The following is a 141819-nucleotide window of genomic DNA, read 5'->3' as shown; positions in this document are numbered from 1 at the left end:
CTGCCATATTGCTACTGTTTATTAGTAAACACTGATGGAAGAGTGCCCGCTTCAACAGTTGTTGATTTTGTCTATCCGTATGGAGTATCAGCTGGGAATCACAGCTACCGTGCCAGAATGTTGTCTGCTGTTCAGTCTCCCGTCACTAAAAAGATTGCTTTATTGTTTTATGTGCATAGTGAATAGGATGTCAGTAGATGGCATAATATAATACATTAACCGTAAAGCATTAAACAAATCTGAAAGCTGAGAACAGTCCTTCTTCTGGTATTTCTACTTCACTAGATTGTTCTACTGATGTATTATAAAATTATACCTTGTAAAAGCAAGGTAGAATTAAAATGTGCATTGTATTTCGGCACGAATTAGTGTGTGCATCAGCCGCTGAGCCATAAGGACACTCCAAAGATGACCTTAGGTTTAAGATACTTTTGGGAAGCCCTGTCCAAGATCGATTTGCCTCCATCTCTGTCTCAGTAACCCTTCTATCGATCCTTATCAAATATGTATCACATCCTCAAGCCTTCACCGCAGCTAAGATGGAGACTTCAAACAGCAACAGCTCAAACAGAAAGTCAAAAAGAGCTTAGTTTCTTTCTCTCCAAATGGCAAATCTCAAAGCAGAGGGAAGATGTGAAACCAAAATAATAATGTAATACTAAAAATGAGACCCAAAACAAAAGCTTTAAAACAAAAATGTAATCTCGGAAGCTATAACATTAAAGCTTTCAAAATAACAATGAATAAATGCTATCCTAAAGCGAGCCTTACAAAAGACTGTAGGTCAAAATGCACCAGAGAGACACACTGTGCACACAATACATGAAGAAAACACCCCCCCAACTATCTCTGCTCTAACCTCACTTCTTACTAAAAGGGTCTTGTCTCGTCCTTTTCCAATTCCCCAAACTCCCCTTCACACAGCACTCATATGTTGCAAATGCACAAAATGCATCCTTCAGCTCATGTTCCCATAATTCTCTGTGGCAGCAGCGTGATTAATGCACACAAATATTGATTTTTTTTCTTTGCTCTTTTTTTTTATTTCTTTCAGGAGAGTGCCCCCCGTCCCACCCCACCCCCAAACACTTCCTACTTGACAGAATCAGACTTTGCACTCCGTCTCTCACATGTATAGACAATGAATATTACAGCACCTTTAAACGCACCAAGACACACACACACACACACACACACACTGTACAAACAATAAGCACTCCCATCTCCCTTAGTTTTCAGGCAGCTGTGTGTGAGTGGACTGGGAAAAGGGGTGCAGCGAAAGACAAGGGTCAGCATTTCACTAACTGCTGATCTGTGTAGGAGGAGGGGGGGAGCAAAATGATAGGCTGTGTTGTTTTCATAGGGTTTCACTGCAGGATGGGTGGAGTAGTTTGCAAAAAAAACACATCATGCAACCACAAACTCAGACACATGTATATTTGCAGGCGTGATCTGGCACCAGTACATATTAATACCTAGATATTGCTGTGAATCGCTGTGGTTACATGCAGGGATCACCCATTTTCTAGCCCCTGAAAAACAAGATCAACAAACCATGTTTGTGCAAGGAGAGACAGAACTCTGGAGAGAGATGAAGAATGAGAGGCAGAGACAGAGCGAAGGAAAAGTGAGTGAGGTAGGAAAGTGGGAAGGGGAAGAAGGCAGAGGGAAAAGATCATGTGGCTAATGTGACGCAGTCCCTTGTTTACCAAAGAAAAAACCTCGCCCACTCTCCTCCTCTCTTGCTTTCAAATCTTCTCCTTCTCAGTCTCTTGTTTTCCCAACTCTCTTCTCACTTCCTCTCCTCTAATCTGCCCTCTCCTCCTCTAACATTTCCTTGCATCTTATTTCCTCCCAAGCTCAATTCTATCACTGTGCCCTCCTTTCAAGGTTGGCCTGACTTTGGGCATGTTGAATTTACAGCCCTGTCTCCGCCTGCCTCTCAGTGCCCTCACTGTCAATCTCAGTGAAAAATGGAGGCGGTGGCACATCACTGGCATGATAAATTCCTGCTGAGCAGTGATCTTGTAAACCAAACACCTACAGTAGCCCCTTAGAAGACATCCTAACATTCCAGCGACTGGGCTGGTGGCTGGTTAAGACTGTGATTCTATTAGCAAGCAAAATGTTTAATTAGCCTCTATAAGCACTCAATAAGAACCCATGAGAGAGGAATGAGCAGATACGAGGGTGCAGAGGCACTTTCATCGCTTAAATGCTAAACACACAGTTGGGAATCCGCTGACATGAATGTGACTGAAAAATGGAACTGGAGATTTTTTTTACTGATGTTGTGAGTATTGGAGTGACTTATTTGCATAAAGCAAATAAAAAAACAGCATTTTCCACGCAGGAGGAAATTGACTGGGGCGCTGTGCCAAGCAGGTTATGCAATGAGATGAGAAGAGAGGAGAGAAGGCCGATAGTCAAGGCCAGCGGAGGAGGATGGAAAGGAATGGAGGACTGAAGGAAGAGAAGAGTAAATAAAAAGAAACAAAAGAAGAACACAAAGCAAGAAAGGAGAGAAGAAAAATGGAAGAGAGAAGTTACTTACTTACTCACTGATCTCTCTGTATTGTTTTCAATGTAAATGCAACATATACAATGTCAGCATCTGACATATATTATAAAACAGATATCCTATGTACAGTATACACAAAAATATAAACCTCTCTACATTTAGTGTGAGTTAAGTCCAACTAGGGGCGGCCAATATCACTTTACATTGGTATGTTTTATATATTATATTTTTATAATTATATATTTTTACCATAGCATCAATATATATCATGATATAATACATTCTCTCTAAAAACAATGGAGAAATTGATCATAAATAAAATACACAGACATGATATTGTCGGTTTTAAGCAGAACAAATACATTTTAATACCAGACAAATCAAAGTATGGATGCAAAAATGTTCATATAAAATCACAAATTACAATAAAGCTGTCGACGATTAACGATTGTATATTGCCTAACAGCATATACAGTGGGGAGAGTATTTGATACACTGCCGATTTTGCAGGTTTTCCTACTTACAAAGCATGTAGAAGTCTGTAATTTTTATCATAGGTACTCTTCAACTGTGAGTGACGGAATCTAAAACAAAAATCCAGAAAATTACATTGTATGATTTTTAAGTAATTAATTTACATTTTATTGCATGACATAAGTATTTGATACATCAGAAAAGCAGAACTTAATATTTGGTACAAAAACCTTTGTTTGCAATTACAGAGATCATACGTACACACTGCAGCAGGGATTTTGGCCCACTCCTCCATACAGACCTTCTCCAGATCCTTCAGGTTTCGGTGCTGTCGCTGGGCAATACGGACTTTCAGCTCCCTCCAAAGATTTTCTATTTGGTTCAGGTCTGGAGACTGGCTAGGCCACTCCAGGACCTTGAGATGCTTCTTACGGAGCCACTCCTTAGTTGCCCTGGCTGTGTGTTTCGGGTCATTGTCATGCTGGAAGACCCAGCCACGACCCATCTTCAATGCTCTTACTAAGGGAAGGAGGTTGTTGGCCAAGATCTCGCGATACATGGCCCCATCCATCCTCCCCTCAATACGGTGCAGTCGTCCTGTCCCCTTTGCAGAAAAGCATCCCCAAAGAATGATGTTTCCACCTCCATGCTTCACGGGTTGGGATGGTGTTCTTGGGGTTGTACTCATCCTTCGTCTTCCTCCAAACACGACAAGTGGAGTTTAGACCAAAAAGCTCTATTTTTGTCTCATCAGACCACATGACCTTCTCCCATTCCTCCTCTGGATCATCCAGATGGTCATTGGCAAACTTCAGACGGGCCTGGACATGCGCTGGCTTGAGCAGGGGGACCTTGCGTGTGCTGCAGGATTTTAATCCATGACGGCGAAGTGTGTTACTAATGGTTTTCTTTGAGACTGTGGTCCCAGGTCTCTTCAGGTCATTGACCAGGTCCTACCGTGTAGTTCTGGGCTGATCCCTCACTTTCCTCATGATCATTGATGCCCCACGAGGTGAGATCTTGCATGGAGCCCCAGACCGAGGGAGATTGACCGTCATCTTGAACTTCTTCCATTTTCTAATAATTGCGACAACAGTTGTTGCCTTCTCACCAAGCTGCTTGCCTATTGTCCTGTAGCCCATCCCAGCCTTGTGCAGGTCTACAATTTTATCCCTGATGTCCTTACACAGCTCTCTGGTCTTGGCCATTGTGGAGAGGTTGGAGTCGGTTTGATTGAGTGTGTGGACAGGTGTCTTTTATACAGGTAACAAGTTCAAACAGGTGCAGTTAATACAGGTAATGAGTGGAGAACAGGAGGGCTTCTTAAAGAAAAACTAACAGGTCTGTCAGAGCCGGAATTCTTACTGGTTGGTAGGTGGTCAAATACTTATGTCATGCAATAAAATGCAAATTAATTATTTAAAAATCATACAATGTGATTTTCTGGATTTTTGTTTTAGATTCCGTCTAAAAAATTACAGACCTCTACATGCTTTGTAAGTAGGAAAACCTGTAAAATCGGCAGTGTATCAAATACTTGTTCTCCCCACTGTATCATAATATTGCCCACTGTTTAGTTAAACATAAGGGGAAAAAAGTGATAAATAGTCGCATACAATTAAGAGGATGGAATAGCAAGATGGAAGCACATCCAGGAAGTAGGAATGGCTAATTGAGTCTTAGGTCTCCATCAGATATAAAGGCTGTATCTAAAGCTGTGTCAGGCATCCCACTGGATGAACGACTGAATGAAGGTGGTAGAGTTAACATTTGGCACACTTAGCAAGAGATGAGCCGGAGATGAGTTTTGTTTTTAAAATGTTATGAAATGAACACAATGAATCAAATAGGTGCTCTCTGCATGAAGAGTGTATGGTTGCAGTTCCCAGAGCCCCGTCTTAAAAACGTCTTGTTTTGTCTGATCAACTGTCCAACAACACCTCACCTTAATTACCTAGGCTAAACCAAAGTGTGTTTAATAAATTATTCCTCACTAACATTACATTTGTTGTATGGGTCAAGATGATGAACATAATAACATCCAGCTTTCACTATACTGTGGTATTGTCCCATAATTAATTTCAATTGGATTTAAACTGGTCTCCAAATTTGCAAGATGCCTACACTTACAGAACAAGATTTGAATGGATGCAAATGTTGACACATACATAAAAAGCTTTCTAAGCACAGCGGTATTGTGTGTATCATTTGTTACAGAGATTATGTTGCTAATGTTGCTTCTATATCCGTAGAAGGTAAGAAAAGTCAATAAGAACTCACTGTATGGGTGATGTACACCCAATTGTACATGCTTGGTAGAGAAGAAAAATCATCTGCAGCAGCTCTGAGCTCATATATTACAACAAATACTGCACATCAGGAGGACTCAAAACAGCCAAAATGTTACTGTAAGAAGACAAAGAATCTATGCGCAAATTGCACAACATACAACTGTAGAGAGAGTGCAATGTCTCAGGGACCGCATGTTCTTTACCGATCATTCCATATCTAAGCACTTTTTTTGGTTTTGTTGAAGCTCTTCTCTGCAACCAAGGCCGCCCGCCTCATTACGCTGCCTCATATCATGAATGATGAGAGACAAAAGGTAGGTAGATGGAAAAACACAAAAACACACACCATCCCAGCCCCATCCCTTTTCAAAAGCATGGTAACTTGAAACAGCATGTAAAAAAAAAAGCCACAACTACACAGACATAAGCATGTGCACACTGCTACACAAAGGTGCATGTGACAACAGACACATGCATTAAAATAAAGGTCCGCCATATAAAGTCCTGGAAGCAACACAATAGGACACAGCTCGACTCCTCCCCTCCCTACTTACTTTCTTTGTTTTTTTTGCCTCTTTCATCTCTCTATTAGCTCTGTCAATTGTTAATCAAAAGCAGCAAAGGAGGCGATCGGAGCCGGACATTTGAAAGCTCATGCTGCGAGATCCATTTTAAAATTCATGACGGGTTAATGGTATGTTATTGGCAACATTAGGACCCAGTGAACTTGCGTCGTGCTCATTCACATTGAAAACAGGCGGCTTCAAATGACTACTAAGCAGTCCTCATTCTGAGAGGTAATTCATATTGTAATTAACTTTACAATCACAGCTGATTAATTAAGACAGGCCCTAGTCTGTAATTATGCATCTATTTTTGACCCTAATGTGAAGCACTGGATATTCAAAGATTTCAGCGGCAATGATTTAAGCCAGTTTCCTCTCCACGGGCAAGTTACTGATCTCAAAAAGCACATTTACACCTGGCATTATTAAACAAGCAGACAAATAATCAGTAGTGACCAAAGATTTGGATGTTTCAGGATATGTACACTGTTGATGTTCATCATTTGCTTAATAATTATGTGACATCATCCACCTAAATTGTTCAAAAACACCATCCTGGAGTCGAGAAATATCTGGAGCCTTGACTGATCTTTCTCGCATTCTGATGCACAATGCAAGGGTAGGAAAGTGCGCTTGATCTTACCGTTCCCAACAAAAAACCTAAGATTAATAATTCAGTGTGGCTGTTGAATAGCTTTATTTTGTGTCCACTGAGACCAAATCTTCTTTCATGAAAAATTGAAAAAAAAAAAGAGAAGAAAAGGGGGGCAGAGAAGCAGAACTGCACCCAGTTGCTATTGTCATGCCCTGTTGGTATCCTTAAGGCCTCTCTCGTGCTTTTCGCTCACGCACAAACACTAACACACTTGCACACACATCCCTCTAACCCTCGCTCCTATAGTAAACATACCCTCTTCATAACAGTGCGAGGTGAATCCGCTCATGCATCAGAATCGACCATCAAATATTTATCACAGAGCAGCAGTGATTTTGACAGTGTGCTCATGCTTTTGACAGCACTCGCCTGCTGCAATACTTATTGGAGTAAACACGGACAATCCAATATCGTTGTTCTTTTGAACGCTTGCGAAAGAACTCAAAAGAACACTGAGCATACAATATAATCTATCAAAACTTCACTGCATGTTCTAAAAGCCTTCAGACCTGCTATAAAAAACAGGAAAGACGTCACTGTAGACACTACAATAAGAGCTGATTTAAGAAATGATTGGCAATAATTGCTGTCAATGTAAAGGTATGACCCACGCGCACATGCACGCACACACACACACACACACACACACACACACACACACACGTATAATTCACAGAAATGGTTTTACTATTTTTCCTAATTCAAGCTAACAGACCTTTGCTTTTGATAAAGATGTAGAGGAGATTTTTTTAGAGAGAAAGCATTTTATCCTCATAATGAACTCCTTTTTGCAATAACAGATGAGGTAAACATCATCTCTGAGTCTTGTCTACATGATTAATTTCATTTACAGAACGTAATCATATCTGCATGCTGCATATTTGTCCAATGTCCGTGACATTAGGCAATGTCTTCAACTGGTAGCTCGCAGCGAGTAACTCGAGTAACCTCAAGTAAATAAGTCGCTGGCATGGATCAAAAGACACATCTTCATGCTTGAGTAGACACATTTAAAATGCCACCAAAACACCGTACCAGATTCTGCCCTCAGTCAAATGACATCAAGTGCTCACTTACAGGTCCCTGAACACCCCAGTATGAAGCGAAATCAGCCAGCGGGCAGTACATGGAGCAATCAAGAGATAAGCATCCCATTTAACTTGAGAAAAAAATCTAACCCGCAGAACGTTCTGGTGTCTTGCGTTATCATGCTGTGCCACTGGATTCAAACAAGAAGGGTAACTAGGTCAATGACGCTATGTAAACTGTTCCACTTTTCCCCTTGCTGGACTCAAAATGGAGAAGGCTGAGGTGAAGTGTGTATAGGAGAGAGAAGCTCAGTGATTCAATGTGACAGTTATCAACATCCTCTGGCTAGTGAGAGGACAGGGCTGTGCAGAGCTGCAGAGCCTCAGTAATGGCAGACTACGACAGAAAACAGGTAAGAAGATGACTCACAGTGAAACAGAACATAGTGTCCGAAGAGCACGGAGCGGAGCAGAGCAGGGATTAACAGCCCCAAACAAAAAGCAACACACCTCTCCCTTCGTCAAACATTCAATCTTGCAGTTTTGGCACAAAAGGGCTTCACTGTGTGCTCTTTCATAACTGAAATACCTTCTATACAGTCATTTTAATATAAACACCGGCATTTTATTGTTAAATATTACACATTCGGCTTGATTTTTAAGGTGTCACAGGCTGAATTACCTATTTACACCATATACAAAGTATTACTTGTCTTACCTGAGCTGAGTGAAACTGTGTCTTTCTCCCATGATACAACAGTGACGTAGGCCTCAACAGAAGCAGGGATAATGCACTTGAAGACAGCTACACTGCCTCTCATAGCCTTCTGGTCGGCTACTCGGACTGTGTAGGGTTCCCGTGAAACTGTAGATCAGTGGAAAAAAATCAAAAACAAGTCGCATTCATAACAGACCAACTACGTTATTATTTACTTCTTTTTCATTTTTTGTGACAGGGTTGGTGTCCAGAATAAGACATAATTTTGCTCTTTGTCAAAGGGACATGTGATATAATTTTGGAAAAATGCACTTAATTCATTTGTACAACACACATTTATACACTCACATTAATTTGTCTTTCAAGTGTTTGATTTTACCAATGTATTATTACAAAAAGCATCACACTACTAGTAGTGTTGCTACTAGAACTACATGATACTCTTTAATCTCGCTCTGACCACTACTACTACTACTACTACTAGTGATACTGCTCTTTCCCTCACCACCACCATTACTACAAGCCCTTCCTGCTACACCAAGCCCTCCTCTGTGGACTCACCAGCTTTGATGTGGACATCCTGACTTCTGATCTTGCCAGAGGGGTTCTCGGCAGTGCAGTAGTACGTGTTGTCATGGATCAGCTTGCTGAAGCTGGATGGCAGGAAGTTGAAGATCTGGAGGGTTCCATTGGGGTGGACGTGGCGGATGCCCGGGACATCGTAGATCTCCTCGCCGGTCGCCAGATACCAGCGCAACGAGGCAGGAGGTGCGCCACCAGCAGGACAGGGCACAGAGGTCCCTGTGGTGCTGGCAAATACTACCTCTTGCAAAGATGCATTGACAAAGTATAAGCTGGAATGTAGGTCCTCACTAAAAACTGCAACAGAGGAAACACAAGATGTTCACTGTTACAACCAGTATTGTATTTGATCCCTTTTCCTGTTAATAGTTTGGAAGCAAAACATTGAATTAAGTTCTCAAAAGAAATCTGTAGCAGAGAGCACAGACTTTTGGCCAAACATGTACTTGTTGTTCTTCTTTATATTCAGATTGTTTGGTATTTTAGTATGAAAATGTCAAAAGTTAGATAGCACAAATTAGTATTCCTCTAAAGTCAGTCACTGTAAGTGATTCTATTTTGGAACATGATCAGTAGTTTAGGATTCATCAATGTATTCCCATCTCTGGGACCTCGGGAACATTAAATTAACATAAACTACCATCAATTATGAAATAAGGTCAGTTGCCTTGATCATGTTCAAGCTTTAATTCAGGCCAACATCACAGAAATGAGACTGACGTTAAATGCAGTTTGTGCGGGAGCATTCTCCAGAGGAGAGGAGGGTAATAAATGTCAATGTTGGACCAATTAGTTCTATAGTAATCTACAGCTGTTTGATTCAGAGTGATGAAGCCAGCATATGTTTGCAATCTCAGCTTCTCTGTTTGAGAGAGAAAGTCAGTTTGTAGTGTTTGTATTTCAGGCGAATACTTGTATTTACAGTATTTGTGTATGTATCTCGCTCTCCATCTCAGCCTGGTGACAAGCCCAGAGGCTCTGCACTAAATGGCTTACAGTGGCACTGGCAGTTGGCTTGGACCCTCCCTGGGGAGAAAACATTTTAGCACTTCATAAATTTCTAACAAGGTTTCAAATTGCAGACGTTTCCATCCTTTTCTCTGCTTCAGCAGCTCTCAACCGCAATGAGACACTCCAATGACCTGCTTGTGTACACACGCACATCCACATAACACTCATTTGTTGTTACAAATAAGGAATACTCACTCAAAATTATTAGCACACTAACAACATTTTTCAAAAATTCTTTGTTGACATATTGGATATCTGGACATTTGCACCACTTCTGAAATGCAAACAAATCTGCACTCTCTGTGTTACAGAAACTGGTGTATGCATTGGTAAACCTATTTAGATAATGAGGACTGACTGTGGGGAGTTTTCATCCACATGAAAGAAGCTGTAGCCATGTCCAATAACTGATGTCTGACCACATGCATTATTATGTTGTGAAAGACTTTAATGATGGCTATGAAAAAATATATCACACAATGTATTTATTTATTTTTCTTTATAATTGAGGTCATTGAGAAAGGTATAGGCTACTGTAAGACAGATGCAACAAAACTATTAAAGGAGGCCTGAAAACAGGTCTTATCAGCCATGGGTAGAAACACCTGTGTAGATTTACCATGGTGTGTAACACTAGGGCTTAACATTTCAAGCTGGCATAGTTAAAGATTTTTTTTAGAGGGGAAAAACACAAGATGGAGGGTGTGCACAATATCTTAGATATTAGCACAATTATTTGTACTCATTAAGTCCCGTATTGACACTGACATTTGGTATACCAAAGTGACCCATAACATCTAGAAAAGGTACTGTTGTTGTTTTGCTGGCAATATGGCAATATTTAGCTACAGTGATGGAAAGTCACACACACAGTACATTTACTCAAGTACTGTACTTACTTTAGTACAATTTTGAGGTATTTGTACTTTACTTTCCATTTTTTGCTTCTTCTGGACCAACTGCAACTTAAAATGCTGCTTACACCTTGACGCATTAATAATATTACTATAATCCAATACTATAATATATAATGTTAGAATAATATCACATCTGACGGGATTCTGCATAATTTATACTTTTACTTCAGATTAGCTAGCAGCTCCTGAAAGGTACATTTCTGTCACTATGAAGTCGGTGCGGATACATACGACCTTCAGCTCTGGGGTGCGGGTGCGCCCCATGTAGGCTGAGTCGTGGAAGCAGCCTTCTTTTTTTCAATTTTATTTTTAAAACCGGCCCGGTTTCCACTCTGACCCGCGGCCCCTTTGCTGCGTGTCATCCCCTCTCTCTTCCCCCTTTCCTGTCTATCTGCACTATAATAAAAAGAAGCCCAACAAACAATAAAAAAACAAAACAAAAACAATAACAACAACACACAGGCTACGCAATTATTAACATACAGTACAAAAACACTGCTTGTAATTTTAATAGGCCTAATTCAAAATTTGTGGAAATGATGCATACTGGAAGTTTACAAAATCTTATAATATCAGATATTGAGACGTGTTTACTTATGCAGTTGTTTGTAGCCTTGTAACAAAATTACTCTTCGACTGGGATATAGCTCTGCACATTAGATGTTTAATCTAAAGATATGATACTGCAAACAGCTTGCAATGTTTATTAGCAAGTCTGGATGTGTTTTGGTGCATTTTTTTCTATCTATCTGTTTATAAGAAAAATGTTTTCTAATATGAATGAATCACTGAAAACTGAACATTTTACTAGGAAAATATTGTTTCTCCTGAATTTGTTAATGAATAATATAAATAGTGTGTAGTGCTTTGACAACCATACAGTAAATGCAGATTGTGTGAATTTCACGTAACACACTGGTTATTTAAGTTCAATTTGACTTCAATAAAATATTATTAGGTACAGTATACATGCTCCCAGCAGAGGAACTTTTTTATACACTTACATATATATATATATATATATATATATATATATATATATATATATATATTCTCTTACATAAAAAAAAGTTTTAGCCAATTGTAATCTTTTAAAATGCGGTGGGATTGTGTGGGTTCTCAGTGGGTCTGTGGCACCAGCCAAGATGAAAATAATACATCAAAGTCATATTAAATTCTGATTCATTCTCCTTTTTCCAGCTGGCATGGGGAGTATCAATCTTCTCAGTGCTCTGTTGATAATACAGACTGGAGCCATGAGGGGGGGAGATCAAAACCCCACCTGTTCATGGACAGTGCTCAAGGTTAGTGAGAAGGAGAAGACACTTTGAAATTATTCATATACAGTATATTTTTTAGAACACACAGCCTTTACTGATGTTGCATTCAGTAGACATTTTCTTTGTGTATAAGACATAAAATGTTCTGCTGATTATACAAAAGACTCTTTGTAAATGTGATTTATGTATTAGTATTGTAATATGTCAGCCTAACACTGTCTGAGATCCTGCTTTGATGATATTGTATGATCATATGGTGGGGATTCTGGGAAGAAAGTGAAGACAAAGACTGTTTTGCACATTAAAAAAACAAAATAACATTTTCTTCATTAAAAAAATGTGACAGACACAACTGGTACACATCAAAGTTTTCTGCAAATATAATTTGGGTACTTAGTTAATTAATACTTTGAACGTTACAGTGCCACAATAGCAACAACTGGAGAGAAGTAGATCAAAGAAGTGTGTGGTTGCTTGGAAAGCTTCTTTTCTGTGCAAGAATCGGAGAAATTGGATTAGGATTTATGTCATGGCAGTTTTGATATTCGTCTATTTCACATATGAAAAGTACATGAGAGCAACTCAATTTAGACTGGCTGACTGATAGCGAGATTGATTTAATTAAAAAAAGAAATGGGCTCTGGTGCATATCACTGCGCTACTCGTTTTCCTAATTGACTAAGCTCAGGAGCTCGGCCACAAATGGTCCAGTGACGCAGGTACATCACCCCCTCAGACCTCACAAAGAGCACCGTGTCATGCCCCAACAAACGGCCTCAGGGCCCAACCACTTAGACTACTACATTGCCCGAGAGAAAATCAGTAATTGGCATAATTTTTCATGAGCTCAACTGTAAAGGTGAAATAAATGACACTGTTCAATAATGCATTATATGCATCTATAATTGACTATGACTTTTTTTCCTATGGGATATCTTCCGGGAGAAGGTAAGAAGGAAAAAAGCTGTTTAATTTTAATATTTCTGTTTCAGGGCCAGAAGAAGAGTTGGAATGCAAAAATACCAACCTTATAAACATTGGTGGGGAGTACACATGACTCTGGGTCATGTGTAAGAAGTGTTTCTTTTTCCATTTATTCTTTTTAAGATGTATGCTGTTTTGTTTTTAGGCTTTATTGTCATAATTTTTAGGTTAGCATATTTTAAGATTGCACCCACTACCATTAGTGTAGAGATACTACATTATTTGTCTTTTGCACTACTGTCATTTGCAGTGTGCATACAGCTGCAGCAACTGCATAATGGACATTGGGTTATTTACACAGTTTTTTAGCTCAGTTGTGTCTCCACCAACTCCTGAGGGAACTATCCAGCTCTTTAGCTGCTAAATGCTCTACAATGTTCTCTAGCTAGTTGCGAACTTTGTCTGTTAATCGTTGGTACAGTAAGTTTTTGCCTGTCGCAGCTGAAAACGACACTGATGAGAGCAATGAAAGTGAACCAAAACAGTAAAGTTGTGGGGCAGAAAACCAAAACAATCAGGTACAAGATGCAAAAAGACCTATAATGACTTGCAGTTTCTGTGGGTTCATCACTGGTGACACCTTCACATTATATACAGAAATATTGATTAAAGCAATTTTTCTAGTATTTCATTTGAAACATAATTTATTATTGTCTATTAATTTATCTTGTCTATCCACATAGAATAGGACAGTGTGGTACTACTTCTGAGCTTTTAACTGTTGAGCCTTTGATGAGCGTGTTTGCTACATATTTATACAGTAAACACATTCGTGGTTCAAGGTTGACTAGTTCAAGAAAGGCAGTGCCTTGCTTAATAGCACTTCGACATCTGCATTGGGGTTTCTAAAGACATTACAATAATCCAACGGCCAATAATATATTTTACTTTTTGTAGATGCCAGGACTCTTTAACAATCATGCCGATCTGCATTAGAATCTTAGGCTTTACATCATCTGAACTGAATGGTGCATTACAACTGTACAGTACTGTAAATACATACTGTAACTGCTGGGTATTTATGAACTTTTAAACAGAATGATTACTTAAGCCTGAGTAGACTCATTTATGTCATTTGGACCAGAATAAGGCAAAAGTATCTGTTGTTTGTTTTTAAATATTAAGAGACTAATTATTATTTGAGAAGAAAAATCTAGTGTGAACTCCTAAATTAAGCTGTTTTTCACAATATTTACACTGATTTATTATTTAAAATGTGATTTTGGAAAGCAGCCGCAATAGCGTTCCCACAGAGTTACTGTACAATATGACAAACAACACCTATGGTTCAGCATCATCACAGGACTGTGATCCTTCACACAACAGAGATGATTAGTTGACAGGGTGTAACCAACCATGACAGTGTGCTTTCAGAGCCACTGGGGCGCTTCATTTAAGTAAACATGCAATCAATGCCGATGGGAGCGAAAAGCAGGTAAAGATGAATTCACTAACTGGCTCTTTGCAGAATCACAACAACAAAGAAGTTGCCACAAAAATCCCATTTTCAATGTTGTATTCACAGCCATATGTTTGGGGAAACTACTACTAGAACACCTGATTAAAGCATGTAAAAGCCACATTGGTGTGATTTTCACCATCTCAGGTACCTGTAGCATTTAGTGACAACATGGGAAACAAGTGACAACCTATTAACTCTCATTCCATAGTTACATATTCTTTCTTTCATGAAGCCACTGGCTTATTTCATGAACTCTCTCTGACAGAAGAGAGAACAGCGGCGAGCAAACAAGAAGAAGCAAAGAGAGAATCAGAGAGACAGTGGGATTGCTTCAGCTTCCCATATGTCAGAGGGCACTTGCATCTTTTGAGCAAGCAGAGCCATTGTCTGAGTTATCATAGCTGCCATGGTAGGTGGATTCAGCAACGCATGGCAGCATGGCACCGGGTGCTTCACAGTGACAACGTGACAGCAGGAACCCTGGGTAATTAAAGCAATTCTCTGCTCTGTGCCTTCAGGGCAAGTCTGCCTGGGATGTGGAGATCATACCTGGCTCATACCTCACATTCAACACTCACAGTAGCCACAGCAATTTCCCAATTTAACACATTCCTATTCCTACTCAGTGGATTTGTGGATAGCAGCATTGGTATGATATAAAGCATCTGATCAAGCTGTGTTAACAGCAGCTAAAAGTAGGACTTTGACCCGTGCATGACCCAAATTTGAAATACAGTGTACAGGTATTTTCTTTTTCATTTAAATTAATTAAATAATTTAAAAATCCTATTTTACCAAAGTTAATTTCTCTTAAAGGCCATTATATAGCAGCTAGACGTTCTGAGACATGCAGACAACAACCCTTCCGGGCCAGGCAGTCCAGTATGGGAGTTAAATGACTGTCTTCCAATTTGCTCTCATGAATATTAAGCAGTGCTGTGACAGTAGAAAGGGTTGGCTGTATGCAAGCTGCTGATCCACACCGACAGATCTGTCCTCTAATGTCTAGGAGGGGCGGGCAACGCTAAAACGAGGCTCCCACAGCAGATGAGCCTCCTTCTCCCTGATCTATTTTCACGTCTTAAATGGGCCAGAGTGGCTGCCTGTCTCATCAAGGGGAAGCCAGAGACCCTGGACTGTTTCTCACTTCAGTAAAACTGAGCAATAAAGACAGTGATGTCTAAATTATGCTAGTGCTGCTGATGATGAGTGCATGAGAGAGGATCTGATGAGGGATTATATTGTACTATAGCAGCTCCCTCTGCTGCTGCTGATGATGATTAATAAAAAAAACGTCCACTAATACAAATCTAATATTTCTATATGATGTAACCAGCACACTAGAAAGTGTAGGGAAACCTGAGGAAAACTCATGTCTGTAATAAAGTAAATAAAACAAAGATTACATTCAAAGTGTCGCTTAGATTCAGTTTCATTTTATGTTTACTATGAATTTGGACCTAAAAACGTACCTACTGATCTACAGCAGCCTTTGCAATTAGAAGGAACTTTTAATATTACACAGTTTTTAAGATTTCAACACCTGCAATCATACCTATTAATTAAAATAATTTTCTCATTTTACCAAGAACTGAGGAGAGCAGCACTGTGGTGTTGCCTCTCCCCAACCTAATTAACAAGAATGAAAACTGTATTTATAGAAAGCTAATGCTAATCCTTCTGACAAACAGTATGAATATATTTATAAATATTTGTTTACGGTAGATTTATTCTTGTGAGGTGTATCACTGTTGGTAACACAGAGACTGCCAAAAAGAAAAGCAGTAGCTTTTAAATGTGTCTGATGTATGTATGGTGGAGATCACAACAATCTTAAAGATTATCACAATAAAATGATTTGGAATAATTGAGAATATTGAAGGTAAAGTGGTTAAGTAACCATATAAGACAACAGAAATGTATTGCCATGGTATGATTCCACTAACAGAAACTCACAATAATACAGAATTATCACACAGCCCACGCTTTGCATACTGCTGAACACATAGTAAATTAATGGGGTTCTCTATATGATTTAAAAACAATGTCCAGCGCTCATGTGCTTATTTAAGCAGCAAAAACACATTTCAACAAACACTACCTGTTAAAGAGTTACCCAGTTCTCAAACTTTTGTCATGGCTATGATTAAAGCTCAGTTTTTCTGTAATGCAGTAGTTTATGTCATTATGACATATGCTATATTTTGGATGACAAGTATAGTTTGGCCAGTGCATCAGAAACTGCTATGCTTTAAGATTCTCCTTGTAATTTACTATTATACTTAAACATGCCTCATTGAGACTTGAGTGGATATAATCGAATCCCCTCTAAACTAATCTAATGGATGCATACACGGCCTCTCTTGATAACACGATTAACCAGCAGCGTTCTTATTGCACAGATGCCTGTTCGCAGAGGCCCTATCTCAGTTAAACAAGTAGACATGGCACAGACTGGACAACCACCCTCATTATGTCACCTAACATTTAGGTTAGGGGCCTTCAAAAGAGTTGCTGTTGATGGTGTCTTAACATGGCCGCTGTCCACCTGCATGCCAGCTAAGGTATCGCAATGTCCATGGAGGTTTCAATGTACAAAAGCTGTGACGAGAGGCTGCGGAAGAGAATGATGTGACACTGATGGCCTTTGGCCCTGAAGGATCTTATTTCACTTGTGTTACCTTAATCTGTTAGCTAGCCATGGCACAACATTCCTTTGTGGAATGGTGGCAAAAAGAACTTTTTCACTTAAAGTCCTGCCTTTATATTCCTACTCTTATATATTCTGAATTATTAAGTGGTGACTCAATTGGTCAACGTGTGCTGAATTTTATTTTTCTGCATGCTTACAGGCCACGAAATTAAGATTTGCCTCAATCTACGGGTTTAAAACATTTTAAAAAATGATTGCAAACTACAGCAAAGATAAGAGTGGAGTACAGATCACATAATGACTTTATATGTTGTGGTAGCTATTAGCTTTGAGGTAAATGTAATTGCTGTTAGGATTATATCCTGTGGCAACATTTATTCAAGTAGAGGAAGTGCTAAGTTTGAATACTGTGTGCAAAATGGTTGGGGAGGATGATGGCCCTACAAAATGCAGGATTTTGACACCAAGCTTGGGGTTTGAGTCCAATGTGGTTCAGTCTGGACTTTTTCAATATTTAATCAAGAAATGATCTTTCCCTAACATTAACCAAGTGTTGTGAGTGACAAAACACAACCATAACAACCGTTAATCATGCTTTAGTCACTGCAAGCAGATGTTGTTTTGCTAGAGTGGATATTGTAGGAAAAACAAATTAAATATGTTGTCAGTGAATATTTACAGATACGTTCAGTATGAACATTTAGGGACTTGCCAGATACCTTAATTGAAACTGCTGGATTGAAATAATAGTCCAGGTGGCATTTGCTGTTGCAAATGAGTAGTGTATATGAACGTAATTTGACGACAGGGCTGCTATTAGGTATTGCTATTACGTATTACTGTGACTTTAGGATAATATATCTGTAATTTTAGCTGTTTGATATCAAAATTACAGCTTGCTCTTTGGTTGGTTGTAAATATTGTATATTCCAAATAAAATGTTCTTGTATCCAGTTTTTCTTTTTGTAATTTAATTTGTTTGATTTGTGCTACCAGTGCAAGTCTGTTTTTTCTAGCTTTTTTTTTCACTGCAGTTTTGACTTTATTTTCAAAATGCTGTACAAATATGCTGCACTTACTACTAATGTTGTACAGGTAATAATGTCATGGCCATGGCAACCCTTTGAAGATATTCCGCCATCCCTGTTTTGTCCAGGAGACGTCTGTGACCAGCAGCTGGTGGAGTGTGTTAATGTTGATGTCACAGCAGCTGGCTGCTCTCATCCTGTTAGCTCTGCTTGCCATTATCAGCCCCCCCACCCCCACCCCCTCTTCCCCCCCAAATCCTCCTCCTCCTCCTTTAAAGCTGCTGCTGCTGCTGCGTGCCATGCTCATTTTAATACTCCAGACTCATTTGACCGTCTTTATGGACTTATCATATTAAACATTTATCGCAGCCATTTCCCTAAACCAAGCATGTTTATTCAACACTTAGGGGACCACAGCACGGCTCCTTTCACCCCCCCCCCCCCCCCACTCCCGCCAAACAAACACACACACACACACACACACACACACACACACACACACACTCCCTCAGCCCCCAGCTTGCTTTATTAGAACCCTCCTTCTCTATCTGCCACTGCCTGAATAAAAAGGTATTTTTGTACAATTTCTTCCCTCTCCTCCTCCTCACCTCTCCGGTCATCCTATCCCCCAGTGGCTAGGACACCGGGGGACCTGTATGAAGCCAGGCAGCCGAGCAGACATAAATGTATTCTGAGCATTTAGTACTTTGGATGAATTGAGTTTAAATTTAATCATCTGATCAAACACTAATTACCATAATCACTTGTGGGGATGGATGGTCTGGATCGAGAGACACAGAGTGACACATAATAGACCTCATCCTGGCAACAGTCTACGGGGACATTTAGCAACATGTAAACAGCTACATGCTTCCAGGGACCCATGTGGGACTCTGTCCAAATGACCTCCCTTTGTACGAACAATACATCCAATTCTCTATTTCCTTCAACAGCGCAGCCACTGCAAAATGATCTATTCACTGCTAGGCTACCCTTCAATCAAATGCACTGCTGCCAGGCCCTGCGCCCGCTTATTTGATCTTGGACAAGATGGCTTACTGCAGCATCACACCGTGGTCTGAGCAGAAGAGGTCTGGGAATTCTAGGAATACCACAAAGTGCTAAGGTTATTGACAATGCACTCAGTCTCACACCGGGCTGGGGGATCGATGAGTGGCTAGAAGGACATAAATCAGACTCCTGTGGCTCCACTCCATGTCACACCCTAACCCACCCACCCAGATCCCCAATTAAATGCCAAACACAGGACGAGCATGCATGCACACAAGAACACACACTCTGTAAACCACGCACTTCCCCACACATATATATATATATATATATATATATATATATATATATATATATATATATATATATATATATATATATATACAGTATATATTGGTACTTGCACGTAAACACCCGCAAATACACAATAAAGCAACCACTTTACACACACATGCAGACACTCTCACACACCTTACCTCAACTCCAACAAGATGACAGTGCTTTAAAAATGGCTGGCTAAAAATAACCGCCACAAACTTGGTCTTAAATCTTAGCATCTGTGCCAGGTTTAAAAATAAAGAGCAATGTCGAGAAACCAAGCTGGACCCATTTGTCTTACTGTCACTCTGTCTATCCAGCTTTGCCTCCTCTGTTATCCCTTAGCCTACTTTAATATTCAGACTGTGGAGCATCAGAAACATGGAGAAATATCTCCTGTTGAATAATCTGGTTGAGATGTGGATGTGAAATCCAGCAAAGATGCAATGGTTAGGAAACTGCAGAGAGGTCGAAGAGACATGCTGTGTGATTTTTGGTTAAGGTCGCCATATATAAGAGAAGTCCATGAAATATGAGAGGAAGAAAAGAGAAAGAGACAGAGCAGTCAACATGTTAGTGAGCCACAATACATCAGACACATGTATCATGCCCAGGCCGGAGTCAAAGGGATCAATTCAGCCTTGGGCCTCGGAGTGTGGTCGAATTAAAAGCCTGGCCCTGGTATGTGGAGGACTGGATTAAGAGGCAGTATTTATGAGGTCCTGCGTGAATGTTTGTCTTGGTGGGTGATGGATAGCAAACTCATCACACCTCCGCCACCTGTCTTCCACAATGAAAAAAAGCTCTGACGGGGAGCTCAACACAAGGACTGGGGCCTAGTGTGCAGTGTACAACACATACTAGCAGAGGGTACACTGCATGGACTACAGGATCTTGTGTGTATGTACAACCTCTATTTTGTTAAAGTTGGGGAAAGCTTGTTGCATCCTTTAAAGGAGACATATCATGTTCATTTTCAGGTTCACACTTGTATTTTGGGTTTCTACTACAACATGGAACATGGTTACAAAAAAACACATTATCTTTGTCATACTGTCTGTTTGGATATTATATTTCACCCTCTGTCTGAAACGCTCCATTTTAGTGCCTGTCTCTTTAAGTCCCCTTTCCGAAAAGCCAACTCTGCTCTGATTGGCTTGCAAGAAAAATATGGTGCACCTTTGCAAAGGCATCTTTGCATTCCAGATACCCAAATGTACTATATATGCACTGAAAAAGTGAATTTTCGTGATGTGTCTCCTTTAAGTCACTACTGACTTATCAACATTTAACCAAGACCACAATCTTTCTCTTACCCTAACCAAATGCTGTGATCGTATCTGTAATCACAATTTACTTATTATGAGTGTGTGTTGTTGGAAAACATAAGGTACGTTGTGAGTGAATGATTTGCATATATGTTAAGAATCAACGTTTTATGATTTGGCAGATATGTTAATTAACAATGTTTCCTCGTGTGGAGTGGCGATACGTTTCTAATGCCGCATATTTAAAGGATTTTCTTATTCAGCAGATATACAAAATAAATTAAATGACTTGAACTTTGAAGCAAATCCATCACCGCTCTAAGCAATACCACGATGGACTGTCCTATTAATTTAGGTATTTATAAACCCCCTATATTTTGTGTATGTCAATATTGGGTTACTTTACCGATGCACCGGCAGATAGGGCTCTGATGAGTTGGCCTCTTTGGAGCTCTGTGACTTATTTGAAAATTCACATATCAAAGCTGTTAGCGTCTAGATTTTAGATGACAAATTCAAACTGGGTTGATGTGACAAAATATACCATGAAGCGATATGTATTTGTCAACCATCATAGATTTTACCATACCGTACATACAGTGGTAGCTATCCCTTTAATATCTCTGGATGTACACACATTACATACATTATCTCACAATACAGTATGTACTGATAACATGCTGAAGCTTTGTAATTATGTATTGTCAATACAGACCTTATTTGGCTGGCCACAATCTTGATATTGTTACAGTTCGAACAAAACAAGAAGCACTGCTGTGTGTACTGTTATACTACAAATATGAAATGGATCAACACCACCTTGACATAACATGGGGTCAGAAAGAGTTGGGAGATTGTTATGCAGAAAGTCGTAGCTCAAGATCTCTCATCTCTTAGTTAGGCACATTCTAAACTTCTACACTCTTTTTCCTAAAATCTTGAAACTAAATCAAGATAGAATCACTCTTGCATAGGAGAGCAGAAGTGCCTCTTTCTTGACTTAAACTGTTTAAAACTGTAAAATAAAGCTTTTACACTGGTTCCTCAGCTACAGTACCTGTGCAGTGCAGCACAGTAATATAACATGTCACTTTGACAGGTGCTGAGTGAATTAAAAACATCCTCTCTACTGAGAACCCTGTCTGAGAGGGAAACCCCTGCCAGATGTACTACATGTACAACCTCACTTTGCACGCATGATCAAACACCTACATCTGGGTGCTGAGGGCTTTTCTGCTCTTCCCTGCAGATGCTAAATGATATCGTTAACATTTTAATGCAAGAGACATTTACATGCGGGCTTGCGCAATTACACCTCTGATTCAGTGGTATCCAGACAGACACAGTGTGATCGGTAATTAGATTTTACATTGGGTGGAACGCAGCACACACACACACACACACACACACACACACACACACGCACACACACACACCAGTCGCCAAAGCTTGCTCCTAATTAGAGAGCTAGACAGGCTCAAGGAGGTACGGTACAGTAGAGTAGCCCTCATTATACAGCTGGGATGTATGAAGTAGGAGATATCTATTATGATCACACATCAGGGTATCCATTACCCAACATTAACAGCCCTTTTAACTGGAATCACACACTGAGTTCAAAATGTAACCCAACAAACCCTCTTATAACTCACACAAGTGAGCAAGAGTTAAGTGGGTTTGTAAACTTAATTTAGCCTATTAGATATTCATATCAGAGTAAGACTGCACAGGATGATCTATCACTTGACTGTACACTACGTGTTTTCAAGGGGTATTTTAATTTCATGAGCTGTGATACCACTTCTGCAACCAAACCCTAATTGGTAATTAGTAAACAGACTAATGGCTGTGAGTGCAGCGTACGTCTGGTCAGGTTTCACTCCATTGCCTTACGGAGCCTGTGAACGACCACTGTGGCCGCACTGGGAGGCCGCTGATCTTTGGACATCTTTACACAGGATTGCGAATCACCTCACAGCTCCAACAAATGGGGCTCTCATCAGTGCGCTGCCTTCATTGCCTTCATGTAGATTTATTGCCATGCAAAAATCCGGTTCCCCAATTCTACTCGCAGCCAAGTTCAATCTATCTATCCACCCGGTCCCTGTAGCATTTTCATCCAGTGTTTCAGGTTGCTAATAATGTAGGGTCATGTAAAATTGGCAGGCTAACTGATGTTGGCAGCTATTTACTATACTGTAAGCTACACTGTGCTAGATGGTTTGGAAGAGCTTCCTTATTTCAAAGTGGATCTGCTTTTACCCCGAGAAATGTCACAGCTAATTGAGATAAAAATTTGATTGCGTGATCCCCTGACCTCTGCGTAAATGTTCATTTTATTGAAGATGTACGAGATAAGCCCTTTTAAGTCACGAGCATCAGGTTAACCCGCGTGTATGTCTACAAATCACTGCAGTCTTTGTGGGGAGTGTGCGAGAAGCCTTGTCTCGTTATATCTTTGCAATGAGAATTTGAATAGGCCAGTTTAGCTTGCTGTGGTTTTGCCTAGAGGCAGCTTTCAGGGAGATATATTTAATATGTTTTCTCTCCTGTACTTGATGACTGAATTTATAGATTCTACTTTGATAGGCACAGGAAATAGGAAAAACATGATTTTCTTTCATAGAATACAATAAATAAATGTGGCTGTTCAACATGTCAGATTTATACATTTTTAATTGAAATGTTGAATGAATCTGTGGTTGGCTTCCTTTTGATGTAACTTGCAATGATTTCCATGATGAATGCAATGTAAACCTGACATTTTGTAAATATTGTGTAGGTGTGTTATCTACTGTATTTTCTTTCTCAATTGGTTGCTAAATTCAGTAAGATAACGTAAGTACAGCAAAATGGCCACAATGCAATGTGGAATTTGGCCACTTATCACCTATGGATGGACACAATGATGTAACAGGATGTGATTAGCTCCTAATGAAGTACTTCTGGGTCAACTCAGCTTTTGACATGAGCCAGACTCCCAATTCCATGTCCAAAATCCTCCCTATGTAGTCCACTATTTCCTGGGTCTGCCATTTTGTAGTGGTATCCGAGTTGTCTTAGAACATAAGTGGACAAAAACCATACAATGCAGTAAGTAGTGAACGAGAACCAGACACTAACCAACAACCAGCATAGATTCTGAATGATCAGAATAAGGTTTGATGTTATTTTATTTTGCCACCAGACAACAACACACCATATAGTTTTCTACCCCCATATAGAGTGAATAAGTGAACGCTTTCGGACGCAGCCCCTGACACCCATTAGGAGGTTACCATAGAGACAGGCCAGTGAGCATGTGATAGGCCTAACTCTGAAACAGCAAGAATTGTCTAGAATCCAATCGCTGTGCTGGTTTCTATCTACAAGGTCATTCATTCATTCTGACAACGCCTGCTCAGCCGAAGAACACCTAATTTTCATGATAATCAACAAAACATCCAACAGGCAGAGGACAAAGTCGTATAGCTATGCTCCTGTACAGGGATGAAGAAACCAAATCAAATGACAAGGCAAGAGCAAGTGATAAAAATTCCATGATTGCGGCGCGAATGACGAACACAAAAAGTGTAATGTCTACACTCAACGCCGTCTTACTGCTTAATCCCTATCAGTTGTTTGCCACAGGCCTCCTCAATAATCCCTTATGCAATAAACGGACACAATCTTGCATGGCAGTTGATCTAATGTCAGAGTCAGATGATTATGATTAATGAGGATTCCTTATTGTTCCTTTATGAGTTTCAGCACAAGCTGGGCTAAGGGAGATACCATTTTATATGGAGTCAGTGTCAATAAACGGCACCGACTGAGGGTTGCCTCGGCACTAAACAAGCGACGACACAGAGACAAAAATCCATTTCGAAGCCTTATTTTATCATCCCAGCCAGAAGGGAAAATCCATTTTGTGGACACGCCATGTCATATCACAGCCCCTCGATGTGGTTAAATGAATTTATATCTGTAAATCCCCAAATTTTTGCTTTGTGAACTCAGATTTTCTTGACCCTTTAATACATGATTTTGTTTTAATATGTTAACAATCCCTATCTTGTCACCCTAATGTGTTTTCTCACAGACATCTTTCCATTTTCTTTCTTTCTCCCTCTCCTTCTTCGACTCCACCTTTTTTTTCTTCCCCTGTTTTCGTACACACCCAGTCAGCCATAATCCCTCCCTGTAGAAGGGGCTCTGGCCAATAAGTGAATGCAATAAACTGTATCAATTTGCTGCTGTTTATTATAGATACACTATATGAGCACACAAATATGCCTGCATGGTGTCAGGTGCATGCATGTGTGCGCTGGTACACATGCACTCACGCAAACACACATGTGCAAGAAAACACAGACAAGACGCACAACCAAACAGAGTGAATGGAGAATGAGACTTTCGGCTATTTGAATGGAACATTTATTTTACTTTTTTTGTGTGTTTGTGAACTTGTGTAAAAATTGTGACCTCTTTGGAATGTGTCTTATCAACAACATTACACTTTTTTTATTACTAACATGAACAATTTGTACCAATTGTGCTAATTTTCTCTAAATAAACTAAATGTAAAGGTAAATAACGTAAAGCCGTGTTCAAATTAGTGACATAATTGAAAGTAGAGATGTTGGAAACATTCTGACAGAGCCATAAACAAAATTCAATATTTTACATCCAATAGGTTCAAAATGAAAATATGGATTACTGATTCAGAAATATGTGTATAAATTGACCATTTTAATGCATTATATTCATTTAGGCCACTTTAAACTTGAAGAATATGTTCACTGTGGGGGAGGGGGAAGGGGTTAAACCAAATGTCCATTATATCAAATACGTCACTTCTTACTAAGGGCCACAGTGGAGCAAGGTTGTGACAGAATAAGTATCATATATGCATCAAATAAAAAAAGAAACAAAATCACATTAATTGTATGCAAATTAAAAACAATGTAAACTTGAACCTATAAAATCATATCCAATCAATACAATCAAACCAATTAATTGAATTCCTGCCCACAACAAACATAATTTACCCGTTTTATTTCATCTGGCTCAGGATGTATATCTGAAGGCCAGAGCTGTGTCTAATGGTTTGGAGAGCTTGAAGGATTTAAAACGCAATTCAAGCCTCGCCCGTCTCTCTCCCTCTATCAAGGGTGTCAGCCTTTTGACAACCATATAAAATCCATTTCATGTGGGTCACAGGTGACCTCCATCCTCCCTCTCCAGTCACTTAGCTGTCTGCTGGTGATTTGCCTTCTGCAATAGGTAATGAGCACTAAAAAAAAAAAAAAAAGAAGATGAGCCGGTGAAACTTACCATTCAAGATGCTCTGGAAAAAGATAAAAGCCAATATCCACATGCCCTGCTCCGTTCAATCCCCCCAAGCTATGCTTTCTCTTCTTCCACCAACCGGTGCCTCCCTGGGTTTCTCTTCTGTGCGCTTGGGGTAAGGTTAAACATTTGCCACTGTCTTTATGCAAACCGTTCCAAGTCTCTACTTTTAATATCTCCTTCCTACTTTTTCGTTACACTGATTTTTTTCTGAGTCCTGTCTTTGCGCTTGGAACATAAATGCGCCTGTGATTGTCTTGGGGAGAGCTGTGCTCAGACTCCCCTCCTCTGCTCGGCGTCTTGCTGCTTCTCCCTGTTATTCAAAAGGATGCTGAAGGGGTGAAGCCCAGGTGTGTGTGAAGCTGAGTCAGAGCCGGGTACGACCGGATCCTGAAACAAAAATGAATGCAAAAAAAAAAAAAATGGCTAAACTAAATCTTTTTTTAAAAAGCTCCGATTTCCTAAATGTAAGACTGACTGACGGATCATTCTTAGAGGGAAGGGAATTTAAATTTTAGAAAATAAAAATAACTAAAAGAGCAAAGAAGCAAACATGGGGAAGAGGGTGGTAGAATCAGAACCAAAAGCAGTTTTTTTCTGAGACTCCAAAGTCAGATCATCTTCATCGCCTCTGAGCGTCCAGCAAGAGGCGAGCAAGCGCATCTTCCCCGCTGCCGCTCTCTAATCGCACCACACTGACTCTGAGCATTACAGAGAATAACCCTATCCCTGCCCCTGCAGCCGCTTTAATTCCTCATTGCCTTAAAGGAGCAGAGGCGGTTACCGGTCGGTCCTGAGGGCAAGGTACTACTGGAGGTGAGAGTGTGAGAGCACACAGTGAGTGGGGCATTTGCATTAAGGAAATGAGCTGCACCTGACGCACCGAGGCACCTAGGATAACATTTTACGCACGGAGATACCGGCTCAAACAGAAAGCGCTGTCTGCTGGTGTGCAGGTGCAGTCAGTCTACCGCACTACATACCAGATCTGGCTTGAATTAAACCAATAGGGTATTTCTCCTACGGATAAGAACAGACGAGAGTTCCCTGAAGGAATGGAAATCAAGGACATCCAATGACGCATGCTTTGTGTTCATTTAAGTGCATGAATGAGGCTTTTCTGTTTGATTTAATTTAAATCATACTTTAAAAATGATTGAAGTGGTTTAACAATTGTGTGAATAGAACAAAGAAAATGCAACATTGTGTCAGTGGTTGCAGAAAATCAGAAAATACAGGGTTAAACTAAAGCATCCCCCACCCCAAAGGCGCGCACACACACACACACACACACAAACACTCTATATGCCTCCCTCAACCGCGTAATCCACCACCACCCCTCCATTTTAATGCCTGCCTTGAAGTCAAGGGTGTAGCTGTAGTAGGCAGTGGAAGCCTGTGGGCCTGTCCACAGAACCCGGTTACACTGAATGTGATATAACCAGCAGGGCAGTCTGCATTTCATTCTCTATTCCACATGACAGAATATATTGAAAGTGAAATCCTGTTTATTTACCCCAGGATACTAATATTCTGCTCTTATATCAGGACTGAGGAGAGTATCTTTACAATTCTGAATGTGTATACAATGAAAATAAATAGAAAAAAACAATACATGATGTGGGTGTGGATTACATACGCAGTCTGCCCTAATTTTATTCCTGGTGATGTAAATGCTCAGCTCAGGTGTCTATGTCTGTGTGTAGTTGTATATGTTTGTCTAAAAGAAAACACAGTTTGTCTAATTAGTCTAATCTATGTGGGTTTGGGAAAGATGGCTCTACCTTCTCCTGGTGTTCTGATCATCCCCTTTTCTGTATTTCTGTTTGTCGACAATATCTGTCCACTTGTTTGCCTGTCTCTTTCACAGTGTTCACTTCAGTGCAGCAGACAAACACTGCTCTGCGTTTGCTGAAGTCTGCACCAGAACACACTGTTCTAGCTTGCCTTAAAAGTGTATGGATCTGTGGCCGGGTTGGTTCAGTGGGTATTGCAGGCGCACATATCCTGAGAAGTTTATGCCTTAACACAGAGGTCCAGGGTTCAAATCCAACCTGTGATTCTCACCTAGCAGTCCTGTCAAAAATTACAGGTGAAAAAGCCCAAAAAAATTATCTTAAAGAAAAAAGTATGGCTCTTTATTTTCCTTTTACTTCAGTTTGTATTAGCAATAACCCAAATTAAATTGTTCTTTAATTGCAGATGTCCTCGTTTTGTACTGTTACACCAAAATGTATTTTTAATTGAGTAAGAGGATCCTTTTACTTACTTTTTCCCTAAGCCGTAAGTTAAACCCAAACAAGTTGAAGTCTCTGTGGCGCTGAGGAGAAAACATGGGTGAATCAGGGCAGTAGGTCAGAGAGCCTGTCATTTAGAGTGGATTAGGAGCCCTGTGCTTATGTTTCAGCTCTGGATTCTTGGCATGGACGGGCAAGTAAGTTGATTAGCAGCAGCAGACTGTGAGATATGATCATGTAAGAGGGAGGATGCAATAACAGCCTGGCTGAAAATGTATCAGACCTTGGTTTTTCCTCACAAGATGCATAATCGGGGCGCCTAGGTAGCTTACCTGGTAGAGCAGGCACCCATATATAGAGGTTTACTCTTCAATGCAGCGGCCGCAGGTTCAACTCTGCTCCGCGGCCCTTTGCTGCATGTCATTCCCCTCTCTCTCTCTCCCCTTTCATGTCTTCAGCTGTCCTATACAAATAAAGGCCTAAAATGCCCAAAGAGTAATCTTAAAAAAACAAGATGCACAATCTGCTTTTCAGCATTTCTCTGTTGTAGTTGTGTATGTACGTTTACATCATGAAACCTTTATCTTCTACTGCCACTGAACAATTATAGTGGGGAAAGTGAATGTAAAGTGCCGTGCTCAAGGGCAAAGTCTATTCATGCAAAGCCTATTTGTACCCTACAGGTAATCAACCACCAGTGCTGCAGTAGTATTTTTCCTTGGTTCTGCCTTTAGCAATGTTAAATGGTAGAAGTTTTTTGTCACTGAAGGTGACTTTAACAGCCAGCAAAGACAAACAAAACCCAAAGAGAGAGGAAAAAAGATCCAACTGTGGGCTCAAGGGATTGGGAGAGGGGATCTGTGGTATAAGAGGGTGCCATCTGACATTTTAGGGGAAATGAGGCATTGGTATAATCTAGCACAGCAAACAGGATTTTATGAGAAGCTGAAATTAAAAAATTGAAAAAAGAAATGGAATAAGTAAAGAAATGCAAATCAAAAGGTTATATTTTATTTGCGTGGGATGTGGAAACTAATGCTACCACAGATGGGACAATCAAGCCTGGCGTCATTTAAACAGAAAAGAGGAGCAATGGCTCTTTTCAACCCAGCACATAGGCCAGGGTAACATTGGCAGGGGGGGCTATGCATTGTGTGTACACTATATACACACTCACATCACTGTACACACACTCCATACATGGGAGTTGCCCAGCATAAGCACAGTTTCACAAATACAGAGTAACATCAACACTGACCACATTACCTTACAACGACCAAATGACAGCAGGTGTGTATGATAGTTTCTCAAAATATAGGTTGAAAAAAATCTATATAATTGTGCCTTAATCAGTACTGTATGTATGACTCATATTTGATCTCTATATAAGGTCTAATGTTTGGTTAGTGAGGGTTAATTGCCCTTTCACCTTAAAAACCGTAATTAAAAAATGATTGCCTCCTATCCACAAATATCTGACTGTACAAGGGAAGCTTTTAATAACACATGCATTAAGGTACAATGTAATCCCAACACGATAAATAACAACAGAAATAAATATACAGTTTTAGCATCAGAGAACAATATAGCTCCGTTGTAATTTTGGCGATACAAAGATCACATTTAGCTGACCGTGGTGATACACACAGATCAAATGTTTGCTTGTGGCACACAGGGACTTCCATTTTTTTATGGAAAACAGGTGCTGGTGTTTATCACTTACACCCAGCAGACAGCTGTACAACTGAACAGGCTACTTAATGTGAAAGACAATACCTTGATTTTCACTCTGAAGACAAGAGTCTTGATCTTGTGACCAGTGGGCTGAGGTATTTAGTAGTAAACCCCTAACATATTATACTCAAGCATGTAGGCATATGTTTTCAAACTGTTAAAACAATATGTATGTCCTTATAAGGCTAATGTAAATTATTTTCACTTATATACTGAATTTAAAGCCCATAATGCTTCTTAATCAGTATATCATTATGATATTCATCCGTTAGAAGTGTGGAGGAACACACGGTAAAAATGCATTATAAGAAACATTGATCAGGTTTGTCAGGTTGCACCTGCGCCATGTAACTTAATCACTTCAGTAAATCATATCGAAACGTATGATTTGAAAGTGAAATATCATTTGTTTATTTTACTGACATGAACAGACATTACAAAAGGAGAAATACTGCGGTAAAAAACAGCGTAGTTTGTCATCATGGTTTGATATATCCTCATGACAACAGGTCATATACATATTTACATGATATAAGCATAGAAAAACATGGCCCATGTAACATAATTCAGTTCGTCCACAGCCATATTTTGAATATGAGTAGAGTGGATTTTTGGTGGGGTTTGTGTTTACTGTGTGGGTAAAGGGGGAGGAAAAGGGTGTTCATTTTAGCCCCCCAGCATGATGCCTAAACAGTGGTAAGTGAATGTGACAATGAGGCCCCGGGGCTGCTGCAGACGGTCTTGGCCTTGCTGTGTGGCCATGCATGCGTGACTGTCTGTGGGTGTGTTTACATGTGCCACCATGTCCTTGTGTGGATACAAGGAAAGAAGTAGAGCACATGTGAGACGATTCATGAACACTGCTCACCCCAGGTCGTGACTCCTCTGACTGTTTTACTCACACTGGCATGGGATCTGTGCTCTGTGCTCTTTATTTTACTGCCAACTTCATCGTGAACGATAAAATAAGACATTAATCAGAGTAGAGATAGCAGTTATATCAGTGAAAGTTGTCGTATTTTAATTTATTCCACACAGCAATGTAGAACTGTAATGTGTGAAATAATTCTGTGGGAAGGCTGTTGATGTCTGTAGGTGAATTCACTTAATAAAGAAATAAATAAGGGGGAAGCATATTTAAGAGTCCATATGGTAAATCTACAGTATGGTAGAACAAAGACGATGTAGTTGAAGTGATATACATGTAGATGAATTGACATAGGCAAATTAAAGAAGGATTTTGGAGCAACTAAGAAGTGGATTGTGCAAAATGAACTGCATCTTAATATCTGGGAGGTTTTCTTAATCAGTGTATTGATGCTCCACCAGATGTTACCTTACTGCATTAACTTTAATTGAGACATTTATTTAAAGAAAAAACACAGACAAAAGACACAAACAAAGCATATACTTTGACATATTAGCTTACATAAATAGTGTCTAGGCCTTGAAAAAAGGTTAATATTAAAGGGAAATTTTGGTTCTTATTCTCACATTTTGGCCCTTTATGACTATTAGTCATGGTAACTTAACAGCTACAGGGATTTCCAAGGACTACTTCTAAAAAGTGTTTGAAATAATTCCTGTTACATTTTTGAAAAGCTGCAGCACACTTGAGCTCCTTGCCTCCATCAACATTACTATCATGAGCAATGGTGAAAATATGAGAATCCAACCCAATACTATACATTTCACAAATGTACATTAAACATCAAAGAAAATGTTTAAATACACTGCTACCACGCAACTTCACTTTACACTCTATCATGTGCTATCCTCTACCTAGCTAATGAATTGAGATCAGATAGGTAACAACACAGTGCGCTTCAGAGGTCATACTATTTCTCACAAATACACACACACACACACACACACACACACACACACACACACACAGAGTCCCCCCGCCCCTCCCTGTCCCTCTGGCCAACCCTGTCCCTGGCGTGTGTGCAGACAGGCTGGGTAATCCCTCAGGATGGGGCTTCTTGTTTTGACAACTCCTGTGAAGCCCAGTGTCTCTTACAACAAAACACAGACCGGCCTATCATCAGCAAAATGTCAAGCCTCGGCTCACTCCTTCGTTACCCAAAGGAAGATCAGGTTGCCTTTACACTATGCGGCCCATTAACTCAGAATAGAAACATTCTCAGCTCCGGTATAATGATCCCCCTTTGTTTGCTAAGACAATGGCATTGATAAGAGACAATCCACGCTTGTGGCTCCTGATAGAAGTGTGTATAAGGTTACATGTTGCCAGGGCAGGAGTGATGTGGCTCCTAAACAGAGTGCAGGGTGGTGTACTCTTACCCTCTACTGGTCCCAATGGGATGAAAAGACACCTGCAGGTCAATCAGCATCAGGACACATGCACACTCTTTAAATTAGGACTGCCATAACAGGGTTGAAGAAGTTAACGGGTCAAAGGGACTAATTATAAAATACTAAAGAGGAGATGTGTGTCTGTGGAGGTCAGTGGAAAGAGTAAAGGAGTACGTTTCTGATGTCTGATTACCTTCTTTGGAGGGCCATCAACATCAACATTAAGGCACTACTCGATGGTGTGGATAAAATACTTGCTTTATAATTTGAGTTCATATATTACAGAAACATAACATCTCGAACTGTGACTTTAAAACTTTCCAGGATAAAATAGATACATTTTATTTAAACTTCAAAATTTGTCTCTTGAGTGAAATAGTTTGTAATTTTCGGAAATGTGCTCATTCGTTTTCTTGCCGAGAGTTTGATGAGAAGATCAATACCACTCAGCCAGTTAGCTTAGCTTAGCACAAAGTCTAGAAATTGTTTTCAGTCTTTATGCAAAACTGAGCTAACATAGCATCACATATAAGGGCTCAGGCATACTCTGTGGGGGAGGGTGTGGGTGCACTGTCAACAACAATTTATGTATAAATACTTGCGCAAGCCAAGCTCCTGTCACTCTGCCTCTGACACTGTAGTGGGTGCTGTGGTCCAGTCTGCAGCAAGCACACGGAAAGGCTGCTGTAGAAGAAGCAGGAAAAGCAGAACGTGACGGTTCTTAGTTAAAACGTTTATAGTGGCTGCATATTGCCACTACAGCACATCTTCTGGTCTTTACAAATATGTCAGTTATCTGATTATCTGTGTTTTGGAAGGATGCTGAATAGGAAGAGATTGGGTCGGGGTTCCCACAGACTTATGAGCCAATCTTCAACAAGGAGCTAGCGCAGTTAATGTGGCTGCAGACATGGATGTTTCAAATTTTGAGATGCATGCGCTGGGTTTGCGGGACCTGTGCAAGAAGCATGCAGGCGATTTAAGAGTGGAATCTTCTCATCTAACTCTCAGCAGAATAAAACTAAATAAGCATATTCCCCAAAATGTTGAACTATGCCTTTAATTTCTTTCTCTAAATTACTAATTCTGTTTTGTGATTAACAATTTTTTATTTCTCATTTTTTTAACATAATACAAAACATACAACTCACAACATGAACACGTCCCCTTCCCCCCTTCGTCATCATCACCCACCCAGAGAAAAATCAAGAAAAGATGACACAGTAACTACAATATTCAAAACCATTCAACAGAATAGAAACAAAATAGACAATAAACAACAAACCAAATATACATGTATAAATGACAACACCATAAGCCCATCATACACATCTCTCCCCAGCACAAAGCTTCTTAGGAGTCCTCCAGAAAGTTCAGGTACTTTCCTTATTTTCTAGTATAGCCATCCAATCTGGCAAACCGTTTATATGACATTTTTTCAAACGCCCTCACCCTAGCCATCTCGCGGATCTCACAATCTCATGGATTGATGGCACCCCTTTATTCTTCCATCCTCTTAAAATAAAAGTCTGGCAATCATTAAACTAGTCTGGACCCAGCTTTTTATGTGCTTTCTTGGGCTGAATGGAACCTGGGTCCCTGCAATCTGACATAGGTTATCCAAAATTCCTGGACCTTATCACAGGACCATAGGACATGAAGTAATTGGCTGTCCACTGTCTTAGATTTCCAACAATTTGGTGTGTCTTTCAGACCAATTCTAAACAATCTGGAGGGAGTCCAATAGAAGCTATGCATAATCTTGAACTGAAGAATTGCTAATTCTAATTTAGACCCTAACTCAAATGATCATCGAAAGATATGACAGGATTTCAGAGGCAAGCCATATCTGTAATACAGCCCCACATTTCCTGAATACTGTATTTTAACCTTTTAAGACTTCAATTCCACTCTGCCGAAAGGACCACAGTACATGCATGCACTACAGTAACCTTTTCCCATCTTCCTCTCAATTCATGATACCAACACCCCAGCCTGCTACAGCAACCCCAGCCACTTTCTCATTGGTTAGCCCCAAGGCACAGAGGAGCATATCTGTAGCCAACCTTGACGTGCTAAACTAGGACGCTGAAGGGGACAGAAATGGGAGGAGAGAAGAGGAGAGGCAGGGGAGCGAGCGAAAGGAGAGGAGAGGGGAAAAAAAGCGTAATGAAAGGCTGGTAGAAGAGTGGCAGAAATACAGAAGTGAGGCTGGAGAGCTGAGAGGGTGATGGAAAAGAGGGGATAGAGAAAGGAGCGGTGGAGAGGGAATGGAGTGAAGGTGGAGAGTGCAAGTAAAAAGAGGGAGGGAAAAGGGTGGATTTGGTGATTTGTACTCTGGCTGCATATGCGCCTGGTCTCCATTTCCTCCATTCTCTGCTTGAAAACTTGAAAAATCAATACCCCCACAGTCTAGTGTATCCCCACACGAACTGACTCATTAAAATATATAATCAAACACCCCACCGTAATTTTTCATCACTTTTACCATAATCACGAATCTGAACAGGCATGGATATCGGTATATGACCAACATGGCTGTAACAATGTAATAACCCAATCAATGGCCGTCTAATTATTTCAGTGCCTCAGTTAATCGTCCAGTTAAAGCAGTCTTTCAGCCTTGACTCTCAGAATGGCACACGGAGACAGGCTGCTTGTTAACAAATGCACAACTGAAGCTGGGCTGTTGTAATAAGAATATCTGACTTCTCAGCTTCACAACTCAATCCAACTCAGGGTCACAGTGTTGCCTAGTAACGATGGAACACTACTGACCTTATCTATGTGGTCATAAAAATGTATGAAGAAGCCCCCCACTCCTCGCCTTCCAACCCCCTCCCTGCCTTCGTTCAGTCCTTCCTACAACCACACAACCACCCTCACAGCCCTTATCTTCCCCTCTCTGAGTAGCATCTAGCCAGGGGGCAAGTACCCTCCACACTATCCAACCCTTGCCAGGGCAGGTCTGCTGTGGGTGTTATATTTTATTATGGAGGGGGCCAGGAAACATGTACACACTTGAGCCTTTCGCAAAAACACAATATGCTTATGTACACTGTATGCTTACAGTGCATGCACGCAGAACACAATACCGCACTAGTGGGCAGGTAGTGGGAGGCTGGAAGGATGCAGATTGCATGCTATGAAACTGATAGATAGCTGTAAGAACAGAGGGACACAGTCAAGCGCAAAGGAGACTCAATACCACACCGCAAGGTGAGACGGTGTTCCAGCCTTCATGAGAATATTACTTCAGAGTGGAATTTTCGCCTTGGCTGCTGTGGGAGCAAAGAAACATGGCAGAGTGTGAGAACGCGTGCTCGTTAGTATGAGGAAATAACAGACATACAGTAGACCTACCTCTGCAATAAGCATTACAAATATGCTGTATTTGTGAAAGCAATTTGCTTGTGAGAGATGAGCTGTATCTGATCTCTATCATCTCAGGAGTCCTAAGAGCCAGGTTCAGCTTTTCTAATTGGCTATCACCTTGGAGATACCCATCCTAATGGGGAAACAAACTCCATGTGTTACACCTGATATAACCCCTGAGAGTCACAGGGGGGAGTGTGACACGTACTGTATACACACACACACCTGCTCTCCATCTGCCTGCTCTACAATTAACACCGTCAGGCCATAATATGTAAGGATTTCAACCACAAAGTCAAAGCAAAGATCTGCAAACTGCTTCTATGTAATTTATTTAACTCTTGTTTGGAAGCCAAAAACCAGAGCCAGAAAGACCTAAAAACCAGTTTCTACACCAAAGTTACCCTATCTATTATTTGAGTTATTACAAACCAGAGAAACAGTCTAATCTGCAAAAGATAATACTATGGATGACCTCAGATGGATTTCTTTACAGGGCGAAATAAAAACACAACTGTTTACCTGTTGTGGTGAATAATTATAACAACAGCTGCATTAAACTGATCCCAGTACAGAATGCCCTAACTATATCGACAAACAGCATCTCAACAATGAGAACAGCCACAGTTTGCCACCGCTCTCCTGCCCACTACTACAGCTACATCTGCTCTGTGGCACCCGACACATCAGGTGGGTTCGGTGGTATTTATACAAACACAGATGGCATATGTTTGTGTATGTAAGCCTTAGAGTAACTAGGGAGACTGGTCAGGGTATGAGTAGTGCCTTGAGGCAAGGAGCAGAAGGGGTGGCAGTGTTCCTGACTGCCACCGTAGCCTGTTTAGACACTAGCCTCTATGACTCATCTACGTGTCACTAATGCTTTTTTTATGAATGAACAAACAGATACAGATACACTGCAGAGAGGCAACGCTACCACCACGGGGGTTGGAGTAAGTGTGAATAGCCTGTGAGACTAGCATGAGCCATCCTTAGTCATACTCCCGCCTGTCTAAGCAGTGAGAGTTGCCATACAGTTACAAGTAACTGATCTAAAAAAAATAAAAAATAAATCAAAACCAGCTGTCTTTTACATGGCTGGAAACATGCAGTGTGGTACCAGGGAATGAGCAGTGGTGTACCCACGCACCTGTTGTCTGGCTCTTTCCTCTCATCTTATTCAGGCTCTCCTCATTTGGGCTGCTCACCTGCAGTAGCAGCTGTGAATATGTACACCTTGTTAGGAGGTTGACAGTTCTGGCAGAGGGAGAGACAGGAAAGTTGCTTGTTATGAAGAACAGGTTAACTATATGTCAATCCCTGCTATGCAGAGAGAGGAAACACAAAAGCAGACAAAGAATAAACATATGATCTTCCTTTACATACGAAAACATAAAAATCATCTTTTCATCTCAGTCTAAAGGAATTAATAAAGCAAGCTACATTATATCAATTTAAATATTTGAATGTACTGAGCTGAAAGCTAATTGACCCCAGCCACTCTGCTAATAAAACAGCATGGTAGACTGGATATCAAAATGAGATTTGCCTCAGAAACATGTGGCCGGCATGCTCATTATGACCTGCCCCTGCCGCCCATTCAGCTCTGTCATGCATGTGCTGTAATTACACTGCATCCAATATCACAGGAAAATGCTAACAGATTCAGAAAATCTCTTATCAGCATTATCGACTTACAGTGATTGTGGCTGTCTGTGTGGCTGCTTATCACAGGCCTGTGTGACACTATAAAAGGCCAAGAGGTGGGGTCACAGAACCGGCAATCTGGCAAATTCAAGACTTCATAACACACTGTTTCTAATGTTAGACTAAACTTGAAAAATTAATTCCTAAATGTAATGTAATACATTGTAATGTAAAATGTAAATAAGTTAATTTGCTTTCTTGCCGAGAGGTAAATGAGAAGATTGATACCACTCTCGTGTCTCATGCATAAAGACTGTAAACGGGGAAACAGCTAACCTGGCTCTGTCGAAACGTAACAAAGCCACAACTTGTCATTTCTACACTTTGGTTTTTGTACGAATCAAATATACAAGATATGTGTTAATTAGTGAGCTTTAGAGGAGCTGCTATAAGTGAATTGTGTTAGCTGAGCCATGCTAGCTGCCCCCCCCCGTTTCTAGTCTATGAAAATGTTTTTTTTTTCATCTTGCACTCGTACAACAAATCAGTGTATTTTGTCCAAATATTCTTTCTTTTTTTAAGATTTTTTTTTTTGGGGCTTTTCCACCTTTAATGGACAGGACAGCTAGGTGAGAGACATGTAGGAATTCATCACAGGTCAGACTCAAACCCTGGACCTCTGTGTCGAGGCATAAACCTCTCTTTAAATGTGCGTCTGCGCTACCCACTGAGCCAACCCAGCCACTCCAAATATTCTTTTAACTGCAGTATGGCCCTAATATCTCATCATGACATGCCTATATTGTAGCTATTGAGTTTGTTATTTTGGTAGAGAGTTGCTCATGTTCTGAAACATTAATTTGTGTGGCTTTGATGGAAAAACAGTATATTTCTAATATATATATTTCAGTATATATATGATACGTTTTCAAAATGCAATTTACATTCTTTTTTCACAAAGTTTTTTTTGGTCTTATTTTGCTGTTGTGGATCTTTGGTCTTTTTTCTTCCAGGTGTACAGACGTAATTGTCTTTCTGCGGATTGTAGATTACATGATGTGCCCTTTAAAACACAAATCACAGATGCACTCACTTCATGCCGTAACACATCTGCAGTAAAACTGAAACAATAAGTCAATTAATATTTCTTTTTCAGAAACAGTTTTGATAATCTAATATTCACTTAAGTAATTTATCAAGAACAAAACCTTGGTAGCTACCTCTCTGGTAGCAGCTACTCAAATGTTTTCTGTGCTTTTCTGTCTTTTAATTGTATATTGAATATATTTGAGGTGGGACTGTTGGTGAGACAAAATAAGAAATTTAAAGATGTCGCCTTCGGCTCTGGGAAACTGTAATGGACACTTTTATTGACTAAAAGATGAATCAATGATGCAAATTATTAGTTGCATCCCTGGTTAACATTAGCATTAGTTGTAAACAGAATTATACAAAAATGATTACTTTTGTATTACTGCTGGAGTTTTTTGTTTAACTCTTACAGTTAAATAAATTATATTAGGTTGTGATATTGTGTTAATTAGTTGACATACCGTTTTTATTTCTTATTAAAATAAAAACAGATATTGGGTAGTAGAAACTCACTTAGCAGCTTCAAAATTAAACTCACACTGCTGGTGTTAATTTATACAAAACAGTTCTCATCCATATTTGTAACAATGAGTGACCACAAAGCAAAAGATTGGAATTTATATTTATTAGGTGGAGATTTGTGTTGTGTTGTTAAGGCAAAGGTAGATGCATATGAGATAACGTAGAGTGCTCTCATTCTCTCTGATCAGCTGTAATGATCAGAGCTGTGAGGATTAAGTACCAATGTCCCAGTAAAGGAGCTTTGCACTGCCAAATGTAGGACCACTGGCTCTCCTAAGCTGCCTAATTTGCTCACACACAGATGATGCTAGTGTTGCTCAGAATGGATTAAAGGCATAGAAATGGTGTCGTGGAGTGCCGTGTAGTGGCCGGCAGTGGAACTGCAGGAGGAAGCTGATGGGTAAATACTGAATCAACAGAAAAAACACAGGCACATTATTAAAATATAACCAACAACAAAAGCTACTGAGTAAATTAAAGTTGTGCAGAGACAATTGTGACATTTTTTTACACATTTCTTCAAATAACTTACCAATAACCCTTTGTTTCGTGAAAAATAAAGTCTTCTTGATCTATCTGATTAATGCTTGTCTGATAAAAACATTAAATATGTTAGTTATCTATTACCATTTATAATACATTTGCAGCTCTGTGTGCACTAGAGAAAAACAAATGCGTCAACCTCACAGGCCTCTAATTGCTGGATTCATAATCATTTTATTGTTACCTAAAAATGAGGTCATAAGGTGCCTGAATAGCTCAGTTGGTAGCGCAGGCGCCCACATATAGAGGTTTACTCCTCAACGCAGTGGTCCCAGGTTCAACTCCGACCTGTGGCCCTCTGCTTTGCATGTCATTCCCCCTCTCTCTCCCCTTTCATGTCTTCAGCTGTCCTGTCAATAAAGGCCAAAAAATAATCTTACAAAAAAATGAGGTCATGTGCCAATAAATTGAGAAATCCTTTAATCCAAGGAAGTATAACACACATGATCCACCACTGGATTCACTTTGTTTCATGGGTAGTAACAGACAATTTAACAATGCATTCCTGCTTCCCCTTGTTTTTATACTCTCAGGCTAAGGAAGTATCTCAAAGTCACAGGGAAGAAAAAATAGGAATTGTGCTTAAATGGGTCATTCACAAGACCGAGTGCATGACAAGCAATACCCCGGAAAGATGATCATTTGTGGTCACAGTCGTTCCTCATATTATTCAGGTTATTGTAACTATAGTGATTAACTTCAATGAGCGAGTGAGACAGAGAGGGAGATGGGGTGAACATGTGACAGTGTAACTGTGGACTCATGAGAAATCCAGAGCGAGACAGTGGTTGTCTGTGTGTGAAACAGGCAGCATGGAGAAGGCCTGTGACATTGATCTTGCTTTACCACTGGGATCTTCTTCCTCTTTCTCTGCACTGTCTGTGGCAAATGAGATTGTCCTGGCTGAGCCATGCAAAGAACAAAAACCTCAGAGTATCTAACTTGGAAAATGAAATGCAGTGTCTTTTCTATACCCGTAATCTATACAAGAGCTGGTATTATTCCTCATATTGTAGTGGACAATTATTGACCAGCAGTTGTTGCTTGGGTACACAGTGCACTAAAGAAGCATGCAAGAAATGCATTTGATTGCTGTGTGATGCTGATCGGCATCATTTTTGGATGACTCATATTAATATCAAAATGATAATCATATCTTCATGTATTGGCGAAGTTATACATGCAATGGGAGTAAATGGGGGGTTTAAAAGACTTCTGCATCAGGCTTAATTAAATAACAGCATAGAACTGTGCATGTCATCATATTGTGCTTATGTGAGCATGTAAATTTATGAGAATGTTGAGACTTGAAAGGAGTTCGTCTTACTGGGTGTGTTATAAATATAATATAATAAACTGAATGTGTTTCGATAGATTTGAATGGATAATTCAAAATACAAACTGTAAATATCATCCTAATGGCCTTATGTTAATCAGTGTGCAATACTGAATGTTTTGAAATCTCAATGGGGTTTTGGACTGTAATAGCTAAGAAACAAATAGGCTACATGTTGTCTGTGGGGACTGTCTTTAAAAATTCAAAAACTTAAAAAGCATAACACTCATAAATAAGAAAACCCATAGCACGGTCTACAAAAAAATGTGCACAATTTGACATATTTGGTCTTGGTAGCATTAACACCTGTATTGTAGCGTACCTGGAAAACATGTAGGCTACAATACAGAGATGATCAGAAAACATATGCACAGCACAACTTTTCAACTGAATTATGAATATTTCATAACTTATGCTGATTGTAACATTAAGTCTCTGGGGCAAGCATAAGAGAACTTTATGTTTTGTGACGACCAAAGGCTAAGGGCAAATGGTAGAAGAATGGATTTGCACTGTAAATGCAAACACATTAAGAATATCAAAAACTTTGGAACACTGTCTTATTTGTGTAAAGCTGTTAAAAGAAGAGACACACTCCCTAGTTACCTGTCCGGCGTGTTCACATGGTGGGAAGTTATTCCATGGTTGATTAATCTGTCACCTAGCATCCGGGAAGGGATCAAACAACAACGTCAAGGCAGTAAAAATTTGACCAACGGTTAGGCCACTTTTCTTTCAAAATAAAAGTTTTCAAAATTAAAAAAACGCATAATGACACTAAAATACAAAAAAAAAAGTCGTATAATTTAACTTAATTAAATGAAATGCTAAATGTTCACGTAACATACTCTATACCCTGAAATATGAAGCAAGCACCAGAAAGCATTTCAGCAAGAGTTAAAGGAGTCGAATGACTTCTTCATTGACTTATCCTCATGCATTTTTTTTTTGGTATGATTGGTGACTGCATTTTGTGATTTTCTTTCTTTGTATAATGCTGTATGTGGCTTATATGCCTACGTAAAAAGACTGCTCTGTTTTTGCGTTGCAAAAACAATAGTTAATGGTTTAGCTAGATTCAATTTAATTTGAAAGTGGATATAACCGGAAGTAATAATTCGTTTTTGAAGCTTGACCCACTTAGCTAGGGGAGCGTATGGAGGCGAAACATCTCGGAGAAGTATACCGACTGCTGTCAAACATTTGTTATAGTTGTAGTCATATTTTGTTACCATGTCTATATGTTTAGCTGCTTTTTGACGGTGGAGAGGCCCTGTTTCCATGGTGGCGGTTACCACAGCACAGGCGATTCCAAGATGGCTAAACTGAAAACTTAAGGAGAAAACTTTGAGCAAGGAGTTGGGAGTCTTTTCCAAAACTTTACCTGTTATCACTATAAAAAGCAACACCACCATGGCATACTCTACTTCTGTTTCGATTTGGGCATTTGTTTTTAGTTTTTACTTCGGCGTGTCCAAGTGTTACTTTGCTATACCACTTAAAATATACACAGGGAGGTACAATGTATCCTCTGATGTGGATTTGACTCAGCGAGTCGTGTTAACGTCTGATGGAAACGGCCTCTCGTTGGCCTCTGATCCAACTGGTACCGTGAACTTTCTGGACATGATACATAACTTGCAAGGGGACTCTGGAAGAGGCTACTACATAGAAATGTCAATTGGTACTCCTGGCCAAAAGGTAATGTTATCACAAGACAAACCCTGTTACTGTGTGTATCTGTTGTTTTTGTTTGAGACCTGTATCATTTGTACAGGTGGTTTTCAGTTTTTTAGTATTTAAGATTATTGAGCAGAATTACATTAAAAATACCCCTTTCTTTTCGTTTTTCTACTTTCCTTTTTAGTCATTTGATTGAAACAGGGTCATGTGTTATATTCAGTCAATTCTTTCAGGTATGGTGTGTCTGCTGTGTGTAAACAGATCCGTCCACCATGTGATCCATTGAAGGGGGCTGAGTGTGTTTGTTTCAACCCAGGGCTTTGGCTACCTATTTTTGCAATATTTGATATAGCCTACTTATTGACTGTTTGCTATGACCCCAGAAGCAGAACAACAACTTGGGTCATGGTAAGATTTTAGGATGCCATATTATGCTATCACTGTCCTTATAAAACAAAAGCAGATGTTTATTTACAGGGCTGCCTGGGGCCATCCTGGCAGGATGGTAGCTTGGCTGTGGAGGGCAGCAGCTGGGTCAAGTCTTTACAGCCTTGGGGTCTGTAGGTAGACTTCATCCCGCTCACATGCACTCACATGATGCAGCCTGTGAAGAACACTGTTTCTTACCAGGCAGCTGACAGGGATTATGAGGCTCCCGGGGAGCAAGAGCAACTCCACAGTTCTACAAAACAGCACTAGCCCTGGTTTAGGCATATTTGCTGCTTATTTTCTTTTGGTTGCACGGACATATGCCTGTGTAATTTACTGTCATCATTTTATACTGCACGTTATGTAAAGTGCCTAACAAGATCATATTAATGATTAAAGCGGACTAAATGGTCCCGGAAGAGTTGGCAGAGGGATTCTCCTGTCACTGTTAAAAATACATGACGCTTTAGGGTGTTGCAGGTTTAAGGCTACACGCTTTGCAATTGTGTTGTAAGTAGATGTGTTTTAAATGGAGCTTAAAACAAAAGTAAATTATCTCATTAGTGACTTGACCTGTTGTTCATGGGCCTCTCAAGTTAAACAGATTCAAGACTCTTGGGTGGCACAGCTGAGCTCAGTTTCTCAGGCTCACAGAGGCTTATCAGTGCTGCTTGCCATGTCACTGCCCTGTGTCAACCTCTGAGAGGATAAGGCAGCACTTGTCAGAGTACAGTTCCCACATAACTTTACAACCAGTCCATAGTTGTACTTTGGAAAATATGCTTCAGATCTGCTGTTCTAATCGAACACCACTCTTTAAAGCGTTGCTCAAGGAAGGGAATACCCCAAATGTTTGTTCAAACCGTAATTTATTCAAAGCAACGTTTTATTCCTGTGGACCATCCTCAGACTGCATAGGGATCAAGTGATACACTAAACATGTACAAATACAAAAACATAAGTGTTTTAGAATTGGTCATTTAAACAATTAGTTTCTATATAGCTACTAGGACTAAAATGTTTACTGATTTGTGATGTATTGTTCTGTGTATGCAAGGCATCTGTCAAAGTTGATTTCTGATAGACCTTTGTCTCAGCAGACATTTTTACTTGTCATATCATAGCAGGAAAAGACAGGTGCAACTAACGATGGCTCAGTTCCATTAAGTGTCCCAGTAAGCCATTCTAGTGACCCAGCAAGCACAATACAAACGCCCTGAAATGAGTTAACGGCAGTCGTTATTAATGTCATTAGTTACATCTGTGTTTCCTGCAATGACATGTCAAAATAAGAGCTGTGACAAAGGTATATTTGGGACCTGTGTCAGCTGACTTGCTCTCTACACAGCATGAGGAAGTACGCATTGATGTGAATACATGATTATTTAACAAATATTAACTTGAATGTTCCATCCATGGACTATGCTTTTGAGGAAAATATGTTGCAGTCTATGTTGCAACATATTGTGGCAAAGGAAACAGTTCCTCTTCTTGATATTGCTCTTCTGATATTCCAGCCGTTATACTCCTGTTTCCTGTACATAGTTATTGTGATCTGCTGGCATTATTAATGCCAGCAGATCTCAATCCACTTAGGTTGATATTAGTTATGCAGTGCCAAAATGTCCTGTAACTCAGTACTATTAAGGTATACTCTCAATATTATTCCAACTAAATAATGATGTGATTATTACAAGGCCACAGTGTTAAATGAGGCACTATTCAAATGAGTCACTAATTGCCGCATCTGTTAGCAAGTGGCACAGCTAGGCTGAGGTGTCGGCTGGAAAGCCTCACATGTGCTAATTGGTACAAACAGGTAGCAGATGCACGTTGCTGCCATGGAGCCACTGCCAATTAGACGGTGAACGCTCAACCGCAGGCTGCCGCAGCAGCAGGGGTAGAGATTTGCCTGAGGCTCAGCAGCCGAGCTAAGGGAGGATAGTGTGACTAGAAAAGATAGGCGGTGTGGGCATAAGGAAATACCCCCTCTCCCCCTTCCTAACCACAAGGTTTCAGTATATCCAATCTGGCCTGTTTGGCTGGTTCAGGGCTTGTGGACTGATGCCATCTGCAAGGCAGCAGTCCTAGTAATGGGACCAGGGCCTGTCCAATGAGGAGGAACTGATAAGCCTGACTCCCATGGACGGGCCAACTGGGGCTTCCCGTGCCCAACTGAACCAGTTGATAACACATTGTTGATAATTACAGGGGTTTTGTTTGCCCAATTTTTTCATAATGACTCCATGCACACCTGAGCATGACAGTGGCAGTTGGCTAAAAGGAATAAAATATGATACTTTTGGCTTCTGAGGAAATAGTGCAGTATAATGATGAGCAGGCTCTAGTTGTGTTTGAAATCACATACTTCCGTACTGCCTTCTACATACTCAAAGTGTATGCACTGCATACTGCCTACTAAATAAACAATTAAGTATGACATGACCAACAGAGTTTTCTGAAGTACGCTCAAGCAAGACGATGGCCCAGCCAGCGGTTCTAACATCTGTGGAAACGTTGCAGCAAATTCTTGCTGATATAGTACTGTATACATCTTGGCATTTTTTTTGCATACACAAAATCCACATATTATGCAGTGTGAACACACTAAATAGTACATTTCAGGTCATAATATAAATAGTATGTTAGTATGCAATTGCGAACACAGTAATAATTTGGGTATAATAGGCTTGAAAAAAACAAGCTTGAGGAAGTGGATTTTTTTCATCTAATTGTTAGACTTCCTTATTCCTTGCCTGTCAAACACAAATATTTTAACTCCAGTACTTCCTGCTGTTTTGGTCTTTTTTAAAACAATGGAAGCCATAGAGGAGCCATGTTAGATTGATTGTTGCACTTACTGTTTGTGCCTGCATATTCCTATAGACTGTGTCATGTGATATTGAAGAGCCACTGTATAGACCTCTTTGTTGAGTCATCAGGTGGTAATGGGGCATTAGCTTTATGACCCCGTCATGGTGAGGAATGCTCGCTAGTGTGTGTGTTAATGTGGCCACTGCTCAGTAGTGGAGGTCACAGAAGTCTGCAAGCTAATTAGTTCCTGCTCGTTGACTTGATGCCTGGAAGACAACATTATCTTAACTGCTGTTAGCTGGTCCCCACTGTGCCCATGACACATACCAGGACGGCTGGATAGGTCATTTAGTCCGGCTAGTAGCTAGAGGCTGTCATGTTTGACTCATAGATCACACATTAGAGAGCAATTATATCGGAGGTGCATAGTCATTTTTGCTCAATGGCAAAGCTCTTTACGGCAGTTTGTGTGACACGGAATCTCTAGCAATGAGGGAAACCCCAGTCAGTTTTTTTTGTACCTGATCAATGTGAAATTCCTGCTTATGCCCATATCTGAAATGATGATAGCATATTATATGATATAATACAGATGTGAAGTGCACTCTTCACTTCAGTTATGAGTAAAATATTTGTGATTAATTAAGGAATAACCAGCCTGCAACAAAACACGGACCAAAACGTTGACTGTTTACCGCATCAAACAAAACGCAGTGTCTGCTAATAGACATACAGCAGAACAAGAACAGCAAAGCTCATCAAAGTCAAATCAATTTCTAGCGATATCCCTATATCACAAATCAAACAATTTGCCTCTAGGGGCTTCACAATCTGTACACCAAAAGACATTCTCTATCCTTAGACCCTCGACTCGAATGAGGAACAACTCCCAGCCTTCGATCTTGTCCTTCATCCTTCTCTCTGCAATGAGCTGCCAATCTGCCACAGCTTGTTGTAGAGAGGATGAGTAAGGTTTTCCAAGATGGCTTTGATTTTGTCCCTCATGCTCCTCTCCACCCCTGCCTCCACATTGTCCAGCTCCAACCTGATCACCTAGCTGGCCTTCTTTAACAGCCTATTGAGACTGCTGACCTCAAAGCCTTGATACCACCACCCGAGGCAGCACACACCGTGTGAAGAACAGAGCACTGGCTACAGACTGATAGAAGATCTGCAGGAGCCTGTTGCACACACTGAAGGAGCTGAGTCTCCTCAGGAAGGGACGGTCTGCTCCATCCCTTCCTGAAGAGGGCTTCCGTGTTGTGATTCCAGTCCAGTTTTTTTTATTGATTTGGACTCCATGGTACTTTGTATGAGTCCACCCACTTCCTCTCCCTGGATGACAACCAGGACAGGGGGGGCTTTCTGTTTTTCTGGTAGTCCAGCACAAGCTCATTGGTTTTGCTGATTTTGAGCTTCAGGAGATTGTCGTTGCACCATGTGACGAAGCTCTATCAGTCCTCTGTAAAAACGGTCTCTAAGTGAAGACGGCTGAAATTATTCACTGGAAAGGACACATACATGTCAATATAGTGATAACGTCCATTTCGCCAAAAGAATACACTTAATACCTATTTATTAAATTCCTTCAAAGTCCTGGTTGGCGGAGGCATACAACAGCAAGGCGGTGATTCTAGTTTGCGTCTTTTTTGTGTGTCATCTCATGTTCGCTCCTCACTATTTCCAGTTTAATTTCCTGGAAATGTTGTTGTTCTCCCTCTACACACTCTGCTCTTCTTCATTTTCCTCCTCTAATTGTTAGAATTCATACAAACACAGCGACTTTAATGTCTTAGTGGCATTTTAAAAAAGCTTAAAGTTTCATTGTTTTACAGCTGTTACTTTGACTCTGTGACTCCGGAGCTCTATAAGGTAGCGGTGGGGTTGGCCTGAAGCAGACAACTGTTAATGGTTGTTAAAGCAAACATTGCCTTGTGTCATTACAGGTGAACATCCTGGTGGATACAGGTAGCAGTAACTTTGCCGTGGCTGCGGCTCCACACCCATTCATTACTCACTACTTCAAGACTGCGCTGTAAGTGTCTGGGACTCATTGTTTAATAATAGTAATAATAATAAACTAAACTAAAACTTTGTTTAATCCGATACACAAACTCTTGGAAACATCATACCAATATTGAGTTTTTAATTTATTTCTTGTTTTACCTTGAATGCTTTTCATAGTAGCTTTTTCACAGAAAGAATGGACATTCCTAGTAATACTATACAAATTCATGATCTTTGCTATGTAATGTCTGTCCACAAATTTAGCTTTTTATCTACCTACCAGAGGCCTTTTATAACTATTCACACATCTTGGCTTCTTCCCCTGTGTCTAGCTCCAGTACCTACCAGTCAGTTGGCCGGACTGTGGCTGTCAGGTACACCCAGGGTAACTGGGAAGGTGAACTGGGCGTTGACCGTGTCTCCATCCCCAAAGGCCTAAATGGGACCATCATCATCAACGTAGCTGCCATCCTGTCATCTGACGGCTTCTTCCTTCCTGGGGTCAACTGGCAGGGCATCCTGGGACTGGCCTATCCCATGCTGGCACGGGTGAGAGAGATGCTCTCAAAGTTTAAATCTTACCTTAAATCTTAGATCGCACAGTAAGTAGAAAAAAGCTTACATTTCTCTCTCACTGATTTTACTCGTAGCTGAGTGTGATGTTAAGTATGAAAACAGCAGATTCACTCTAAAAAGAGAATTCAACATCATTAAAACAAGAACAAAAATGCATGTGTTGTCAAAAACTGTTTAGAAAATGTGTAATCAATTGTGTAACTGCTCTTTTTCTCCCTTACTAAGTAGAGGTGATTACTGTCTGGTTACTGCTCATGACTTGACTATGGATTCTTTGTTTTGTTTATGTTTATGATTAGTATTTAGTAAAATTCAACAATGAATAAATCAAATGGGGCTATTGTAATTCCATTGCTGCGGTTTAAAATATGCAAAATTAATTAAATACACTACTTTTACAAACAATAAATACAGATACTTTTACACTACTTTATATTATGCTGCAAAGAACTAGGAGCAGTATATTAATTGTGAATGTATTGTATAACTTTTAGATGAAGTTTACAAAACGTTACAGATGCATGTAAGAAACAGACACGTCGGTGTGGAAAATGCAGGGTGAACAGATCAGGTTTTATCAAGTTAATCAAGCAGTACTGCATAACTTCCTGCTGTCCCGCATGTCTTTTACAGCACTGAATAACTTGAACTGAGATCTTATCTGGGTGTAGTCATGGACATTTCACATGACAACAGAAAAGTTCCGTGTTCATGATTTATTTTCAGCAGCAAGGGTGTGATGCTTTTGTGTAATGGAAGTTTTTTTGAATATTCCCAGTTTAATGAAATTACACTGAATACACTAATTACACTAATTAATGAACTTGGAGCATTAATTTATTTGGAGAAAAACTAACCTTCTTAGAAAAAAACGAACTCTCTATACCGTGAGAGAAGCACATTTTCAAAGTGCTATACTTTTTTCAGTGAATTTAATTAATTCACAAAGACATCCTGTATAGTATGTTTGAAGTAGGACGGAGGCACAGAACCAAGGTGCTTCGCCCAATGTCTGCTTCCTTTTAACGTGATCATTTAGTGTTGGTGGGACGAGAATAACGCCAGCATAAAACGGCACAATACATTCTTTCATTCTGTGCGGACTACAGTAACCTTTTGGGATCAAATGCCAGTGAGTGAGGGGCAGAAACATGCCCACACTGACCACTTTATGCTGCTGGCATCTCCCGGGTGTTCAGGTTCAACTTGCCTGAGGGCTGTTGTTTGTCATGCGTGACATGATAACACAGCACTGACATAATAACCGATCTGAGGAAAAACCGGATGAACAGTCTTTAATCAAGTGGCATACCACTGCCTCATACTTACACCAGTCCACACACACATTCGTACACAGTGGTCAGAATATTGTTAAAATCATAACCTTTAAAAAACAAAACAAAAAAAAAACATTTTTATCTGTTTTTAAAATATGTCTGTTGCAACATTAGTAAAACAAATACCAGCAGTTAACTTTGCATTTCTCACATCTATTTAGTGTAACTTTGTCCAGCTCCACAGGCACACAGATAATGATTTAAGTGTTTTAACATGCATGGCTGCCTAATCAGGAAAAAAAAAAAGTTTAGTTACTTAAAAGGGTTATGGTCATATCCTTTAGTATCAACTATAGTAGCAACCAGTGTACTTTTCCTTCTTGGTCTCAAGCATTGTAAAGCCTTGTTTTTCAGTCAGTTGTGTATTTTCAGTATTCACACAAAACATTTATTTTTTTATTTATTTTTAACATTTTCACGTTTTTATAATTTATGGTACTAGTTGTGTATACTTTGGCAAAGAGAAAATGAATTTACTCTAAGTTAGTCTGGATAATCTCACAAACGTTAAGCTTAAAATGCAAATGTAAAAGCTCAGTTAACGATTATACATCTCCTGTCTCTCAATTAGCCTGACTCGTCCGTGGAGCCCTTCTTCAACTCTTTGGTGCAACAGCTGGGAATTCCTGACATCTTTTCCCTCCAGATGTGTGGTGCTGGACTGTCAGCCAGCAGCACAGCTGACCTCGCAGGAGGCAGTCTTGTGAGTAGTCAGGAGGGGCTGAGTATGATCAAATTAACTTATCAAAAAAGGTTTGATTGTAAAGTTTGCTCAAAGGCAAAGACCTATGTTCTAAACAGAGTCTTTGGGCCCTTTTTCTTTTCTTTTTTAGATTTTGTATCACTTCTGCCTCTAATTCTGTAAACAGTTTGTGTCTAAAGTTATTTAACGTGCAGTATCAATTATGTGCTTTACTCAAAGAGGACTGGAATGTGGTTGAGCACTCCTCTTCTCAGACAAAATAAACCCTTCACTAGTGGATCAGACATAGCAGCTGAGTGCATTTTAGAAACATAATAGCTGGTATCCTCCTTGTCAAATGTGTTTTTCTCCATTGGAGGCCCATTCTTGTTAGAGTGGAGCTAATTAAGCTAAGATAGCATCCTGCTGAGAGCAGGTCTGTCACTGTTTCACGGCCTCAGTGCCTCGCTTACTGCATCTCCATCATGTGACCCACTGACACAGACAGATGGATAAGATGGCAGGGTGCTTGTGTGTGCGTGTGTATTTTGCCAAATTTTTAAAGGATGATATAAACCTTTGCTAGAGCGTACTCTTTTTGGATATGGATATGTTGGCTATTCACGGTGTTGTTGTGGTCACAGTTGACTCATAGATGATTGATAAGTATTTTGGTTCCTTCCTCAGATCATGGGAGGGGCTGAACCAACTCTGTATCGGGGGTCAGTGTGGTACACCCCTATAGTAGAGGAGTGGTACTACCAAGTGGAGGTTTTGAAGCTGGAGGTTGGCGACCAGAATCTGGACCTAGACTGCAGAGAGGTAAACGTGAAACTCTGCATTGCAACACCACCCATCACTATTCAAAGATGGTCATTAAAAGATATCTTTAAGATTGAAGCAGAAAAGCAACACTAATTGGAAACGGTTAACATTCATTCTTAATGAGATGACTGTGTCAAGGTTACAACACGAAAATGAAACTTGAATTTGAATAGCAATACTGCAAGGGAATGTAATCAAGACCTTCCTTGTTATACATTCTTCAATTTGCTCAAGGTCCTCCATAGAAATGACTACTACGACTATGACGACTAGAAATATGACTACACTTCACACTTTCTCCCTTTCTTTCAGTATAACATGGATAAAGCTATAGTTGACAGTGGTACGACACTGCTGCGTCTTCCTGTCAACGTCTTCAATGCGGTGGTAGAAGCCATCACACGCAGCTCTCTGGTAAGCTGCCTTCTCTCCACAGACAGTGATGAAACGTGTTGTCAGAGCAAAGTGATGCAGGGGAGGATAGCACACATTCACTGCTCAAGGACATAGCTTTGAGAGGAAGGAACAGGAGTTTTTCTACTATAAAAATGTGTGCACGCCCATGCTTCTGTTTTTTTTTTTTTCCCATTCTACTTTACACATTTTTCGTAACTGCACACAAACCGTACTCCAAGGTTAATTTAAACCTAGAAGCACAGTTTTCAATTAACATATGCACATCCCTGCAGATTAATCCCAGGTCGGGGAATGAAAGAGAACAGCAAAACCTGTTTTTGTGCTGTACTGACCTTTCTGTTTCTGTCCGTTTGTCCCTCTGCCTATTTCTCTTTTGTTTTTATTTGGTTCAGATCCAGGACTTTTCTTCAGGGTTCTGGGATGGCAGCAAGCTTGCATGCTGGATGAAGGGAGAGACCCCCTGGATGTTTTTCCCCAAGCTGTCCATCTACCTAAGGGCCACGAACACCAGCCAGTCCTTCCGTATCACCATCCTGCCTCAGGTATATGGATAAACATGAACACAAAAACAAGTCATCCCTCCTTCTCAATCAACCTAAGAGACAAAAACTTATCGAACATGCATCGAACAGTCATGGGTTCTTCTCTGTTGTTTCACAGCTGTACATCCAGCCAATCACAGATGTGGACGGCACACTGGACTGCTTCCGTTTTGGATTGTCTTCGTCAGCTAATGGCCTGGTAATCGGCGCTACTGTTATGGAAGGCTTCTACGTGGTGTTTGACCGTGCCCAGCGGAGGCTGGGCTTTGCACTCAGCAACTGTGCAGGTGAGGGTACATACTGTACAAGACTAATGCTAAGACAGAAAAGCTGCATGTCCAAACATTGTAAATTAAGGAATTGGTTTACAGTTTATCATAAACCATTAGTTAGGACAGTAATCTGCAAACAAGAACGTATTTGTGCACAAAGTTATACAGATTGTTATACCCATATTTCTATTTGTATCAGCCTTATGGTAACATTTTGTATGTGGTTTAAAATGTGTGTTGCCAACCTCAGTATGCTATTTTTAGTGTGGATGTTTGTATGAAGTGCTGAACTCAATAATTTACAGCAGAAAAGACAGAAGTTTGCACAAAAAGGGCTTTGTTCATCAATTGTGCACTAAAATCACCAGAACACTTACACCATCAGCGTCACCAGGTCATTTTTCCAGGGCTTCTGCCCCGAATGTTTTGACTGTAGCACCAAATGTAATTTTAATTGTAGGCAACACAAAGCTTAGGTGCGCAATAATACTGATTTTGTTTAAAGTTCACGTGACGTTACAGTTTATGGTTCAGGCTCAAACACACAGAGCTCTGAAGCAGACCGGTGCGTCACTTTGTGTCCACTTTCTCTGTAAAAATAGAGATGAGCAGCGCGGCTTCCGTGGTCTGTGCAGCTTCAGGTAATTATTATAGACACGCTCTGCTGTGGGCATGCTGTGGCAGACATGTCGCGCTGTGTCCGTGCTCCATGTATTTCTGTCGTTTTCCACCTCCGATGTAAAGCAGCACACAGCCGCTTGCCTAAACTTTGTCTCATTCAAATGTTGGTGCCATCTAACTAACTAATCTACAAACGGGGCAGCTGAAATGAACATACACTGACTATTAACAAGCTGGGCAAGCCAATCACCATTTTGCATTGCATTCAGTTTATTTAAATGGGTACGGGCTAAGCCCCGAACCTCCTCAAGTCCTAGAAACGCCCCTGACTTACACAATATCATAATTACTCAAAATAACTGTCAACTGTCAGTGTAAGCAAGTAGTAGGTACTAACATGCATATGAATACATATACTCATACTTATTTACAAGGTGCTTATGTAAAAAATAAAACCTGCAGAGGAAAGCTGGATCTCTCATAGTTGTTTAGAGCAGCACGTTACATATTTTATGAAAGGGCTATAGGTTGAATCTCTTTTGTATTGCATCAGCTGGTGATAGAATCAGCAAGATGTCAGCAAATTACATTTATGTATAGCAAATGTTGCTGATGATATTGTTTCAAAACATTTAACTTTTAACACGGAAAGAAAACTCAGTCCAGAAGTTCATAAAGTGCTGCCCTTGATTAACGATTACTTATGGAAAAGCAAACTGTAAAGTACAATGTATTATTTAACAATACTTGCCGGTTCACTGACCAAAACCCAGATAATATCCTGATTATCGTGACCTAAACAGTAAAGGTTACAACTTAAACAGTGGTACTTTCCTGTAGTTCTGTGTAAATTCCCACTCCAATCCTGAAGTACAAAGATCACTTTTGTTCCGTATTAGGCAAACAGACTTGGAGCAGATGTAGGCTGAAGGTTAAGGATGCAGGCTTGTGACAGTAGGGTTGTCAGCTCTAATTTCTAAACTGGGTGGTAAAATCTAGACTAGAACTATTCTTATCCTCAACTATTGATGAGCCAGTAAGTAAGAGCCAAGTAAATCTCATCTATAAGTTCATACATTTAGTTTTTATTCAGCAGTGGTTAAACACTTTTGTAATAAAATATGTATGAAGATGGTTAAGGGTTTGATGGCTAAAAAAAAAACAATACTAATTTTATTTTTGTTAAGCATCATTAGGTTCATTTTGGGTTTTTTGGCTGGTACATTGGTATTTACATGATCAGGTGTGGGTTTTCCAGCACTTTGATATTTTACTTTTTACTTCATATGTGACTCAGCCAGTCAGAAGTGCGGTGTGCAACTATCTGTCTTGTATCTCTTTGCAGTAAGTGGTGAAGTGGCTCTTTCAGAGATCGCAGGGCCCTTCTCAGCAACAGACGTGGCGGCCAACTGCTCTGCCGGGGTGCTGAAGGAGCCTCTTCTCTGGGTGATCTCATATGCCCTGATGGCGGTCTGCGCAGTGGTCCTCATCATCCTGTTACTCCTGCTGGTCCTGCCCTGCCGAAACAGAAATCGCTCCGGGGAGATAACCGACGAGTCCTCTCTGGTCCGCCACCGCATCAAGTGACTGAGAGGAAACAGACAGGCGGGCAGGGTGAGCAGGCAGGGGGACAGCGAGCAGAGCGCATCCACAGCGGTGGAGAAAGGGGTGAGGCTCAGCTTGCACCCAACAGTGACCTCTGAATGTCTGACTGACTCTAGACTGCATTCATCAGCCTGGCCCATGGAGCTAGACACAGGCAGATCAACTGCCTCTTGACAGAAAATCCACCCCAAAAACACTTGCTGTTGGCTCTTTCTTATTCTCACTGATGATTGGTCATATCATGTCATATGTGACACAGAGGACGACATCCAGCATAGAAGAAAAAGAACAGATGCCATGTAGCTACAGGGCTGTTTTCAGTAATGGATATGACTTACTTTTCTCAACTGTTAAGACTCATTCTCTTTAGGGCTGTCAAAGGTATTTTAGGAAATATAGGACATCACAAACAAAACACTGAACCCACGCATAAAACACTGTATCACAAAATAAACACTCAACATCACACCAGCAATGGCGTGATAAACAGTTGATAATAGCTAAGGGTGGAATTACTTCCTTACAGAAAATCAGAGGCGAGCAGGTGGGGAGAACATAAAACAGTCAGGCTCAACAACAACCATTGGTTCATTCTTGAACAATTTAAAAGTTACTGATTGTATTTCCAGGCAAACTGTGTATTATTATTTTCTTAAGGCATACAACCTCTTAAAATGTGCCTTTTACGGTCTGTGTTCAGTGAAGGAATGTTTTTTTTTCGTGCCTTATATTTTGAAGTTGAAAACGAATGCCTGCGTATGTTGAAGTTAACGGGAAAAGCTGCTGAAATAATCACAGTTAATAGGAAGAACATTACTAGAGGTTAAACACGTTTACAGTGCCTGTGGTGCCTTTTAAGTCTCAGCTCACTGCTAATACAAACTGAAATACAATAGCAGCAGTTTGAGACTTACTCTGCTGAATTGCACTTTGTTTCAAGTGTAATATAAAGCTAAAGATCAACATTTCTCGATTTGTTATGCAATTTGTTGTATTAATGTCATTTTACTAATTCTGTAAGTAAGTAACGTAAGTTTATATTTAAATCTCTTTTGAATGTGATTGTATTATTCCAAATTTTTGCTTTTTAGACACTATATGTTCAAGGGTACATATTTCTACTGCACATTTTATACAATCACTAAATTAGAAGCCAAAGGACTTTTGAAGCTAACACATTGGAAACACGTGGACTACAGTTCTAGAAAAGCTGACCGACCAGTTGGCATAAAAAAGAATCAGTGACTCGAGCTGCACAAACGTGTCGCTGTCTGACCAAATTTAAAGTTGTCAAATCGAAGGTACACTTGAATCTTAGAATGTTCACTTAGAAGTGTTTTTTTTTTTTTTTTTCTGTGCCAAAATTGTACTTACTTGCTGGAAATGCAAGAACTTGTGTCCAAATCAAAGATCTAAATCGTTTTAAATTAATAAAGATTTTGTGAAAGGTTAATCGGGAACAAAAGCATTCTTTGGGAGTCAGCGGGAACAAGCTTGATGTGGTTTGTGAGTGACATCTTGTGTCGACACATGGCATCTTCATTTACTGGCTTTAAATATCACTATTAATTAAATAAAACATTTCAATAATATTTACAGACTAAAATAAAGACTTTCACACCAAAACCAAAGCGCTCCAACAGTGATTTTAAATCATGAAGACACAGAACAGTAATATTATGTAGGAAATAAGTTATGTAACTGATATATTGTTGAGGCATTGAAATAAAAATGTATCTGCACACTTTTGTACACACAAACATCTCACGTGGTAAATCGTTGGTCCTATCATCAGTCATCTTGATGCTTCTGTAAACAAAAATAAATGAACAATTAGTTTTGTTTCATGTGATAATTGTTTTGTTTTTTTCACAGCCATAATTAAGATTATCCACACACTACACTATAAAAACTCAAACTGTACATCCAGCATGAGTCAATCAGTATTACTACAGATAAACCTTATTGCATCTGGTCCTCCAAGCAGATTAAATCAAATGCTTCAAATGATCTGTACATGGACATTTTTCCATATTAATTGGAATCTGATTTTTGTTTAACTGCATTTACAAGTCTAATCTTTCTTTGATTTTTTTTACCCTCATCTGATGGTAGATCCAATCCAGAAAATAGGTGACGTTGCCATAAACACCTGGTTTATTCTGCTCAGTGCAGTGTTCCCCCCAAATACTGTCCCCTATGAGCCACCATACTCCATCCTTCAGGGACATCAGAGGGCCACCGCTGTCAGTCTGAGAAAGAATTCAGCACAAAACTGATATTTTTTTGAACTAAACCCTCTGGAAGATACATATAACACTTATCAAGCTTCCCACATTTAAGGTCAAGAGCTTTACAATGATCTCAATGTCTCTCTTGGTGAAATTCAAACACTAAATGCTATTCATTCGATTTAAGGTCTTCCCAGGCTTTCTAAGATCCATAAATAAAACACACCATGGTCAGCTCAGCTGCCGCCTCAGTGCTCTAACTTTACATTCATTGTTGACTCGACTGTATGGGTGGTTTGTTATAAGCCACAAAGTGGAACTGTTTATCTTGAGCCGTTACCATGTACAGAACATAATGCAGGTCTTGTTCGACTACGCCTCAAAGCAAGATACATAAGAGCATGAAAATGCTTTAAATTCTTAAGAACAGAATCTGCTCAATTTGTGCAAGAAAAATTGAATTGTACCGGAACATATCTCATTATAAAGAGTGGTTTTTTTCTGCTTGTGTGAACATTCATTTCTTTGAGGAGAATGTTCTATAGGATCACTTGAGTCTGTATTTAAAGAATGTATTGTCAGCTTAACGCCTGAATATATTAACCCTGTGGGCTGGTACTTGCTGTAGAATGAAACAAACTGCACTTTGCACTTCATGTCATTATTTATACAAAATATATATATTTTATTCGTGTTGGTTTCACCATTCAAATTTCATTTTCACTCTATGCGCGAAGACCGTGTGGTTTGTCTTACATGGCACATGTAGTCGGCTACTGCCTCCGTCTCTCTGGCACATAACATGTCCTGTGATATCCTGCTATTGTAAGCGATGGAGCTGTTGCAGTCTGCAGTATCTATAAGAGAAACCTGAGCCTCCATCAGGTGTGGAAAGCCAGAGTCTGTCAAAATCAAATCAAAAGGATGCAGTGTGACAATCATTTAATGTCATTTTAGAATTTGTTCATATTTATTGTATATGATAATAGGCAGTGGTAGAAAGTATCAAAGTACATTTACTGAAGAACTGTAGTTAAAAACTATTTGGAGGTGCTTGTTCTTTATTTACTAGATACAACTTACTTTGCAGAATCAGATTAATAATTATTATATGTAGTCCAGGATAAGACTTTACTGATCCCGGGGGGGAATTCATCCAGCAGTATATAAAGTCAATAGAATTTGCCAATGTGCCTTAAATTGATGTACACATTAATGCATCGATAATAATAATAATAATAATAATAATACAATCATATAATATACATTGTTCTGAAATGGACCATTCTGCATAATGAGTACATTTACTTTTAATACTTTACTGTGATACTTATCCTTCTGTACTTTAACTTAACATTTTGAATGCATTATCTAGTTCTGTATTGCACTGTAGTATTGCTACTTTTACGTAAAATAAATAGTTATAGAGTACGTCTTTCACGCAAATTTTTAGCAAGTAAAACAGAGTTAAAGTTAATGAGTGCAGGATGACACATTTCCAGACTTTGGTGCCATCCAGTGGCAGCACATGACAGTGGTCTTTAAATACTTCAAAAGTAAATGTGATCTTAGTAAATTGGTTTCAGTTCGTGATATCTTGATTTCACAAATGTCTTGAATCACAACAAACAACCACATGCAACCATAACTGTCTTACCTCCGTTTACTGTGCAACCATATTGTGTTATCCAGCCCTTCTGAGGATCAGCAATGCTTACACCAACATTTGGGAGGCACACAGGTCCGATATTACTGGAGGCTACCAAACAAGAAGAATATGTCTGTTGTTATAAGTCATTGTGTAAAGTCTTACAAACCTATGTGTTCTCCTTACAAAGTATGCATTTATCAGCTAGTTTCCAAAGAGTAAGGGATGTAAACTCATATTCATTTGGTAAATGTTCAGCATTGTGCATGTAAATCTGTCTATAAGCACCTGTGATGTCCAGAGGTTTAGAGAGCCTCATCAGAGCGATGTCATTCCTGCAAGTGACGCTGTTGAAGCCTTCATGGGCTATACTGTGGCTCACAGAGTAAGCAGGGTTGAACAGAGTGCCTAATGGATCCGCTATCCCAGCATACACTGCCCAGTCTCCAGGGCTGGAGGCCCTGCAGGGGAGAGAATCAGCATAAAGTAGATTCAAGCTGGATCAGACCACAAACGCAATGAACCCAGCCATAAAACACTGCTTAAAGAAGTGTGATGAAAAGGCCTCACATGGCAACACAGTTTGCTGCTGTGAGTATCCAGTAGGGGGAGATGATGGCTCCTCCACATCGGTGGGAGCCTGAAAGCTGCAGGCTGACCTGCCATGGCCAGGCCCCTGGAGAGGCCAGCTGGCCACCAGACGCCCTGATGGAGTTCACTCCAAACCCACAATCTGAGGACAAAAACTGCTGTTGGAGAGGACTGCTACAGGGCTTTTATGAGCAGGTTTTTAAGATTATATTTTGGGCATTTTCGGCCTTTATTTTTGACAGGACAGATGAAGACATGAAAGGGGACAGAGAGGGGGAATGACATGCAGCAAAAGGCCGCAGTTCAGAGTCGAACCCAGGCCCGCTGCGTCGAGGAGTAAACCTCTATATATGGGCGCCTGCTCTACCAATTGAGCTATCTGGGCGCTCAGGGTCACAATTGTGTATAAGTTATAAACACAGTCAAAGTATAAATAAATGCAGTGTAAAGAAGTACTGTAAAAAGGAGAGCGAACATACAGAATAATGCACTTATAAAACCTTATAATTATATTCTTGTCATGTTGGCAAGTGTGCAGAAACGTGGCCTTTTGAACTAATTGGACAACAAACTTGTATTGATAAATGTAGTTTCAATTGAAAGAGGGAACAGTATCCAACAAGAAAATAATTATTTTAAACCTGGAAACACAACAAAGTACACAACAAAGCATTAAGATTTGCAAAAGTCATTTCCTTTTTGCATTGAATTTGGTGTGGGCACAAGAACACAACAGAGGAGACTAAAAGCATTACGTAGAACACAATGTCACCAAAAACAGAGACAAAAGATTTACAGTATGACAATTAAAAACCTTCTTACACTGCAGAAAATAATCAATACAAATGCAGACAAAATGAAGATGCACCCACCCCTTACACTTATGTCGTATTAACCTAGAAATTAGAAACATACCAGTACAATGCAATGTCACGGCATTATTGTTGGGACAGGTACTGCTGCAGATGACAAAAGAGACATTTGAGGTGGAATTAGGTCCATGTTGATTCAGCAATCACAACTTTACACTGGCTTATCTCCACCAGTTCACTAACCTGAGCACAAGCTGTTGCAGTATGGATGCCTCAGGGTTGACGTCAAACTTCACAATTAAGAATCCATCACCAGAATCAGTCTTCTGTTGGCCTGATTTAAAATATGTGCCCCTGTCAAGCCACATAACGCAAAATATACGACTTCATTTAAACACACAAATCCTTCACATATCAATAATATGGAGAGAGAAACACAGGAGCATCTTACCTGCTGTATCCAACATGCTGGCAGCTGGCTCTCCCCTGCTGGTCGGTCCAACCGTGAGAACAAACAGTCCTCCAGTTTTTGCTCTGAGTCGAGTAGATCTGGAGCAGGAAACTGGAGCCATGCAGCCTCACTGAGCACAAACAGCAAACACAAACAATAAGAAGTAGGTGACCAGACTCAGGTAACATACACAGATAACAATGGCTTCCAATTTAAATTATGTGGAACTACAAGACAATCATAAATAGCAGTGTGTATGATGATTAAACAGAAAAGCTGACAAATAGACACAGATGTGATCTTCCTCAACTTGAGGCTGCTTAAAATGAAGTCAAAATTATATTAAAGTGTCCCTTTTAGCTGTAAAGATGTATGTAGACTGCATTTTATAAAGGGGAGTGAACAGACTGCAGGATCTTCAGGTGTGTTTTATCCTGCACTTTGGCTCTTGGATAAGATTGTTTACCGCAGTTTGCTTCATCTTGGCCTGCAGGACAGTCTGTCACTCCATCACACCACTGGGACTCCCACACACAGCTCCCGTTACCACACTGCATCCCGTGCACACAGGACGAGGAGTCTGGGGCAACAAGAGACAAGATTTAATTCACAGAAAGGTTGTAGTAGCATAAACAGTAAGTTATTACAGCAGACAGTGGTGATAAATCTGGCACTCACAGTAATAAGCGAGGAGGATTCCAGCCAGCAGCAGAAGGAGCAGCAGGCAGATCACAGCAACCACAGTGAACTTAACACACCTCTGTTTTACACCTGACAGGTCAACACACACGCACATGCACACGCACACACGCGCATTGTGACTGGAAGCCCATTTACACACAGTTGACCCACTTGTTAAATGTGTTTAATAAATGCACCTTTTCAATCAGGTTAATCTCATTTTAATTATATAAAACATCTGTATTTTTCTGTTCTTGATTGCATAAAGAATCAGTATAAACAATTATATGAATGCATCTCTATAAAAAGTACAGTTGTTTCATGAGGCTGACATTAACATTAAAATAAGTAGAATCTATTTTAATAATCACAACAGTACGTAGGTATAAGTTATGAGTTTATCCCATTTATTCTGTGTCTTTAACATAAAGAAAGTTTAAAAAAAATGTTTATCAAAAGGTGCTGTAGGTAGGATTGTGAAGATCCAGGACTTAGCCAAAGAATTTGAACATCTCAGTCCCTCCCCCCTTTCTGCTAAAGCCCAAAACGGTCTCCTAAGCCCCTCCCCCCACAAGGGAGAATGAATGCGTGTGCATGAGCAGTGATTGACACGCAGTTAAACAGCACCCCCGGCCCTGATTGGTGCATCTGAACAGGGAGCTGTGGATTTTTGCAAATCGCACTACAGGCTGTAGGTGGTGCCAGCAGAGCTGGATTTTTTTTAAATGACCTGCTTCATGTAGTTCTACTCAAACATAAGGTCAGTTTCAGCAAATATGACAGAAAGTTAGTTTTATAAGTCTTACCTACTGCACCTTTAACTCTAACTATTTATGGTTGGACTAAGGTCTAAAATGAATAGGTATTTTACATCTGAAACATATACAGTAAACACTGAAATATAAATGCATAGAGCTACAATATATTTTGCTTGCAATTAATCCTTTTGATATAAATCCGATTCAATGCCTGCACTAAGTTCCTGTTTTAACAGTTATATTAAAACCACAGTATGACCTGCTAATTAAAAAGGAGACTGTACTACCTTTGTGTTTGGGAATGGAATAGCTTATCTCAGATGGGGGTTTTGGGGCCAGGTGATGAACATACTGAGGCTTAACATCTGACCGGCTGGGTAGAGGAATTTTCCTCTCGTCAACTTCGTGGATGAGACAAGGACCTGAGTCCAGACACTGTCAGTAAAAAGCATAAGTGATGAGAGAGAAGCTTTCAAACTCTGGCTGCATGTAAAAATGGTGATTTAAGAATTTGAGCTAAGGAAGAAAAATGCCTAAAATGTAAATGTACACGTGAATTGTCCAGCATTTCAAATACAAAATCATGCACATCTTTCATAATCATAGTTTGAAAATGACTTACTCTACTTATATATACATTTGTATTTCAAGAAGTTCTTCAAACTGATACGCAATAAAATGAAAACTTACCGGATTGGTGGTCATTTTCTGTTTAACCAACAATAACTTACAATTTACTGATGTAGAAAAAATTGTCTTCCTGAGATAATTCAATGATCAAACTTGCATGTAAATAATCTGGTAAATATGAATGTCCACTCCAAGAGTAATTGAAGCTATAAGAGATGTTTTTTCACAGCTCCGCTCTTTGGAAAGATACAACTCAGACCTCTAGCATCTCCTCTTACATTCACCCTGTTCTGCTCTCTGAGTTGTCACACCACAGTGATGAATTAGTTTATATGATCGTCTCAGTGGCCACTCCTCACACTTTACTGGATCGGTTTAAAGTCTCCCTCCTGAGCACACAACAAGCACTATAAAGGACTGTTGCCTTGTCTTAACATCCCACAAGTGTTACCTGCTGAACTGTCAGTTTGGTGAGCAATACTGTCACGATGAGCACTCAATGGAAAGGTACTACACTGCATGAAGCGTGTACCGGCAAACACATTAAGCTTTTATACTTGAGTCAATGATTGACAACAAATGCAATGAGCCGGTATATCTGTTCATAAACCTGTAATGAATTAGCAGTCAGCTAAACTTAAATTTTTTACTGCCGTTTGTTTGATTTATTTATTGATACAGAAATCATGTTAAAGAGTTTTTTTTAAAGAACGTGCAAGTAATATAAAGTAGAATAAAGTTGCTGTTAAACAGTTGAAATCTGTACACATATACATTTCTGAATGCTCTAGAGATATTCTATAAGCTTTACAGCATGACATAATATTCACTCATTTTAATAGTAAAAGAACTGAACTAATAAACAGCTGAACTGAAACAAACCACCGCTGGATAAGATATATCATACATTCTTGTATTCAAGGTAAAAAGCTTTGGGTATTCATTGGTAAAACTTAACGTCATACAACAGTCAACAGTATGAAAACATTCATAGCCTATGGGCTAACATACAGAAACAATCTCACCTTCACATATACATGTTAGGCTCTTCCCTTTCAGCACCACAGTTTATTGGTCTTTTTAAATTCCTTCAGGATTTTGTGATTAACAGATTACTGCAGCAAACAAAAAGGGAATTTTATGGTTTGTGTTGCAAGAACTATTGCATGCAATCTGCCAAACTGACTATGTTCTGTTAAAGTGCAAAGGTAAGCAGAAATTAATAATTTAAAGAAAGATTTGTTGTTGATCTGTTGTTTTGTCTGAAAATGGATGCAATAGAAGATTCCTGTTATTGAAGATAATCAAAAGAGGAATAAATAAGTAACCAAGGAACTTGTTTCACCATGTTTATATTCTGAAGCTCATTTGCATAGTGTCTGTCCACTAACTTTCTAAACTATGTGTTGATTATATGCCTTCAATAATAGACAAAAACAGCATTATTTTTTTGCAGGGTAAAATCTGTTGCTATCCAGAAATGTCCATACACTTGTTGCCGGAAGCAGGGACTTAACCAGCTCGAGTGTACCTTCTCTCAGGTCTATACCCAGGCCTGCCAGCCTGGGAAGAGTCTGCTGAGGTTTTTGGGGTCCATGGCTTGTTGGATGAGCAGGTTGACCTGCCCCCCCACACTGAGCACCGTGCCCTCCTCCACCCCCTTTAGCTTCTCCTGTAGCCTCAGCAGCACCCGCTCCGCCACTTTGTTGAAGCTCTGGCTGTCACTGCAGGAGGAAGAGTATGAGGTGATGAGACAGAGCTTTAAGAGTTAGAAACACTTCTACATCACTGGAAGGGCTCTCATCTTGGAATCAAAATATTCAAAACCAGTTCTCATCATCATCATCATCATCATCTACTGTAGCACCTGGATTTACGGTGGTTGTCTATGTGATCTCCCCCCATGGTGGAGCTGAGCGTTGCGTTGAGCTCCTGCTGTTCGTCATGCTGCAGGTAGAAGGCCTTCAATGGATTCATGGTCCAGTCGAACAAAGGGTCATACAGCAGCACCTGAACAGCACATTAACACATAGACACAAACAAAGGCAATGTGGTAAAAGAAATGCCCGTGATTTATTCAAGTGTTTGCGTGTGGGTTGTCCCGTGTTCTTACCTCTACAATAGTCAGTAGAGCTTCTTGAGAGCTCCTCATCACCTCCATAGTCTTCTCACAACATCTGAGCCGAGAAAACAGGTGAAGTTCATTCATTTTCATTATTTAGAGTGTCTTTGAAGGCAGCACAAACATTTACACTGTAATGACATAAATATATATAAAAAAAAATAAAAAATAGTGGCTGACTGGAAGGAAACCAATCTTAAAATGTATGGCATGTTTTGGAAAATAGTCAGGAATGTCTAGTGTGTACTTTGTAGTTAATTAGTACTTAGGTTTGTAGTTAACTAGTTATGTAGGCTAAAGGTTTCATGACAAATTAACCTTCCTATGATGGAAAGAAACACCATGTTGAAAACATTCTCAGGTTCGACTTCCCATTAGTCTTGGTTTACAAATATTGAATGACATTTTTGATCATATCAGAGAACAACCACGATCTCCTTCTTACCTCCTGAAAACCCCCTCCACTCCAGTGATGCCCATCCCGTCCACAATGTCTCTGGACAGTCTAAAGGGGACAGTCTCGGGGGTGGGGAGGATCTTCCCCTGCTCAAAGGCCACACCTAAAAACCAACAGCAATGGAAAGGAAACAGAGAAAGGGATGTGTTAGGATGCATGTTACACCATGTATTCACAATGTCTTGATCTTTGAATTTAGAGCTTTAAAGAGTTGCATTTTGTAGCAAGAGTCCATATATGACATATGATTTTGTTGATTCTAAGGGACTCGGATCAAACTCTTCCAGATGTAGAAATGACCTCCTGCAAAGTTACACAAGACTGCTTCATGTTGCTTGAGTTACAGCCAGCTTAGTGCAGTCAGCAGTCACCTTTTCTGAAATGAAGAGATGTTTGCATAGATAAAACTAATGAGAATAATTTTACCTAAATCGATGTGCACCAGTTCAGCAGTCTGCTCATCAACCAGAATATTCTGGATGTGTCGGTCACCCAGGCCTACGATGTAGCTAACTGCAGGCACAAAACAGAAAAGTCGTGATTGATTGGTTGAATCTAAACTGGAGTGTATACAGAGGAAGTCAACAGGTCATCTACGATTTTTTTAAATTCCCAATCCCAAGATGTGCGATATAATCAAATGTGTAGGAGCCGTTTACTGAGTTTATCATATATATTTAATTTAAAAATGGCTTTAATAACTGTAATAATGTGTTACGTATCCGTGTCATAATTTATACCCATCTTAAGATGGCCTGAGGGGCAACTTGGTATGGAGCTGAATACAAGACTTGGGGTGAACATGCAGTACTGTCTGTACCTATAGAAGAGGTGGCCACACTGCGAGTGTAAGCCAGCCGTTTCTCCATCCACACTGCGGGGTCCAGGAATCTTTCCATGCAGAAATACCTGAAGACCGGCCTGAAGTTCTTGCACACCTCGCTGTAGGCCTGGAGCTTCTCATCAAACGCCAGCTTCTGAGCCTCCTGCAGTTCAATCAATTAAATACAAAGGCGGATAAAACACTGAAATTCAGAACAGTACCCGCGATGAGTAAACTAAGACAGCTGTGGTTTATTAGAGACAAATCCCTCAGTAATTGTGTATGACTGCGTTTTCCATTACAGTGCTGAATATGCCCGAGCAGTACCATCATCTTCCTGCGGCAGGCAAGGTTGGTCCAGTCCCGGGGTCTGAAGCGTTTGTGGGCTCCTTTATTGGGATCCACCAGAAACTCCCCAATAGGCACTGTGCCAGAACACCACTCTAACACACCGCTACGCTGTGAGAACGGCACCACCTGGAATGAAGTAGACAAAAAGTAGGTGATGCAAGTATAAGTGTTTTTTATCTTGAATTGCTTTGATGGTTTCTTTAAAGAAAATATTGGAATTACAAGTCGATGACACAAAGATCAAAGGCAACCTAGTCCTTATTCATAAATCTCTTTGAATTAAATAACAAAGGAATAAATACAAGATCAAGTGAAAAAAATGGATTAAATAATGTGTGTAACCTTGTATCGTCTGATGTTGAGCTTCCTCTTGCGAGTGTCCGTGTTGCGCTGCAGCAGCATGGAGCACATGCTAAAAACCTGCTGCATCACTGCATCCTGCCGCAGGTCGTCCTGACCCTGTTCACACCGAGAGGGCAAAGGTCACTGGAGAACATAGAACGTACCACAGCACCCGGGAACACTGAGAAGCTCATTTTGAGCCTCAGTTGAATTCTGTGTTCTCAAAATATAAAAATCACAGCGATGGCAATATTAATCTATTTAAAGGGGTGATACAATGCAAAACCGATTTTACCTTGTCATAGTTGAATAACGACAGTTCGGTGGGTAAATAGGACATACATAGAAGCTCAAAATCCCATTGATACCCCTGTCCTCTGCAAAACGGGCGAATCTCAACAAAGCTGGAAACTGACGTCAGCATCCCAAATTAAAGATTAAGATTAAATGGGACACATAGCCTAGCTTGCAGCTCCGGAGCTCCGCGGAGCCCCGAGCCCCGGTCGTCCAGTAACCGAGAAACGGTGACTTTCACTGGGTATGGAGGTTGCCGCTTTCTTGTCAGACTGTGTGGAGCTCCTAAAGTCCGACACGTCTTACTAAATTTGCAATTAGCCATCAATTTTCGTAAAACGGCCCATTATTTGAGCTTTATATAGTTGATTTCTCGCTTAAAAAAGTCTCAGAAGTGAATTTAATAACGAAATAGCCCGACAAACAACGTATAACTTTGCAGTGTCTGAAATATGAGACCTGCTGTCTCGTCTCCAATGTGTTTCTATGGGGTTCGCTCAAACCAATCAGCGTGCAGCTCATCTAAATATTCATGAGTATACCATATTTGGAAGAAAAGCTCTTGTTCCAAATAGAGCCATATTCACAGGGTAGTTAAGGGCCTAATAAAATAGCATTTGGGCAATTTTCAGCCCAACCAGTGTTACATACCCTAGTAGGAGACCTTAAGGAACAGCGTAAAATACCCTATATAATCATTCTATCACCGCTTTAATGAAGTTAAAGATCGGAAAAACTGTTATTTCACCATGACTCTCCCAAGTATCGAAGTGGTGAAAAGAAAAGAACTGTTAAAGTTAAAAGTGAGCGGGTCCCCCGTCAAGGCTGGTCAGACTTTAATTATACCTGACAGCAGCTTAAGCTTCAAAGAGAGGGGATTTGTTTAGTGAATAACACACACATACCCAACAGAGAAAAAAAATGTCTTTGCACATGTTTGTAGCTCAACCTCACTGACGACAGGGAATCAAAGGCATACTTCTGACATTGTCCGAAGTTTCCCTTTTACAGATGTAGCACACAACAAAAGATTGTCCGTGTTTGGTTGAGGCGAGGAGTGGCGCTGGGTAGAGCGTGCAGGAGGCAGGACATGATGTGGCGGTCACGTAGCCGGTTCGTAATATGGTCATAAACAAGACAGTCTCTTGTCTCCCTTACAGACAGAAGTTCCCGAGTCTCGTCGTCTTAGTGGAAATTACCCTTTTTTTTCACCCTCTCACCATTAAGTTTGTTTTTTTTCCGCTTTCAGCTGGCCACATGATAGAAACGATGTCAACACGCCCACTCGCTTGCTGTGAATTCTCCAGACATTGATACTCTATTCACACATGGGCTCAATTGGAAATTACACGGACTTTGTACTAGGGAACTGGCAGGGTAGAATGCTTGATGTCCGATCCAACTGACATTTGCGTTCTCACATACAGCTCTGTCGGATAACGTCTAGATCGTTTTAGGTTTGTGTGGAACAGGCACACATTACACACACACACACACACACACACACACACACACACACACACACACACACACACACACACACACACACACACACACACACACACACACTACACACACACACACACACACACACACACACACACACACACACACACACACGTCACTTACCTTGACCAGTTGTCTCCTGCTCTTGCCGTCAGAGCCGACACAGTCAATGATCTTGGGCAGGTTGACTCCTCCAGCCAGGTGATACTGGGGCAAGAAGGACCTGACAGTCACCAGGTTGTCATAGCAACCAGATGGATCCACCTATTTACATGAAACAACACTTGTTATCTCACAAAACAGTTGTTAAAAGATATTGATATTGTCCTAAAAAAATAAAATATTGAAATGCTCATCATCGATGGGGCTGGTTTGGTCTGGAGGAGTTTTTTTTGTTGTACGGTTGTTTAACATGTGGGACAGGAAACAAATGATCGACCACTGATTTGATATCACAAGAAGGGAAGTTTAAATTTAAGGTTTGAGATGTCTGTAAGTCTCATGAGTGATTTACTGCCAACACTGTTCAAGCAACTCGGACAGAAAATCTAAGCTCTATTTTTTCACATGAACAAAAATAAATTAAAAAAAAAGGGAAATCTTCACATTATTTGACATTCAACTAGAATATCAGCCAAATAAAATCCACTGGGTCAATCGAATTAAATCAAATCAATCCCATCGTTCCTTGTAAAACTTAATATGAACTCCCTAGCATCCGTAAATTTTTGAGTAAGTGAATGAAAATTGAGAAGTTTGATCACCTCTCACCTTGATTTCCATTGTGGGGATGACAACCTCATTCAGGTCTTTGATTTGCATTATGGGCTGATCAGCAGGGATGGGAATAGCTTCTACAATAAAACAAGGACACGAAGGATGACTTAGCAGCTGGACATATACAGTAATACACACATTCAGGGGTAAGGAAAAGAGAGGCGTCCTTCCCCCAATTTGACTCTAATCAAACAGAAATAAAGTATGTAGGATCAATGTTTGAATTTCTTGAAAGCCTTGAATCCTTGAAATGCCATCCGCTGTGTTTGTTTAAATACGTCACTGTGCTCTGACTACTCACTCTTCTCTGTCTTGTGTTTGCTGGCGTCCATATAAGCCAGAGTGATGTAGGCATCACACAGACGCTCGATCCCTCGGATCATCTCGCCTCTCTTTTTCCTGATCGCACTGATGATCTTCTGGGCCACATCTGAACGCTCCTGCACGAGAAAAAACATCACGTGTAAAAATAGAACTGGTGGTGTTTAAAAAAGCTCTACAGAGAATTAATTTGGAAAGGTGGCTGAAAGACAAGGGTGCATTTTCTACTTCAAAACAAGACTGGTATAGAATAAAACTAGTGTAGAATAAAACTAATGGCTACATAAACCTTGGAGGAGCCTCACTTTTTCTTTGTATTCCAACATCATGAATATGTGCAACGGAGAATTATCTAATAAGTCTCACCAGGTCAAATGGTGAGGGCTGCCGCGGAGCGCTCCTAGACAGCCGGGTCTTGCAAAAGTTTTCGTCTTTGTTGGCATTCACCAGGGCGAGGATGATGAAGAGTGTGTGGTGAGGGTGCTCCAGAGACGCTCGGTAGATCAGCTGTGAGGGGAGAAAACAGCAGGTTTTCTTTTTATAATTCCATTATATGCATCAAGCTAAATTATTGTGTTTGCTACAAAGTTGGGTTTTCTCAGGAATTGAGGGACACTGGTTGGACTAATTCTGCAGATACACAAAAGTCATCATTGAGAAAAGTCAGCTGTAGATGGCTGCGTCTTGCAGGAGACCAATAAAATACAGCTGTTAATGTGTATTAATAAAAAAAATAAAAAAATTGCATTACATCGATGAGAACATCATGGAAGCCCGTGTCCTCAGTGATGCCAGTTACCATCTTGGTTCCCATGCGAGCTGCCAGCTGATACATGAGAGGCAGAAACTTGTAGGAAGGAATCTGCTTCACCCCCTTCTGGAACACAAAATAAGTGAAATCTTAAGCATCGAGCTTCCATCTTACAGAGTGGCTTTTATCCCAAACTTAAATGCAAAGCAATTTGGGTGTGTTTTACCAACCTTCATCATGACGTTTACGGCCTTAACGTCGGCATTCTCCAGCCAGAGTGAAGCCAGGCGGAACACCCAGGTGTCGTGCTCCTCACCTTGCTCCAGACACTGGATGTAATTCTCCACCGCCTTACACAGGAAACGCTGTCTGTCTGCCTGCAGGTTGGACAGGGCCTTCTCATCCAGCTCTAGCTCTCTCTGCACCTTTATTGTGTACCTGTGAAGTCAAAAAGAAGAGCACATCTAAAATGTTAAGTCTCTTTACGGAAAGGATCCGCCGTGTAGCAAAAAACTGTGTAAAAATTGTGATTTAAACAAGTTAAAAAAGAAAAAAAAAAAAAAGTAGATGTCTTATCACAGACCTGTTGGACGTCACTTTACGCTCCTTCATCAAGTCCACTTCTTCTTTGGCCTTCTCCAGCAGCGCCTGCTTGTTCTCAAACTCAGAGGAATTCATGTATTTGTCGATGCTCTGGTACTGAGCGTCAGAGAAGCGGGCCAGTGACAGGAAGGCCTCAGTCCGCTGACTCTGTAGCCTGGAGTCCTGAACTCCTGATTCCTGCTCGATCACCTCCACAGCCTGAGAGAACAGCACATGAGAGACTTTTACAGCAGCGGGAGAAAAAAATGAGGTGTCAGGTGTAAAGGTGTCAATGCAAAAATGTAAACACTGTGGGCTACTACTTCCACTAGAAGCACTTAAAAAGCTCAAGAAATATCACTACAAAAAAGGTTGGATGGCAATGTATAGAGACACACTGGTACAGGCAAACACAAACACGCACATGAATAATTTTATTTTGTCCATATGAATCTGCCGTAGCCCGAGGGCATAAACTGTAAACTCGCAGAAGTTTAATATTTATGTCTTTGGGCCTGCTCCTAATTTATCTGGACATAAATAATTAATGTCTGTATATAAGAGTGTGGGTGGTCAGACACTGCCTGGCTGATGGGTAATAACTCATTCAGTTCTCTGAGGGAGGCCTGCTGCGTGTGTACGAATATGTGTTACAGAGATTCATTAAGTTACATGTATTAGGTATTTTGAGACCTTTTAGTTTCCTGTCTGCCTGATTTTGCCACTCACATGAACATGAAATAAAAGGTCTTGGCAGAAAATAGTTCTGCACTGAAGCCGATTTTTATTTAAGCACTGACAAAACGATTTTTAAATCTGTACAACCCATTTTATGACATCTAATGAGTTTGTATGAAAACAGTTATGTTTCGCTGTTTTCCTAAGCAGATATCCCTTAACATATTGTAAGTCATACAACAAGGCTTGCCCATTAAATAGGGTCATTATCTTTAAGCTACCCTCTCCAGGTACTTCTCCAGTATTACTCCGGGGCTTTCCAGGCAGGTCTCAGCCAGCCAGTTACCACACAGCCTGAGGCACTCAGTGTAGACCGGGACCAGAGCAGGATTCAAGTCCACCTAACCAACAAAAAACAAAAGTTCTTTTAAGTTTTGATTTTACTTAATTTTATTGTTCCGATGCATGATGATGAAGTTAGTCATGTTCATAAACTGCTCAATCTCACTGTGTTACATGTGTTATAATGTGGAAAATAGCCTCAGGGGATAGCATTATAACATTTAAGTATCTTCCATAATTAAAGGAAGGTTTTTGATACAACACAGGTGATACATATCTTCTAAAGCTGTGTTTGTGTCTGACCTTTTCTTCAAGGTTGCGTATCATCTCTCTTAGCAGGCCCAGCGCCAGTCCCTGCTCTCCTTTTGCCCAGAACACTTGGGCTTCTTCCAGTTGCCATGACAACACAGGGGATGATGCCCAAGACCCTCCACCACCATGCTGCTTCATCTGGAAGACTGCCCGCTCTGCCAGCTGGACAGGAATCACAACACTGTGAGCATTTTGTAGTTAACCGTGCTGATCATATTCACTTAGAAAATAAAAGACACACGCACGCACGCACGCTACCTGTGTATTCCCAGCCTTGCGAGCCAACCGGCAGAGCTCCATGAGGTGGTCACTGAGCACAGAGCTGAGGTACTGGGTGCTGTCGGGGTTTCCCACCGTGGACATCAGGGTGTGCTGGGCCACAGAGCGGACAGCCAGAATGGGCTCCACCAAAGCAAAGTCACTGTCAGCGAGCAGCTGGGAGTGCTGTCGCCACTGGCTGCAAACTTCCGTCAGAGTCCCATCTGAGAAGGGCCTGATATTAAAAAGTACATAAAACAAATATATTGTATATTAGGGAATGCTTCTAAAAAAAATCACTGCAGTAGACATCTCCATCAGCACAACCCAAGATGGCAGGAAACAAATAAACCCTCAAGACTCTTTTCCTGTGTTAATGACTATGTTGTATGTTGTTACGAATGTTTTACTGCTAATGTCACCCAGAAAAGAGCTGCTTAACACTCTCCAGCTCCCTGATGCTCTGCAGGTTCCTGAGAGCCGGGTACAGAGAAGACACAGCCTCTAGACTGCCTCTGCACAGCTCCTCCACATCTGCACCCCTGTGAAAGCACACAAACACATAGATTGGTGAATTATTTTACAAGTGGAGAACTGAAGTAAGAGTTCAAACTTGAAATTCCAGGAGTGTCCTAAATGTCTACTATACCTGGCCTGTTTCATAGTTTCATCAAATATGGAGAACTCTTTGTCCCTCAGCGCTTGCAGGGAACAAAACACTGATTCGTGGAAGCCTGGTTTGGATTTCTCACTCCTGATACAACAAATTAGATTTGGAGGGAAAATGTAATAAGTGAGAGATTGCCTCTGATTCTCTGATGGGTTACAGTTATGTTTTGTGTAGCAGGCACCGCGCTCTCAGCTGTGCATTTGTGTCCCCCTTCGCCTCACCTCTCCAACAGCTCACAGTCCCACTGTGTGTTCCTCCAGGCGGCTTGGAAGCGAAGCTCTCTCAGCTCGGCTCCCCACTCCACCCCTTCACTCTCCAGACCCCTCATGTAGGTGGCAAGGATGCTGCACAGACCAAAGTTTTGCAGGCCCTGTTGGTGCAAACATTACAACTGAAGAGGCTGAACTACACTGCATTAATACTTGATATAATTAACAAACTATGGGACGCGGACCGGCACCGGGCCGCGGAGGAATCCTGGGCCGGGACCCCCCAAATGCATAAAATAAATCTTTAGAGTTATTGATGAATACATAACGGTGCATGGGCTGCTGTGGGACCGCTGTATTAGAGTCTGCACAGAGAGGATGACACGCCGGTGTCATGGCTCAAATCAAACAAGTGTCCCCGAATGTTTTGATTGTACCCCCGAATGTAATTTTAACTCTAGGTAATACAAACTTTAGGTGTGCAATAATATTGCTACATTTTGTTTAAAGTTCCCATGACGTGACGTTTACGGTCTATGGTTCAGGCTCAAACACACAGAGCTCTGAAGCAGACCCGTCCGTCGTTTTGTGTCCACTCTCTCTGTAAAAACAGAGGTGAGCAGCACGGCTGGTAAGTGTAGCAACTTCAGTTAATTCTAGTGGACTCGCTCTGCTGTGGGCAGTGACGCCTTGCATCCGTGCTCTACCTCCGATGAAGAGCAGCGTACAGCCACTTCTCACGTCTCTTTGTCAGAGACCAGAGACCCAAATGGGCCTCTGTGTCTGTCAGATGGTCTGAATGAGATACTACTATATCAGCGGAGAAATAACATGCACAGCAGACTATATTACAACTCTCCAAATCTCTGAGTTATATTTTGAATGTGCACAAAGTTTTGAACATGAGCAGTCTTGCTGAAACACATCTGAGCTACTGAAGTCCAGGGGTTTATGTATGATTCACATGATAAAGTGCCATGTGCACATTTAAAGAGGTTACTTCCCCAACAAAAGACGCAAAAGAGGAGGGAGGAGTAAATTAGGCCTACATGTGTGTTGACTCTGTCTCACAAAATCTGGAAACAAAACCTATGCAATTGGGTTGCCGGGCCAGATGTGACTGGTCCAGATGTTTGTGCCAGCTCACCAGGGGGGCAGATACTGGGAAACTTTGGGCCACTATTGTGCTTCTCTAACCTCTGTGCATCTCTAAATGTAACTGTAAATAATTCATTAAATGTTTCATAAAATGAACAAATAGTCTTTCTTTTCCCAAGAAATTACGTAAGTGGGGCACATAGGATGAGGGCCAAACATTACTGAGCCTTGGCACAAAAAAGGTTTGAGAAAGGCTGTGATATAACACATTAGAATCTAACTTTCTTTCATTATTTTACCTCCACAATTCCCACTTGTCGAGTGACTTCAGGCAGAGTAGAGTGAAGGTCGTATGAAGTCAGGGCCTTCCCCCACATAGCCTCATGTTCATAGGTTCGAATCCTATAAATGAATGTGACAAAACAACCTTTTGTAGTTCTGATAATGACTGAACACTGCAGGTAAGAAGTGATAATGTGAAGGGATGCAGGTCTCATTAATCAACATACTGATTACCTTGTCAGCGGACTGGTCATCGTCTCCCCGCCGCAGCCATACAGACTATCAGGCTCTCCGATGCTGCGATACACCTCAATCAGCAGCTCCTACAAACACGTAAGAGAGAGTCGTACACAGAACGAATGAAATCATTATTTTAATACACATGACAGAATGACCGAATAAAACTATTTTACAGCCATTAACATTGTTGTGCCCAACCCCTGTACTTTACAATGCATGTTGAGCTTTGGTGAATAATTTGAGTTTGAAGATGGTGGTCCTTACACTACACATCAAACTGTAACTGTTATTTCCAGGGGGACATTTTTCAGAAATACGTTTTTACATCAAGGAGAAATCTGAATGAGCGATTGCTTTTTATTGTTAATTTACAAAACAAAATTGTTACATAAAGAACTGACCTGCAGGCTGATATTAGTGTCCTCCCTACTCTTCTCAGTCAGGCTGGAGATGGTTAAGTTCTGGCTGTTCTCTTCAAAATTTATCTTACGTGTCACTCTGGACTTGGTTCTGCAGATTTGGTAAATACATGGATCCAAAAAAAAAGGAGAATTGGATAAAACTCTCAAAACACAAAAATTGATCTAGATTTAGTTTTTCTATTATAACCCAGATTTTTTTTTAAAACTGCAAAAATTATATACATATTGTTTAAGGCACGTAGAGTACACATTTAACATATTATTTAACTTATTAATGTGTATGAAAAGTAAAAGTTATCTTAAAATAATGTGTAAATGTCTTAATCCGACACATAACTAGACATTAATTAAAATCCCATGTTTAAAAGTTAAACTCTCTGCATACCTTCGACTGTCCTCCATGTTAGCTTTGATCTTGTCCACATAGATCTCAGTGTACAGCAGAGCAGTGAAATGTGCTGAGCAGGACTGAGCAGCTTTGGCCACCTCCAGATAGTTCAGCTCCAGCCAGAAGTTTGAGTCGCACACTGTGCCACAGGAGTTGCTGGATGAAGGATACAGTGTTTATTTCAAAGACACTCCACACACTGCGTGTCATTTTACATGCACGAGCGATGACACATCAGTTTGCTGTAGCATGAGCAAATCAGGGAGAGAGCCGGTCCAAATAGAAAATGCAGAGTGCCTGAACAATAACTTTCATATAAAACAGATTTGATTACAATAACAGTGCAAACCTATCAGCGTCCAGTGGTCTCTGTTGGTGTCTCAGATAGTCAATAACAGCAAGCATGGTACGAAGTGAGGTCTTGTCGTACAAGCCCTGGCTGGCAGCGTCTGACTCTGTGAAGAATGATAAATGCTAATCACAAACAAAGAAAACCATACAGTTTACTGAATGTGAGTGGATGAAAAGACAGATAAATTATTATTATTATTATTATTATTATTTGCCATACTCTCAAACTTACCGGAGTCAGAGTTGAGAGGTGTGGCAGAACGACTGGAGGCCTGAGTGCTTCTGGAACAAAAGCTGAAGAAGTCCTGAATGTGGGAGGAGAGCAGCTCTCTCCACGAACCATTAGAGTCATCCAGAAGGATGGAGTGGATGATGAGGGGCAGCAGCCTCTGACAGCAGTCCACCCTCACCTGGAGACAGACGGGGGAAATAAGGTGCGCTTAGATCTGGAGCTCTGCTATGTAACAAAATGTGGACCACAAATGCTACAAAATGCTCCAAAGCACAGACAGAAATTAAACACAATCCAAACTGTGGATACTTTTAGGCACATGGATCCACATGCAAACTGTGTATGTGTAGTAGGCAGTCAAGTTATGAAGGGTAAGAGTTCTCAAGGTATCTTCCGTGTGCTCACCAGACACAACGGCCGTGACAGCAGCAGAGCTTCACTCCTGACTCCTCCGCTGTCAAGCAGGGTGGTGCACAGAGCCTTCAGCCAGGCTTTGTGGCTGCCCGCCTGCGGAATCCAAAACTCCTGACTCTCCAGCTTCTCCCTGGCCTCCAAACTCCTCTCAGCACTCACAGCTTCCCCCTAATCAGGGACACACAGACGTTACATGTGCATACAAAAACACATTCATACTTGTATTTATAATATAAAAGTGATTTTTAGAGATTTGGGTTGATCTTTTTTTATTAATTAGTATACGTACATACTGTAAGTACGACATCTGCAACCCACCTTTTTCTTGGCCTTTCTAAAAGGATTGAGGTAGGCCAGCATGGGGTCTCTGTTGTCTTTGTGTTGCTCCCAGAAGTCGACGCCAGACTGAGTGGCGAGGATGCTCATCACACACTGAGCGGCTGCCTGCCTCACCTCAATACTGGCACACAATAAAAGCACAGAACGCAATCAATACAAACACAAACCGCTTGCTCCTTCATAGTCATAGCCATGTACAACAAACTTTGGATCAATACAATCTAGAGTTTAGTGTACCGCTGTTGAGTGAGTGCATCATTCATGCAGTTGAGGATGATGTAAAGACACTGCGACTCAGTGGAGGTGAAGAGAGACACAGCCTTTTCATAAAGGGGGTCTCTGCCATGAAGTAGGGCGATGGTGGAGAAATCCACAGGACCCAGTTCTCCCAGACAGCTGCCTGCTGCCTCTGCAGGAACAGATTTGTGTTTGTGATTAATGTGTCCATACATGGCCAAGAAAACAGCTGCTGTCACTATAGAAGTTATTGGATTTTATACCTAAAATGTTGGCTCCTCCCTGGTGGTTGACTGCTAGCTTACAGAGCTGCAGCAGACAGAGAACCAGCTTCACCAGCACACTGTCAGTGGGTTCAGCTGCAGGGAGGACAGCGAGAGACAGAACAAGCTCATTAGACATTTAACATGCCACAACTTTTGTTTATGCATAGACCTATGTTTCCACATCTGGAAACAGGCATTGTACCCTGGCACTCTTTGAGCAACTCTCTGATCTGTCCCTTGTTGTCATGCAGCTGTCTGGTGAGCTCCTTCAGCCCCTCCAGTCTGGTCAGAGGTAAGGAGTCACAGGACGTCACTGACAGGAAGTGGGCTATCTCCTGTAAAAGGAAAACATGGAGGATGTAGGTCAGCAATGACATTTAGTATTGTTCCTTTTCCTTGATAACTATGACCCACCCCTCGATTTACTGAGGAATCAGAGCTACATATGCATTAAAATGCAAGATAGTAATACTTGGATATTAGTTAGGCCATTACCTGTCTCAGTGTAAAGGTCCCAGTGTTATGTTTGAGCTTATGCTGTACAGACCGCAGCTCTCTGAATTCAGGGAGGTCAGGAAAAGGTTCCAACCTGCTGATGGCTCCTTTTAACTTCTGTTGATTTTCTATCACGAGAAACTGCAACAGACTAAGCACCTAGAGGGCCAGAGAGGAAAGGAGGCAGACATTTCTCACAAACAGTTCAAAATGCAAAACAATTATAAATGTCTTAAGGGGAGCTTGATAAGTGAAAAACAGTACTACCCTGAAATCTATTTTTTTTATTTGTGCTTTTTTAAATAAATGTTTTGCACTTTGTTTTGGATTTTAAAAAAAGCCTCTAAAATGTTAACATATTTAGAAAGATGTTTATTCAAGGGCCCAAATGTCCACTTGTGAAGGAAGTGGGCGCTTTTGTCCACAGCGTAACATAGCAGTGTTGCACAACTGCTTCTTAAATGCAGAATTTTGTTGCATTGGTCTCCATTCATTAATAATTACATATAATTGATATTGAACTTACAAAACAGAATCCCTGTCACTTACCTGCTGTGAGATGGTGGGCCGACTGGACACCAGAGCTGTGAGAGTCCCAATGATGACCTGTAGGTGGCAATCTAGAGCATCATCACAGAACTGCAGAGCTGCCCGACACACAGCGGTCAACAGGTCACAGCACAGGGAGAGGCTTCGGTTAGAAACCTCATCACAGTGAAGTGGTCTGAGGGTGAGAGAAACACAGACCTTCTCAGGGAAGTGCATTGTTTGTGTCTACACAGCATGTATGTTACCTGTGAGTATTTGTGTGCACCAACCTGCTGTTGATATGGTGAATGAGTGTGTAGATGATGTCTCTGAGGACAAAGGCCCAGGCTCCTCCCAGGCCGTCTTTCACCTCTCTGAGCAGCAGGCTGACAAACAGGTGATACATGAGGAGGATGCGATGGCGTTCATAGCCATTGGTCGTCTCTGCTGCTCTTTCACACACCGCCAGCAGAATCCTCTGGATAGAAATCTACAGCACAAAGAAGGGACAACAATCAGGACAATAATATAGAACAGTAAAAACACAAACAGAAAAAAAAAAAAAAAAAGTAGTTCCACATCAGGGCCAACTTGAATGTCTTACCGGAGTTTTTGACAGAATGGCTACCAAAGTTTTGTGGTTTGCACTGTGGCACATGCTGAGGTAGTCCAGTGTAGCTTTAATGACATACGAGCTGAAGTATGGTGGGTTTGGTACAGGGTCCAGTTCCCTGAGGAGCATTAAACAGTTATTTAGTCATACTTTTTCTTTAAAAAAATTTGATTGATGGATAGACAATTATTAAAGCCCAGGGTGAAACTGGGGTTAATCAATAAATGGATAAACAAATGAACAAATAAATAAAAAAGGACTAATAAAAAACATGGTAAGTTTTAACTACCATTACCCTATAAAGCGTTTTAGGTCTCCTCTGTCCCCTTCAGCTCCACTTCCTTCATACAGCGTCATCAGCAGCTCCACCACTATGTCCGCCAGGTTACTGTGGATCAGGTTGTCAATTTGCTGCAGACACATGAAAAAAAACATGGGAACAGATGTGTAGCACAGTCAATTCAATTTGCCATTCAATTAATGGATATTTTTTTATCATATGTGGCACACACTGCACATAGTCATTTGACCCTGGGATCTTGTATAACCTTTTGTACAGATCTCAGAACAGACAAAGACCAGTTTAGCAACCGTTTTAGACTGGGGCAACACATTCTGAAAATGTAAGACACATGAGAAAAATGTGCAAAAGGTTTCCAACAAATGCCATGTTACAGAACATTATGGAAACCTCACAACAGTCACACACGTCTCTGTCCTTTTGCACTTCAGATGTACCTTATACTTTCAATTTTAATGTGATTTAGATAAGTGTACTATATGTCCACACCTGGTCCAACAATGAAATGTATTTGTTTTCCTTGCTGTCTCTTTCACGGTTTTAAAATGTGAATTATTGTCATAAAGCAGCATAGAATAAGAAGTCTAATTCCCAGATGTACCGGTAGGCTGATATTAAACAGCTGTGCTTACCTGTTTGCCTAGACAGTTGGCATCTTTGAGCAGGTCATACACTTTGTGGGCCTTCTCTCTCTGCTGTGCGACCTGTGAATCCTGGCCAGGCAAGGCAAAGTATGGCAGGATGTTGACCATGATCTTGGGAAAACAGTTGGCCAATAACTCTTTCCAGTCCTTCTCAAGATACCTGCCAATAGACTTCACCTGCTCAAAGTCATCGAGGAAGACCAGGTGGGGGATCAAGACCTGGTAGGAAGACCTTCAAGGGCACACACGATGTGGGATTTTAATATCATCAACCATTCCATCATAGTGTTTTACTTAATGTCATATCATTGGATCATGGATTTGTGTGACATAAAAGGGAAATAATAGAAGTTTAGTTCCTCACTTATAGAAATCTTTGACTGTGTTGTGGTCTAGGAGGGTGTAGGGAAAAGATCCAAGAGTGTAGCGATCATCAGACTGTCTCTGCGCGAGCCACTCAGCTACCAAGTAGTACAGGTGAGAAGTGACAAGTGTTTTCCCGCTCCTGTAGCCCAGCGCTCTGGATACACTGCACAACATCTGTAACAAAAAGAAGGACAGAAACAGTTCATCTTACTCTGCTCTTTCTCTAGTTTGTTGTTTTATAGGGAAAAGGGCAAGATTTCGCTTAGTTTTTAGGGCATACAGTGATGCATAAAAATAAGCTCTAACTGAAAAACAAAAGATCACTCAAGTATCAGATTAGTTATGCAAGTAAGATTTATTTTATTTTTAAAATGTAAACGTTATTTTTTTATTTAATTTCCACAATGCACAGGGCCCAGAAGTCATTACCTTTTTGATGAGCTGTTCCTCTATACTGTTCTCCTTGTAGGACTGGAAGAGGGCAAACAGAGACTGTTTTTCACAGACTGGGCTACAACACAGCACAACAGACAAACTCTTCAACAGGGTGGCCTTGCGGTTAAACGACTCATCGCGCTGGTCCTCTGAAGAGCTGCTTCTCTATGGATGATCACAGAGACACAAGAAGCATTAGGAAAACAAACAGAGGTGGAAAACGCATGCATAATGAACTATTCTTGATTTATGACAACACCTAATGAACTTACTTGGAGCTTCATTCCTTCCTGAGCCTTCAGGTAAACATTCTCAAAAGCCGCCTGCTGGTGTTTAAGCGGCAGCATGTTTCTCTTATCTGGATGCTCTGGTCTTAGCTCCAGAAACAACCTTGAGACGCAGGAGAATAATGGTGACAATCAGCTCCGTGATTTACCATGTTGAGATGTAATGTGACATCTATTGTGTAATGTACATTTTACTTTTTATAAAATGTACCCTTCCTGATACATTATCAGTCCCTGGCTAAAACGTACCTCTCCACTGACATGGCTACCAGCATGCGGACTTGGTGGTGGGCATCTGCGAGGTGAGATGGAAGGATGACAGACACTGGGCGATCTTCTTCTCCGTCAGGCCCTCTGATACTTAAGAATGCCCATTTACAACACGGGTCAGCCTGTCAGAGGGGAGAGAAGTCAAAAACACAAAACGAGGCCCTGCTAATAGAATTAATATATTGATATTTAACTGAAACATAAAGAGCCTTTACATAATAGTTGGGAAGAGGGTGAAGGTTTGTGGTACAGTTTTAAGATATCGACTGAAAGTGTTGTTCTGAAACAATTTAGGCACCTAAAATATTGAAAGCAGCTTTAATCTTTTGACCAAAAAAAACAAAAAAAAACTAGTCAATAAAGAAACCAATTTTGGACCCTCAAAGTTTAATAAACTATCACAAGGTGTCTGGCTTATGTCATTCATTCAGAATCACATATATAAGAAGGAAATACAAGATTGAATTGTGCAGATACATACAATAACTTTGCAATAGTATTGCCTAAACCTCTGTGATAGCTCACCTCCAGCAAGGCAACCAGACATCTCACTAAAGCGGCTCGTACAGCTGCCATGCATTTCCCTGTTTGGCTCAGGAAACTGAAACACAGCATAGTGATTGAGTTAATATCAGAAACTAAATGAACTACAAGTTGCAGACAGATTATGACTGAGATAGACATGAACAGAAAACCGTGATTCATGGTTTTCAAAGTCTAATACTGTAGCCCTTTCTTCAAAGTTTAATTAAAATAACTTTAAGAAAAGACTTTGCTTTTCTGTGACAACCAGAGGACACATATTTTACACTTGATCCTCCTCCTTGACTGAAGGCTCCTTGCCACAGACAGAGGCTTCATTTTAGGGACGTAATCTCTTACAGACCAACCCTGCATCTGTTTATATTGTAAAAATACACAGCTAACCAGAATCCCGACACCACTTTTAGCAGAGATCCCTGAACATGTCTCATCTCCTCCGGCACGTGGTGGGTTTTCCCGAGGCTCTTGATGGAGGGTAACAAACCCAGCAGAACAGCAGCACAGATCTCTTGGTCCTGACGGTACAGAGAACACAGGTCCCTGTAAACACAGCATAACACACAGGTGAAATACATTCAACATGATTAGATTATTTTTTTAAAGATAGAAATGGATGCATTATAAAAGAAAACATTCATTTGTGTCACAGAAAGATTTCCCTACGCTAGAGGACGAAGCAGTGAATCAAATTCCTCCGGAGAGAGCGAGTCCTCAGCAGGAAGCTTCTTCAACAGGATGAGATACTGGAAGAGAACCAAATATTAGTGTTCATCAGCTGAACCATCATTGCCACAGCAACCATGACGCTCCACAGCAGCTGCTACCCACCATGTTGAGGTGCAGGGCTTTGTTAAAGTCCATCTGCTCAACCAACTGCAGCAGCCTGCGTCGCACATCCTGCGGCTTAAAAAGTAGACCGTGGACGGGCTGGATGGAGCCGCACTCACACAGGAACTCCAAGACTGCAAGGAGAGCCAGGTCCTGTTGGACCAGATAATCGTCGGCTAACAAACTTCTTGCACCTGACGGAAGAAGGAACCAAGATTCTTTTACCTGTTATCCACTGACAGGAAGATCAGCAACTAACAACCCAACAACAAATCATAGTTGTTCCCCCCCCAACTACTTCTGCTATATGCAAGCAGACTTGGAACTACATGTATTGACTGTATTCCTCTTACAAGTGAAATTCCACCTTTGTTTACCATATAATATTTATAACAGATGCTCAATGTATGGTGTAATTTAGTGGACACTCTTTTAAAAAATGGTCCAATTTGTGTGGTACTTGTATCTGCAGAAATTATACAATATTTTTCTGATCCAAGGAAAGGCACTGATTTGAAGAGCAAAGGATCCCTCCTGACCTGGCCCACAGGAAGTGTCACTGTTGTCTCCCTTCTGTCTGTGGGTCTCATTGGTGCTGCTGTGGGACTCTTCGCCCTCATCGAACAAGTCAATGTCGTCTCCTTGTTGAGTTCTGGTCACGTCCCAGTCATCATCCATATGATCGTCTTCATCCACAGCACTGACTCTCTTAGAAACACTGCTTAACTGAAGAGATGAGAGGAAGTGAGACTAATTCAGCGCATCAGCTCTGTGCTTGAAAATAAGGATTTTCCTGTTTTATCCTCAGCCCACAACCATCTTGATTGTACTATATTTACAGTATATATGTATATGTCACTTACCAACAGTTTGCAGATCTCAGCTAGTTCACTGAGGAGACCGGCCGGCAGAATCATAATGAACAGACTGGAGGAGATAGGATGAATATTATCCTGCAGAAAAAAGGACAAAAAGATTAATTAACTCCAAAAAAAGAGCTCTGGGACACTAGACTTCATTTTGAATGTGTGAGTGCGTGCAAGGACTGCAGAGAATGATTGGCCTGGTGGCTGGTTCAGACTTAATGGCTGGATTGTCCATACATTGTTAAGGTTAATCTAACTGCTGTATTATTTCAGCTTATGCGTGTTGTCATGATGTCACCTTGTTTTTTCTGCTGGCTGACTGTGTGCAGAGCCTCATGACGGATCTCAGTGTGCTCATGGTTCCTTCCTCTGTCATCTTCACTTTCACAGTGGAAACAAAACCGCTGAAGTCCTGAGCCAGGACCTGGTAATAAAAACACACCAACAACCTTAAATTCTTCTATGCTTTGACATAATGTTTTTATTTTATTTTTAAGTCGCTTGGATGAATAATCACCAAAGGTTGTAATGACAAATCTACTGCAATGCATCTGAATGATACCTTGGCTTTAGTGAAGAGCTGTGAGCGGCAGGCCTCCTCCTCAGTCAGAAACCCAGTGGACACGTAACTTGCTAGAACACCAGTCAGCAGACTGAAACAGCGCACCAGACACTCTGGAGGAGTGGACTGAGACTGTGGTAGAGGGAATCAGAACAAATACCAGTTGGTCACTGTGATGACTACACAGACACATAAACACACACGCATTAACTTCCACTCACATCAGGAGAGTAGCAGTTGAGCAGGTTGTCAGCCACACAAAGCAGGGATAGCTCCAACTTCTTTCTGAGGCAGGGGACGGCTGCGAATTGGCCTCCAGATGAAGCCGTCGTCACTGACTCGTCAGTCTTTTGCATCGCTGAGGGCAGCGTGTTGAAACTGAACTGCAAGTAAAGCCTCTCGATCTCTTCCAGGTCTTTGGCTTTGGATGAGGTTTGTTCTTGAAAAAAGGCACTGAAAAAAAGTAATTGGCAGCTAAATGATTTCTATTCCAAAGTGGCAATTGACACTCGTATTGTGAAAAAGGGGGTGAAAGGGGGTGGATTCGTCATCATGTCTATGATTTTGGTACTCTGTACAGTGTGTGAGACTTGTTAATTTCCCTCACCTTTCCACTCCTTTAGTACCCAGCAGAAACTTCAGGCCAGTTCTTGTGTCTTTCAAGATCAGGGAGACCAGGATGTTTGCTATTAGATTGAAAGGAAAGTCTCTGCACACAAGATCAAAATGAAGCATACATTTACAGACCTTTATCGTAAAAATCAAAGAAAAAAAGATGCATCTTAACAAACAGTTTTGAAAAAGGAAAGTGTAATTCACATTTGGAGCTAAGGTTTTCTGTTTCTATACATGCAGTGTATCCCCTGGAGAACATCAGTCTGTAACTGTAGCAACCCATCATTTAACCATTATGGCAGATAGTCTAAAGATATTACAATTTACAGCATTAAATACGCAAGAACTGAACCAGGATACAATTATCTACAGTCAAAGTCTGATAAATCTACAGTTAACATGGAAAAACAACACAGCACCAACCTGCAAATGATAGGGTGAGGTCTGGAGATATCCTCCATCTCCTCGCTCTGATCCGTCATCAGCAGCCAGGCTATGAGGGTCTCCTTCAGGTTAGGTGATGCAGATCCCTCTGTGACCCCCACATAGTCCCAGCCTGAGCTGGAGATGATACTTTTAGGGGCCGAACACTTTAGTAGGGCCTGGGCTAGACAGAGAGCAGCACCCCTGTGGATAGAGAGAAAAAAGGGCTACTTAATGCAAACACAAAAACACACACATTGATCATAATGATTTTTAGTATTAACAAATTGAACATTATACATTGAGAAATGGCAGAGACTCACGTAGTTGGTTTACATGCTGATATAGAGAAGAGCTTCCAGAATTCTCTGTCCATATTGATCAGTCCACTGTGGACAATGGAGCTAAGCAGATCTAGGCTGAGGGCCTCCGTTTGTGGTGAGCTGACCCCTCGCAGTGCCAGGGTCCACACCCGACCCCACATCCGGGCCAGCTCCGTCCTGTGGACTTGGGCCCTTTCTGGGCAGCGGGCCTGGCACTGGGCCACCTCCCTCAGACAGCGCAGCACGTACGGCCCCCTCTCTCCTCTCCGCTGCTCTGCCAGGAGCTGGTACAACACGGACAGCAGCGGGATTAGCTCCTGGCTGGGCACCATGGACGGGTACTTAAAGGTCAGCACTGCAGTGATCTGCAGCCTGAGAGGAGAAAAGAGGGTTTAAATATCTTGACGTGACGCTTGATCTTGAGTGGGAACTATCAGAGAAACAACAGGCTACTTTGTGTGTTTTTCTACCACAAATTAAAAAATGATCTAAACCCCAAGAATAGAAATGTATTGATTTTGCTATACTACAGGCAAAAAGGAGTATAGCTCTCATCTGGAAGAAAATGGAGGCACCTACAATTGGTGCTTGGATCAAGAATATGGAGCAATGTACTATATGTCCATGGAGAGACTGACATATATACAGTATATATTGAAAGGCAAATTGGGGGTGTATGAGGAAATCTGGAGACCATTTGACCGGTTTGTAAAAGAAGACATAGGGGAGGTGCTATTGTGATACTGTCAGATTTGTGATTGTTGTAGTACGGCAGAGGTTGAGAGAGAAATTTTGTTGTGGGCTTAATAATCTAAGCAGCCATACTTAGTACTAACTTATTTACCGTCAAAATGTTCTTATATTAATTGGATTGTGATTTTCATACCATGGTATGACATCAAAGTCATTATGCTGAGGCTGCAGATGGTCCCGGAGGACCTCCCAGCCTAGTTCGATGCGCCGTCGCTTGCTGGCTGCTCCATTGGTGGCACTGCCCATGTGGGTGGCTCTAAGGGAGGCCTGGGTCACCTCCAATACATGGGTGTCATTGTCATCACTGAACAGCTAAATGCAGGTAACACAAGATGGAGAAAATAATATTGTCAAGACAGATGTACAGCATGTTATATTAGCTAAATTGGCTGTACAATTGCATAAATATTAACATTAAAATGAAATTGTGATTTTCTGTAAGCATACTTGAGACTTGATCTGTATTACCTGATGACAGATGTCAGCTGTGAGCTCAATGAGATTGTCTTTGACAGCAATATGTCGTGTCCCTGTGACGTACTTCCCTCTGCTGCCTATCTGGCTAATTTCTCTGATTAAGGCGTCATACAGGTTGTACAGCACACTCCGCCACCTGGTCCAGTCCTCAGCATGAGCACCTAAAATATGAGAGAGGGGGACAACTAGTTAATGGTTGTTTGTTTAAGGTCATACCTGTGGTTTAAATGTTGTAAAGTTTTCCAAAGCAAACCACCTGTTCAGCCACTGGTTTTCAATAATTTCATGGTATAAAATTGTATTTTATGGTTAGTTTTAGTTTGTTCAGTTAGTTTAGAAATGTGCAAAGATTGCTTGATATTGGAGTTCCTGAGTACTGGAATCTTACCTTGGTGGTGCAATTTGAACTTTAAAGATGAAATTACTCACAGCAAGTTGGTGAAACTGTATATTCAATGTAATTGTATTCATAGTCACAAATAACAGAATATATCAGGACACTTTCCAGATAGAGTAGGTCTAGAGTCTAGACCACACTCATAATTTAAAGAGACACAACAATTTCCCCAAGAGTAAGCATTTGGTGCGATGGCGGCAAGGATATGGAACTATACACAACCCACAATAAAGCCTGTCTACCATACTACAGACAACTAAATGTATCACCAACACTAGAAACAAAACAAAACTGTTTCAAAGAAAAAAAGAAAAGGTCAATCTACCTGTATCCTGTGTCTTGGCTCCTTTGGGGTGGTGAACACAAATCTGCAGGTTAAAGAACTCCACAATCTCCTCTTTGAGAGCAGCGCTGGGCCTCATATCCGCCCAGACATACAGTATAGAAGGCAGAAGCTCCTCTCCCAGGTGACACACCCTCATCCGACAGTTCATGGCCGCAGATCTCAAGAAGATGTTGAGACCAGAGACGAGGTGCTCCAAAACAGTCAAGTGTTTCTCCTGCCTAACAGGATCACAGAAAAAGAAAACAAGAAGTACATCTATTTATTTAGCTGGTGTACGTTATGTTCACAGTAAATCATGATGGATTTTCAAGATAGCACCAAAATTGTGTTGAGTGGAATTATTAGATCCAGTCAATTTAAAATGTTGGTTAAAGTCTTCACCTGGCATTTAGCAGTGCTTTGGAGAAGAAGCTGAACAGATAGTCGTTGAATCCGTCAGTCTGCATGCAGCAGCCCTGCACCACCGTGTGGATCACCCTGCTCACCAAAACACGGTTGATGGACTTGGATGAAGTGTTGAACAAGTTGCAGTACAAGTCCAAAATATCTAAGGATCACAAATATAAACGAAGGGGATTCAGTAAACGGATTAAACTAGTTGGTAATACAATATCAGACAACAGTAATAACGCTGTGTAATGCAACACAACAAATAAGATTAGTGCTAATGAAACTTTGCTAAAAATCATTTATCTAAAAATACATGTAATTTAAATGAATATCCCACGGACTGTGCCACTGCTGTGGAGGGATGTCACACCAGTACTTGCGGACAGAGAGGATGTCCTTTAAAAGGAGGCTGCTATAATCTTCTCCATAGGCTGAACAGCTGTATGAATTCTGCAGGACGTCCATCACATGTTTCAGCATCTCACTGCACTTTAGACGAGGCCCACCTGCAGAGAGAGAGACACACTGTAACTGTAATCCCAACAATATGTTTAACTCCTCAACATTTTTGCTGTTTTTTACACAGATGAATGAGTCAAGTGAAGTAGAGAAAGCTATTAACTAAAATGTAGAACAAAACACCCTTGTTATATGACAATCATTTCACCTAAACTGCATTGTATTGTAACCCACTAATTGAGCTCGCAAAGACAGGGTCCTTACGTTTGTTTGCGTAGCGAATGAAGTATTTGATCAAGCTGCACATTTCAGCCATCTTCTTTCGCCGTGTGGCCAGCGTAGTTGCCGTGACAGATTTGCTTGATTGCATGCTTTCTGTCTCCTTCTGGACATAACGTTGCAGAAATCTGACATTGGGAAAAAAACAGAATAGAAAGTGCTTATTTATCAAGCTACTGCCTCTAAAAGATAACTGAACCCAATAAAACCCAAACTCTTGCATAAACACAATTTACAGATATCTTCCACAACATGGAATAAGAACAGATTCTTGTGGAACAAGTTGGAATAAATCAGAAATTCTAAATATAAAACCAATCATATTTACTGTGTTGTTAAGTACAGTAGGTCAAATTTCTATTTGATTACAGTGCGGGCACAGTACGGTTCCCGGAGGTCAGCTAGTATTCATTTGTGAGTGATGCAAAGAAACAAAAGTGAAACTAAACTGATAAGATGGAAACAAAGGCATATTGTCTTGGCATGCAAGGTACAACGAATTAACACCACGGTTGCAAGCTTAAGTAAAGATTTGCAGTGTGCATAAAATCACACAGAAGATAGACATGACTGGTATTATATTGGATAACTGTATATGCATTTGTGTTGCACATGCACAATTATGCAAATTCAGATTACCTGAAAACAGCATCCCATGTGAGTTGCTTGTTGCCTTTAGCTTTAGGTCCTGATGTACGATCCAACTCCTGCACAACCTCTGGAGTTCGAATGAGTCGTCTGAAGCGTTCAGCTTCTTTCTGGAGGCAGAAAGAGAGGACAGCTATCAAAGTGTAGGCTTTACACTGCACCTACTAATTGGCTTGGTGCAATGCATCCAATTTAATTGTGTATATGCAGTTTATATATATTCAGGTGTGATTACCTTCCTCTCTGTAGCTTTATCATTCTCCAGCCCCTTGCAGCAGACCAGGAGTTCATGAAGAGCCAGACTCATTTTTGCTTAGCAGTGGATGAGTGCGCAGCTTTCATCAATGTAGATTCGACTATTCTACCTGCCAGGACAGGATATTGACAAGAGAGGATGTTGTCATTCGTCCACATTATGCATACACTGAAGTGACTTACAGTAGCATAGCTCTCTTCTCCAAAGCACTCCTGACAAACTTGACATGAGATGAAAAATAAAATACATACCAGTTAACCTAAATACAGCAAACCACTCTATATTCAGCCTGGCCTTGTAGACGAGCAACTTTGGCAACACAACATTGCAAGACTAGTTTTGAATTCGATTCACAAACGTCCATTCAAACACTCACTGTTCACTGACCTCTGATGGCTGTACTGATTGTAGATACGGAGCTGTCACGCATGGAGGTGCAGTTAACGGAGGTGCTACGTTGCTGGGGTAGCTTGCTGGAGTTAATGTGCTCCTGACAACTTTGCCATCTTGACGTGCATTAACAGACACGCACGCGCACGCACACGCAGACCACGCAAGAAATTCCCGCCCCGGCATCAGCAGCCTAAAGGCCATATCACTTCCTGGTCATGGCTAGAACCGAGTGTGTCCGGTAACTTTGGTTACTAAAGTGTTATTATATAAATGTTATTAAAGTGATACATTGCATGTATTAGAAATGCAAGATCTACTACACGCATATATATGTTTAAAGCAGCCTGTAGGGTGTAGTGGAGTTTGACGTTTCGGATTGGACTACAACTACCAATATTCCAATTGGCAGATATATTTGGAAACTTCCGGGTTACGTGCTTTAGTTCCCCGCCTTTTGAGTAAGCGACAGACGTCGCCTTCACAATAATACCACGAACGGTTTTAATTAGACGCCGTATAACGGCTTTATGAGAGACTTTTCCTGAACATGGAGCTACCTAACGTTAGCTAACTCTTCACTCTTTATATCAAACCAACAGGCAGCCATGTTGCTACCGTCCGACGTCGCCCGGCTTGTTTTGGGTAAGTCTAGCTAGCTAGTGTTGTCGGACGAAGCAAAGCTGTAAAGTTAGCTGTACGTTGGCGTTAAAACGTTACTTGTGCCGTTTGAGCTTTGGTGGGCTGCTCTTACTGGCTGTTGGTAAATGTCTTTCTCCAGGGTACCTTCAAGAAGAGGGACTGTCCGCTACAAGCCGAACTTTCATCCTTGAGTGCCAAAACCTGAAAGAGTATGCCGAACACACCACAGAAGATGGGACTATTCCTGCTTGTGTATTTGTAAGTGTGCCTTTTGTCTCTGAAAGCCTCTCTCACAAACTGTTAAGTGAATGTCATGCTCATAAATCTGTGATTCATTGTGTTTTTCCCACATAGTCTATCTTTGGGAAAGGCCTAACTACCATCTTAAATGAGTATGTGTCTGCCAAAACAAAAGGTGAGCTTATCTGACATTGTTCCCATTACAAAATGTAGCTACTATTCTATGTTTATATATTATTATTTATGTGTCCTGCTTGTGCTGGTAATTTTTTTTAGCAGAGTCTTGTCACGAGGTACCTGCCATGATGACTTCGTTGTGGAAAAAGCTGGATTTTACACTCAACCAGATCAAGTAATGAGCTTCAAATGTCACCCTTTAAATCACTGCAACCATTTTAACATAAAACTGACCACAATCTAAACTCTCAGCTGACACTGAGTTGGGTCTTCATCACTGATATTGTTCCATTATTCTTCTATATCTTTAACTTAAGTCTGAATTGCCTTGTTGCTGAAATACGTGTTTTACAAATAAACTTGCCTTGTCTTGCCTCAGGTCATTGCAGAATTCCCCCGCTCTATCAGCAAGTCAAAGAAGTAAGTCTGTTATTAGTTTTTCTATTTCAATTTAATATTTTATTGTTATGCTCATTGCTATTGCAGTGTCTCCCATACGTTTTTATCGATACCCACCCAAGTACATTTAACTCAGCCATCAAGATATTTGTGATGATTTGTACCTTTTCAAATGTATGTGTGAAAAAGCAGTTGTAATTGTAGATTATGTTAGGATGATACATTTACAGCATAAGCAGCTGTACATATTGGAAAAATCTGACTGGAAAAAACATATTAAATCCAACTGACCAGCTATATTAGCAAAATGTGAGAAACACTGTGGTAATACATTGAGTGTGCAAATAATCAGCATCAACTGCTGATTTAAGATGTAACCATAAATACTGTATGAATTAGGTTGTCTGAGTTCTGTGTTTGCTTAGGGTTTGTATGTAGGCCTTTTATTTATCAGCCTCTGTTCATTGCAGCACGTTCACGTATTGGAGTGGCAAACATGGCTAGACAGCGGGTCTTGACTGTGGCTTCAGCTAGCGGTGTTGTATGCTCATCAGTTTCTGAAACGAGCTCCATCGTCAGTCCTGCACACATCTCCCACAGCATGCTCGGCCACTCCACTCCTGTGAGCTACATGGCCACGCACACCCGACCAGTTGCCAGCAGTGGCACACACCAGCAGATCCAGGATGTCAATCAATCACTAAATACGCCCAGTCAGTATCACAAAACATGCAGTACTTTCTGTATTTGTCGTTTTATTTACAGAGTAGTTGAGGTGACCGTTTAGAAGGTTGTGGTGTTTTTGTTTTCACATGTCAAAAACACTTGTTGAATTTAATCTAAAAGAATCTAAACACAAATAGTCACATGTATTTTACATTCTCAGCAGTGGTGGTCATTTCCCTCTGCTGGTTTAATACAGTAGAGATGCTAAAAGAAACCATGTCGTGTTTGAGTTTTTTAATTTGAACTAAAGTAATCTTGTGTTTTTTGAGATGAAAAAGTTTCCTTGTTTTTCTTAATTTTGTGTAGGGCTCTTGAAAGATTTAGCAAAGCTCAATTAGCTTGTATTTTGTCATGCTTGCAAGCTAACATCAATCACAAAAAAATTGCTTTTGTATGTGTGACACATGTGCCCATACAGGAGATTCACCTATACAGATAATTGTTTCGGAACATCGGCTAAACCCAGGTCCAATGTCTCCTGGAAGACGGAAATGGTAAGGATGATTATTATTGCTAAATTGCAGTTCATGTTCATAACCCATTAAGAAGAGAGCATTAAAGACGGAATCTGTTGTCCTACTAACCCCCATTGGCTTAACAATGCTGCTTTCTCGGTGCAGAACTAAAGTACATAAGTAGATGTTAATAAATAGGTCTTTTTCGCAGAAGACACTTTAATGTGTCATGACATAAAAATAAAAACACTTATCTAGAACAACACCATCATTATTGTTAATTGTCACACATGTGCTTACTATGACAAGTCAAAAAATGTCCACCGTGAGAAATGTTGATTGGCCTGTTAGGTTGAAGCTTCAGTTTGTAGTGTTTCTGTATGAGACTGCGCTTTATAGTGCCCTTTTGTTTTGTCCATGCCTTATGCATGTTGGCAGTCCCCTTTTATATTCTTTTCTGCTGCCTTCAGGGACACCCCCAGGAAGAGAGGTGGTGCTCAGAGTGGGTCCAGTGCCCCTGGCAGATGTGCCATGACTGTCAGTGCCCCCAATGCAGAATCCCAACCTGAAGAGACCGTCGATGAGAACTTTCCTGTAAGTAAATCTGTATGTTAGTTGTTGAGTTTCCTTAACACCAAGACATTTTGAACAAACAAGTGTTTTCACTCATACAATGACCTTGGACCATCTTGTGCAGCAAATTAGGGCTGAATTACCTTTTTAGATTGTCACTGTTTTAGGACACCTAAAATAAATGTGTTTTTAATTTTTGATTAAGTATGGTGAATAACAGGATGCTCCAGACAGAGCAATAAGGCTTTAACACTGAACTTTTAATGTGATTGAGCTGGTTTTAGCCAAAATAGTAGGTGGCCTAAGAATTTTCAACATTATCTCTCTGTATTCCTAAAAGCAAGACATTTCATAAATTTGGTGACTTCACAACACATGCTAATCTCCACAGCAACTTGTGATACAAAATGCACGTGAAAAGATATTGGGGGACAGATCGTTACAAGAGAAGCTTGCTGAAAACATCAACAAAATCCTCGCCAAGTAAGTGTTGAGTTGGACCTCTGCATTACCTCACTGCGTATGTATTAAGTTGTTGTGATAGATGATTTCTGATTTTCTCCGTGGGATTCAACGTTGTGACATTGCTGCAAGCATGTTATGACATGGCTGTACTAATTTCTTCTCCGTTTCATCTCTAATATCAGTGAGCCAACGCCCCAAACATCTAAGGCCCCTTCCAGTACAGTGGAGGCAGACCAGTCTATAGATGAAATCCTGGGATTACAGGTGCTGAAACACTCAAATACTAATATCATAACAGTATGATTCCTTTTTTGTCCTCAAAGATGTTCCTCGTGAACAGTTATAGTGATCACTCACATTTTCCTGTATGTCGTTACATTGCTTCCTGACATATATCCTTTGGTACAGGGGGAAATCCACATGAGTGACGATGCCATCCATGACATTCTGGAGCAAACAGAGTCCGACCCAGCATTTCACGCCCTCTTTGAGCTCTTCGATTACAGTAACTATGACCTACTTTGCTTTTTTTTTTTTTTTTTTCATCTAAAGAGTACTTTTGAATCACTTCTTTTTAATTGGGTAATAAATAGAAAGTCATTGCAAAACAGACTTTTTATGATGTGTTTGCAGATAAAACCAGATTCACTGATGGCGATCCAGGGGAGGGAGATATTAGCAGTAGTCCAGAAGAGAGCAACACTGCTGGACCTTCATCTACAGTCGTACCCCTTCAGAGTGATGATCCAGGTATTTTTACAATCTAATGATGCGTTCCAGTTGAATGGGAAGTCAGATTTGCCACTCGGAAAGTCGGGAGAACCTCACCAAGCCCGACATCACAATCCGACATTGCTACTCCGAGCATCAACAGTAGTGAAAGCTGTATGGATATACTGTTTTCATCATCTCTGTCTTATTAAATCAGCCGTACACACAGTACTGTCCATCTCCATCTGTGGACTTGTGTGACTACGGTGTTTGCACGCACAAAATACCACAAAATGCATAGTTTAAACTGGTATTGTTAACAATTGCTAACCTAGCAGTTTGGAAGGGAGAAAAAAGCTTCATGTTTTATTAAAACACTGGATACTGTGAGATTTATAATTCATTGTGAAAAGTCGGAAGGAGGGTGTAAAGGGTGTAGGGTGTGGTTAGGCTTGAAACGAACTTATTTTACTAACATGTTGTCAGACCACTTCGAAAGTCTTTACAATTGTTTCGAATGGCCACACTGGAAGGCAGAGTGAGAAGCAGGCTGTCAGTGGTTCACTAAATCAATTATTAAATTAAGATTTTGGTGTCAAAAATCAATGACTTTTTCCAGTTTAAACAACTTTCCATGTAAAGTATGTGTACAGATATCTATCTATCTATCAAAGCACTTGTTAGTGCATGTCGAGAGCAGGAAAAACTCGAGCTTCACAAGAGTTTGCAAACTCACCACCGTTTGTTGATGACTGCTATACCATACACTTTACACAGAGAAATTGTTGGTTTTGTGTCAAATACTAATTGTGGATGTGGATTTTTGACATAAATTATACCCCTATTAAAGAAAGAGCTGCAAAAATACACAGATGGGGACAGAATACTCATTCAGTATTTTTTTTTATTTTTCAGGCACTACACACAGAGATGCAAAGGCTTTGGCTACAACACCAGTGAAGATGAGAGCTGGACAAGAGCGTAAGACCAGAAAGTCTACTGCTCCCACCTTGTTAAAGAAGGCGGTACTTGGCCCCAGCGTCAAATCATCCAGAATTGAAAACAGTTTAGCCAAATTGTTAGTGAGTCCATGGGAGCACCAAGGTGTCTCATCTACTGCAGTGGACTCGAACAGAAAAGAAAAGGCCTCACTTTTAAATAACAGTGTTTGTGTAACACCAATGGATATTGATGAACCGTTGAATACACCTCCCCCTCCTTTAGATGGTATAGACACTACGGAGCCTGCCACAAAAGACAGCACCCCCATCACAACTGCCCCCAGTGAATCCAACATTCTTCCCTCTCCTGCATTTGCACAAGGATCTAAAGTGCCATCTGCTACGGCCCCCCCTGCTTTTTTGTTTCCTTTACAAGTTGAACTAATCAACACTCCAATGCCGACTGCTGACCTACCTCTTATGTCAATTCCAAGCAATGGAAAAGACACTCAACCAGGTGCTACTCTCTCAGTAACACCTGAATCTGCCTCTTGCACATCATCTTCTAGCAGTGCCACAGTTACAACTCTGCCTGCCTCGCCTTTATCTACATCCACTGCTGTACCATTCACAGCAACACCTATCTCACCCACATCTGCTTCTACCTCTGCAACGCTTACAGCTACACCTGCCTCATCCTCACCTGTCTCACCCGCATCCTCCTCGCCGTGTTGTGCCCCAGTTGGTGCAGCACCTAATCCTCCAGTCACCAACCCCACCACCCCAAGCAAGGCTGCAGCTGATTCCAGTAATATAGTTTCTTTGAAGATCATCATCAGCGATAACCAGGATGAGGATTCTTCCAGTGACACAACCTTGAATCAGGCAATTTCTAGCATTTCCAGAGACAAGATTCCCACCATATATCTTTCCTCTCCAGCTAAGTCCTCTGGAGGAGGCCCCGGCACACCAAAGGCCAACTTGGATGAGGCAGCACAGGCAGTTAGTGGCTTACAATGCGCTGAGGCACATGCTAGTCCTCTCAGCTGTAAGGCTGGGGCTGTAGTTGCATCCCCATTAACAGGGACATCACAGGCCCAGCAAAACTACATAATTCAACTACCCCTGGACACCACTAATCCTGCCCTCCAAGGAGCCACTGCCAGCTATTTCCTTGTAACTGAACCCCAGACTACAGATGCTCAAACTAGACAGGTGCTACTGTCTGCTGGTGTCGCAAAGGGACAGCCTGTGCCTGCCAACCAGTATGGGGTGACCACACCAACTCGCTCTCGAGGCTACTCCACCGGTAAGAGACAACAGACAGTGGGTCATCTAAAAGTTCATCCCCATCCCACTCTATTATCACTAGCTGGGTTTGATTTTTGTAGTTGCAGCTTTTGATGTTTAGTTCATCATTTTCGTTTCGTCAAATATGTAGTTCCTATGAAGCAATGCAACATTGGTGCTCATCCACGTTTTCCATTTATTGTGTGTTGTCCCTGGTGCACGGGGGATGGCATGTTTAGTTTATCTTTGTTGTTCATTACCTACCGTCTATCAAGCCCATTAGAATTATCTATTATTTTTTTCTGTGCAGGATCAACGTTCATCCTACCATCACCTGTTAAGCCCATGATGCTTCCTGTTTCTGTTATGGGTCAGAATACTCTGGGCAAGGTCCAGATGGTGTCCAATCAGGTAACATACCTTCATCTGCAGTTCTTAAGTTGGTAGTCAAAAAGTAGTACCTTTCTTACCATTTTCACCACAATAATAAGATGATACCTGATCATTCTGGTGTGCCTCCAACCTTTCATCTATCATTCTGTCTCTTGGAGGAAATTTCTCTTTGACCAACACTTTGGTCCATGACGAGGTATCTTGAGATCTAATGCGCAGATTTCCATGAGATTAACTAAGCGCATGCTGCCTAAAGCATAACTCTGCTATTTTGGACAGCTTTGTGAGCTTTCCTTTAGCACCACTCTTAGATGTATCTGTCACCTTAGAAAACAAGATGTTCAAAGCAAGGGCAGCATTTATGAAATTTGGTCTCCAAAAGATTGAATCCAAATGTTCCTCACCCATAAGTGCCACTCTAAGGCCAAAATGTGAATGTGAACACAAGACATATTGTTTATTTGGCAGATTACCATACAATTTACTAAACATTTATCCTTCCAAAATAATAAACACTTACAATTTTAAAGATGCCATGGCCTTTTTCCTCAGGACAAAGCAAGATTGCAAAATTGTTAGTGTTTTTCAATCAATCCAAGACTGTATTGTTTTGTAGTGTGTGTGGTATAATGAACATTGCTGCATCAAGGGGTTGAAGACTTTTTGCGATATCCAGAACAATAAAACTTATCAACATTGTTATATTTACAGCTTGTTGCCATACCAAACCCAGTACTGGTACAGCAGTCAGAAGATGTAAAGCCCAAGTCTCCCACAATGGCAATAAAATGGTCTACACCTGCTGGTAAGTTACAAGTTAACTTGGAACAGTGCTAGCTAGCGGTATATAATGACTGAAAATGACCTAATATCCTTTTACTTTGTTACCAAAGGATGTCCTCTGTGTTAATCTGCTTTATGTTTTAATGTCACTGCCTTATTTCCCTGACATTATTTCTTTGAATTCCAGGCACTGAGCAAAACCTGGTTGCTAAGTTGGTTCAACCTGTGTTGGCTGAAAACACAGGCCAGCAGGATACGGCAAAGGATGCTAGACATAGGAGAATTTTATGTTTTGACTCTAATGCAGAAGTTCAACCACAAACTGCTAAAACAACAAGAACCACCAAACCTCCAGCTACAAACACATCTACATCACGATCTGTCCAGCAGACTGAGAAAGATAATACACAGTCAGTGGCTCGAAGAAAACCTACTATCTTGGGTGGCAATAAGCCCAAGAGGAGGATAGAGACTGTCAGATGCTCAGCCGATCCCCAGACTGGAGGTGGCTTCATGAAGGATGCAGAAAAGGCCATGCCTCCACAACAGCACCAGAAAGATCCTCTCAAAAAGAACTCTCGCAAACAAGATCATAGCATCCATAACGAAGAGTCTCAAAGTGCAAGTACCAGCAGGGTTGATGCCTCACAGCCTGAGACTTTGAAAAAGTCAGAATCAGGAAGGAGGTCAAAATCTATTGACAGGAAACACAATCATGATAAGGATGGTAATGGAGCAAAAGCTAAGGATTCTCATACTTCTAGGTCATTGTCCTCTGATTCTGCACTGAAATCAGGAACTAGAAAGGAGAAGGAGGAGGGCTGCAGGAAAGAACCTGCAGAAAAGGCTCCTGTTAAATCATGTGACGGGCGTACAGAAAAGAGAACTCCAACTCAGGAGATGCCAAATGTTACAGCTAACAAGGAGAATGAAATTAAGGGTAGCTTGCAAGAGCAGCAGCAACATTCAACACCCTCATCCTCAACATTAAGAGACTTTAGCCCTCCAGCTGTCACCCAGCCTGCATCTAATCCTCAGTCCAAAGCTACAAAAGCAACCTCAAAGACCAGCTCTCTGGCTAAACAGGCAGCTGAGATGCTGCAGGACATCCAGGGGCTCAGCTCTCCTTCTACCCCCATCAAGAGGCCTGGAGCAGGCAGTTCAGACAATGGTGTTCCCCGGACCCCTGGGACTGGGCGTAACCAGGCGGAGTCAGCTGAACGTCCCAGGACTCCTTCCCGACAGAAGAAAGGTAGAGATGGAGAGGGAACTCCCAAGCATCTAATGCCCCCCAACACCCCGGATGTCCCCACCTGCAGCCCAGCCAGTGAGGCTGGCAGTGAAAACAGCATTAACATGGCTGCTCACACACTTATGATTCTTTCACGTGCTGCCATCGCCAGGACAGGCACTCCACTGAAGGACAGTTTGCGTCAGGAGGAAGTAGGAGAAAATTTGCCCGCAAGCTCAAAGACCTCTAAAAAACGCAAACCGTCTTCTCCCACAGCCAGCCCGCCTGCAAAGAAAAAGTCTAAACAGTCTCCTAGCAAAAAGACAGACCGGGTGAGTACAACACAAGGATTTGCCATTCAGTAGACATATGTTTAAAATGTATGGTGTTAAAAGTGTAAAGTAAAGTGATATAATCTTCTGAATTTACCAGACTGTTCTAGCTGTTCTATTATTTGCCTTTACCCACTTAGTCATTATACCCACATTACTGATGATTATTTATCACAAGTCTCATTGTGTAAATACTTTGTGAAATGAAATAGTCAAACCTAAAATACCTCCTCGATATCAATGTATTTGGTCAAAAATGTCGTGATATTTGATTTTTCTCCATATCGCCCAGCAGATTATTTTTTCAATTAATTGTTTTGGTCTTTAAATTGTCAGGAAACAGTGGAAAATTAAATGTTTTACAATCTCTTAAAGCCCAAGGTGACGTCTTCAAATTGCCTATTTTGTCTTCAGTTTTCTATCAAATATGACAAAGGATCAATTTCTTTCAAAATAGTAATATTTTTTTCCCCTTTCATAAAAACTATACCATCCAACCCTTGTGTTTTGGTGTGTAATGAGCATCATTTTTATGCTACCTCATTGCCATTTAATGACTGGGAATTTTTATACATGTTTTTGTCATGTAATTCTGACTTTGGGTTTAAATCTGCAGGAAAGGAAGACACTAGCAGATTGCTTTCCCCATGACTTAGATGTGGATAAGTTCCTGTCTTCGCTTCACTACGACGAGTGAAACCGGACACACCAACAGAAAAGGACCGTATCGCTACCTGCTTAGGTTACTATCCAGGAATAGAAAAAGCCATCTGTTGAACAAGTGTGCGTGGTTCCTATTTGTTAACCTTGCCCGAGACCTTATAAGCTGTAGCGTCTTCAGCCAATGAGAGACTTTGATTTGATTGATTAGTTTCCAGTGTGAGGGATCCTGTTAGGTGCAGCGGCAGTAGGGCAACCATGGCACTTTGTTGTATTTTTAATTTTTTTTATCCCCATGTTCACTTCTGTTTATATTATCATTGTTAAGTACTACAACAAAAACAAATATAATGTGTGCATGTTGATAAAATGAGTGACTCAAAACATTTTCTTGGTCAATATTTGACTCTAGTTTGATAAATCCAGATAACTGACTGACAGGTTGGTATGTAAAAATAGGTTTTGGAATTATGTCTAGTACTGTTTAGTAACACTGAATGAAGAGTTCCCACTGATTTTAGTTTTTCAATGTGAAGATTATATTTTATGGCATACATGTGTGTTTTCATATATATTTGTTCTTTGTTAGATCAGACAAAATGGCTGCAACTTGATACATTGCATACTCAGGCTTTATTCAATGTTGTAATAAAACAAAGAAACAGCCTTGTGTGTCTTTCCTCAGTGTATGCAGAGCTTTCTTTGGCCACGAAAGTGCAATGATTATATGCCATGTGTTTGTTGCTCACTCTCTGAATATAATGGCCTATATACTGTCTGCAGACTTGTGAGGTAAGTGCTCAAAAGGAGAGATCCTTCAAGCATGCATAACTGTTTCTGACCCTTGATGGACATAAAAGCAAACACTGGGACTGAGCAACAATGTTACGAATTGATTTAGGGGCAAAGCAATCATCTGATTTAAAACAAATATTGCTAAATGGCTCACGGTATAAATTAACCCACAGAGTTTCCTCACTTTGTTGGCAAATCTGGCAACCTCCGATTGGACCATAAAACACAGTTTACGGAAATACGTCTTTATTCCATTTTCACAATAAAAGCATATCTTTTATGAGTTCAATCATATTAATTGCATTTGATGGTAAGAAAATGCTATATATGTTGCGTCTTGCTTCTACGTTTATACAATTGATTATTTCTCCATACCAGGTTAATAACAAACTTGGTGGAAGAAAAAAATATGTTTTGCTTACACACGTCCAACGTTTGTTTCCGGGTGAAGAGGACAGGAAAGAGGTCCGAGTGTCATTTGATTTGAACACATCGCTTTATTTCCTTTCTCTTTAGCGTATGTTTTGTCAATAATATAACAGCACAAGGACAAGGAGCATTTTATATATCTCTCCACAAGTAAGGCGACTCGTTGATTTAAAATCCTTTTTTTGATGCAGAAACAGCCTACGTCCCTATTATCCGTTAGCATGCTGACTAACCGGTTAGCATTTGGAAAATGATGTGCACGCATTTGGCGTCATATCTTGTTACAGATTGACCTACAGAACGACGGTTATTTCGGTTAACCATATAACTACGTTATTGTCGTGAGGCAGTCACAGTCATATTTTCGTTGTATCGCTTTGTATTATGTTCTTTTTGTAATCACCATGTTATTTAAATCTCAATTGTGTGTTAACGAAATATTCGCATTTCCCGATATTGTATTGCTTAAGCGTCGCTGATAAGGATTTCATGAGACAGCGACTGTCATATTCTCTTGGTCAGTAGGAAGCGAGACAACAGCGGGGACAGCACTGTTGAACGAGAGACGCCAACTTGTCACTCTCTTTCCTCCTAGACGGCCTGACCTGCTAAATTCTTGGTTGACATGGCAGCCAATGGAGCAAGCTGTGAACAGCCACAGAAACGTGCAGGAGCCAAAGACAAACAGAATGGCAAGTCGACAGGTTGGTAAACTTACAGTAGAAAAGTCAAAACTCCTCTCTAAAGTCTCCCTGAAAAGTTTAGCTTGTTTTGTGTGTGTGCCGGTGTATGGATGTGTGTATGTCATTGAATGTGTATTTAGGTGTCTGTGTGTGTAGGTAGGTATATATTCATTTATTTTTCTCTTGGTTATGTGTATGTTTGTGCATATGTAAGGTGAATGTATCTGTATGTATGACCAAATATATACATATAGACTATGACAGTAACATCTATGCTAGTACCTACTTTATTGTGTTATATGCACTGTGTTTTCTGTTTTGGTGAAGCACAACAAAATGTAAAGGTTTTAAAAACTGTTAGGCTGTTGAAAATATGAACTGGGCTAATGGTGTGTATTGACACAATGGAGTAAAAAAGAAAAGTTTCACTTATGTTATCTCTGATGACACAGAACGATAACTACCACCACACGGTTTGAACAAGTCATAAAAACCCTGATTAATTTGATGTTACTTTCAGTTTTCAAAGGTGCAAACAACTTGGCCGACAATAGAATAAGAACCAGAAACAGATTTGTTAATGTCACATGTATCATGTATTTAGCATTACCAGTTCAACAGAATGCAGTAGATACAAGTATTACAGTATGTGAAGGTGATTGCAATACTGTTTGTTCTTCAGACTCTTCAGTAAGAGAGAGGCGACAAAAAGATAAGGAGGATCGCTTGTCTCTGGTGGTATGGAGGAGGCCAGTCACCACACTACATTATTTCCTCCTGGAGACCCTTATCAAGCTAAACGAGTGGACTTTTAAGTAAGAAGTTAAACAGGTTTTTCTAGTGTGCCTTTATTGTCGCACTACGTTTGCCAGGATGTTTGTGCTTGCTCATGCTCGTGACCTTTAGTTGTAATTGTTTTTTGTGTGACTCTGTATTTCTCACCAATTGGTAAAACATACCTAAATAATTGTTCCCTCAATGACATTTTGTTCGCTTATCTTCCTGTCCAGGCTTTGGCAACGACGAGGCACAGTGTTCTTAGTTTTGGTGTTATGTTCTTTGTTCTCCATCGCCTACTCCACTGAGGGAGCACACCAACATGTAAGGCTTGACTGATTTTGTTATTTTAGTGATGTTAATAATCAACAACACCATTGCTCCATCACCAGCCTGTTTAAAGGTTAAAGATAAGTCACTCTTTATCTGCCTTAAAACAATACCCAGAAGAAAGCTTATGTTGGGAGATAGTGAGGTCTGTTGTCAAGTAACCCTTGATCATCAACAGTTGGTTGAACGTTATGTTTATGAATTCCTCTGTGCAGTGGTCCATTACAGTTCAGTTAAAACACAACAAAGCCTCAATATAGAATTCACATCTTCCTAGATTACTCACATTTGTAATATTAAAATGTATATTTAACTGACTAAAGGTAATTTAGGGTATACAATGATGAAAAAAAATGTAAATTTTAAAAAAGTCACTAAAATCTTTCCCTCTTAAAAACAGCTGATATTAATTAAGAAATAATAAAGTTATTCGTTTGGCCATAATCATACCAATGACAAGAGCTCTTATTATTATTATTATTATTATTATTATTATTATAATAATACAGACAGTGAAAGACTCAAACTGTAATTAACTAATGAAGAATTGCCTTTTTAAAAACGAACCTAATTTAATGAGCATTTCCTGTGTCCTTTGGCTTCTAATCAGTTTTTTTTTTTTTTTTTTCTTTCTTCACTGAAGTATGTTAATTACCTGGAGAAGAGGTTCCTATGGTGTGCCTACTGGGTAGGCCTTGGCATCCTGTCCTCAGTAGGCCTTGGGACTGGCTTGCACACTTTTCTCCTCTATCTGGTAAGATAAGACTTTTTATGGTTTGGCAAAAGTGTACACACCAGTTCTTGAGCTGGGTTAGTACAGAATATAGAGACACTGTACAAAAAATATATGAAAGGTTGCACTGCATTAAGAAAGTGCTGCAGTCCCAGTAGGGCGCATGAGAAAACATTCAAATAGGAGAAAGCCACCTCATTTGGAAGGCACTGTGGCTATGAAGAAGTATTGCATTTTAAGATAAGCAACATAGTAGTAGTGTGAAGCCTACTATGAAAATATGAACTGGGCTATGCTGGCTCTAAATAAAGTTTAGATTAGCTTGAGCATGTGTAGATGAAATAGTTGAATGAGCAGCATGTACAGGTGCTGGTCATATAATTCGAATATCATGAAAAAGTTGATTTATTTCAGTAATTCCATTCAAAAAGTGAAACATATGTATAATGTATACGTTCATTCCACACAGACTGATATACTTCGAGTGTTTTTTTTTTTTTTTTTAAATTTTGATGATTAGAACTGACAACTAATGAAAACCCCAAATTCAGTATCTCAGAAAATTTGAATATTACTTAAGACCAATACAAAAAAAGGATTTTTAGAAATGTTGGCCAAAATTTGGGGTTTTCATTAGTTGTTAGTTCTAATCATCAAAAGTAAAAGAAATAAACAGTTGAAAAAATCAGTCTGTGTGGAATTAATGTATACATTATACTTTTGAATGGAATTACTGAAATAAATCAACTTTTTCATGATATTTTAATTATATGACCAGCACCTGTAATTGTAATAGCAAAAGAAAGTAGCAGGAAATGTCTGTCATTGATAAAGTAATTCAGTTGCACATCTGTAAGTTCACACAGACCCAATAAATACATGTACATTTTCACTTAAACCACGTCATATCTTATCTTCCTCATGTTTTTGTCAAGATGGTACCCGTTTCTACATTTACATATTTCCGGGGAAAACTGACTCAGCTGGCCCGCATGCCACCCATATCTCAACAGTCAAAATGCTGCAAAAATGATAATGGCTGTAAAGCAAAAGTGGTAATCATCAGTATCTGGTCGCCTGTACTCCTCATGAGTCAGGATGTCCTGTTTGTATCTACAGTATGCAGGTTTTTTTAGATGTAAATTACATCTGATTCACCACACAATATTTTCTTCCAGATAAACCTGCATAAATGACATGAAACTCATTTAGCATTTCGTCAAAGCCCATGTGTGTCTATCCCTGTAGTTGCCAGAGGATGGTGTCACAGTCTTCTACTTTAAACTTGTTCCATTTTGTCACCCATCATTCCAAGGCTAACCAAAAGTTAAGTGTAATTTTTTCCCTGACATGCAGTCACAGAAAGACTGTATGACTGAGTCACCAAAATGTGTGTCATTTGTCTTGGTTGTGGTAAAAAGGAAAATCAGAACAGTGCAATATAGTTGCTTTAGGCTGATAATATGGCTTCTGTTCTGTAGAACTTGTGCAGATGTGGGCCAGCTGGATGAGCTGTTTCCATCATAATGAAATAATGGGAAAAGAAGTAACTGTGATCTTCCTGTTTTTCAGAAAGATGATGTGCACTTCTTCCATTAATGCTTTACAGCTCACCGTGTGTTTGAGCAGTTACACTGTCTTCTATTGTCTTGTAGTCTTCAGTTACTTCATATACCGTGTCCAACAATAATTTAATAGTAGTGGTGGTTCATGCTGTATATTGTGTGTGTGTGTGTGTGTATGTGTACTTGTGTGCATACGTGTCCTCTGTGTGTATTATGAACTGAAAAGGCGTAACCTCATCCACTCTCCCCTCTCTGTGAGGGAGGTGTCTTACTATAAGTAGGCACCACCGTCTCCTCCATATGGAACAACCTGGCATTTGTTTTTCTCATTTATTTTTTTACAATGATCAGCTTTTACTTTTGCGATGGAGACTATTTAAAAGCCTTTTTATTTATATATATATATATATATATATATATATATATATATATATATATATATATATATATATATATATATATAAATAAAACTCCTTTTTTGTGTCCCATAAGCATTTGATGGCCTACTGGAGGCTCAACTGATGAAGTCTATCTTGTGATACTCAACCTGATATTGCACATTTGGAAATTGTTAAAATTCTCATCAAAAATATTGTGTCTAGAATGGAAATCAGTCCATCCAAAATGTTAGTAGCTCCTACCCTCATGTTACAGCAGAAACGTCTTTTTGTTTGTACACTTAGGTAAACCCATTCTTTTGAAATTCAGGAAAATCATACTATGTCTCATTTTTGCCATTGGCAGAGGGAGGGTTCCTGTGGTTCAAGTAGCTAGAATGTAGTGCTTTGAATAACTATTAACTTTACATCATTAATTGACCAACGACGCTGTTATTTCCAATAGTTGTTCAAGGGGTTGTGGGGCAATGCTTTCGGAGAGGTTGAGGACTCGGAGTCAAACCTGTTGAAAACGGGGTTCAGCTCTCTTGTCTTTTCCCACTTCCTCTCCATTACACCTCCTGCCCTCTCTCTCTCGTTCAAAATAAAGATCTCATTCATATCTTATTCCCCTCAAGATATTATATACAGTAGCCTTTTCTCTAGCTTCCATTTTCGATGCCCTTTTAAAACCATCCCTATCCCATGTCAGAAAGGCATGTTTCTTAAGAGCCATCAGGTTGCTATTAATCCAGAGTGTGGATGTTCAGGATATGGCGTACCTCTCTGAAGAGAATGATGTGTCCATACAAAAGTTAATACATGGAGTGACAGTCTCTCAAGCTGCCAATGTCCTCTTTTTATGTGACTCCTACTGCATATACCGATCCGGAAATTCTGTGACCAACCATCTCTCAATTTTTCTCAGAAAAGTAAAAGCCTTCTTTCCATTGTTGGCCACATAATGTAAGTTGTCTGCTCAAAAGAAGAATATTTCCTGTAGCCCTGTTCACTAAAACTTACTTTATGTTCACAGCTCCCATCACTGCTGCCTACTCAGTGATGATGTCAGCCATATACAGAACTCTCTCCCCCAAGTGTTAATTTTGAAGGAAAAACCACAAGTCCCACCTGGAGAGTTGCACTGTGAATTTACCTCAAGCCTGAAGCATTAATAGATAGACCCATAGAGAGGATGAGGTCATCATGCTTGTGGGAAAAAGGGGATTCACTCACCAGTACGATCTCATGATTCATCATGATGTTTTGGAGCTTATTGCCGTGCATCTAAGTACTGGATTCTAGTGAAAATAATGTGGTTGAAATAAGAGAATATACATGCTCAGACATTGTTGCTTTTACTTGTTTACTTGTCTTTTTGATTAGATCACCTTTTAATTAAAGCTTCTTTCAGATTTCTCCCTTTAATGGTGATGTTGATCCACCCCTTTGTCCATTCATTTCTTTGGATGACTTTAGAACAAGATCTCTGGACTATTAATGTCCAGTGTGTATGATGCACAGAGGAGGATTCCTAAATTTGGTAACCAAATGCTACTATCGGGTCAAAATGAAACTCAACCAACACACTGTGTTTTTACTGTGTAGGATTTCCACAAAATGTGCCCTGGTTGTTCATAATGCCTAGAGGATTAGATCTTAACATTTTTGGTGATACACAGGAAACGCACCCAAGAACTTTCCTATTGCGCCATCCACAGGTCAAAATGTCAAAGCATATTGCCGTAAACTTTCCTGATCTGATTCATGCTGGTAAGGGGATAAACCATTTTAACACCCTATAGACCTTCCTGTTGCATCACCTTCCCAATAACCTTTACATATTTAGATTCATTAGGCTGCGTTCACTCAGGGTCAATGGGGGTAGTGCGTTTAGGTCTGGCCGGTGGGGGCCACAGGGGCGAGCTGAAAAACTGCGGCGAAAATATAGACAGCTTCAACTTTTGGAGAAACGCTACCCAACGTCACCATGTGCGGTAGCCATAAATGTCTGTTTTGAGGCAGTGTGAGAGAGTGTCTCCATCGCTGCCACAAGAACATTTTAAAACACTATGAGGGTAAAAAACGAAACGCAAGGACTTAAAGATGCTCTAAGCGATGTCACGTGTTTTTTTTTTTTAGGCTACATTTTTTGTCACATACAGCAAACATCTCCTCACTATCCGCAAGCTGCCTGTCCCCTGAACACACTGTAAAAGAACGCGGTCTCTGTAGACAGCCCAGGCTCCACAAACAGCAACATAAACAAACTGTCCAACTTGCACCACGAAACATAACAAACAGAGTTCCAGCGTTCCAGCCAGTAACCGACAAGAAGGATTTTGGGGTGGTGGTTGGGGGGTTAGTGCGCGGAAGCACAGAAGGGAGGGGACGGCACCTTTTAACTGCCCAAGAATTTGTGTAACAGCTGACCGTTTCCTGCAACAAACTCCAGCACAAAACACAGTCCCTCGTCTCTTTTCTTTCTCTTTCTCCGTGGAATTAAGCTGCCTTCAAGTGTGGTCGGAAGTGTCAAGATTATTTAAAATTATCTGACGGAAAACTATAATTGTGAAATTATTAAAGTGTTGTTATTCAAGTCTACTTGTGCTACATTGGGGGTTAAAGAACACCACAGGACATTATACAAATGAGCCATTTAAGTAACACACCCACCACCGCACAACTGTGGTAAATCGCTGGACTGACCGATCTAGTGGGAATGAGCCCTTACTTCTTACTGGTATGGCTCTAAGAACAGTACAATTGTCAGTATGTTGATAGTTCTATCCAGCAATTTAGTATTGTGGGTTGTAATAAACTTTTTAGCTTCAGGGGACCACGAGCTGGGCATAGAAGTGGTTTATTTGCCCTGAATGCAAAGAGTTGTGCTTTGCTGACTTTGGTTAACAAAAAAAAGTTTTCCACAGGGCTAATGTATTACTCAGATCTGTAGTTCTGAGTAATTCTGAGTATCAGAATTTGGTTTCAGAGTTTTACTCACAGCTTAGTCTTTTGTTGTAAACACTGACTTGTCGTGTCATGAAGAAATACCATTATGTGAAGTTCTGTTTGGTTTGAAACAGACTGTGTTGTGTAAACGAAAGAAGCCTCTTGTGTGCTCATACTTAGTGGGTGGAGGGGTACTATGGGGGAGCAGTTGCAGTCAACCCAGACTAATTGTGTGCTGTCCATCTACTGTCAGTGTTGCCAGTATCCCCTTAAGGAGGCATAATGGAGTAGCTGTGTTGTAGTTACAGGTGGGCTAACTGTTATTGAGGCCAGGTGGCTGGGCCTAACCAGACATCTTTACAATGATAAATGATGACATACCTACCTGTCAGAGACTGTGACTCAGCTACTTTTGGTGTGTGTCTGTACCTGTGGGCAGATGAGTCTGTAAGCACGCAAGCTGCGTTTAATCAAGCAACAGCAGATTCAATTTAACATATACTTGTATACGTCTGTGCAATATAATCATACATCATTGTTTAAGGTTCAACAGTTACTTCATACTTGTATACACTGCCAAGTACACCTGCCTAAACTTAACCCAGTCTAATACAACAGCCAACATGCTAGATGTACCTAAAATAAAATGGCAACTAAGTGTAAGTAAATTATGACATACGGTGCTGGCAATATTTAAACCTTTATCCATTTGAAATGCCAGCTGCTGTTGAGAATATTCAACAATACTAGACTAATAATCATAATTGTAATACAGTCTTAAATATCCTTTTACCCGTTGCAGACTCTGTGTTTATTGTGTATCCCATTGCTCAGTTCCCCCAAGCTACAGTATTTGCCACATTTACAATGAGGGCACATGTCCATGTGTTTCATGACACACGTTGGACAAAATTATTGCATGTGCCAGTAAATGTCCTAGTGGTTTCCAGTCCATTAATGCAGCTCATCTTATCTGTCTGCCTCACCTCTCTTAGGGTCCTCACATAGCATCAGTAACCCTGGCAGCATACGAGTGCAGCTCCATAGACTTCCCAGAGCCTCCCTATCCAGACCAGATTGTCTGTCCCCAAGGTGGAGGGGTGGAGGGAAGCATCTCCCTCTTCTCAATCATGTCAAAGGTCCGCCTGGAGGCCTGCATGTGGGTGAGTCACAGTTTGAATAATGATACAATACAATGATCCACATAGAAAAATGGCAAGAGTGTTTGGCAGTGCCAGCAGTGGGTGGCATTGTGATAGCTGGAAACTTCATTCACCCTCATTTCAACATGCCTATGCCAGGACAAAAAGGTCCAAAGAGCTTGTCTTGTATCTTACACTCAGCCAAAGTATGTGTTCCTTTACACAAAGCAGTCGCGTGTACCAAAATCAAAAGTTTGTGATGACATGAATAAATCCCTGTGGGTTTATGTGGGAAATAGATAAGCAAATACTAACATAGAACTTTTCAAATGGTGCTGGTTTAGGGGGCAGGCACTGCCATCGGAGAGCTGCCTCCATATTTCATGGCCAGAGCCGCTCGTCAGTCAGGAGCTGATCCGGAGGATGAAGACTACGAGGAGTTTGAGGAGATGCTGGAGCAGGCCGAGGGCGCACAGGTCAGAGTCTCACACACATCTATTATGAGAAGCATTTGCTTGTTCATTTCCAATATTATAACTCCTTTTTTAGCAGGTCAAATACATGGGCAAAGAAACATTTAAGAAGCATTACTCACCCCAGTTTTCATTTGATTTAAGTGGAAAAGGTGACACCTTAACATATTGTGTATTATTTTTCATTCAGTATAAGAATATCCAAAGAGCACAAACACAAGAAAACTGTGAATTTCTTTATCCCCCAAATTTGTCACATTTAGTGCGAAGGGTAGCCCAGACTCAACCTCCTGCCGTTCTGTTTAAAACACGCAGCACCTACACTGAATATAGTCGTATCTATCCCTCTATTTAGTTCCATTGAGCACAGGTGTTTACACTTTACCAACCCTCCCAATATGAGATGATCATATCTGATTTGGCCTCATCTTTATAATGCACAACTGACCACGGAGCCACTATCCAGTGATTAGTCTTAAAGTGCCATGTGATTTTAGCGAAGTCCCTCCCTCCTTAGATTTCCAGTAAATCTGTGTGTTTGTGGGTGAGTCACCCTGAGCACAACTCCCCCTTTAATCATCCCTCGGGCTTCGCTCTCTCTGCCTCCCTACTTCTCTCCCGCCTTCTCTCTTTTCACCGGCCTCTAATTTGAATGACAGAGAGTTCTGTTAGGGAACATGCTCACATGACTGGACTCAGATGCTGAGTCAGCAACAGAAACCGAAATCAGAGCAATTGTGTACATTGTCTCCATGACCGAGTCTCACTTCACTGGTTCTCAGATGAATAGGCTAAAAAGGCCAACCTCACATGACGTGTCTTTCATCATTGGAATGTATTCAGGATGTATCCACATGTGCATTTGTCATAGGTTTTCTAAGCAACCATCTCACAGACGAGTCAGAACACTTTTATTAAAGGACAATTCCAGCGCAAAACGAACCTAGGGGTCAATAACAGATGTGTACCCACTCTGTCGTTCTCTGGGATATGTTTTCATGCTAATCGAATGTGTTTGTAGCTTGAAATAAGCTAGCGCGGACCGCTGATTAGCTTACAACGCTAGTATTCGGGGCACAGGGAAAGTAAAAACAAATGGCTTATTATACCACTAAAAAGGCTCAAAATATCACCACACTTCAACAGTAGCATAGTGAGGGTCCCTACATGTTAACCGATGCATTGAGAACTTTGTAAGTGTACCGACAGTTTATTAAAAAGATAGATTATCGCGTTCTCGTATACAGGGAGCTACTGTTCTAAACTATCTTTTTAATAAACGAGTGGGTACACATCTGTTATTAACCCCTAGGTTCGTTTTGCACCGGAATTGTCCTTTTTAAGACTTGAGGACAGAATTTCGTTAATTTACATAAAAATATATTGAGATTTTTGAATTGCACTTTTCAAATAATTATCAATGAATTACACTGATGATTATTACCTTTTTAGTGGCATAGACGACATTGGACTAAAATGACTTGGCCTCACTGGCAAGAAATGAGATGCATTAAAACAAACGTGAAAAAAAAAACTAATCAGAATGTGTCACTTGTAAGCCTCAATGCTGCATCTTCTGTGTTTTGGGGGGATATTTACAAAAATCTGAATTAAAAAATATGCACCACAAACATTTACTACATAAATAATTGACATAACTGAAATAAGGCAGGTTTGAAGATGAAAAATCAAATGTATTTTAATTGTGGAGACTAAGACTAAACTAAATTTTAAATTGCTTCCAAAATTGGCATTGATAAGAGGCCAGATTTTTAAAGTGCCTCTTAATCTCCCTTCTGCATTGGCTGTGGTCTTCGCAATGTAACCACAGACATTTCACCCCCACAGGGATGGAGATAGGATCAAATATCCTCTGCACTTCTGTACCACACAGTTTTCAGCTGTAATGCCACTAAAGAAAATCTTACAGTACTTACTATTTTTACCACAGTACTCTCAACAAGACTCTTGTTTCTTGTAATAATATTGCAGAGAACACTTTTGTTTGGTGGAAAAATCACACATATGTGAGAAGTACATGGTTATTAAAAAAAAAAAAAAAAAAAAAAGGGAGATACAGTATGTGTTTCAAGACACATGTATTTAAAAAAAGAAGTGTTGCATTGTGGTAGAACAAGTTTCTACAAACCATGGATCATGAAAGTCAAATTTAACATTTTAATAAAACAAAAAAACCTACCCATTGATATCTGACAGCAGTAATGTGTGTTTAAATATATATATATATATATTTTATCTGTTTGCAGGATTTTGTTACAAGAGCAAAACTGGGAGTTCAGCATATGGTGCAGAAAGTGGGATTTTTTGGGATCTTGGCTTGTGCCTCTGTAAGTTGAAATTTATTGGAGGTTGTTTATAATGTCCCTGCAATTTTTATACATGCATGATCAAAGTTGAATGTTGTATTCAAGATGCCTTTTCTGATTTCAAGAAACGTTTGTCACTGTTGATGCAAATATACATTGAAGGAAATTAACCTGTAACCTGACACCTGTAACAAGGCCGGTTTATAAGACTGTGAATCAGCAATATTGTCTGATGTGTATGTATGTGTTATAGATCCCTAATCCTCTCTTCGACCTGGCTGGAATAACTTGCGGCCATTTCCTGGTTCCCTTTTGGACCTTCTTTGGAGCAACTCTAATTGGGAAAGCCATCATCAAGATGCATATACAGGTCAGTAGCCCAACTCAGTGGTTTATCAGAGTTGGTTAGAAACGAGCGAAGGACCAGTTCACATTTAATTACACCAGGTTTTTCCATTTCACCATAAACCATACAGGCACACAGCATCTTGGCTTCGAATATGACTCATCTTTTGTTTCATGTCACCACAATTATCTCTCCACATTGTAATAATGCATGTCAAAAAAATTGACTCATAAGAAAAAAAGGGTATGCACCGCTGACTGATTCACAATCCCCCACAACCTCAAAATGTGTGTGAGAACTAAGATTAAACCTAGCAGCTTAGATCATGAGTTGGTGGCTGTGAGAAACTCTTAATTGTGCACTTCTGGTTAACTCTTTCTGACGGTGCTCTGGTCCTTTGGGGATTCCTTATTCTGGTTTTAGCTTTGGGATGCTTCCAGACCATATAAACAGGCTCCAGATGAAAGGAGGGACGCTTTTAAGAAGTATTTAACGAGAGTTTTTTTTTTTTTTTTTTAAATCCACTAGATCAAATAAATGTGTTTTTAAATGTGGAGTGTATTGTTGAGTCTGCCACACCAGTGACTAATATAAGCCTATACTAAGAGAGTCTGTCTGTGCCTGCGGGTGAGTCGCTGAGTGTTGTGTGAGTGAACAAACTAAACCTATCCGTCTCGTGGTGGTATCGGCCAGTGATCTCACTCTAAGGCCTTTGAGACAAAGGGGCCCGTCGTGCAGCAGGGGTTATGGAGGATGTAGAGTGGACATGAGAGGGTAGACATTATAGAAGGAAATTGAACACACGGTAAGAGGCTGCAGGAGGTCTCTTTGTATTATTGTTCATTTTTTGTACCTTGATCCTCTTGGGCATCACGTGTCATATCCTGTCTGATTTTGTCCAGGGGGGCCATGTGTCATGCTGTTTTAAAGCTGATCAGTTTCAGGACTGGAGAAAGAATATTGTGGTTTTGCCCCCCAAGTTTGGTGCTTTGCAAACCACACAAAGCCCTTCGCAGCCCAAAATTGAGCTTACTGCCAGATTTGATTTTTGTAATTAGTGTGTCTGTGACAGTGGCCTGAATTTCCCACAGCTGTGCCGCTAAAATTAATAATCTAAATATGTCTAGCTATCAATATATGCTTGTCGTATGTGTTTCTTAAAGACACTTTGTTGTTTTGTGAATAATGTGTTCCTCCTAAACTTTTCTGATGTCCTCTCAAACACTTATACTGTTATACAGAAAATATATATATCATTTTATTTATAGAGAAATGTTCTGTGTTGTATACCTTTTGCATATAGTCAGAAAGCATTGGGTTTTAAAGCTTATTAATCTCTTTTTTACCTACAGAAACTATTTGTTATCATTACCTTCAGCAAGCACATAGTGGAGCAAATGGTGTCACTCATTGGGTAAGTGTGTGTGTGTGTGGGTAAGTGTGTGTGTGTGTGTGTCCGTCCGTATTAATCAGGTACTTTGTGGAGTCATTGTCTTTCCCCTGATTTTGTGGTTGGCAATGCATTTGTAAACATTTTAAGCACTGATTGGAGATCCTGTACGAATAAATGCTTTCACAGCATGGGTGAACGTACATGCATTTTTCTCCCACCCCCACATGCGATCCATATCTGCAGTATTGGTGGTCAGGCGTGTGAGGTACCATCCGAACATGTTGATCTGACTCACCAAGTTCAGCTTTGACTGGAAGATTTGTGTCAGTAAGGCGGGAAACACAATCCTAGACATAGGGTGAAAAAAACTTTCTATGACTGTTAAACTAATTTCAGGTTTAGCCAATTTATAGGAATTAAATGGATGGTAAAATTAGCTAGTGTAAAAATAAAAAAAAAAATACAGGTTAGTATTTTTTTTTTTTAGTCAATTCACGAATTGTTATGAGGTGACATGTTAAGAAGGCCAGCAAAGAGTTTAGACTTCAGACTTAATGTTAAGTTCATGATTGACTTACATGTCCATAGGAACTGCTTAATCCTTATTGGGAATTGGCTGATGAATGTTCACTTCTATGTATGTCCAGGTAGTAACTTTGACCATATTTGCACCTGAATCTATGATAATACTGACTGTCCAGTTTCCTTTTGATTAAAAACTAAAGTGCAGGGTTCTTTCCCATGAAATTCAGCCTTTGGTGACTTGCTATGATGGATGCTTCAGTGTTGATACAGAATGTTTTTTTTGGCACTTGCCGTGTGTATATTTATGTGTGCTTGCATGTAAAGTGAGAGAGATAACAAGAATGAGCCAGTCGAAACTAGTTAGATTTATTTGAAATCAGCAATTACCCACTTCCCTTTTGCGTTTTGTTTAGTAAATTGTCCCCCTTTCCCCCTGTGTTTTTGCTTACTAAGTCTAGACAACATGTTTATAAGTCATAACTTTGGATAGAATGTATTCAGTGGGAAGGCTGTGTTGTGAGTGTATTTTTCTTTTCATGGGAATAATGCGTTTTGCATCATATAGATTCCTTTCAACTGTCACCACTGCTGTCTAAACTGTAAAACACCAATTCCTTTGCATGACATGAATTGATAAAAAGGTATCCATTATGATTGGCCCCCTGGTGAGCTAATCCACACTGCCAAATAAGGACATGAGCACGCCCTGATTAGATATCTTTCTACCGAGAAGGCAGCAATGGTGGAAAAGGTGATGACATAATGTCGACTCACTTCCTGACTGAAGGGGGCTGACAACGGGTCCTATAGAGGGTTGAGGAGTATAAAAGGAGGGCTGAAGGGTTTCTGCTTCATTCCTCTCTGCTGTCTGCTCCTGCTCATAGTACAAGTAGAGGAGGAGGAAGCTCCAGGATGGGCTTCAAATGTAGGATGGGGCCTTCAGCAACTGTTACAAGAATGCTGGTTGACCGGTAGATCAGTGAGGACCTTCGGTAGTGTTCGGGGAAAGAGAAGACTTAATGAACTGCTTTTTGAGGCTCTTGTAGAGAATGTGTGTTCAGGGTCTAAAGTGTTAGGTTTTTGGCTGCATGTCAAAGGAAGGGTTCTTAAAGGGTAAGTGAATTCATGTTCTTCCTCCCTGTGTCTTGTGTTTCTTTTCTTTTATTGCCATTCTGTGTGGATGTATGCGGGGCCGCAATGTCAGGTCTGTGCCCAAAGTGGGACCCTCACTCCAGAAGCCCTTCAGTCAGTACCTGGAAGCACAGAGGAACAAGCTGCATCATGCTGGAGGAAGTGCACCAGCGGTAAGAGCAATTATTATTATTATTATTATTATTATTATTATTTTACAATGCACCACTTTTAAGTGACAACCTTATTCTAAATCACCACAATGTGACTTTTATTGATGGATTTATTTAAGATTAACCACAATCTGTATGTAAGCCTTTTGTACTATAGACGAAAAATAAAGTTGGGATCTTATTTTAGTACAGCCCAACCAATACTTGATTTTTGAGGTTAATTTTGCCTTGAGAATTGGGAGTTCAGAGAGTCCGATTTTTTTACATAATCGCATAACATACATTTTTTATAAAGTTCCTTAAATTTGGTTATTAAAGAATTGTGACTAAGATACGTACTGAGCGTATCATTTCACAGTTTAAAATGTATATAATTATCAGTGCTCTCTGGTGGACAAAGTATGTAGTATTTTGAAATGACCTCAAACATATCTTTGGCATTTCTGTACTGCAATTTCTTACTTATAGGCCAACATATGTGGTGATACGCAATATATTTGCAATAAAATAGTATCAGAGGATTTTGTCAGTCTAGCTCTGGTTTTTGGTTAAGATCAGTCTTCATGGGTTGAATTCTGCAAAAGGGGAAAGTTTGTCTTTATATTTGAATACCATTTTCTTCATGTACTACTGTCATGTATGCAGGTTGCCAACAATATTCACAATAACTCATCATACCTGGATTTGTGTGCTCATGAACTGTAATATTCCAGTATGGTTTTATGATGATAATGTATAGCATATGCACTCTTAATGTTGGGTTTCCAGGATGAGAACTGGCTGTCGTGGGTGTTTGAGAAGGTGGTGCTGGTCATGGTCTGCTACTTTGTAACTTCCATCGTCAACTCCATGGCTCAGAGCTATGCCAAGCGCCTGCAGCAGCAGAGGCACTTGGAGGAGAAAACCAAGTGATGATGACACCAAGCAGTACAAACATCCAAGTGACTGTGTACCTGCTGCTGCTGAGTGTCTTTCACTCAGCCACAGCCACTCACAACTTAACAACAAACCTCACCCCCATCCATTCTCAGAGGCTGACCACTCAAAAACCTGGCACTATTTGTTGTGTGTGTGTGTGCGTGTGTGCTTTTGAGGATGTAAGTGCTGTTTACTGTTTGTCCCTCTTCAGGTTTTGTAGTTCTTCCTCTCATCTCACTCTCTAGGTGTGTGTAGTGCGATTGGTTCTATTGCTGATAGCTTAACATGTTACTTTAACGCTAAATTAACCATTAAATCATTGACCTCAGAAGTAAAGCTGCGTTTTGGTGGTGACTGCTGTGTTCGTGCAGTGGCCATCAGATGCTATGCCTTATGCAAGACGGGAAGGTCGGACTTCCCTTGAATATAGTTCTTGACTTATTAACTTGATTTTAATTTAATTTTGTAACATTTGTGTATGGATGGATCTTGACTTGTTTGTACAGTGTGCAGGTAACTGCTACGGATGGTTTTTCTTTTCAGGGTTTAATTTTCCTTATGTTTTTGTCCTGTTGAATAGTAAGACCAATTTGTCCTTTTTTTGTATCTGGACTTGTCAGTTTAAAATAGTGGAGGATAAAAGCAATATCAACTTAAAAAAGTGTGGTATTGATGGTTTGCACATTGTGTAAATATCTTAATATGTTTTTGACCGTATGCGCAGATGTATTTCTATTCTAATAGTCTGTGTGGACATGAGTTAACTTGAACCAAAAAAAAAAGAAAAGGCGATATCATTTGTAAAGTGACATTGTACTCTCAGCTAACTAGTCCCATTTCTATTCTGTACATTTAGGTTGAATCTTGGATCAGATCATATATAAAACATGTAAATCATGGCACTTGTTTCCAAGTCTGAGTCTGTCATTTTTTTGTCTTCTCTTGTAGTTGAAGATAATCTCTTAAAGTGTGATGTTTAAACTGTTTTGTTTTTTTAAACCATCATGACAGATCAAATACTTAATTTTCTCTGAGAAATGATCATCCTTAAGGTAAGTGAACAGTTTAGCACTCATCAGTTCTTAATAGTTCTTGTAGTTCTTTATCTGTGCTGGACTTTTGCATGCGACTATTTTCCCGACTCCTAAATACCCTTCTCCCCATGTTGGGAGGAAGTTCTGCCTGAAACCTACTTGGCAGATTCTGCTCGTCCCAAGCTTGTGGATAAGATCACCTTCTATATTCTCAGTCGTGAACACCTTGACACCACTACCCCATCGCGTCAGCTAGCTTATCAGACTGGTGTTGGCTGTTAAATTAGCACGGCAACAGCGGTCTGTAAGCTGGCTGAAGTGTTGGCCTTCTGCATTTCATTGGTGCTGCTTGGCTCATGCCAAAACTGCATTTCAGCTGGTCCATTTATGCCAATCATCCTACTTCTGGAAATACTATTATGGAAAATATATTAACAAAGTGCTGAAAAGCATATTAACTGATGCCCTTGTCACTTTTCTTTGTTCATTATTACTAAGCATGCCAAATTGAACATGAGCCGCTATCCGACCAGAGGGATTTTTGCAGTTCCTAGAACATAACGTTCCTAGAACAGTTTTTTTTCTCCTCTTCGGACTGGACCAATTTGGGGATTATTAAGTTCCTCTGGCTACAGTTCCTGTAACTCTTTCAGCTCTTACTTCAGGGCAGGGTCTTTTCCCTTTTCCGCATAAGGTGCTTTCCGACCGTATAGTACTTGTACTTTTTAGAGGAAAAGTACACTTCTAAGCAGTTCTAAGAACTACTCTTCCCCCAAAATATTTTTTTCCGTTTGCATTCCTACTGGCCAAGTGGCCATAGGGACTGGTAGGAGGGGTAAGGGAGTGACGCAAGCACTGCGACGGTCTTTGCCGGTGAGCCGCAGGACACGCTTGTGGAGTTTAACTCCGAAAAGACCGTTAACCACAGGTTCCCGTTAATCTTATGATTGACATGTGTTGTGATATTTAAACAAACGAACCGTCAACAGCGAAATAAAAGCCTCTTATTTACGAGAGCGGTCTGAGAGACCTCCAGCTTACAGCGAGGTGTCTGAGCAGGACTGGCCGAGCGACGAGCTAGCGGCCGGGGCAGACGCCTGCTGGCTGTCGCCTCACTTCATGGAGGTTCTCAACTCCGAAAACTTTGAAGCAAATTGTCAATTCGGCATCAATTTTCGTAAGACTGCCTATATTCGAAATCTAAACAGTTAATTTCTCGCCTAAAACGTTGTCAGAAGTGAATTTAATGATGAATAAGATGGTTAAAAATGTCCCGTTGTTGCTCTGTCTGCAAGTTTCCGAGTTGGCACTGGGCGTGACTTATAAGTTAGACCAATCAAGTACACCTAGGAAAAGGGAAAAGACCTTGCTCTGAAGTAGGAGCTAAAAAAGTACGCTACTGATGCCAGAGGAACTTAAAAATCCCCAAAGTTTTCCTGTCGGAACACGATGAAAAAAGTGTTCTAGGAACGTTTAGTTCTAAGAACTGGAAAGCCCCTATTGTGGTGGTTAGATGGCTGTGTTATAATAACAAAAGGTCAGTACCTTTGGCCACTTGGCCAGTGCGAATGCAAATGGAAAAACCGGTTTTGGGGGAGAGTAGTTAGTAGAACTGTTTAGAAGTGGACTTTTCCTATAACTACGTTCCTGTAACTACTTGGTCAGAAAGAGGCTATGCATTCACATTTTCTATAACTGTAACGGCTCCAGTTAGTCTCACCACAGTGTCCATTAAGTAGCTGTTTTGGAACTTCCTAAGCTGATGGAGACACTCCGCTGTCACGGAATTGTAGATGTCGAAATGTCCATTTCTCTGAGCGCTTTAAAGGCTTCTCGTCTGTTGGTGTATTGGCGTAAAAGTTAAGTCCGTTCGAAAGCAGTAATTGACAAAACAATCTGATCACAAAGTATAATTTAATAAAATAGCTCCTACGTGTTTGCCTTGAAGAGACACTGAATGTGTGGCCCAATGATACTTTCGGTGAAAAGAAATTACCACTTCAGATGTCCGACAAAGTCAAGCAATTCTTTTAGCTCTCAGTAAGACAAATCATTTTGTTAACACAAACCATTTGTTTTATGTACATGTTCATATTATTATTATTTATTTATATATATATATATATATATATATATATATATATATATATATATATATATATATATAAATATAAATATAAATAAATAAAGCATCAGCCCATAATGGTATTCTCGTATATCTACATACAGTCCCAAGGCCAGGTAGTGCTCGTTTTTCCCATTTCTAGCTCAGTTGACTGTAGCTGGAGATGACTTGCTCAAGAGATGTAAAGCTGTCTAGAAAGTCCTCCTCTGAGATCCCAAATTTAACATACTGATGGATGTAGGCCCTGTAAAAAAAGAAAACAAAAATGGGAAAGAAAAATGACAGACATTTAATCCGGAAACAAAACAACCGAGTACTGGTTTCCAAGTAAACTTCACTTTGTCAGCCTCAGGGATTAACGTTAAAACAAAATTGTGTTTGGACCCAGCTTTTCCTAAAAGTGATATTTAAGCATTTCTCTGAGTTATGGGGCTGACTCACCTAGAAGCAAACATATTCCAGGCTTTTCCCACCATGTTATCCAGAGGTCTGAGCAGAGCCTGACTGTTACTGACAAGCGTAGCACATTTTTCATACTTATTAAAAGGCACTGGGGATTTCCACAAGTTGAAAGCTTCTTCTGATGAGAGCCAGGAGGTGTGCAGGGCAGGGTCCTCAAAGCCATCTGTGGACAGTACATCATTCACATATCTTGTTCTGCACTCTGAAGAGTTAAAATATTGAAAACTCAAAGCTGTTGATTCTATAAGACATTTTCTGTTTTTACATGCATCACACCAGCTTGTACTCATTTATGTCTTTCCAAAATATCATCATCTTCATGACTTTTGTGGATTTCTCAGGTGAATAAAAAAAATATATATATATATATTTCAACCAGTTCTCTGACCTGTCTCTGCGCTGTAGACCTCTTTCCCTCTCAGTATGAGCAGATTGGCCAGAGAGGTGTTAAAGCTGGGTCCTGTGAAACTCCTGGCCCGCTCAGAGCCGGCCGGTGGGCACACCTGCCAGTCTATACCTGACACAGGATGGACAACAAGGATCCTCAGAAGTGTTTTATAATTTCAATTGTAACTGATCACACGTACTTTCAAGCCATACAATAGCTTAATAAACTAAGCTAAAATGCCAGATTTGGACAGAACTTGCCCTCCTCCATCTTGGTGTTGGAGATGAGCATCTGTCGTAGGTGTTTGAGCAGGCTTGGCCAGCTGAAGGTGCTGTAGGCCATGGAGGAACTAGGCATCTGAGGGATCGTGCACACACTAAGCAGCTTGTACTCTGGGTGGCACGTGAGGCCGCTCACCAAGTCACCTGAGAGATGTTAAAGAAAATAACCATTAGGGTTAAGACATGCCGGTTTATGAGGACGGCACAGAGTACATGCAATGCAAAGATTGAATGTATGAAGGATTGACCTGATGATATTGGCAGTTTTACTGACTCAGACATACTTTATTGATCCCCAAGGGGAATTGTTCAACTGGTGTGACTGAATCAGTGGCAAAGGGATTAGAATAACAATAATGAGGACATTTGTTTTGAGTTAGATTTTCCATTTCAAGAATTTACCAAGTTTCCCAACTTAACTTGTTTAGACTACACCTCTCCTTAACCAATTACAGGAAATCCATTCCCTGTGGGAAACTGGCCATGTGTGTTTGTGTTTGTGTGCGTCTTGGGTTCTCTCACCCAGAGGATTTCTGCTGTAGACTCCGTGGGAGTCGGCAGTGAGCGCGGGCTGCAGGATGCTGCCCAGCTGGTGAGCGATCACCCCGTTGACATCACCGAAGGAGATGTGTTTGATGTTGAGCAGCTGACTGCAGATCCTGTGCACTGTGTCGTTCTCATGCACCAGGATAGCGTCTGACAGCTGGTAGAGATGAGCCAGCGTCAGCACAGAGTTGTAGTTCTGGACAATCACCTGAAAGGACAGGTGAAGGGAAAACAGATTTAATAGCACATTATTCTGTAGTAATATTAAAGACTAGCCAATTAAGAGCACTCAACAGCCGTCTCCATACCTCCCCAGTCCTGTACGGCCAGGTCAGGTGGTTGAGGATAAAGGACTTGGGGTAGATGTCTCGGAGACACTGAGTAGCATAAGTACCAACCCCGGAACCCGTTCCCCCCGCCACACTCATCATGGCCATGAGTCCAGCCAGTCTGTCACAGCGCTCTACCTCTCGCCTCACCAGCTCCTCCACCACGGCACTGTGGCGAGGCCCGTGGACACAGTACCTAGTGGAGTGATACAAGAAGCTCATTGCCAGCTTTTCCCATTTATTTCTGAAGACAGGATGACTTTTTTTTTTCCTGTATTTGTGTCTGTAAAAAAATACACATGCTAAGTTACATTTGTCATGATGATGATGATGATGATGATGATTCGTCATTAATGATATTAAACTAACATGACCTTGGGCTCTAATTTGCGTTGTTTACAATTTTCTAACAGTTGTCAGACAAAACGATTAATCGACTGATCGAGAAAATTATCTGCAGATTAACACATAATGAGTCATTTATATTTTAAAAGTCAAAACAGACGATGACGTAGTCCTTAAAGTGCCATTGGAATTAAATCTTAAGAGCTACTGATCCATCTGAGCAAACCAACCACTGATATGTTTGAAATCTCAGGAAAAATGCTAGTAAATGGTCCTTGCGTTGGTATTGTTTTGACATGATTACATATATATGCCAATGTTTAGCTTTGCTGAACTGTAGTATTCATACCATTATAACAACAGCAGCGTATTTTAAGAGATTAGGAGCCACTAGTTTTTTTAAATACAGAAAATGTTGGGACAATGTCCTTACCCATTAGCCCAGTTGTTCCCAGAGCCCTGCTTCTGGCTGAAGTGTGAAGACTCTCCATACCGCCACCTGCCAGATTTTGCAGCCCTGCTGATACTCTGGTTGATCACTTTGGGCTCCATGTCAATCAGCACCGCCCTGGCCACAAGGTCTGGTTTTTAGACAGGGAGATATGACAGGTAAACAGACAGGTGTGTAGTACAGACTGGGCCCACAGTTTTTCATCCAGAAAGGGGGACATAGACATACAACAGGTGTGTTATACCTCCATGTGTAGTTTGGTGGAAGAATCGCTCACAGCTGGCTGTGCTGTACACTTTCCTCTGTCCCTCCAGAGCATCGCTGCAGATGATATCAAACAGCTCGTGACCCACCTGGTTACCGCACTGACCAAGCTGAACTGTTACTATGGACATTTTCACCCAGGTGTGAAGAGTGGAGACTTTCCAGGAGGATTGCTAGTCTTCCGATCAGATCAGGGTATGTGAACATCCAGTCGCTGTGAGTGAAACGTCTCATGGTCATGGCAGAGTTCACGGAGCTGTCAGCATCTTGTTGTTTAATAGCGTAGGCGGGTGGCGGTGTCCGTACTGTCAAAGACCCTCTGTCTATCATAGACGGTAAAAGAAAAGCTGTCTATTCTATCTGCCGCCACGAGATGTACGGCGTTTCCGGCCCAAACTGTCAAAACTTCCAAAATAAAACTCCTATTCATATGTGGTAAATGGTTGAGTCCCAAAGAAAAAGGAATAGTGCAGTCAATAATTATTCTGGATCCAGGTCCTTTAGATAGGGGCCAAGAACTGAAAAAAATTATTTTTTGGAGGATTTTAGATTTTCAAAATTATTTAAATTGAACTGTATTGTCGGATTTCTCTAAATGTGTCTTGTATCTAAAAGTTGGTGAAACCTTTATTATTATTGCTATGAATGGATGGAAAGATTTAACTTGTAATGAATATATTGTTGTTTATGACAAAATAAAAGCGAATGCTCAGGTTACCACCCCTTTTGTTGAGTTGTACTGCGCATGCTCAGTGTAGTAGCCGGTTATGGCGGCGGTGTGTGTTTGTCCATGAGGTGGGGGACGCCTGCTATTCTTGCGGTCTGTGACAGAGCGATCCGAGCGAACCGCTGCCATGGCTGGAGTGTTTGACATTGATTTGGACCAGCCGGAGGAAAATATCTCCGACGATGAGAATGAGGAGGTACTTTAATGGAAGATGTTGAACGTAACTGCGAGAGTTGTCACAGCAGAAACTCTTCACGTACAGTAGCAGGCGGTTAGCCTGCCAGCCACCGCAGGCCTGCTCCTGCAGCCGGAGCTCTAGGCCTTCTCAAACTGGGTTAGCAGACGCTAATGCTAGCTCGCCACTATTAGCCTGACAGCGATAATGACAGAGCTGTCACGTTTGTTTTTTTTATTTTACTAGTAGCGATAGCTAGTGATGAACTGCCGACGCTGTCTCGTTTAAAACCCGTCGCTGTCATGTCGGAGTTCTGCAAGCAGAGCCTTACTTGGCCAAAGGTGCTGCAGTGATAAATGTGGCTCGGTGTGCAACAGTTTATTTTGGCAAGACTGTTACAGAGTGAGACTTTATGGACTGAAAGCTGGTATCTGTGTTTCTGTTCACAGTTCACGCACCGAGCCTAAAATGCAGCGGCACAACTAGTACGGATTTGCACTGTACATTTAATTTAAAATAACAATTACATTAAATGATATTAATTAATTATTATTAAATAATGTGTAAATACTGCTTTATGCAACTGTCAAACTAGACTCTTATTACAGCAAAACAATCATCGCCTGCTGTTATATGACGTACAGTCATTGAATATGAGATAGTAATTAGTAATGATCTGCACACATATGTTCATTTTTTTTTATAAAGAAACAACTTTTGTATAATATCTTTCATTATGTGGATGTCCATGTAGCATGGATTGGGCAACTGTTCGATACAGCAGCTCTAGTTTGTCATTGTCACATCACAGCTCCTGTGTTAATGTGAAGTCAAACTTTGTAAGCAGGCAGATATTTTGGCTAAAGCCATTGTACAGTATGATATAATGTAAGTTGGGCTGCAACTAACAATTATTTAATAATTGATGTGATTGTTTTGGTCTGCAAAGTGACAGTAAATTATCAAACTAGAGAAGCTTGAACAAGAAAATGACCATTTGAAAAGCATGATTCTATATTTAATTGCAACCATTATACCGTTTAAAGCTCTTTATTTGTATAGGATAACAAGTATGATAAATGCTTTACTACCATAGTATTTAAACAGACATAAAGCCTTTAAACACAAGAAGGAAAGAATATACAGAAATGTCCTCATGAGGTGAAAATTCCTGCTATTTAAGTTATTAACTTAGATATTTAAGTTCATTTCTGTGTGGGTTTTCAGCAGCGAGCAGTGCTCATGTTTTCTCTCTTCAGTTCCTCATGAAAACAAAAGCGTGTGTTTATGTTGTGTTTCCTACTTTTCCATCCAGGTTCAAATCAGTGATATCATGGACCAGTGCAGTGGTTTTGAGTTGTAAGTATTCAATATATCCTTCTGCTATTTATTTATTTATTTATATATATTTTTTGCAATGGAATCAGTAATGCATTGTATGTTTCTCTGCAGCAACATGGACGACTGTGAGAAGATTGAGATATCGGAGGACAACGTCAATCAGGGGACAGAGAACATCAGACCGGAGTGCTTTGAGTTGCTGCGGGTGCTGGGGAAAGGCGGTTATGGAAAGGTATTTATGGCACCCAAGTAGCAGCAAGCCTTGGGAAAGTACACACAACATGCACACACTCCTACAAATGCACCCCTTTGGATTATTTTCTCTCTATAATGTGAAGATCTGAGTTATATTGACTCGTAATTCTTTCAAGTCTTGATTTGATTATCTAAAACATGTTAATCATTTCCCCTTCTGTGCAGGTTTTTCAAGTCCGAAAAGTTGTTGGAGCTGCATCGGGCAAAATATTTGCCATGAAAGTCTTAAAAAAGGTATTTTTTTTTATGCTTAAATCACTTCAATTAGAGCAATGTACAGCTGCTCTGTTTGTATCCTATGAACATAATTGCTTGCTCGTCTTGTTCTTACAAATAAACATTTTGGTGCTTCTATCCTCTGTCTTCGAAGCCAGTGGTGGGGTAAGACTTCAATGCTAGTTGGTAGAGTGCCATCTGTGCTGCGCTGCTGCAGCAGCCTTGGCACTTACCACACTCTGCCACAGCCCATTAGCTTCAGCTTGATATTCACACAGCTTCTGCTTGATTGGCTAAAATGACCCCAGTGGCACGTTGAAGACCTGCCATTTTTCCACCGGTGGTTTCAATCGTTCAGCTACAAAGTGGCAGGCAGCTTTGATGAAGGCCAGTAGTTTTGGGGCAGAGCCCAGGGCCCGTATTTATGAAGCATCTCAGAGTAAGAAAGCAGTCCTGACTTGCCCACAATTCTGTGAAACATATGCAGTCCTGCATTTAGGCTTTTCCAGGTTTCAGGAGAGCTGCAGAACTACCCAAACCTGTTGGACAGTGACCGGACAAATATGCAACATATGCTTCAGCAGCTGTACAAATAAACAATGTATAACATTTGATTTAAGGCAAGGCAGCTTTATTTGTAATAGCACATTTCAGCAACAGGGCAATTCAAAGTGCTTTATATAAAAACGATTAAAAGAAAAGAAATTAAAAACAGATAAAATACGAGAATAAAAGTTACAGTATAAGAAATTAAACATTAAAGAGCAGTTAAAAACGGTTAAACATATAAAAGCAGATAAAATAGGAGATTTTAGGCTGCTAGTATGGAACAATGTATAAGTCGTTGCTCTATACACGTAATCCAAGAGCAATCCTTGCCGTTCCCAGAATGGGCCGGTCCCACCGGTCTTACTTTTTAATTCTCTTTATAAGCTTATATAGATTGTCATACAGTTTCTACAATGCAACTTCAGTATAAGAAAAGAAAAATTATTGAAAGAAAGGCAACATCAAAAAGATAGGTCTTCAGCCTTGATGTAAAAGAACTGAGAGTTGCAGCAGACCTGCAGTTTAGAATAACATAACATTTTTCAAAGATTGGAGTAAAATTCTGAATTTATCCAAGATAATCCCGACCTAGAAAAACATGAAATGTTATTGCAATTTACACTCAATTAAAAACAAGAAAATATAGCTACATCAGCGATGATGTAGGACTTACCACAGCTATGTCTATTATTCCACCTTGAAATGTAATTCTACACCAACATGTAAAATGTGTGTAATTTTCATGTTCAGATAAGTCATTTTGTGAGCGAAACTAGCTTATAGTAATACAAGTGACATAATGCTGAATACTGCAATTCATTTTCCTGCTTCACACTAATTCAGCGTGTTTTGATAGTGCTGATTGCACATTGAAACCACTGAGAAAAAAAACTAAAAGTAATTGTTAATCAATGAATAATTAATTCATAGTGGTCATATACCAATCATCATTCACTCTTAAATGAGAACTTTGATTAATTACTGCTGTGTATGTGTAGGAAGGCTCATAAATAAATCCCACTCTGAGGTTGAACCACAGTGATCCTCAGATGCTTGATGAACACGGGCCCAGGTTAAACAATGAAAGTAGTAGCCCATGGCATATTAGTGGCCCATGGCATATTAGAGCAGCTAGTGGATGACAGTTAGTTTTGACAGTTTGTTGTTGTCCAGTAAAGTGAACAAAAGCCCAGTTTGCGAGTGAGAAGGGGCTTAAAATTCATAATACAATGCATGATTCATAATCGGTCTCAACAAAAAGTGAAATGTCAAGAAAGTCAACAAGCATGTTATCATAGAGCTTGTCACAGCCTCAGTCTGCCTGTTGAAGCTTCATCTGTTGTCGGAGTTCTGACACTCAAAGCTGAGACAACATTGCTGCTGACAGGCAGCTCTTTGGCTTTCTGACAGAAGTGGTTAGCAAACATAAACAGCACCAGTAGGTGAAGAGTGCGGAGAGCTGGAGGAAAAAGAAGGCACTCTACATATAAACCACAATAGTGCCCAGTCTATTGACCTCATTATTCTCCATAGACTTATTAAAGCGTGGTTTTCATTGTAAAGCTTTTGTGTTGCATTTCTTTGAGCAAGTAATAATTAAGGACTGTCATTGTAGCCTGTTGACAGGACAACTTTGTTGTTAGGAGCATTTCACATCTGAGTGGATCAACACCTGTCCAGTGTTTCACCTCTCTATCTTTCTCTTGACTAATGTTGATACACTTCTTGGGGGTGGGGACACCAGGCTATGATTGTACGCAATGCCAAGGACACGGCCCATACCAAGGCAGAGAGGAACATCCTAGAGGAGGTGAAGCATCCCTTCATTGTTGATCTCATCTACGCCTTCCAGACAGGAGGGAAGCTGTATCTCATCCTGGAATACCTGAGTGGTCAGTACGATAAATGCAGGGATGTATGTGTGCTGTATGTGTGACCGCCATGTTAACAGCATAACAATGTGTTCACCTTTGCAGGAGGAGAACTGTTCATGCAACTGGAGAGGGAGGGCATCTTCATGGAAGACACAGCCTGGTGAGTGTTTTTACTGTAAATAGGGATGCGCAGACTATCAGTATCATCTGTTATGAAATCTCCACAGAAAATGTATGTACAACTGCTATGTCAGGACACCTCAAACATAGTTTAATTTTATTTATTTTTTAATCAGCATACAAGGTATATGAATCTACAGTTAACTATAGCAACCATTGTTAACCCCTCACAATGGGTTAAACTGACAACAAACATATGGTTTATTGATATCATATGCATATCAGACTTTGGATTTTTTTTTATTTAGAAATGAAGCACTATTTATTGACATGAAGTTTATTGTGTTCAGTAAAATGTTTTCTTTGTTGTTTTTTTTTTCTTTCTCTAGTTTCTACCTGGCAGAGATCTCCATGGCTCTGGGCCACCTGCACCAGAAGGGCATCATCTACAGAGATCTAAAGCCTGAGAACATAATGCTCAACAACCAAGGTGTGTGTGTGACATTAGTTCCTGCATGATTTGTCCCAAAAAAAACAAAGGTCTTTGTATTTGACCTTAAAACATAACCATCCATATGCACAACAAATATCATGACACATAAATAAAAATGTTTGTTTTCCTTCCAGGCCATGTAAAGTTGACAGACTTTGGACTGTGTAAAGAGTCAATTCACGATGGCACAGTCACCCACACTTTCTGCGGTACCATCGAATACATGCAAGTTGTGCTCTCTCATTTTCCTCCTCACTCCTTCAATCACACTGGTGCTATCCCTTTGTTACACTTGCATAACAAAACGTGCAATTGCTCTCCTTCTTTAATGCTTACTGTTGACTCATTAACGTTAATGAGAAATATTCCCTCGCATTGTTGCAGGGCCCCAGAGATCTTGATGAGAAGCGGACACAACAGAGCAGTGGACTGGTGGAGTCTGGGCGCTCTGATGTACGACATGCTCACAGGAGCGGTCAGTTAAACCCTTTTTCAACATTAAAAAAAAAGCTTTCTACTTCACTCTTATTAGTGCACTTTTATAAAATAGGAATCAGGATTTGGTAATGTTTGAATAACCTCTTCTCTTTTCTCACTGCAGCCACCATTCACTGGTGAAAACCGAAAAAAGACCATTGACAAGATCCTGAAGTGTAAGCTCAGCCTCCCACCCTACCTCACACAAGAAGCAAGAGATCTCCTGAAACGGGTATCTCCTGTTTGTTTAAAGCGTATACTCTGTGTGTTTATCCAAAATAAGTGTGGAGTTGTTGTGTAAGTATTGCTTTGACATTTGTATGCTGGTTGTACAGTTGCTGAAGAGAAACGCCTCGTCACGGCTGGGAGCAGGAGCAGGAGATGCCACAGAGGTGCAGGTGAGAATAAATAGTATTAACGGATATTTTCATCAGTGCTGCTAAAATAACCGGGGGATACTACTGCGTAACATAGAGGGGCTAATTGATTTTAGCGTAGCTTGGTTCCTGAAGCACGACTTTGCAAACCCAGAGACCCTAATATGCACATACTGAAAGAGTCCTTGTCCCAGAAACCCTCTAAGGACATACTGGTACTAACACACTCATACATGGTTGCATGAATGGCAGTTTGTTTCCCAGACTTAGAAGCTATGTTTAATGGCCCTCTGTTTGTATTTGATATTCCATAGGCTCATCCCTTCTTTAGACAAATCAACTGGGAGGATTTGCTGGCTCGGAAAGTGGAGCCTCCCTTCAAACCTTTCCTGGTGAGTATCAGAGGAGCAGACCGCAAGGCGTTCTGAATTAGTTACTACAGTACGACTTGTAGTGTGAGAGTGGGACATTTGAGAATGTTAATGAAATTCGGTCTTTGTGAATTCACAACTGTTACTTGAGTAGCTTAAGTTTTTTTTTTTTTGATCGAGATTCTGGCTACATGCTCAAAATAAACCAACTGAACAAGTTTTGGTAATTGAACCCAGCTCTTCTCTTGTTTCAGACCCAAGCGTTGTTAGTTGACACATCTGCTCATGTTGCCGCACCTGTGTTTGTCTTCCCTTCTATCTGAGCAGCAGTCCGCTGAAGACGTGAGTCAGTTCGACTCGAAGTTCACCAGTCAGACACCAGTCGACAGCCCTGATGACTCAACCCTCAGTGAGAGTGCCAATCAGGCCTTCCTGGTAACTTCTCTAACTACATTTCCCCATTTTATTGTTTGTTTTGTTATCTCTTGATCACAAAAGAGACTCTAAACAGCATTTTGCCCATAATTAGTTAATTGCCCATAGTTAATTGCTTATGCATTAATATTAGTTTGTATTGTCTTTAGTGCTGTCAAACGATTAAAATATTTAATCGCGATTAATCACATTGTCATAGTTAACTCGCAATTAATCATACATTATCTGTTCTAAATGTCCCTAGATTTTTTTGTCCAATTATTTTTTTTCTCATTTTAATGCTTATCAACATGGAAAAGTGGATCGGCTTGCTTTGTGCTTTTGTCGCCTGGCGGGCGGAGAATTGGCATCAGCTGTGTGCTTGGCCATCAAGTGGTATTTCAGACTGGACGTGCTGCGATGATAGCTCAGTTCACAATGACAAAAAACACACAGATCACTTTAGTCTTGTCAGTGGAACCATTTGGCAACTTTTTAAAAGTAAACTTTCCATTCAGAATCTTATTGGCATCCATTTCGGCGTCTCGTGCTCGCCATCCACTCAAAACATAACGTTAGCCTACTATTCTCTGGCCGGCTCGCAAGCCCAACAGGCACCTGTTGTTTTGTTTCCGGTCTAGCTAGATCTGGTGTGGTGTTGTAGTTTTTCTAACGTTACTAGTTGTTGCAACAGCATGTGGAAAAAAAAAAAAACTACAAAGTTTGCTAGGCCAAAAAGAATGTTAATCTCGCGATAAAAAAATAGACGCCGTTAAAATGGGTTTGCGTTTATAACGCGTTTAACTGACAGCACTAATTGCCGTATATTCAATTTAAAAGATTGTTGCAGTATAAATAACAAGAAACCAAATCAGTCCGGTGGAGCCTGGACATTTAAAGTCACTGCATTGCTGACTCACACTGCTGCTTCTGACCGAGTAATAAATAATGTCTTCCTGCCGCTCGGATGTGACTGTGCACCAACTATCTGCTGCGTCTTGGTTTATGTAGGGTTTCACATACGTCGCTCCGTCAGTCCTGGAAAACATCAAAGAAAAGTTCTCATTTGAGCCAAAAATCCGCTCACCTCGACGGATCATGGGCAGCCCAAGAACACCTCTCAGGTATGTGTCTGCAGCAGAGTTAGCTAATGAGCTATTTTTCATCCATCGTCTGTAGGCAGGTTATTACAAATTGCCTAATATTATTAATACTACAGTACAACCAAATGATACAATAAAAGAAATAAATATGGTTGACATCCTTGACTGGTAAACCCCATATTCCCACAGTGGGTCTAATGGGTGTAATTCCTGACATTTCTCATTTAGAGGCCTGGCCTGACTTTTTTGCATTCAATTTTTGTTATGCATTTAAACATTTTCCAGTTTCCTTCCCAATTATACATAAAGATAGGTGGGTATAAAGATCTAGTTTAAAAAAAAATAAACATCTGTCCATTTCCGTTCTCTCCTTTTAGCCCAGTAAAGTTCTCAGGGTCGGACTGCTGGGCCCGGAGCCCCCTTCTCCCCGGTGGAGGACCAAGTGTCCTCCAGTCTCCTCAGGACCAGGCCATGGAGCTGTCCACCCCAGAGCAGATGGACGTCACAACCAGCTCTGAAGCCTCGGCCCCTCTTCCCATCCGTCAGCCTGCCGGGGTCAACCTGGCTCAGATGAAGCAGCAAACCTATCCCGTCGTGGCCAAGCGGCCCGAGCATTTACGTATGAACCTATGACCCAACGGGCCTCGTTAGGAGAGTTTATTTCTTGATTTTTTTTTTTTTTTTTTTTTTTTTTTTAAGAAACAAAGCAAAAAGATATGGATGCTAGAGACAATTAAAATCCAAAATTGCACATCTGCACACTCCATATACTGTTACAACCTGGAGTTTGTGCGTGGGTCTGGGTGTCCAGCTTGCTGCAGGTATTTGCTACCGACGACATCACCGCCTCACCACTTCTCCTCCGAAACCTTTAGGTCTCATGACCTGTGTCTTCTGACCCTCCTTTTCTGAACTGGACTAGTAGGACTGGAAACCCTTTGAGGAGCCACAGCTTTTTGTGCGACCTGGAAATCAAAGGTGATAATGAATCACACAGTATGCAAGCTACTTACTCTAAAATACAGTCTGCTGTACAAGATGACGTCCAAAGTGCTTTGTGCTATTTGAATGAATGCCAGTGAGAAAATCGCTTCCATTGGGAGATTTTGACAGTTCTTAGATACAAAATGCTTCCTGGCTCTGAATGAAATGATATTAATTAGGTTTATTATTGAAAACGATCAAAGGAATGATCATTGTGAGCAGTGGACAAGTAGAGGTTCTGGTATTGATGAATATAGCTTTGTCTTACAATGTTTTAAAAAATGGATGCATTAACTGCTATACATCAATGATGAATCAGAGCCTAAATTAAACAAGAACAAAAAAAACATGTTGACTTTTTACATTCTTTCAGCATTGGTGTAAAAATGACTGACTGGTTGATTTGATGAGGGAACCATATTTCAATTGTCTGCTCTTCAGGCATACTACACTGTGGGATGTATCACTGTATTAGTTGACACATCACTATACATAATTCTGCTTGATCACCATAACTACATCAAAATGTCAAACTGATTTAGGTGCTGCTTTGTGCGACCCCCACTCCGGCCACCCAGGAGACACTGGGCCTCGGTGGTGACGGGACGTCACACCCCTGAAGTCAACTCCTACTGGAGACTGTGGCCCCAGTTGATCTGGACACTGTCTGCAGTTGTGGGGTTTAATGCTCCAAAAATCGGGGCAACATTTACAGCCTCTTGCATCAGCGTTCACTTGTTTAGGAGGGACATTTTAGAAGTCCCAAAAAGCAAGGAAAATAATAAAATGTAAAAAAAAATGCAGTGTCTTTTGTGTATGCCGATAATCATCTATATTCAACGTTTCAGATAAAACATCTAGAGACCTTCAAGTGCATTTGTTTTTAAATTTTTTTTAATTTCAAATCTCTATGAATGTTAAAGTTGTCTGCTGCTAGCATATTTTTCACGATACGGTCACCCTGTGCTATCCTTTTCCTTTATGATTGAGGATTTGGATTCGAACAAAAATTGTGCAAAGTTAAAAAACAAAAAAAAACATTCAAAACAAATTCCAATTAAAAGGATTATGAGGTAACACTGTGAGATCAATTAAAACAATGAACTTTCTGCTGCTGAAATAACAGTAGTTTACCACCACCTAAAAGCCAATTTAGCAGAGTAAAGTCAAAAACCCTGATTTAAAATATAAAAACAAATGCATATATACCTGAAATCAACAGTCACATGGTCTAATGTTTGTCAAAGAAAATCAAAACAAACATGGTGACATATTAATCGCAAAAGGGTTCTCAGGAAAACGCGTCATATTACAGTGATATACTGGTACAAATACAAATGAAAGGCCCAATAAACATCAAAGCAAAGTCATGTAGTCTAAAGTGAACTAAACCGATTCATTAATGTGCAGTATAAAAGGAACTGTGCATTTCTGACAACTGTTACCATGGTAATCTAAAAATGTTTGACCTTTTACATATGGTTCACAAAGTTGGTATAAGACATCAGAAACTATTACTACTAAATGCAAAATGAGTTAAAAATTAAGCTTTTATCCTTACATGAACCCTGATTGTGTATTTCAACATTTGACAGCAATTGGACTTTCAATGCTGGCTTCAGAGAAAATACTGTAACATTCAGTTCTATGTACAATATACTATGTACTGAAACAAAACAAACAGGACATCTGCTTATCAAATGTCTCACTGAGGCTGGGATCTTAATTGTTTTTACTTACATACTTTTTAGGCTGGTGTTAATGTCCCACTCAGTTGGGATCTACGGAGAGATTCTTGATCTACACTGCAAAACTTGACTTCATAGATGTTAAAATGTCTTATTAGGACTCCTGTAATACATTGTTGCATTAATAGTTAGTATACAGCATAATGCATCAATAAAACTGGAAAATGCTGCAAGACCTACTAGGGCCTGATAAAAAAAAAAAAAAATGTGCATATTATATTTTGAATTAGTTTTCTTCTTGCAACTTAAAAACACCTTAGCAAAAAACAATTTAATAACATTTATAACCAAGAGGTTTAAACAGTTTAAAGCTGCGCCGACCGCTTCTACAAAAAAACATATTTTGGACATCTCAGTTCATTTAACCATTGATATTGGTAATAATAAAATGATTCATTAGGGATGTGTGCTCAGCATCATATTCTAGAGTATGTTAAAAAAATAAAAAAATAACTGAAGTAGTCATGTTTTGTGTAATCTACCAAACTACAGTATTACAGAAAACAGTGTTACATAATGGATGTTCATCAATTTAACAACCTCATCTTCAGATGACACCAACATTCCCTGCCTTGATAATTTAACTCAAACAATGTTGGCTTTAAAGACTTTGAAACACTAAACAAGGCACAAATCACCTCAGAGGAAAAATATCTAATTAAATAATAATAATAATAATAATAAAAATATTGGTTCAGATTTGAGTCAAACGGCAATGAAAGATAGTCTTCACACTGGGTTTAATTTACTTAGATTAACCAGCATCAGGACACTTCAGATAGTTTGGAGGAGTGCATTTGTATTGTTTTCCCTGTCTTTTCCCTTTAGTATCCTTTTAATATAGATTAAATGGTGACTGGCCGGGAAGGTAAACAAGAGTCTGAAGTGCAGAGTTTACTAATGTTACTTTACAAGATTTCTTTTATGTGGATGGGATCAAGTTATTTTATTTCACATTTGGGGCAAAAAGGCACAGAACAACTTCAATTGTACTTGTACACAGTAAACTCAATAAACTGTCTATCCAAGCAGGTAAGAACAAACTCAGAAAATTATTTGAAAATACTCTTTGTCCCAGCGATCGTTTGGTTAGGCTGTTCTGAGCAGCAGGATGGTTTAAAAAAAAAAAGCTAGTCTGACCCGTTTGTTGTTTTACTATTCACGGCACTGTTACAGTTAGCACGAGTAACAATGAGAAGGATGTTTCCCTCCAAAGAGACAACGGCATCTTTCAGCAGATGTACAGTATGTACTTTAAGGTGACAGGGGTGAGAAAGTGTAAGAGTTTTCTGAACGCAGCAGCTAGAGCAGGACCGGAGGGACTAAATCAGACAGATGAGAATGGAATAAAAGGGTGTCCACCATTCAGCAGTTTTCGGAGCGCAGTATGTGGAGGTGCAAGAAAATAAGAGTCAGTGGTACTGATGATACGGTCATCACTGATTAGCTCTGCACCTCCATGCAGCGGGGCTCTGTTCCTGCAGCCGCCTCATCTTCTTCCCTAACCACACCCACCAGGCTAAACCAATCACAACACACACCACTGACTCCACGTAGTAGCCGTCCAATGTAGTCACACAAACGCCGCCCTCTTTAACGCACAGCTGGAGATGGGAACAGGGACAAAGGAATCAATTTACCAAGTTTAGGTAATTACTTACACAACTCTGTATATTCCCCCCTCCTCCCCCCCTCGCCCCTGCTTACTTACCCCGGCCTCGTCTGGGGAGCCACAGCTCTGCCTGACAGCCCCCTGACACTCCTTTGAGGTCAGGGGATCCACCATCCACAGAGCCACAGTGGAGGGCCAGTTTCCACCGAGGTTAGTGACTGTGTTCAGCAGGGTCATGTAGGTCCCGCCGATGAGGGGGTCACTCACTTTGGCATGGAAGGCCATGCAGGCCACGTACATACTGTACAACGCCACCTGCAGTAGCAACATGGGAAATATTTGTTAAAGCTGATCAATTGTCGCACTTCCCATGATATTAAAAGACTTCATTCGTATCACATCAATACAATCAACTACATCTTTTTTAAGGTGGGTTTCATATCCTATTGAAAGACAAATTAACAGAGATGAAAATGTAACCTCCCTCACTCAAATATGCCAGAAAAAATTAAAAAAAATAAAGAGAGAGAGAGAGAGAGAGAGAGAGAGAGAGAGATTAAATATTTTCCCATCCCTGATATTTTAGATTTTCTTTCTGTAGCACAGTGACATCTGGGGGCAGAGACAGGAAATGAGACATGGTATAGCTGAGGCATTAGTTTTGCAGGTACAGTATTTGGTCATAAACCAAAGTACCAGACAAATTTGAATTTTAGAATCTCAATCAATCATAGTCATTTGAGCTCATTTCAGTTTCTATTACCCATTCTAAGCGCAGACTTGGACAAACTGTGTAGTAGCAGTCTGTCACTGTCTGCACGTTGCTGAGATCCTGTCACCTGGAAAACTATGATAAGGGCTGGGCAAAAGGCAGTAAAGTGGAGAAAAATAACATATTAAAGAACGTAACATAAATACAAACCTGATGCAATGCGTAGCTAAGCAGCACAATTGCATAGTAGTAAACAGGGAAGCCTCCTTCTTCTTTCACACTGGGGGTCCACCACACCAGCAGAGCATACAGCAGTCCTATTAGCAACCTGCAAGCACAAAACAGCAACACGGTTGGCTTTTGGTTTATTGAATGTGTGTATGCATGGGTTTGTGTGCCTGCGTGAATGTGTTACAACCTAAAAGGGAAGGCCTTGTAGAAGACATCCAGAGGTCTGGGCCCTGCTGTGTATTTACTGATGATCACAGGTAGTAGGATCTGCAGAGGCACCATGGGCACTGCCAGCAATGCCAGCTGCTCCTTGGGAACTCCAGCCTCCACCAGCTTCAGACCTGTCACTGCATCTGCTGCAGAGAAGCCAATCTGAAACACAAAGAGAAGACACGTGAGAAACCTTTTATTCAGAGCAAACGTGCAAAGCAACACCTTTAAAGTTATAGTTCAAGGGTAAACCAAATAGTTATCAAGTTGTGGTCAAGTACTTTAGCAGTGAGAAGCAGGGCACAAAAGGTGAAGACTGTGGGCATCTTGATGATAGAGAACAGCAGCTTGTAGGTTTCCATGACACCCTCTGTCTCCTCATGGACTTTCCTCTTTCCTTTGCCCTGCTCATTTTCCCTTTTAATGATGGCTACCAAAGTCGTGGACACCAGGAACACCACTCCCCAAAAAAACAAGAAGTCTGCAGCAGAAGAACAGAAAACGTTACAAAATATACTTTATTCAACCCAAATTCCTGCTCTGTTGTAAATTGTCACACAAATGACTATTTTTCCGGTTAATCTCCAATATTTCAGAGATAGGTCATACCTGACAAGGTGACGATGCCTGTGTCCTTGGGCACTACTCTGAGGTATTTGTTACAGAAGTCTGCAGACTCTAGAGCCAGAAAGAGTACATTCCCCAGGAAGTATCCAGCTGTCTGGCCCACAGAGTTGCATGTAGAAGCATATCCCACATTCTCTCTGGATAACATAGTCAGGGCCCAACCGTCCACAGCTATGTCCTTTGAGGCAGAAAAGGTACAGCCATTGGAGGACAGGAGATAAAATATCTATTTGAATGGATTTGTTGTCCTGAATGTCTTACAGTGTTAATGATTACCTACCTGTGTGGCTGCCAGGAACTCAAGCATAAAAAAGACTGCAGTAAGTGTTACCACCTTCGGTCCTCCCTCACTCTGCAGCAGTGAATCGACCGTCCCAGAAAGGTAGAGCATGAAGAGGCCCAGCAGGAACTGCGTGGGCACCAGCCATGACTTTCTGCACAATCAGGTGGGAGGTGAGATGGCATAGAAATGATTAGAAAAAAGATACACAGTGTTGGGGGAAAAAAGGGGCAGCAACAATTATCCACACAGATTTAAAAAAAAAAAAATCAACATTATCAGTATACACGTGCCCTTCTTACCTTCTACCAAACCTGCTAAAGTAGAGAGCGTCCACCAGAGGCGCCCAGAGAAGCTTGAGACTAAATGGCCAGAAGACAAAGCTGAAGAAGGCTTGGTCTTTGTAGCTGACGCTCTTACTCTGTAAGATCAGAGGGATGCTACCAGCCAGTCCCAGAGGAATCCCTTGCAGCACGTACAGGAACAGAAGAAGCGACACGTTCCCCAACTCGCCATGGATCCCAGGCCGGACTCTGTGCCTCCTGTCCTCAGAGTCTGACCCTCTGATAAGACCCTCTGCTTCCTCTTCTACTTCTGGTTCAGAGGAGCTCTTCTCTTCTTTGTCCATGTACCTCATGTTTTCAGGTGGGTTGGTGGCACCCGCCATCTTCCTCTGCCGCCCGTTCTTGTGTGTCATCAAATCTGAGAGCTCCATGTTGGAGCAGTGGGCATCAAACCTTTTGTGCCCTCAGCAAATCTGCATGCAAAGATGAGAGAGAAGTACTGAAACAGCTTAACTGATTGCTAATTACTAACTGCAAGTCTCAGAAGCTACCAATGTTTTTTTTTTTTTGGAAAGCACAGCCATAATGGCAACGATACAGAAAGTTACGGACAGACGAGACAGTTCACAACAACAATAAAGATACAATAGGCTACAAAAATGGAACACAGTGTGCTACAATACAATTGATTAGACAGGTTTGTGTAATGCTAGCAAACAACCAACTGGATGAGTGGAAACACATTCAGTGAACTATAAGCAGTGAAACATTGACTACACTACACTTTTTTTACACCTTTATTTATCCAGGTAAGTCGATCAAGAACAATTTCTCATTTGCAAAGACGAACTGTCACATTTACACAGTTACACATTCATACCACACTTTGAAGCTGTGGTGGAGAGGAGGTCACTGAACAAACTGTTATCTATCATGGATAACCCCAACCACCCTCTCCACCCCACACTGGTCCAACAGAGGAGCACCTTCTCTAAGAGGCTCCGACATCTTCGATGTCGCACGGACCACGACAGGAAATCATTCCTACCACAGGCAATTAAACTTTTTAACACTTCATCGCTGAGTGTGAGATAAGACTCATATACATCACAACTGCACTGAAAGCACCTTGCACAATAGGTTTATCTGCATCCTAGCATTACTAGTGAAACAGTTGTACATTTTTACTTCCCAACAAGTTGGCTATATCTATTAAAACAGTTTCCAAATTGTATACATTTTAAATATTGCTAGTGTAGTATTCTATTATTATTTAATGTATATTGTTTCCTATTATTTAATGTATACTCTGTATGTGTGCTGTGTGTCTGATATTTTGCTGCTGCAACACCGTCATTTTTTGGAATCAATAAAAAAAATCTATCTAGCTACCCGCCCAGATTTTATCCTGCCGGTCTGGGGAATTGAACCGGCGACCTCCGGGTCCCAAGCTCGCTTCTTTAACCTTTAGGTCACCACTGCCCTAAACTTGATCAAAAACAGTTGGCAAATTGGCCAAGTGAGTTTCTGACTTAATGCTGACTAGCAGACTCATATAATATCAACAGTGCATGTACTGTATACTGCATATGACAGGAGAAAGAGTACAAGCGACACCTGTGCAAATTAATTAAACAGTTGTGGCAATCAGTCATTATTGGGTTGAAAGGTGAAGGCGCCACTTCCAGGGGCTCACAAAAAAGATCAAAGATTGTGCTGAATTAAAAATGAGGGCCCAGAATTTATAGAGCTTTGTAGTTCATGCTGTAGGTTATGGTACAAGGGAAAGAGACAACCTGACTGTCCAGTGTGTCCACACTCACTGCTTGGCTCGCAATCAGTCTCTGACAGAATATGAGTAGATTTACGAAGGACATGCGTGAGATGAAAAAGTTAAATCACACAAGCAGTAGCTAGATGATTCATGCATACCTGGTGATGATGACTGCATGCCAAACAAGAAAAACGGAACTCAAACAGCTGAATTACAGAGGAAATCAACGGGAAGTCGATTTTATTCTATGTTAATTTAATCGCAAATTGATGGCATCTTAATGAAGGTAAGAAACACAAGAAAATTACTACCGTTTGACTTAAAACAGGTTACATCTGTGAACATCAACACGGAAGAACAAGGAAGTGCGGCGTGTGCGACGTCTAAATGTGTCCGGCACCTACAGCTGACGTGTCAAAGCCCAACTGAAAGGAGTTCCGCTTCAGTGCAAATACACAGTGTTTCATACGGGGAAAATAATATAAATTCAATCTCAAGTGCATTTTTAAGCCAAAATCATAAAATTCGAGCCTGAAATTAATTTCAAATTGTCCTCACAACAATAGTGGACTGCTAAGACTTGGCACGCAAGCGCGCTCCTGCTCCTGATATGCACAGATGGGTCATTGGAGAATTGGAGAATTTTGAAAAATGTGCCCTTTATTTTACCATTTTTTATTATGTATTTAATAAAAACAGGTAATATACCATTAAATAATTTGATTCGTCCAGCTCAGGTATCAAAGTAAAAAAAATAATTTCGAAAAATTAGCGAAATGTGAGGAAAGTGAACTAGCTAAATAATCAAAATCAGCTATATCAGCTATAACATTGTATCTGAATTTTTACATCTGGCACCCCATAGTAATACATGAATAACATTAAATTTATGCTAAATTATAATCAAAATTATATTAATTATTTAGCTGAACTATTGATAATAGATGTCCCTTATGAGTGGATTGAAGGAGTTCAACCCTGTTACTCTAATTATGGTAACAGGGTTGCAAATTAATGCTAATGTTAGCTTTTTCTCAGCTCTTACTGTCATATTTAGGACAAACTAACTTATGTAAAAAAGAAGAAAACCTTTAAATTAATTTGTCTTATTCTGATAATAAGTGTAACAGGGTTGCATTGGTTAGAGTGACACATTCAATCAAGGCTAAAAGTTGTATAATAATATGAAAAATCAAAAACAGAACACACCTTTGTTCTACCCACTCTGGCGGCAAACTGCTTAGTGATGTCATTTCCTGCAATCGTGTCACTCACTGTTTTTTTCTTCTTCCATCCATCCAGGCCACATTAACCAGCTCCGACTGGGGGATCCCGAGGCGTTCCCAGGCCAGGTTAGAGATATAATCCCTCCACCTAGTCCTGGGTCTCCCCCGAGGCCTCCTCCCAGCTGGACGTGCCTGGAACACCTCCCTAGGGAGGCGCCCAGGGGGCATCCTTACCAGATGCCCGAACCACCTCA

General features: G+C 40.5%; 9 protein-coding genes and 1 long non-coding RNA gene across 27 annotated transcripts in view; 4 read left to right on the top strand and 6 right to left on the bottom strand.

Annotated features, from left to right (window-relative positions):
- LOC144513061 (cell adhesion molecule DSCAM-like) overlaps nt 1-8400 on the bottom strand; it is a 103487-nt gene extending 95087 nt beyond the window's left edge. For all 4 annotated transcript variants that reach the window (XM_078244129.1, XM_078244139.1, XM_078244143.1 and 1 more), the window contains exon 1: nt 8254-8400. In XM_078244129.1, coding sequence (XP_078100255.1) covers nt 8254-8356 — 103 coding nt within the window. In that variant the 5' untranslated portion in view covers nt 8357-8400. The remainder of the gene's footprint in view (nt 1-8253) is intronic.
- Nucleotides 8401-33967: 25567 nt separating this feature from the next.
- Nucleotides 33968-41591, bottom strand: LOC144513056 (uncharacterized). The gene is made up of 4 exons (XR_013501081.1): nt 41510-41591; nt 39752-39917; nt 36914-37020; nt 33968-35669 (listed from the first exon to the last, which is right to left on the bottom strand). It is a non-coding gene; the product is annotated as an uncharacterized LOC144513056 (long non-coding RNA).
- Nucleotides 41592-42024: 433 nt separating this feature from the next.
- On the top strand, nt 42025-55680 carry bace2 (beta-secretase 2). Its single transcript, XM_078246523.1, has 9 exons — nt 42025-42604; nt 47776-47864; nt 48169-48385; nt 50321-50452; nt 51119-51253; nt 51569-51670; nt 52066-52215; nt 52334-52502; nt 54454-55680. Exons 1-9 carry the CDS (start codon nt 42317-42319, stop codon nt 54693-54695), a joined length of 1524 nt encoding a protein of 507 aa, XP_078102649.1. The 5' UTR covers nt 42025-42316; the 3' UTR covers nt 54696-55680.
- Nucleotides 55681-55889: 209 nt separating this feature from the next.
- Nucleotides 55890-61627, bottom strand: LOC144515554 (transmembrane protease serine 2-like). Of its 3 annotated transcripts, XM_078246521.1 has the most exons (11): nt 61125-61627; nt 60913-61026; nt 60447-60576; nt 60239-60349; nt 60099-60142; nt 59163-59325; nt 58881-59053; nt 58602-58703; nt 57701-57846; nt 56813-56965; nt 55890-56522 (listed from the first exon to the last, which is right to left on the bottom strand). In XM_078246521.1, exons 1-11 carry the CDS (start codon nt 61240-61242, stop codon nt 56505-56507), a joined length of 1272 nt encoding a protein of 423 aa, XP_078102647.1. In that variant the 5' UTR covers nt 61243-61627; the 3' UTR covers nt 55890-56504. The 3 variants fall into 3 exon arrangements, with proteins under 3 accessions (XP_078102647.1, XP_078102646.1, XP_078102648.1); XM_078246520.1 differs by having other exon boundaries at nt 55890-56965; XM_078246522.1 differs by lacking the exon at nt 56813-56965.
- A 1486-nt stretch (nt 61628-63113) lies between these two features.
- Nucleotides 63114-90223, bottom strand: atm (ATM serine/threonine kinase). 5 transcript variants are annotated; one of them, XM_078246517.1, is made up of 63 exons: nt 90060-90212; nt 89663-89792; nt 89419-89537; nt 88765-88907; nt 88383-88547; nt 88033-88198; nt 87631-87869; nt 86900-87069; nt 86565-86743; nt 85679-86050; nt 85356-85559; nt 84925-85026; nt 84539-84770; nt 84318-84449; nt 84054-84179; nt 83753-83842; nt 83429-83615; nt 82890-83083; nt 82725-82804; nt 82446-82601; nt 82044-82119; nt 81498-81640; nt 81234-81351; nt 80956-81126; nt 80525-80700; nt 80149-80392; nt 79511-79626; nt 79207-79333; nt 78893-79092; nt 78624-78798; nt 78075-78233; nt 77782-77914; nt 77577-77672; nt 77314-77485; nt 77056-77197; nt 76729-76905; nt 76324-76501; nt 76090-76195; nt 75738-75896; nt 75332-75440; nt 74925-75013; nt 74708-74810; nt 73323-73471; nt 73081-73185; nt 72854-72973; nt 72432-72666; nt 72165-72335; nt 71801-71920; nt 70843-71060; nt 70490-70697; nt 70260-70385; nt 69875-70015; nt 69489-69627; nt 69182-69264; nt 68534-68674; nt 66611-66727; nt 66245-66394; nt 65915-66080; nt 65521-65607; nt 65083-65197; nt 64629-64692; nt 64383-64525; nt 63114-64239 (listed from the first exon to the last, which is right to left on the bottom strand). In XM_078246517.1, exons 2-63 carry the CDS (start codon nt 89732-89734, stop codon nt 64059-64061), a joined length of 9276 nt encoding a protein of 3091 aa, XP_078102643.1. In that variant the 5' UTR covers nt 89735-89792; nt 90060-90212; the 3' UTR covers nt 63114-64058. The 5 variants fall into 5 exon arrangements, 4 of the variants coding, with proteins under 4 accessions (XP_078102643.1, XP_078102642.1, XP_078102644.1 ...); XM_078246516.1 differs by having other exon boundaries at nt 90071-90212; XM_078246518.1 differs by lacking the exons at nt 63114-64239; nt 64383-64525; nt 64629-64692; ... (3 more) ...; nt 66245-66394; nt 66611-66727 and having other exon boundaries at nt 68561-68674; nt 69175-69264; nt 90071-90213.
- Nucleotides 90224-90529: 306 nt separating this feature from the next.
- On the top strand, nt 90530-100757 carry npat (nuclear protein, ataxia-telangiectasia locus). Of its 2 annotated transcripts, none has more exons than XM_078246514.1 (17): nt 90530-90718; nt 90855-90973; nt 91070-91130; nt 91235-91307; nt 91512-91552; nt 92002-92244; nt 92676-92751; nt 93183-93306; nt 93677-93768; nt 93933-94014; nt 94159-94255; nt 94384-94500; nt 95377-96711; nt 97003-97103; nt 97797-97890; nt 98056-99431; nt 100048-100757. In XM_078246514.1, the coding sequence occupies exons 1-17, from the start codon at nt 90682-90684 to the stop codon at nt 100126-100128; spliced, it is 4149 nt and encodes a 1382-aa protein (XP_078102640.1). In that variant the 5' UTR covers nt 90530-90681; the 3' UTR covers nt 100129-100757. The 2 variants fall into 2 exon arrangements, with proteins under 2 accessions (XP_078102640.1, XP_078102639.1); XM_078246513.1 differs by having other exon boundaries at nt 91232-91307.
- A 559-nt stretch (nt 100758-101316) lies between these two features.
- Nucleotides 101317-118059, top strand: vmp1 (vacuole membrane protein 1). Of its 4 annotated transcripts, none has more exons than XM_078246509.1 (12): nt 101317-101465; nt 101911-102019; nt 102681-102813; nt 103009-103099; nt 103749-103859; nt 109728-109895; nt 110219-110350; nt 112615-112695; nt 112928-113044; nt 114373-114434; nt 116143-116242; nt 117011-118059. In XM_078246509.1, exons 2-12 carry the CDS (start codon nt 101941-101943, stop codon nt 117152-117154), a joined length of 1218 nt encoding a protein of 405 aa, XP_078102635.1. In that variant the 5' UTR covers nt 101317-101465; nt 101911-101940; the 3' UTR covers nt 117155-118059. The 4 variants fall into 4 exon arrangements, with proteins under 4 accessions (XP_078102635.1, XP_078102637.1, XP_078102636.1 ...); XM_078246511.1 differs by having other exon boundaries at nt 101841-102019; XM_078246510.1 differs by having other exon boundaries at nt 101838-102019.
- A 2304-nt stretch (nt 118060-120363) lies between these two features.
- Nucleotides 120364-123516, bottom strand: tubd1 (tubulin, delta 1). Its single transcript, XM_078246508.1, has 8 exons — nt 123366-123516; nt 123104-123251; nt 122305-122521; nt 121973-122204; nt 121430-121594; nt 121170-121298; nt 120761-120944; nt 120364-120563 (listed from the first exon to the last, which is right to left on the bottom strand). The coding sequence occupies exons 1-8, from the start codon at nt 123514-123516 to the stop codon at nt 120458-120460; spliced, it is 1332 nt and encodes a 443-aa protein (XP_078102634.1). The 3' UTR covers nt 120364-120457.
- Nucleotides 123492-133558, top strand: rps6kb1b (ribosomal protein S6 kinase b, polypeptide 1b). Of its 2 annotated transcripts, none has more exons than XM_078246507.1 (15): nt 123492-123580; nt 125603-125646; nt 125740-125860; nt 126049-126117; nt 128393-128540; nt 128625-128682; nt 129032-129132; nt 129270-129360; nt 129520-129610; nt 129737-129844; nt 129948-130010; nt 130304-130381; nt 130688-130795; nt 131786-131898; nt 132255-133558. In XM_078246507.1, exons 2-15 carry the CDS (start codon nt 125621-125623, stop codon nt 132508-132510), a joined length of 1431 nt encoding a protein of 476 aa, XP_078102633.1. In that variant the 5' UTR covers nt 123492-123580; nt 125603-125620; the 3' UTR covers nt 132511-133558. The 2 variants fall into 2 exon arrangements, with proteins under 2 accessions (XP_078102633.1, XP_078102632.1); XM_078246506.1 differs by lacking the exon at nt 123492-123580 and adding an exon at nt 124128-124308.
- Nucleotides 133559-135332: 1774 nt separating this feature from the next.
- On the bottom strand, nt 135333-140739 carry slc33a1 (solute carrier family 33 member 1). Of its 4 annotated transcripts, none has more exons than XM_078246502.1 (10): nt 140498-140739; nt 139962-140053; nt 138584-139038; nt 138282-138435; nt 137984-138179; nt 137656-137855; nt 137352-137536; nt 137144-137261; nt 136321-136536; nt 135333-136213 (listed from the first exon to the last, which is right to left on the bottom strand). In XM_078246502.1, the coding sequence occupies exons 3-10, from the start codon at nt 138994-138996 to the stop codon at nt 136046-136048; spliced, it is 1650 nt and encodes a 549-aa protein (XP_078102628.1). In that variant the 5' UTR covers nt 138997-139038; nt 139962-140053; nt 140498-140739; the 3' UTR covers nt 135333-136045. The 4 variants fall into 4 exon arrangements, with proteins under 4 accessions (XP_078102628.1, XP_078102629.1, XP_078102627.1 ...); XM_078246503.1 differs by having other exon boundaries at nt 140651-140668; XM_078246501.1 differs by lacking the exon at nt 139962-140053.
- Between the last annotated feature and the right edge of the window lie 1080 nt (nt 140740-141819).

This window comes from Sander vitreus, chromosome 3 (genome assembly GCF_031162955.1).
Source record: "Sander vitreus isolate 19-12246 chromosome 3, sanVit1, whole genome shotgun sequence".
NCBI classification, from domain to species: Eukaryota; Metazoa; Chordata; class Actinopteri; order Perciformes; family Percidae; genus Sander; species Sander vitreus.
The sequence above is the reverse complement of the archived record's forward strand: the minus strand, read 5'-3'. Positions and strand labels throughout refer to the sequence as shown.

What these genes read in the sequence shown, in the direction of transcription:
- atm (XM_078246517.1), bottom strand. Translation starts at nt 89,734, where the DNA reads ATGAGTCTGGCTCTTCATGAACTCCTGGTCTGCTGCAAGGGGCTGGAG. An exon ending in GGGAGGAGCCAACATTTTAG is followed by an intron (nt 77,486 to 77,576) that starts GTATAAAATCCA and finishes CTGTTCCTGCAG; the next exon opens with AGGCAGCAGGCAGCTGTCTG. An exon ending in ACACTAATATCAGCCTGCAG is followed by an intron (nt 75,014 to 75,331) that starts GTCAGTTCTTTA and finishes ACGTGTTTGTAG; the next exon opens with GAGCTGCTGATTGAGGTGTA.
- slc33a1 (XM_078246502.1), bottom strand. Translation starts at nt 138,996, where the DNA reads ATGGAGCTCTCAGATTTGATGACACACAAGAACGGGCGGCAGAGGAAG. An exon ending in TTTAGCAGGTTTGGTAGAAG is followed by an intron (nt 138,436 to 138,583) that starts GTAAGAAGGGCA and finishes CTGATTGTGCAG; the next exon opens with AAAGTCATGGCTGGTGCCCA. An exon ending in AGTTCCTGGCAGCCACACAG is followed by an intron (nt 138,180 to 138,281) that starts GTAGGTAATCAT and finishes TCTGCCTCAAAG; the next exon opens with GACATAGCTGTGGACGGTTG.
- tubd1 (XM_078246508.1), bottom strand. Translation starts at nt 123,516, where the DNA reads ATGTCCATAGTAACAGTTCAGCTTGGTCAGTGCGGTAACCAGGTGGGT. An exon ending in GGGAACAACTGGGCTAATGG is followed by an intron (nt 122,522 to 123,103) that starts GTAAGGACATTG and finishes TCACTCCACTAG; the next exon opens with GTACTGTGTCCACGGGCCTC. An exon ending in GGTCTACAGCGCAGAGACAG is followed by an intron (nt 120,945 to 121,169) that starts GTCAGAGAACTG and finishes TACTGTCCACAG; the next exon opens with ATGGCTTTGAGGACCCTGCC.
- npat (XM_078246513.1), top strand. Translation starts at nt 90,682, where the DNA reads ATGTTGCTACCGTCCGACGTCGCCCGGCTTGTTTTGG. An exon ending in TCTCCTGGAAGACGGAAATG is followed by an intron (nt 92,752 to 93,182) that starts GTAAGGATGATT and finishes TGCTGCCTTCAG; the next exon opens with GGACACCCCCAGGAAGAGAG. An exon ending in TCCAGATGGTGTCCAATCAG is followed by an intron (nt 97,104 to 97,796) that starts GTAACATACCTT and finishes TTATATTTACAG; the next exon opens with CTTGTTGCCATACCAAACCC.
- vmp1 (XM_078246509.1), top strand. Translation starts at nt 101,941, where the DNA reads ATGGCAGCCAATGGAGCAAGCTGTGAACAGCCACAGAAACGTGCAGGA. An exon ending in GGATCTTGGCTTGTGCCTCT is followed by an intron (nt 112,696 to 112,927) that starts GTAAGTTGAAAT and finishes TATGTGTTATAG; the next exon opens with ATCCCTAATCCTCTCTTCGA. An exon ending in CAAATGGTGTCACTCATTGG is followed by an intron (nt 114,435 to 116,142) that starts GTAAGTGTGTGT and finishes CCGCAATGTCAG; the next exon opens with GTCTGTGCCCAAAGTGGGAC.
- LOC144515554 (XM_078246520.1), bottom strand. Translation starts at nt 61,242, where the DNA reads ATGTGCGTGTGTGTTGACCTGTCAGGTGTAAAACAGAGGTGTGTTAAG. An exon ending in CTGCAACAGCTTGTGCTCAG is followed by an intron (nt 60,143 to 60,238) that starts GTTAGTGAACTG and finishes TGTCATCTGCAG; the next exon opens with CAGTACCTGTCCCAACAATA. An exon ending in CGTGACATTGCATTGTACTG is followed by an intron (nt 59,326 to 60,098) that starts GTATGTTTCTAA and finishes TTTTGTCCTCAG; the next exon opens with ATTGTGGGTTTGGAGTGAAC.
- bace2 (XM_078246523.1), top strand. Translation starts at nt 42,317, where the DNA reads ATGGCATACTCTACTTCTGTTTCGATTTGGGCATTTGTTTTTAGTTTT. An exon ending in TGGACCTAGACTGCAGAGAG is followed by an intron (nt 51,254 to 51,568) that starts GTAAACGTGAAA and finishes CCTTTCTTTCAG; the next exon opens with TATAACATGGATAAAGCTAT. An exon ending in GTATCACCATCCTGCCTCAG is followed by an intron (nt 52,216 to 52,333) that starts GTATATGGATAA and finishes GTTGTTTCACAG; the next exon opens with CTGTACATCCAGCCAATCAC.
- rps6kb1b (XM_078246506.1), top strand. Translation starts at nt 124,240, where the DNA reads ATGGCTGGAGTGTTTGACATTGATTTGGACCAGCCGGAGGAAAATATC. An exon ending in GGAAAGGCGGTTATGGAAAG is followed by an intron (nt 125,861 to 126,048) that starts GTATTTATGGCA and finishes CCTTCTGTGCAG; the next exon opens with GTTTTTCAAGTCCGAAAAGT. An exon ending in CAAGAGATCTCCTGAAACGG is followed by an intron (nt 129,845 to 129,947) that starts GTATCTCCTGTT and finishes CTGGTTGTACAG; the next exon opens with TTGCTGAAGAGAAACGCCTC.